We start from the raw sequence: 144,179 nt of genomic DNA on the forward strand, positions 1-144,179 counted from the left end.
AGTCGTCTCCCTGAAACGTCAGTAAACTTATTTTTATTTTCTACGTCTTTCTCGTTTGTCTCTGCCTCTACTAACCTGATATATATATATATATATATATATATATATATATATATATATATATATATATATATATATATATATATATATATATATATATATATATATATATATATATATATACTCTACTAACCTGATATATATATATATATATATATATATATATATATATATATATATATATATATATATATATATATATATATATATATATATATATATATATATATATATATATATATCGTCTGGAAACAAAACAACTCTCAAAGAGCACGAGAAGTAAGGTAAGTATAGACAGACACCCGAGAAGAACACTAAACAATAAAAGTTTACTGAAGTTATAGAAAGTCCTCTTCCTGAAAGGTCAGTAAACTTTTAGTTTTTTAATGTCTTCCTGGTGTGTGCCTGTTTTACTTACCTTATATATATATATATATATATATATATATATATATATATATATATATATATATATGTGTGTGTGTGTGTGTGTGCGCGTATAATACACACACGCATGGCGGCGATGCTGGCGATGCGGTTCTCATCCTCATATGTAGGATTATCGCGATTAGATAACAATGCGGCAGGACGCCTGCAAGAGCACATGTTTTCTTTAATCCAGTCCTACGTCATACTGCCCGATAAAAAAAAATAAAAAGTGGCAGCATCTCCACTCTGTGAATGATGGCGAGGGTGCGGAGTACGGGGACTCGAAATGACATCCAAGTTGCGCCCCGACGTCATTCGATGTGAACCGTGAGTTGCACCTTGATTATTCCGTAAATGAAACTGCAACTCATGGCTCAAATTGAATTTCGCTTGATCGTGGTGGGCGCACGGATGGACGCGGACGGACATTGTGCGGTCCTAGGGTGCTCCACACCTAACACTTGGCGGAGCGGATGTAGGCATTGTTGACATGGTGGCGTTGCCCACCGATTCGAGATTATCGCTTTCAAGGGTCGGAAGTATGATTGTGCGCGCGAAAGACGCAGGGACGACTGGGGGGGGGGGGGAAATCGACACGTGACAGCAGGGTGACGTCCCGGGCTCTCCATGCACGGTATCGCAAGGGAGCACTCGTAGGCAGGCCAGCGCGCGAATCTGTGGAGAGTTCTGACGACGGTTGTATCCGCCGCCAAGGCATCGTCGGTCGGAGTAACGACGGAGGACGACGAGCTCCGTGCACGCTGGCTTCACGATGACGACGAGAATGTTGACGCCGGCAGTGTGTGCTATCGTGAGTAGCAGAAGTCAGCGTTTTCGCGATGCTGAAGCAATGCCAAATTTTGGGCACTGGTTTAAGTGCATACAAATCGTTAAACAGGGATGGAAAATTTGGTGATCTCTTTCGTCGCTTAATAAGTTGAATTATACGCATCCTCGAATTTCATTACAACTCTTCTGAGCGTCTGCGTGTATCGAGAGCTACACGTTGAGCAGTTTTTTGCGAGACAGGTAGGTTGCATGCACGGTGACTAGTGCAGTATTGGAAGGGCGACTGCCGCCACGTGTCGTTGTGGTACTACTTGTTGACGCCTTCCGCGTCTAGTGATGTATACTTATGTCGTAACAAGTGATAATACACATTTATTCACTCCATCATGATGTGTTAGTGGAGCCGTGAAATCAAAATAAAACTTGCGTTCATTAAAAAGGCTGTTCTTTGAAAATAACAACAATACCAATTTTATCGCCAACTTCAAAGAAATTATTCGAGATATTCGAGAAAACATATTCAACAGTGGTGACACCCTAGCCAATTTCTGGCGATTTCTGTACGACCTCCCAGAATCTTGTTTGTGCGATTGGCGGCCACTAAGCAAAGCCACCGCCAAGAAAGATTACTGGTAGATTACAATGAGGCTTCTTCTTGTTCGGTTTTATCGTAACACTCGAATGATAAAAAACACTGATAAACAGGACACTGATAAAAATGTTTTTCCTGCCGGTCCATAACATACCCTTCCTGTCCATATTACGTCCCTATGGCGCGAGATTTGAAATGCGATATTTGTTGCGTTTATCCAGTTACAAAAGTGGCAGCATCCCCACTCCGTTGATGATGGCGAGGGTGCGGAGTACGGGGACTCGAAATGACATCGAAGTTGCGCCCCAAGTGACACCCGCTTTGCGCCCCGACCGTAATTCGATTTCAGTCGTGAATTGCACCTTGATTATTCCCTAAATGAAACTGCAGCTCACGGTTCAAATCGAACTTCGCTTGATGGTGGTGTGCGCACGGATGGTCGCGGACGGACATTGTGCGGTCCTAAGGTACTCCGCACCTAAAACGTTTTTGGTCACCTGAAATGGAGCTGAGACAGATACCAAAGTATTTAGATGCACGTTGAGCGCTATTTCGGTGCCTCTTCTGGGCATGCGTGTTGGGTGTGGGAGCGGAGTCTTAATCCATGTATGATGCGGGTATCTTTGCTGATTTTTCGCCATTCGTGCGCCTCAAAGTTGGTTTTGCGGTTTCGTTGTTATGGGTTTTTTGTATTTTCGGCTGAGTGCGCCGAGAACTGTGACGCATTGGGGGCGTGGCGATTGGGTGCTTGGAAATTGAAAGCTTTGAATTGTGCAATAACAAACTAGTTGCCAGACTGCGCTTGTGCCGTCTTCGTGTGTTCTTGCCCCCGTTAATTTGCCCGCGGTTTGTTTTTCTAGATACCAAAGTATAGTTCTTTCAAATTGGACAGAGTTGTATTTTTCTTTATGACCATTTAGGTGGGGCACCGAAAGTTTTTTTCCTTTTGTATAAAGTGCACGGATGACTGTTAATGATGCCCGGCGTGAGGTTAGTACGTAATTTTGTCATTTTGAACTGTGCGCGTGACTACATCTATACCTGTTTGCAATGTCGTGGGAATATTTGATTGATTGATTGATTGTAGGGTTTAACGCGCCGACGCAACGCAGGCGATGAGGCGCGCCGTAGTGGAGGGCTCCGGATTAATTTTGACCACCTGGGGATCTTTAACGTGCGCCGAAATCTCGTACACACGGGCGTTTTTGCTTTTCGCCTCCATCAGAAAAGCGGCCGCCGCGGCCGGGAATCGAACCCGCGACCTCGTGCTCAGCAGCGCAACGCCTTAGCCACTTAGCCACCGCGGCGGGTCGTGGGAATATTTTTAAAGCGAAAGCTTTCTTATTGGTTCCGATGGCGTCCTGTAAAAAAACTAGCGCATTTCCCCGGAGACCGGTTGGTCCACCGAAAAGCTCTGAGATTTCAGGGCACACGGCGCCCGCGAAACCGGGATTACGTTGTGAAAGCGGTTAGCTGGAAATCACGAAAAGGAACGGTTCTAGATAATGCTATCCATGCAACAATCATTAGAACAGTAGCATACATTTATACCATAAACACGCATCGGTATACATTTAGAGAAGGAACCATCGCGCAAAAGACGGGACGAAGGAACACTGTACAACAGACCGGCACCGGGGGCGTTTGTTGTACTGTGGGCTTTCGTCCCGTCTTTTGCGCTATTGTGTCTTTAGCATGTTCCACGAACTTGCTAACATCAAGCTCCGGTGGTATAAATTTAAATCGTTCGTACACACACACACACACATATATATATATATATATATATATATATATATATATATATATATATATATATATATATATATATATATATATATATATATATATATATATATATATATATATATATATATATATATATATATATATATATATATATATATATATGTGCGTTCACTTAGTGCGCGAAAAATGGTCGCTGGGGTTCGTTCTTGTTTTCTCTCTCATTGTAATCTCCACACTCCCACATTCACCACACTTGTCTCTAATCATCTCCATTCGGCGTAGCAAGCGCTGCCGCTTGCAGGGCTGGTCTCTACAGTTAACATTAAACAGATCTCTCTCTCTCTCTCTCTCTCTCTCTCTCTCTCTCTCTCTCTCTCTCTCTCTCTCTCTCTCTCTCTCTCTCTCTCTCGTGCGTGCACGCACGCACGCACACACGCGCGCACACACACATACACGCACACGCACACGCACGCCCATAAACACACACACACAAGCGCGCGCGCGGGCGCGCGCCCGTTTTATTTTGTTTTGGACGCTGTGCGGCTAAGTTTTTTTAATGCAAGAAGAAAAAAAAGCTTACGTAAGGGTTAACTTTGTTTGATGGATTGATTAGATCTTGCTACAACAAAATGCTCCTCCTCGAGATTTATTCTTCCGCCAACTAATCTTTATGAGAGCTCATAGCACAATTGTGCACTAACAGAGAAATTTTACCAGTCATCCGTCAGTGCAGTAGTCGCGGCCGAGTAGCTATGTAATTATCGCTTTTGAAGCAATTAGTGGCTCCTAATCAACGTGATTAGCAACTGACAATTTTCCGCTTCACATATGAAACGTCCGGAGAACGGATTAGTTCTACCACCACCACCATCATCATCATCATCATTAACGACAACAACAACCCACTCAGGTTCCATGCAGGATGAAAGCCTCAGCGTCCCACAAATTGTGTTACACACCAAAGGCCTGCAGCGTGCTTGCGTTTGCGTCGGACGCCTTCGCCGAAGAGGGCGGATAATTTTCTTTCGTGATCTCTAAGCGAAATCGCCTTATTTCAAATCATTCTTTCTTCAAAGTGTTTCCTGTCTCGACTGCAGTGAAAATAGCGCGAATCCTCTCATTTTAAACGAAGTATCGCTTACAAGGAAGCCGGTTTCCTGTCCCGAGCATTTCGTTACAACCCGGGTTATCTGTATTCGTATAATGCACATTTCCAAAGGAACAAGCAGGCATGGGCCTTTTAGCCGTACCGCGCGAGTACTACACTCGGAGACAACTTAAGAACGGCACCGGAAGTTGCCGCTGTGACTTATCACCGTAGCCGGATTATCACCCTACTTCCGCGCGGCGCAAGTAGGGCGTTACTGGGAATGTTTTGAACATGGCGTGAGCCGTTCCCGTGATTTTTTGGACTTAATCTGCCTATAAACGACTCCAGTGACGACAAACAAACTGCGTGAGACAAGGCAGACGATATCACGCATTCATAGCAAACCCCTTTCAAAACGCGCGCGCACTGACGTCAAGGGTCCGGCACTTTGGCGGAGTGATACACTACATGAGGTGGTGCCGTTCTTGAGTTGTAACCGAGTTTTTATAGAATGAATCCCGGAGCAGACGACGACTTCCAACACCGCCTTCTCGTCACAAGTGGTTCACTCTCGCCGCTCTCGTCTCTCGCGGGCTTCTCAGATTTGCGCGCGCTTTTCATGTTGCACAGGCAGGGCGGGGAAGTTAGGACAGTCTAAAAATGAACCAATGGCATAGAGGATAAGAACCATCATTCACGGGAACTAATGATGCCTAGCTTCGCAACCACATGTTTTTTTTCTTTATTGCAGGTTTCGCGTTCTAAAAAAATCAAAGCCCCACCATCTAGGGACAACGATGTTTGAAACGCGAAGATTTCTTAAGCCGCAAACAGACTCCAATGAAAGTCCAGTCGCATGAGGTATTCGTCGGCGTTGTCTGCCCATGACAGCAGCCGGCTATGCTCTGAGTGACCTTGAACCGGCGAGCCTTTTCGGAAAGCGCGCCGCGTGCGTTTTCCCTTGGCGCCTCGCGACAGAGGGCGCGTCGGTGCCATGCGCGGCGCCGTGACTTCAACGCGCCGCCGTAGCAAGCCCTGTTGCACCTCCTCAATAATTCTTGCTCCGTGGAATAAGCCAATCTTGTGGCGGTGGTGAAAAACGGCTAATGAGGCCAAAATAAAGACAACTCGGCCACCTTCGCAAAAATTAGATGCGAAGATTGAGGAAACAGCGGAGCTGGTGGACTTTACTAGCTTTACCTTGACTTTTCTTAGGTCAGCCCATGTTATCGGCAGATCGGACACTGATGCTGCCCAGAGCACGCCGTGTCTCTGAACTAGGAGAACAGCTGGATGTCAGAACTTACGTCCTCACCAATCCACCAATCCGTCATCACCAATCCTCGATCCCCACCCGAATATTCGTGTCACGCCGCGCACTACCCACACCTGCTCGTCGGCTCCTTGCCTCCTGGCCACTTTCCCTCACACTTTTTGTCCTTCAATTTTCCCCTCTCCCGTTTGCTGCGCCGATTTTTGAGCGACGCCCGGCACGGCTGGAACTCAATCTTAAACAGCTCCGCGGTTAAAAAGAGGGGCACAAAAAAATTACACCATCATCCCGTGGGGAACCTTGATGAGGATGCGAAGCATCGTGGCGGTTCCGTGTGCTTCCGTTGTGTTGCCGTTATGTTGAGTGATCTGGTTTTTACTAGCGCCAGAGGGAATTCCGCGTCCGGGTCCACACCGGGGGCAAAGGCACGCAAGTGCTGTTGTGTTACGGTGAGTAGGCGGTGGTTCTCGAGGCGCCGAAACTCGTCCATCATCGATGTTGTCTCTGTGGTAAAATCGGTAGTCTCCATCAGCTTTGGTGAGGTAAAGGTTGTTGACATTGGTGCACCGGCTGAGAGCAATGTACACGCCCTCCTCTTCGCAGCTTTGTCTTCTCGTTCTTTTTCTTCTTCGGCAGTTCCCCTACGGGAAGATGACGACGGTGGTTGAACGAGAACCTATCTCGTGATGGATTCTTTGGTTGGCCAATCCCTAGGGGCATGCTGCCATGATCAGCATCAGAGGCGCTGCGGACGGGGCTGGTTGAGCTGCAAGGCGCGTGGCGCTTCCCGCCACAGCTTTCCCACGGGAAATTCAGCATCCCCCTCTAAAGTTTTCAGTTCGTCGTTTCCGTTGACGTTCAGCTTCGCGTGCCTTCGTTGTATCAGTAGCTTCTTGAGGTAGTATGAATGAGTCAAGGACATAAGGTGCGTTCGTAGCACTTGTTCCTGTCTCGGATTTGTAGCGTAGTGGGAAGAGCACCGCGTACCTCCCGTTACGGCCAGAGAGTCGTGGGATCGAAACCGGGCGCCGCCAACTATTTCTTTTTTTTATAGTGTAGTATCGCGGAGCTGTGGGTGTAAGGAGGAGAGTTGCGCATGCGCAGTGAGCGTGTGGACGGCGCCGCCATCAACGACGCAGGACCAGGCGAGCCTAAGAAATGCTCCGAATTTAAAAAGTCCATGGCGTCTTGTCGTTCCAGAAGGTCGCGGGCTAACGTCGCTGCTCGGTCGCGATTGACCAGGAATTCCTTGTCCTGAAACCGCGAGCTGGTCATCCCACTCTCCCACTGCTACACCACAAATGTCACGAATAAAGGGAAAAGCAGTATTTTACTGAGTTTAGAAGACCTACAGGCGGCACCGAAGCTGACGCACAACCAGAGCTGCCGTGGTAGCACCCAACGTTACTAGATCTAGTAACGTTGGTAGCACCCTAGCCTCTTACTGCTCTGGGGAAAGAAAAAATACAGGTTGGGGCTGCTCCTTCCCGTACAAAGGGATACGTAGTTCACGGGATGCCGCAGGTAGGGAAGATGGAGGAATAGGTTGTGGGGATATATGCCTTGCGACCTTGTCTTCATTGCTTCTTCCAGTCAAGCCACCAATGTCCGCTAGTGGACCTGCATGTTCCTGTTCGCGTGCCCGTAACCGACCCGACTTTTTCTGCCACGATAACAAGCCCGAAAAATGTCCGTTACGACCCAAATGAACTGATGCGTGCCTAATGCCGTTTAAAAATGGTCGACATTGCGCGTCCCGTTAAGCTTTTCAAGCGAAAGCTTGCTTAGATGGCGTCCTGCCAGAAAACTGATGCAATTTCTCATAGAGCAGGCTGTCGACCAAAAAGTTCTGATAAGGTCTCTGGACACACCGCGCGTGTGTGAAAACGGGCTTCCGTTGTGTCAACACGGTTACTTGACAATTGCTAAAAAAGGAACAATACATTACATAAGACAAAAATAGATAAGACAATACGCGCGTGGACCACGAAGAAGGAGTACAATCGTTTACCTTTAGCTCATAAACCGCGTATCGGAATGCCTTTAGATCGTTCGTAGATGCGTTTGCTTAGTGCGTGAAAAATGGTCGCACGGGTTCGTTCTTCGTACGCGATTTGGGTTTCTGAAGGTTTGACGGTGAACTGGACGCACCTTGAGCGAAGGTTTTGACGCACTTTTGGCGCAGTTTTGATGTGAGAGAGATTTCGCGATTCTCTCGACTTTCTTTGGAAAGGGATGGTGAAGTTTCCTCGTCACGGTAACAACTATATGTGACTCTCTAGCCGTTATACTCTGGTATTACTCAAACGTTACGTGCCTATAGCATTGTAGTTTCTTCCGGCGGGATAGGCGAAAGGTCTGCAGACCTTGTCTTATTTTTTATATTTCTGTTTCTCCACAGGTTCTGCTATTAGGCGCGCTACACGTGGACGCTGCCCGCACCGCCTCAAATGGTAAGTTGTTTTCTTACTGAAATACGCTAGCGGGCATAATAAGGCAAATATTGTCCACGACCAATGTGAGCCTGCACGTAGAATTGTATAATTCCCGGCCGCGGCGGCTGCTTTTCTGATGGAGGCGAAAAGCAAAAACGCCCGTGTGTACGAGATTTCGGCGCACGTTAAAGATCCCCAGGTGGTCAAAATTAATCCGTAGCCCTCCACTACGGCGCGCCTCATCGCCTGCGCTGCGTCGGCGCGTTAAACCCTACAATCATCAGAATTGTCTGACCTCCGTCGCCGCAAGGAACTGCTGGTACAAGAAAGTCGGGGACGGGGAGGACTCCACTATTTCAAAAGTGTCGGTGCCAGATGACAGGGAACCACGCGCGTCCCTAGTCAGCGGGATGTCCTGGTTCTGGCTGGACTCCCGGCGACAATTCTTGTTGTGCTGCAAGGTCTGAGATGGCCAGCCGGTCCACCCTACTGCTCGTATAGGGTTGGTGATGGGGAACTAAGACGGGGATTGCCGGCTTTCTCATACCAGGTGGTAAGGGGTGCCAGAAGATGGACGGTTGGCATAGGGTAGATATTGCTGAGTAGTCCTGGCTAAGTAAGTCCAGACGTGGAGGTGACAACAGGCTCGTTCCTGTTCGAGAAGTTCCAGAAGGAGCGGAAACAATTGATAACCACGATGGGTAGACGGCTTTCCGATGTGAAAACTCAGTCAGCGAAAAAGTGCGGCGAAAGATTTTTGAATGGGGCGAGCCCCTCACAGAGAGATTGTTTCGGCTTTACATGGCGAATCAGCGGACACATTCCTGTGAGAGATGGCATCGGCTGCTCATTGACCGGACATTCACCGGGCTCTCTTTCGCCGAATAAACCTGGTATAAACTGCACTGTCTACAGTCGTACCGTCTTCCCGTTTATTGCCATACCCTACTTACGCTCTCTGTTCCACTTACCCTATCACCTACCCTCCAGAGCTGGCATGATCTTCTGCCCTCAGGCCGATTTCTGCGTCTTTTCTTTGTAAACTACCTTTCTGTGTACTTTGTTAGCGACACGGAGTGCTCCTTGATTATCAGCTCGTTCTCCGCGAGAGAGAATCCAGTATATGTACTAATGTCGAGGAAAGTCCTCGAAGAACCTCCGAATGGCCCGTGGTAGTTCCGAAATAGCGGTTCCGTAGCTACGAAGGAAGCGCATCGCAGCGAGTTACCGCCGTAGTAATTGAATAGAAGGATTTCGGCCTAGTCAATCTAATGGTCATAATCACTATGCCCGCAACGCAAATTCACCCAGAGGATCGTTTCTGCACAACAATTCCCCTCCTCTCCTTTACCATTCGCCTGGAGCCTCCCAATGTGACCTCTGTTCACGCAATGAATATCAGAAAAGGCTTGAGGGTAACAAGCTGTTCCAGGTTGAAAGCACATAGTGAGATTTTTCCAACTCCATTTTTTCAAAGAAAAAAAAATTACGTGTTCTAATTCACCCGCTTGAGATGGCCTCCTTTAGAGAGGCACAGACACCAATTTTTCGGGTTAATTTTATTACACAGCTCGCTTCCTTCACTCCAGAGAATACCCTGGCGGAAACATGAACGGCCTGTGAGTGATCTGTGAAATGTGCTTTAATTGGATTTCATTTTAGGCGCGGGGAAACAGCACGTGGAGCGGCACACGGCAAATGGACGTCAACGTGACGCCACTCCGTGGTAGGGAAAGTACGGTGACGTAGCCGTGTAACTCCGACGTACGACAGAAACTTGCGACGTCACTTCACACGCGCGGTCCGGCGAGCGGCGACTAAGCGCGTGTTCACATTGCTAGTGCTGCAGGCATAACCGCTCCCCACAGAGGCACTCTTGACAAAACTTAAGCTCCACATGCGGGAAAGGATCCGATAATCTTGGCTATAGTAGCAATAAAACTCGCCAGCAGGACGCTTATTAAAAAGTGTTCGTCAAATATCCGCCGCGATAATGAGCCTAAAGGCCTTCAGGCTGCTCCACCCCTCAGTTTCGGCCGCGGGGCGGTCGAAACCAGACTTGCATACAATAATAACTAGAGTGGAAACTGGCGCTAGTGTCAACGCGAACACCGAGGCACCGCTTACGGTTCAGGGGGAACGATGGGTAGTTCTGAAACTTGCGAAGGATCGAGACGGGCGCAAATTGTGTTTTAGATGCAGAGCATCTGATTCACTCGCCTTGTCCCTCCGGCGTCGTCGTCGTCGTCGTCGTCGTCGGCGTTGCCCACCCCTCCCCCATTCTCCTCGCCGCGCCAGCTGCGCTCTCCGCCGCTCACCCCCTCTCCTCTCCGATAGCGAACACTCTCTCGCGAGGGGCATTGGATTGGATTCGATTGGATTGGCTTAGATTGGATTGGATTAAAGTGAATTGTGTTGGATTGGATTTGGATTGGATTGGATTAAAGTGGATTGTGTTGGATTGTGTTGCGTCATAGCCGCGGCACGTTGCGTCATAGCCGCCGCGGCAGACGCACTGGGGCCGGCGCATGTGCAGTACTCTCTCTTCCGCGGTTTCCTCTCCTTCGGGCGCGCTGCGCATATAACCGGTGTGCCGTTCTCTGGCGAAGCAGCATCCACGCTTGGCTCAAACACCTAGAGTCCACGCCGCTTTACAAGTACGCCAACGTCGTCATCGACTGGGACCGGCTTACGCAGTCCCCTCAACGTTATGCGCGCTATAAAACGCGGTCCCTTCGCCGCTCCGCCTATGCGTCGCATCTACACAGGGGTTCCCGCGGGGGGAGGTGGGAGTTTTTTTGACAAAAAAACTCTTGTAGCCCGGTTCGCCGTATACAAATTACATGGCAAACAAGAAAGTTAGTGACCAAAAACTGGTTTTGTAGGACATAAAACGGCGCGTTTAAATAAAAAGCAGACGCGGAAATGAGGAGGATTGTGGGGTGGGTTTGCAACTTGCCGCCTACTATACAGCGGGACGCGGACTTCTTTAAAAACTATTTGTAAAAGTTTTGGCGCTTGTAGTTTGTAATACTAAGAAAAGTTTTGTTCTCATAAAAGAAAAGAAACCGACTACCTTTGGAGAAGTTATTCTAGCCTGAATATTCAGGAAGCTGCGTTCCTATCAACCACCGGTACTGCGGGTCCACGCCGTAGGAGCCGGCGTTCTCACGAAAAGCGTGGCTGTTCCAAGCCGTTCGCAACCGTCGTCGGCTTCTAAAATACATTGATCTGCCGAATGAGCGGCGCCGAAGACATAATTCACAGGCAACTTCGCCGCATACAGCGCTGTCATTTTTGTTTTCGTGCTCATTGTGCCGGAAAATGAATCCATAACCTACCGATTCGACACTCTGGTTATATAACGTTCGACTCAGAATCGTCAGTGCGCCCGTGGCATGCAGTTCAAGAAGAAACGCATTTGTGAACGCTTCTTCCAACACCTCGCGCAGGCAAATGCCTTCATGGAAGTCCAAAACGAAAACGAAACTGCCTGCACGACTCAATCCATAGTAACTTCACAAGCCATCGAGCGCCAATCCGAATCCAGAACTACCCATCACGCCCATTGCGGCGGACCATCGCCCTGCGCCAGATTTCTCTATAGTTGCTATTGTATGAAACTCTATTGTCGAAACAACCCTCCACACTGTTTTGGGATCTGCAAAAAATGATGACGTCGTGGCTTGGTTCTGTCATACGCGCCCTGCGGGATGGTAGCGATGGAAACCAAAAGTGACCATTTTCAGGCTGTTCCTTGTATATAATTATCACGCGCCCAAGCATTTAAAACGCTGCTTCGTGTTTGGAAGGCCATTAAAGGGACACTGAAGTGATTTGTAAACAATGCGGGATTACTAGCGCAAATTGTAGTCCGGAGTCCATAGGCCATGTTTCGACCACTCTGAGCGGGTTTACGCGAATTTATTTAGTAGAAAAAGCAATTCGAAAATGCTGTCCTTCTCTCTGCACCCTCGCCCATTTTTTGTGGCGTTTTCGTGTGACGTCACGAGGAGACGAGCTGGCAATTGTCTGCGCTACTGCACGGCTCGCCGACCTTCCGGCAGAGTCAGTAGGCACAGCGTTTAGACCGCCGGCGCCGACGGGTCGTCGCAATTGGCTCGCTCAATTGAAACAAAGCCACCACACGTTTGTGAATGAAAGAATGTGCCTTTCTTTACTTTGTTAGTTTGTACACTGTATCTAGCTCCAAGTCGAGTCAAGGTCGCCTCACACAAGCGCTGCACAAGGGCACATGCGACGCTTCGCTGACTTTACGCTAGTAGGAAAATCCAAGGCCACTTGAAGGCGGGAGAAGAGTCAACGAAGTCAATATTGGTACTAAGAAAATAAAATCAACTGTAACTTTTACTGTACAGCGCAAAACTACGGAGCAGGAAGCACTTTTTTGCGCTGGGTGAACAAGCACAGCGGTCAGCAGCACGACCGCACATCTGCGAACGCTTTTCCTTCAAAGAAATGTAATTGCTAGACGTGAGATATTGTGGAAGTTTGGGGAACGCTTACTTCACAGGCGCTATACGAGAAATAGTCACCTAAAGTACTTCAAATGATAAGGCTAAATAAAAGTGTAAACTGGTTATACATTACATACCTTATATATCCCGCCTCGGCAGACCTGACCTGTGGCCGAGTGGTCTGAGGCGCTAGGTTATCGTTCTGCAAGTCGCAAGTTCCAATACCCAGGGTGCATCGTTTTTTTTTTGTTGTTGTTTTTTTTTGCCAGTTGGTTTTTTTGTTTTCGGTCGATTTTTTCTAAACTGAGTTCACCATTTTTGGGCCGTAACGTTTACTGTTCCGCGAGCGAGATTGCAGAACGCGCGCAGACTCCCACTGACGCTCTAGCGAGTTCTCGTTAGCGTGCTGCTGCTTGCGGGAAATGGGCACAGGCCTGAATCAGCACACCCTTGGCCTGGTGCGAACACGCTTTTTACGATACAGGCATGAGTGAGGCAAGCTCCGAGTATGAGGGAAAAGCGCATGGCATTTGAGCGTCTGCGGTGACGCGGAGGGCGTCATACACTGCGTAGGCCTCGGCTAGTGATTTCTACGATTCCAAGCCGTCCTGGGAGGTTTATCTCAGGCATTTTACACCCGACAATATGGCAGAAGGGCGGTACGGTGATTACTGAGATATCGAGAAGGCCCATCCAACGATGGCGTCGGATGTCAAACATGTTCTTTTACAGAACCGAAACCGAAACTTGTTTGAATGCTAACCTCGGACATCGTCCAATCACGGTGCCATCTCCTCGCGACGTCACAGCTTTAGTTGGTGCGGCCGCCGCAGACCGCGCATGGTAGTTTTTCTTCTTTCCCGCTTTATAAAATAATTAACGACTTATCAACCGGATAAACGATGAAAAGTGTGGTAATTTGAGCCAGTCTACGCAGTGCAAGCAAAACCGGGAGCTTGACAAATTCACTTCAGTGTCCCTTTAAGCAGCCATAAAAGCAACGAAAAGCAGCTGGCCCTTACTCTGCACCCTAATGCTAACTTTGTGCGCAGCGCGAACTGCGGATTCACGGTCACGGCGCATAGCTGCTGCGTCTCAGGGAGGGATCGCGGTGATCAGGGAACACACGGCGGCGCGCGCTACTCTGCCGTTATCTCGCAGCGCGTCGCCGCCGCCGAGCATGTTGTTGCAAATCGTGTTTGAAACTCCCGCGCAAATTTCACGTGGTTCGGATGAGCCACGCAGCTAGGAGGACGCGAAGCACATCCACCAGTTGCCTCACTCGTTGCTCAGCACTCACTCCTGAGTGCTGCAGTGCGCTGCGGCAGCAGTCACTCGTGGGTTCTCTCGACGGCAGCGATGGTAAGGGTATGCGTCGGTAGCGTGAACTGCGTCTCAGGAAGGGAACGCACATAGTCGAGCGCTGCTTGCCGTTGTCGCTTGGCTGCCACCCGCAAGCACATGAAACAAAAATACCTAAAACATAAATACCCCAGAAAGTGAAGGGGAAAATCGCCCCGCCGGTAGCGTAGTGGTTATCGCACCAGACCGGTATTCTGGAGGTCGTGGGTTGGGATCCCACCTGGCGGACATTTTTTCTTCACTTTCTTTCTTTCCAAATTCTTTATCTGTTTCAATGACCTACCGCATCCTCCCGTTTGCTTTGCGAGGTTTTCTTGACTGCCAACTCTCATTGCTGTGTTATTTTCAACGAGCCCCTCATTTCCTATTCTGATTCGCTATATAGATAGATAGATAGATAGATAGATAGATAGATAGATAGATAGATAGATAGATAGATAGATAGATAGATAGATAGATAGATAGATAGATAGATAGATAGATAGATAGATAGATAGATAGATAGATAGATAGATAGATAGATAGATAGATAGATAGATAGATAGATAGATAGATAGATAGATAGATAGATAGATAGATAGATAGATAGATAGATAGATAGATAGATAGATAGATAGATAGATAGATAGATAGATAGATAGATAGATAGATAGATAGATAGATAGATAGATAGATAGATAGATAGATAGATAGATAGATAGATAGATAGATAGATAGATAGATAGATAGATAGATAGATAGATAGATAGATAGATAGATAGATAGATAGATAGATAGATAGATAGATAGATAGATAGATAGATAGATAGATAGATAGATAGATAGATAGATAGATAGATAGATAGATAGATAGATAGATAGATAGATAGATAGATAGATAGATAGATAGATAGATAGATAGATAGATAGATAGATAGATAGATAGATAGATAGATAGATAGATAGATAGATAGATAGATAGATAGATAGATAGATAGATAGATAGATAGATAGATAGATAGATAGATAGATAGATAGATAGATAGATAGATAGATAGATAGATAGATAGATAGATAGATAGATAGATAGATAGATAGATAGATAGATAGATAGATAGATAGATAGATAGATAGATAGATAGATAGATAGATAGATAGATAGATAGATAGATAGATAGATAGATAGATAGATAGATAGATAGATAGATAGATAGATAGATAGATAGATAGATAGATAGATAGATAGATAGATAGATAGATAGATAGATAGATAGATAGATAGATAGATAGATAGATAGATAGATAGATAGATAGATAGATAGATAGATAGATAGATAGATAGATAGATAGATAGATAGATAGATAGATAGATAGATAGATAGATAGATAGATAGATAGATAGATAGATAGATAGATAGATAGATAGATAGATAGATAGATAGATAGATAGATAGATAGATAGATAGATAGATAGATAGATAGATAGATAGATAGATAGATAGATAGATAGATAGATAGATAGATAGATAGATAGATAGATAGATAGATAGATAGATAGATAGATAGATAGATAGATAGATAGATAGATAGATAGATAGATAGATAGATAGATAGATAGGTAGATAGGTAGGTAGGTAGGTAGGTAGGTAGGTAGGTAGGTAGGTAGGTAGGTGGGTAGGTGGGTAGGTAGGTAGGTAGGTAGGTAGGTAGGTAGGTAGGTATAGGTAGGTAGGTAGGTATAGGTAGGTAGGTAGGTAGGTAGGTAGGTAGGTAGGTAGGTAGGTAGGTAGGTAGGTAGGTAGGTGAGTACGCGCAAACGCAGTTGCGGGTGTTACCAGGTGCCATGCCCTGTGTTTGGTGTTTTCACTTTCGTTCAACATCTTTTTTAACACGACAAACTGTTGGAGACCGGCTTCCTGTCGATTTTCGCTCATTAGATGACCATTTCAGTGCCGTTTTATTTTTATGACTGCAGGCAGTGCGCCCTGGGGGCCGCAGCCTCCCGCAGCTGACGCGTCGTACTCTACGGCGGATCAGCAGGCAGCCGTGGAAGGTCTTCTGCGCAGACTCGTGCCCCACTGGCAGTCAAAGATCACACTTCACGTATTTGCCGGACCGAAAGACCAGCGACAAGACATGTTCGTGGTGCGTATTCTACACAGACGGTGTTGTACTGCGCACCCGGCGCACGCCTAGCAAATGACAGGGCTGATTCCTCATAACGTCCGCGGTTCCTTACTCTATACAACGCAGTAACCGTGTACGTACATACATGTGCCGTCAGAAGTAATTGGAGCACGGGAGCTGTGGCCGAACCGCATTCGAGCGCCGTGTATACCTACACCGGCGGTAAACGAAATGACCAGGACACGCATGCGCGCCTGGAGATGGAGATAGCCAACCTATACATCTCAAAACACTTCTTTTAGCCTGTGCTCGAGAATTCTTCGCAGCATACTGGACTCGGCGATAGCGCTGATAGCATACACACCTAAAATATTTGAAGAAAAAAAAACTGCCAATACAGATCCCTGTGAGAGCAGATCGCGAGCACTAGAAATGTGCCAAAAAACGTTGCCAGATGTGTCTCCCCTATCAGTGCCATCTCCGAGACCAGTACGCTGCGAAAAATACTCGAAGCCGCGTTAAAAGAAGTTGGTTGAGAAGTATAGATGGGCTATCACCGTCGGCAGGCACGCATGCGTGTTCTCGTCCTTTCGTTTGCCGCCAGTGCAGCTACATGGCGCCACTATGCGGTTTGGCCATGGCTACCGTGCTCCAATTAGTTCTGACGGCACCTGTGCAATTTCACCGATGTTAGAAGGAACGCAATTTGCGGTTGCGCGCAGCCATGCCGACAGTGTAGCAAGGTGGCAGAGCAGATGTCACTGTGTTAACTAAAACATCCGTGACATAGGAGCATGAGCACGTGACTATAGTTTTTGCGACCTTTTATCCAAGCTATGCACATCATAATACTGTAAGAACGACCACGGAAGTATGGTCATAGTTCTGAGAAAGAGAGAAAATTCTTTTGAGCTAATTTCTAAGTTTCCTGATGTGCAGACAGCAGTAATTTTTCGCCGAGGTACTACGCGATACCCAAGATAAGTGCTGGATGTGTTGGTTGACTACGTTCTGCAAGCATTTAAGATTTCGAAAAAAGTTGAAACAGGGTTCCAAGTACCTTGAAGACAAAAGCCAAGTTTAACTTGAAATAAATAGACTTTGGTAACTCACTCAGCGCCATTCTAGCCACAAAACACGTTGTTTGGAACGAAAAAAAAACGAAAGAAATCTTCAAAAATCCTCAAATCTCACGCTACAATGAAATGTTATGGGCACGACAGAAGTAACATGAGCCAGAACTAAAAACGTAGTTACCAGTGCATTAACTGCAGGTTAGCACTCAAGTGATACGACCAAATGGAACTGGAGGCCCCACTACAAGAACCCAGTCATCGTTCTTGGTGGTGGCTTGATTCGGCGGCCGCTGATCGCACTAACATGATTACGTGACGCCATAGAAAGTTGCCGGATAGCGGCTAGGGAGACGTCACTGCTTCATCTGTTTTCCTTCATATCTCGATTATTTGTTCGAAGTTTGCGGCAAAATTCCGGCAGCCCGCAGAGTTCTCCTTTGAGCCCTCTGGTATGAAATATAGTACTTCGTGGACTGTTGGAGACTCTGATACCTTTCATTACAATTAGAAAGCGATCTTTCTAATCAACCGAACTCGCATTTTGTCTGCATGGAACCATGCTCCATGCTTTTTGTCACACTATGCGAATTTTCGTTTTTCGTTTAAGTTGTCCTTTATTTTGCAGGTCGACACCTTCAACAACAGCGTTTCTATAACGGGAACGAGCGGCGTCGCCGTGGCCACTGGCCTTTACTATTACCTGAAGAAATACTGCAACGTTAGCGTGTCCTGGTCGGGCGTCCAGACGAAAACGGCCTCGGGGACGCCACCTCTGGTTGAAGATCCAAGTGTTGTTCTGCTCAACGACAAGTGAGTCTTATCCGCTCATACATATTTAAAATCAACGATGCACTTTCCCCAAGTATTTTCTGTTTGGTATTTAAGAATGGATTCGCTCATTAGAACTCTCGCCCATTTTGTTTGATCAAAACGTTTTGTTGCTTACAATATATATATATATATATATATATATATATATACAGGGTGTCCCAGCTATCATGCACCAAGATTTAAAAAAAGAGAAATTGCGTAACTCGAAGAAAACCTAGTGCATAATGTTTGCAGTACTGTGAAGAAGCGGAGAGTAATTTTTTCGTTAATGAGACTTTATTAATTAATTGTAATTAATTATCTAACTCGAGAAATACTGTCATAATCACTAAAGTGTCAATGAGGTACTTGTAGGTAACCACGAGGGGCATCTAACTGCGCTATTTTCAGCGACGAACTAATTGCGTACTCATTTATTCTGACTGATAAAGAAAACCCGCGAAATATGAAAAATACCACGTGACGACGCTTACGCGCGCATTGTAAAGCAGCGTCCCCAAACAAAGCTGATTGAAAGCAACTGCTTCGCGTGTTACCCGCCCGAAGAGACAGCGCATCACCTTGATAAAAGCATGCCTGGAAGGAGCAGCAGCAGCAAGATTCGCAGGACGCGTGTGCAGATAGGGACAAACTCGGTCGCGATTTCTTCTTTCTTTCTTTTGTCTATTTCATTCTGGCTAACTCAGAGGCAGCCTGTTTGAGGGCGTTGCTTTACGGTGCGCGCGGAGGCGCCGTCACGTGGTATTTTTCATATTTCGTGGGTTTCCTTTATCAGTCAGAATAAATGTGTACGCAATTAGTTCATCGCTGAAAATACCGCAGTTAGATGCCCCTCGTGGTTACCTACAAGTGCGTCATTGACACTTTAGTGATTAGGACAGTATTTCTCGAGTTAGATAATTAATTACAATGAGTTAATTAAGTCTCATTAAAGAAAAAAATACTGTGCGCTTCTTCACAGTTCTGCAAACATTATGCACCTGGTTTCTTTCGAGTTACGCCTTTATTCTTTTTTTTAAATCTTGGTGCATGATAGCTGGGACACCCTGTATATATATATGTATATATATATATAGTAAGGAAATGAGGGGCTCGTTGAGGAAATACAGAAACATAGGTCGGCAGTCTACGACGCCAAAGGAGGCATAGGGGTGTGGTTAGGCTCTTTTCTTTTGTACTACGGTTAATGAAGTGAACTTTTTTTTTTTAATATACAGAAGAAAGAAAGAAAAACACGCGCCCAGAGTGGGGACCGAACCCACGCCTTTCGATTACATGTCGAATGCCTTACCAATTCGGCTATCTGTTCGACTGTGTTCTCCTTCACTTTCTGGGCTATTTATATTTTACTAGAAGTGTATCTGACACTTGAGGGTGGTAGCCAGCGCTACTCTGACTACACGGGGAGAAGGGGACCTTCTTTTAAACCCCCGGGGCGTGACTCCAACGTCTACAGCCTGTCATGAGCGGGTAACTGGCGGGAAGCCCTCTTATGCTACCTAGGCATCAAGGCTGCCAGAACCGAGACCCTCGCTAGGCTTTCGCAGAATTATATAGTAAGGAAATGAGGGGCTCGTTGAGGAAATACAGAAACATAGGTCGGCAGTCTACGACGCCAAAGGAGGCATAGGGGTGTGGTTAGGCTCTTTTCTTTTTTACTACGGTTAATGAAGTGAACATTTTTTTTAATACACAGAAGAAAGAAAAACACGCGCCCAGAGTGGGGACCGAACCCACGCCTTTCGATTACATGTCGAATGCCTTACCAGTTCGGCTATCTGTTCGACTGTGTTCTCCTTCACTTTCTGGGCTATTTATATTTTACTAGAAGTGTATCTGACACTTGAGGGTGGTAGCCAGCGCTACTCTGACTACACGGGGAGAAGGGGACCTTCTTTTAAACCCCCGGGGCGTGACTCCAACGTCTACAGCCTGTCATGAGCGGGTAACTGGCGGGAAGCCCTCTTATGCTACCTAGGCATCAAGGCTGCCAGAACAGAGACCCTCGCTAGGCTTTCGCAGAATTATATAGTAAGGAAATGAGGGGCTCGTTGAGGAAATACAGAAACATAGGTCGACAGTCTACGACGCCAAAGGAGGCATAGGGGTGTGGTTAGGCTCTTTTCTTTTTTACTACGGTTAATGAAGTGAACATTTTTTTTAATACACAGAAGAAAGAAAAACACGCGCCCAGAGTGGGGACCGAACCCACGCCTTTCGATTACATGTCGAATGCCTTACCAGTTCGGCTATCTGTTCGACTGTGTTCTCCTTCACTTTCTGGGCTATTTATATTTTACTAGAAGTGTATCTGACACTTGAGGGTGGTAGCCAGCGCTACTCTGACTACACGGGGAGAAGGGGACCTTCTTTTAAACCCCCGGGGCGTGACTCCAACGTCTACAGCCTGTCATGAGCGGGTAACTGGCGGGAAGCCCTCTTATGCTACCTAGGCATCAAGGCTGCCAGAACAGAGACCCTCGCTAGGCTTTCGCAGAATTATATAGTAAGGAAATGAGGGGCTCGTTGAGGAAATACAGAAACATAGGTCGACAGTCTACGACGCCAAAGGAGGCATAGGGGTGTGGTTAGGCTCTTTTCTTTTTTACTACGGTTAATGAAGTGAACATTTTTTTTAATATACAGAAGAAAGAAAGAAAAACACGCGCCCAGAGTGGGGACCGAACCCACGCCTTTCGATTACATGTCGAATGCCTTACCAATTCGGCTATCTGGGCGACTGTGTTCTCCTTCACTTTCCGGGCTATTTATATTTTACTAGAAGTGTATCTGACACTTGAGGGTGGTAGCCAGCGCTACTCTGACTACACGGGGAGAAGGGGACCTTCTTTTCAACCCCCGGGGCGTGACTCCAACGTCTACAGCCTGTCATGAGCGGGTAACTGTCGGGAAGCCCTCTTATGCTACCTAGGCATCAAGGCTGCCAGAACCGAGACCCTCGCTAGGCTTTCGCAGAATTATATAGTGAGGAAATGAGGGGCTCGTTGAGGAAATACAGAAACATAGGTCGGCAGTCTACGACGCCAAAGGAGGCATAGGGGTGTGGCCTTGATGCCTAGGTAGCATAAGAGGGCTTCCCGCCAGTTACCCGCTCATGACAGGCTGTAGACGTTGGAGTCACGCCCCGGGGGTTGAAAAGAAGGTCCCCTTCTCCCCGTGTAGTCAGAGTAGCGCTGGCTACCACCCTCAAGTGTCAGATACACTTCTAGTAAAATATAAATAGCCCAGAAAGTGAAGGAGAACACAGTCGCCCAGATAGCCGAATTGGTAAGGCATTCGACATGTAATCGAAAGGCGTGGGTTCGGTCCCCACTCTGGGCGCGTGTTTTTCTTTCTTTCTTCTGTATATTAAAAAAAATGTTCACTTCATTAACCGTAGTAAAAAAGAAAAGAGCCTAACCACACGCCTATGCCTCCTTTGGCGTCGTAGACTGCCGACCTATGTTTCTGTATTTCCTCAACGAGCCCCTCATTTCCTTACTATATAATTCTGCGAAAGCCTAGCGAGGGTCTCGGTTCTGGCAGCCTTGATGCCTAGGTAGCATAAGAGGGCTTCCCGCCAGTTACCCGCTCATGACAGGCTGTAGACGTTGGAGTCACGCCCCGGGGGTTGAAAAGAAGGTCCCCTTCTCCCCGTGTAGTCAGAGTAGCGCTGGCTACCACCCTCAAGTGTCAGATACACTTCTAGTAAAATATAAATAGCCCAGAAAGTGAAGGAGAACACAGTCGCCCAGATAGCCGAAATGGTAAGGCATTCGACATGTAATCCAAAGCTCTGGGCGCGTGTTTTTCTTTCTTTCTTCTGTATATTAAAAAAAATGTTCACTTCATTAACCGTAGTAAAAAAGAAAAGAGCCTAACCACACCCCTATGCCTCCTTTGGCGTCGTAGACTGCCAACCTATGTTTCTATATATATATATATATATATATATATATATATATATATATATATATATATATATATATATATATATATATATAAAGTGACAATTTACTACTGTATACATACATACATACAAAACTGTGCAAGGGGTAGCAGTCTCAGTCTGAGTCTGATGCCAACGTTTCGACTAGGCACAAGAAGATGCCTTCGTCGTCAGGACCCGCAAGTCGATTCATAGCTTAAAAGCTATAAAAATGAAAGACCTCCAAGTGCTACTTCGCTAAGAAAGTATGTTCATCGTTGTTCTTGCACAAAATACGTATTTTCCTATGCATTTGTTTGATCGTAACCCCAAATTACAAGGCGAAACTATTGTTTCCTTAATGTACGTCTGTGTATGCTTGCTATTTTGATTCTTACAGTTTTAGCAGTTCTTCATTTGGTTTGCTTTCAACCATTAGTGCTTAACTCAGGAATGCTTGTGGATAAATTTTAGTTATAGCAAACTAGCAAAATATTAGCAGTGGCTTAGCTCGGCTATGCCAGAATATACGTAGCGTGAGCTAAAGTTAAGCAATCCAATCCAATCCAATCTAATACAGTCCAGTCCAGTCCAGTCCAGTCCAGTCCAGTCCGGTCCGGTCCGGTCCAGTCCAGTCCAGTCCAGTCCAGTCCAGTCCAGTCCATTCACCGCTCCTCGTGCATCCTCAGCACGGCTCTCCAGGAGCCACGCAATACGGCTATCAAGCGCAGCGTCAGTCTTGGCTACTGCGCAACGGAGGCGCACAGCTGGGCACGCGCCGGTGCCAGTGCGTCGGCTGCGGCTATGACGTCACTCCTCTGGAATGCGCAGACCGGCTAATGTGCAGACCCAATTCTCTACACACCCGTAGTCCAATTGGATTGGATGTCCAATCCAATACAGTTTAACACTATCCAATTCATTCCAAATCTAAATCCAATCCAATCAAATTCAATCCTCCTCGCGCTTGCGCAGCACGGCCCTTCAGGGTCTACGCGAAACTGCTCAACCTCGGCCAGTGTCTTACGCTACAAAACTCCAGACGCACCTTTTGTTATTGTTTGTTTGTTTGCGCGCTAATTGCTTCTACTTGTCTCCGAACTTTAACTCGGAAGGCTTCTCAAATATTTGCTGCTGTGCGACCGGCGTCGGCCATGTCTTGCTCACACGGCTTTCTCTCTACCATCGCTCCAAGCGCGCCTTCGTCCCTTTCCTTCCCTTCTGTCCGCTTTCTTCCACTCTCCCGTGGTGGCGGGTATGTCGCGCGCGTCTACTTTCCGCCGGGTAGCGGGAACGCCGAAACATAACGCGGTCCTAGTTTCATCCGGCTCCTCGGGGTGGCGGTAGACTCCGACGCCAATGTATGTGAAGCCAGAAAGACAAGACAATAAATGCGCGTGCGTATTTACTTTTGTCACGATGACCACCGAACAAGACAATAGATGAGTCTATACCTTGGTTAAAAATTCTGTGTCACCGCTGTACCGTGTGTTAAAGAGCTTCGTTGGTCTCATCCTACTTCACAGAGGTGAATGACGCACGATTTGTTGTCTGACTCGTTTTCCCCATCTCCAGGTTCCGCTACTACGAGAACGTGTGCACGGCCAGCTACTCCATGGTCTGGTGGAACTGGACACGCTGGGAGCAGGAGATCGACTGGATGGCACTGAATGGCATCAACCTCCCCCTGGCCTTTAACGGTCAGGAGGAAATTTGGAGAAGGGTGAGGACCCGAGCAAGCTTCCTTGTACCGATAGTTATTTTGAAGAAGCCAGAGATTTAAAGGGTTAGGTCCAAATTAACTGGGGTCATGGTTCTCCTTATGCATTGAAGCAAATAATGCCCCCTCCCTATAACACCAACACGATACCTTTTCTTTGCGGAAGTCTGTCTGTCTGTCTGTCTGTCTGTCTGTCTGTCTGTCTGTCTGTCTGTCTGTCTGTCTCTTTCTCTCGCTTGAGCACCACGCATCCAATCACGCGTTTCCGCAAGGTGGTAGTCGTCGACAGCGTTAATCGACCTCTTTACATTTTTCACACCGCAAACGTATTTCAGGTCGCAGCATTAATTGGAGGCAGCCGTAGTGAATAAATTTAAAATACACCGTAACCGGCTCGTTTTAGATATCCATAGGCAAAGTTTACTGTTATATGTATAAGCTTTATACTTTGAAAAGAACCCCTCCAACCATTCTGACCTTGCCAACAGGATTTTTGGCTAATTTGTTTTTGCGGTTTATGTCGCTCGTAAACCATTTTTTAACGCACCTGAAGACCTCCTTCTTTGGTTTGCAGCGTCGCTTGGTCGCAAGTTACAAACGCTTGAATGCCGCCGTGCCGTTTCAACTTCTCAGCAGAAGCATCGGTGTCTTTGTGCTCAGGATATACGGTATAGGTATCTTCTGTCATCGTTGCTGCCTCCGACAAGCAGCTTGCTTTTTTCTCGGTTATCTGGGGCAATTCTTCAAACGAACACGATACTAACAAATGTTTCGATGGGATGTCAGGCGTCGCCCGAAAGGGGGTCTTATTTTCACATTCGGTTTGAAATAACAAATGCGACGGAGGCGAGGTTTCTTGTAAGATGGTTTGTTCCTCGGAGTAATTCAAACAGCATGCGTCGCAAAGTAGTTCAGTCAGTGTAAAAAACTCACTGAAGCTTGTTGAAGACTGCAACTTTTTGATTATCTGGCACTGGTCATTGGTTTCAGATATTTTGTCTTTGAATCGGTAGTATAATCGAATCATAACATGCCTAATTTCGTCTTCATATTCAATATTTGTAGCACATTCTTCGTATAGGTGGTCAATGTCGATGAGCGGTTCGATTTTCTCGTTTAATGTTCTCAGTTGCACTTCAGTTTTGCGTAGCTCGTGCAGACAACTCTTCACCACCTCATCCACATCACTGGTCGTTACGGAGAATTCTAGTGCTGCTTTCGCGTCTCTGCATAGCCTTCGAGTGATCAAACGCTTTTGTTCTCTTCTTGCGTTAAGTTCCTGAAGCCGCGTCATAGATAGAGGAATACTCCATTCGTGCATATAAGGTGCTGAATCTTCCATTGCGCGATGAGCAGCGGAGTTCTCCTCACCGTTTAGAATATCGCTGCCAGAGGTCATCGGGGAAAATCGTCGCAGGTGAGGAGTCGCCGTCGTCTCGTCCGCCCATCGCGTTGTTCGGCTTCGGGTAGCACCGTCGACCTGGCCATCACCAGGGTCCGTCATCGGTATCGAGGGGTCCTCCTTCTAATAGGCCAAAGTTCGGATGCCTCCGAATCGCAGGGGGCCTTCTTCCCGGGTTCATTGGCACCAAATGTGGAATAAGAGGACCAAGGGCCGAGACGTCCCGGTGATGCGATGGCGGTGTTCTATCTTACAACATGGCAATGAGATGAAGACGAAGCAGCTCGAGCCTGAGCTGCTCCCGCGAGATGACAGGCACCGATACGATCATCATCATCGGTGCAGCAAGGATTGTCCATAAAGTTTCTACAGCACCTCTTGTGCAGGTGGCCTTTTTACGTGCTAATCGCGTTCTGCGAAAAGCCCCCCTAACAACACGTGCTATGCGGAGAAGTTAGTGTACGCGAAAAGCGGAAGAAGCCAACCTTTCACTTCGCCGCGAAGGTTAAGCGGGGAAGGAGATAATAATAACAGTAACACTTTATTTCGCACCCCGGGCGGCTGGAGCCAGGCGTACATGGCCGCAAAAGGCAGGACAGCCGATACCAATCCAACCTTGGACGCAGGGAAAGAAATTAGCAGTGGCTTAGCTCGGATATGACAGGATATACGTACCGTGCGCTTAGGTTCAGCTGGTTATTGTTAGCTTTCAATGTGCTATTATATTAATACAAGCAATGCCTTAGATATAAACAAACACTTGCATTGTGTACTGAACATATTCTGATTTCTTTTCATATTTATGACATTTGCTGTCAATTTGTATGAGTTCGTTGATCCCTTTCAAAGTCTTATCGAGCAATCCGCGAGCGGCTTCGAGCTAGACTTAGCATGTGACACTCCGACCAAAAAAAAAATTAGGGAAGTTTGCACTCACCGAAAATACTTCGATGGCGGAGCTTTTGTAGATAAGCATTGCCGGACACAGTTAAGTTCGAATATCACTGCTTGTTTACATTGTTGCGGTGCTAGTAATCGTCGTCGTATGTATCAAAGAGATCCTAGTCTTCTTCGCGGCGAGTGGTGGATGGAAGGTCATCCTTAGCATTGCATCCTTCCACCATCTCTTCGTCATCGACTCGAGGTAGTGGTGGCGGGATCTGCAAGCCGCCTCGCAAAGTAATGGCACACTCGTTACCTTCTCTCCAATTATCCATAATGGCTTCCAGAGGATGTGATGGGCGTGGTGACCTCTCCCAAGCAGAATGTCGTCTCATTTTAAATGCAGAGCATTTCAGTAACTCACGATGTCACCCGCGTTGACATCCGTAGTCCGCACCGCACCCCTCCCTACTATATAAAAAAATACTATCCGGCGCCAGGTTTCGATCCCTCGACCCTGCGGGCGGAACGCAATGTACACGGTGCTCTACCCACTGCGCCACAAAGCCGACACAGAATCGGACGTTACGAACGCTCCTTATATCGTTGACTCATTCAAATTACTGCTGACGAGCGCTCTCTCGTCAGCAGTTGCCACAAGTGCAACAACATTAACGTAACGCAAACTACTTAACGTCGTGCGCCCCCGGAAATGCTCTGCATTTGATCGTGCCCCTCGCGAGGGGGATGTTTCAGTGCGTCTTCTCTTGGTCGCGGGACCCGTGGCGCCATCTGGCGGAGGCGCGGCACAACTCGTAGCACTTTCTTTGAAAAAGCGCCTCGAAAGCGCGGCAAAAACTTTTTCTTTCAAGCCACTGCGCGAGTCCGGGACTCAGCGGTCTCCACGAGGCATGCGCTCACGAGCGCTCGGCGTTTACTTGCTCCGCGAGGTTTTTGCCAGTTCTTTATTTTTGCTAAATCCATGGCGCGTGCCGGGTACGCTCGGCGGTCGCTGCGAAGCGCGCGCCCACACGCGCTCGAAATTTTCTTGGTATATTTTTGAAACGGTGGACTTACGGCCAGTAACAACAGCTCCTCTGTTAAAGTGGGACGGACGGCATATCCGGTCATATGGCCATCTTCTTTAGAAAGCACCCGCAGAAAATAAAGATTTGTTCCTCGACCCCCTTTACTTTTAGGGTTCGGGGAAGTCCTGAGAAACCCGCCAGGAATTGATTTGGCCAGGCATAGTGGCTTAATGGTTACGGTGCTTCGATATACTGAGCCGGGAGACCCATTTTTGATACCAGTAGCAGGTTCCGCTTCTGAAAAAAGGCGAAATGGAAGAACGCGCATTGGCTGCGCGGTATCAATGCAGGGTAAAGAGCCTCAGGTGGTTATCCGGAGGCCTTCTCTACAGTGTCGTCGTAGCAAGAGCCATCTTGTGGGGTTAAGCGCTAAAACCCGAGCCAAGCCGGTCCTGAAATTCCTTCAACAATGCATGCATTTAGCTGGGACCGTGGACCTGGAAAGAGAAAGCGCTCAGTTGTACGCAGAAACTACACAACGTGGCGAAGTGAGAGAAGCGGGCTTTCCCGCAACGAAATTTCCGCGCGCCAAGAAGCTACAAGTATGCCGAGAGTTAGGCATGCTTCACAGCAAAGCAAGCCCGGCGTGCTTCCCTGATAGCAGACGACACGAAGCCCCGCCTTCAAGCCTATATGCGCCTGCGCCGCTTAGCTTCGATGCGCGGCCGCGAATTGTGCGCTGGCGCTCCGCGGAGCACGGCCACGGTGCGCCGTGTTCGCACCTAAAGTGGACGGCCCTGTACGTACGTACAAACGTACGTACGTATGTATGCATGTATTTATGTATGTATGTATGTATGTATGTATGTATGTATGTATGTATGTATGTATGTATGTATGTATGTATGTATGTATGTATGTATGTATGTATGTATGTATGCTTGTATATATGTATGCCTGTATGTATGCATGTATGTATGTATGCATGTACGCGAGTACGCGTGTAAATTAAATTTCAATTTCAACTATTGAACTATGTATGTATGTATGTATGTATGGATGGATGGATGGATGGATGGATGGATGGATGGATGGATGGATGGATGGATGGATGGATGGATGGATGGATGGATGGATGGATGGATGGATGGATGGGTGTTCGTGCGTACGCGTGAAAGGGAAATTTCAATTTCAACTACTTTATTTCACGCATTTTTACAGAGAAAACACTGGGGACAAAAAGCATCTGCGCCATTAGCAAAGCTATGCCGTTTATTCCTCTTCCGTTTATTTCAGCTGTTCCTTCCTCCAAATGAGCATACAACTCATCCAATATGTCCCTTCAAAACGTACAGTGTCCCGCGACAGTTTCACATCTAGGTCCGAGTGGACTGACATCGGACGTGTAGGCATCTATAATTGTGTTATCTTCTGGTACCACTAAATATTAGCCTGTCGTGCTACTAAATGCACGGGGTGCTGTTTCGATACGTTTCTACATATTGAAACATGTTTGTAGCATGGATGTGCACTACACAGCCATACTACTTACACGCGGGGTGAACATCTTTAGAACACCTTTTATGCCCCCTCGGCATATATGCAAGTTGTCTGCTGGGTGGGAGAAATAAGTCTGTCGGAGTAGATGAAGCTGCAAAAAAATCCCATGCTTGTTTTTCCAGACTTTTTTGAAACTCGGCGCTACCCCGGATCAGCTGGATGACTTTTTTTCTGGACCTGCATTTTTGGCCTGGTACGTTGTTTTAAAAGCGTGGTGCGTTAAAAGCCCCTGTCTTAAGACAAAGATGGTTAAAAAACGCGAAGCCTCCTCCCGTGCAACCTGAGTCGAAGTCCGAAATCCAAACTGCTTCGACCGTGTTGGAATGACGCAATCGGACAAGCGTTGGCTTCATAACACGGGGACGCAGGTTCGATTCCGGCCATGGGAAGCTTTTTGTGAAACCCAGTGTTTGAAGTTGGCTTTCCTGCAGCGCGTTTTGGCGCCACATCAAACGCCATCAGTGAGGCCCGGAAAGCTTCGCTTTAAAAAATTAGCAATGGCTTAGCTCGGCTATGCCAGGATATACGTAGCGTGAGCTAAGGTTCGGCAATACAGTCCAGTCCGGTCCAGTCCAGCCCAGTCACTGCACCTCGCGCATGCGCACTATGGCTCTCCAGGAGCCACGCGAAACAGCTGTAAAGCGGCTCCGGCGCAGCGTCGGACTTGGCTACTGCGCAACGGAGGCGCACAGCTGGGCACGTGCTGGCGCCAGTGAGTCTGCCGCGGCTATGACGTCACTCCTACGGAATGCGCAGACCAGCGAATGTGCAGACCCAAATCTCTACACACTCGTACTCCAATTGGATTGGATTTCAAATCCAATTGATCCAATCTAAATACATATCCAATCCAATCCAATCCAATCTAATCCAAATACAATCCAATCCACATCTCCTCGCGCTTGCGCAGCCCGGCCCATCAAAGTCCACGCGAAACTGCTCAACCTCGCCCAGTGTAGCTTACGATACAAAAGAAGCGTTAGTGGCAACATGTCGCCCGAATGTACGAATAGGCGCACGAGTGAAGAGCATAATGCGCGGGCAGTTTTCGCACATTATGATGTCGCTACCTTGATGACTTCACGTCCGGAAGGATCATATCCTGCTACTTTAGTGCAGCGCAGTGAAACGGTAGTGGCGACGGAACTACTGTGTCCCACATGCGAAGGGCGACCGAAACGTGTAGAGAGTGTTTCTAAACGCCACATGGCGTTCCCGGAGGAAGGCAGCGTTAGTTTTACACCTGGATAAAGAGAGAACCCTTTTGCGGTGCCGTAAACCCCACCACAATCTGTCGGGGTCACTACCAAATTGGGTTCACAGCTACTCTGTGCCTCATTTACGCCGTTGTTGGGAGAGACTTGTGAAGTCTTTTCTGTTATATCTAAATACTTTGTCTCCATGTGTCTTTTTAATTGTACCGATATAAAATAAAGAGAGAGAAAAGCCTTTATTGGAGGCAAGGCGGGCTGTAGGATCATTGAGAGAAGCTGGTTAAATGATGGGAAGACGAAATCGGTTATAGAATTGAGAGCATCTTGTTCTTTTCGTGAGTCTGCTGTGAGGAGGATGAGCGTTGTGAATATCGGTACAGGAAGAGTGGAGCAGACCTATCATTCTACAGTGTGATCAAAATTAAGTCTACGTTTTTTTTTTTTAATAGACGCTTAGATTTACGGGAAGGCCACCTCTACAATGAGGTTACACGCCCAGGACACAGAATTAGGTGGTAATAATCGATTTGCTTCAACGGGCTACGGAACAGCGGGCCATGGAACGCTTAATGATAGGGGTCACGTTGAGGGACAGCAAAACGGCCGCATGGATTAGGGAACAAACCAAGCTGCAGGATATTCTAGTTGAAATTAAGCGGAGGAAATGGGCATGGGCTGGTCACGTAATGCGAATGAGGACCAACAGGTGGACCACACGTTTGACAGGCTGGCTGCCAATAGACCGCAAACGCAATAGGGACCCGCCAAGAACTCGTTGGCAAGATGAACTAGGAAAATTTGGGTGAAAAACATGGACTCAGCTGACACTCGATAGGCGTGGCTGGAAGTCTTTGGGAGACGATTTCGCCCTGCAGTGTACACAAACAGGGTCACGATGATGATGATTATGATGATGAATTGATTTCGGTGGCATAATTAACCAAAATTGAATAATTAACTTTTTAGTGGCTGCAGTAAGCAGTCATGTTGGTGTTCCAAAGTTAGACGCAATCGTGTTTCCACGCAGTTTCATTTGACAGAATTCTTCCAGCGAATCCGTACTCCGAGATATCGAACTGCGAAGTTTAATCACCGATCGCATGATTACGCATGCCAGACCGTGAAGACCAGCGCAAAGCTTCTCCCTTCTGTTGTATGTTTCGATAGCAGTTCCGAGTACTGCAGATTGCGATAACGCCAGCCAAGACTGAAAGGGTGCCAGTTATCACTTTTGCCTATGCCTCCACCCCGTTGTCAAACTAAACACCTTACACAGCAGGCACGTCACAAAAGGGAGGAGCTTTGCGCCCGACCTCACTGTCTTGCATGCGTAATCATGCCAACGCCAATTAAACTTCGCAGTTCGATTTCTCGGAGCACGGATGCGCTAGAAGAATTCTGCCAAATGAAATTGCGTGGAAACACGATTGCGTCTAACTTTTTAATAGAAACATGTGTGCTTACTGGAGCCACTAAAACTTAATTATTTAATTTTAGTTAATTAAGCCCCCGCCATCAATATTACTACCTCATGCTGTGTCCCCCTCGGCTCATAAGGTCACTGTAGAGGTAGTCTTCACGCACATCTATGAACCTAATTGCTAAAAAACCTGTAGAATTAACTTTGATCCCCCTGTATACTGCTCGAGCAAGACTTCTCGAGAGTTCGGACATTGCGATTATGTGAAGTGTGGGGGTCTCCACGGAGTGAGGATTTATGAGTATTCTAAGATCGTTGGGCGAGATAAATTTCGATAGCGAGTTATTTTAGGGAAAGACCAAATGAGGCTGTGCGTGTAAGCTTTGGTAACGGAGCGGAACTTTTGGCAGCGTGGTGTGGTGGTATAGGCGCGTACCATTTGCGTAGGGTTTCAGGTGCACGGCTGGCATTAGCTAGGTACTTGTTTAGGAGCACCTCTGAAGCTTTAGGTAGCAGAGATGAACCCAGGCGGGGTGAGGTTCTCGAGGCGGAGTTTCTTTTTTATATAGTTATGTATCGTAAATGCATGCAGTTCATCCTTATCCCGCTTGACAAATTGAATTGCGCTACCATGAATAATTCCATGTGTTGAGCAGCAGTCACATGTAGCAGTCAGTGCCTATCTCCCTCGCGTCTTGGCACAGACGAGATAGTAAAACTTAAACCGGATGTCGCCTCTTCCCCTTCTTCTGCGCAGGCAACGAATGGGGAACTTCCGCGGTTTCGGTGGTCCACTTCCGGAATCGTGGCACGCCCAGCAAGTTGCGCTGCAGCATCGCATCCTGAAGCGCATGCGCGAGTTTGGCATGACACCAGTGCTGCCAGCCTTTGCCGGTCATGTTCCACGGGCTATGGAGAAGTACGCATCTGGTACAAAGGGCGTACGCAGTTGCGCTCGGGGAGGAGGAGGATAAAAGCTAAAGAAAAGGCCGAGAGGTTGTCCAGGCTTAGAGCCCGGATTGCTACTCGGCACTGTGGAAGGGGTTTTGAGGGGGATAAAAGAGAGGGCAGGCGTAAAAGAGGGGATAGGAGTGGGGTCGCGCACACACTTTAGTTCCTTCGTGGGCACTTCAGTCTTTCGTCCAAGCGTGTGTCTTTCATGAAACGCAGAAAGGCTTTTGTCGCCTTCCGCAAAGTCGATTGTAGGAGTCGTTGTCCTATAATGGCTCTAAGTGCAGTCTTACCGCAGTACCATGCAGCGCTGCGCCGCTAGTGTAGCGTAGCGCTGTTCGTGCAGATTTAGCGTAAGACAGTGAAGCGCACATAATGAAGCGCACTGTACTGCATGATACGGTTAGCTTCAAGCATGGCACTCGTATGCTAAGATGTGCGGACGATCTTCAAGATGTATAGCAAAGACTAAACAGTCACTTCCTACAATTCTGAAATATGCAGCATTCAGCTATTGTGTTCATACTTACTGCGCGAATAAAACGAAGGTACCAGCCAATATGCGGCCCCGGCTAGCAAGAGTGCAGCACGTGCGATTGGGTTACGGCGTGCAAAGATGTAGTCCTGCTGCGCTAAAATGATGAAGAGCAGTCTAGGGTGGTGCACACTCTGTTAAATCGTTAATGATAGGCTTATTTATGCCCTATAACTGTGTACCTGCCGAACACCTATAATCTGCCAGGCGTCTGTTTCTCTGGCTCCCGTCTCCCTCCTGGGAAATGTTTATACCAAGGAAGTCTAATGTGACCTTCTAGTGCGTCAGCAAAGTTTATGTCACCAAATATTTCGGGAGTATTGTGCGAACAAAACACCGCTTTTCAACGCTTTTTTACTGTTAAAAGCAATAATGCGTGTGAATTAGTTGTAATAACCCAGAACGTGGGCCTGTAATTTCGGATATGTAATTTCGTAACGTACTTGCACAGTGTTTATCTGACTCTTCGAGGGCGATTTAAGTACTCAGCCATCCTTGCTAAGCGACTTTTCGACCGGTTGTCGGTGCGTTCAAGTCTTGGTGCCTCAACATGCGACTTAGTGAACAGCCTTGGGATAGCCAGTCGCTTGCCCCGATAGAGCGGAGATTGTGACTGAATTGACTGCATAAACTTCGATTAGACAACCGTTTTGTGTCGTGGGGCACCCGTGTGGTAGAGGAGGGCTGCCCTAGTCTGGGATGGCCTGGATTCAGCTTGCTGTCCACGTCCTCTTCGCACGTTCTTGCTGAATGCCGAGGTCCGTGTTAGTCAGCCGAACCACCCGCTGCTTGTAGGAATGGGTGGGGTTCAGAGGGTGGCCCGGAAATAGTTCACACCTATATACAGAGACGTATGGGGTGAGGGCGGAAGGGGGAAAATTCCATGCGGCGGGGAGGAGGGCAAGGTAGATGGTGCGGAGTATGGGTGCTGTGAGGGCACAAATTTGTTTGCAATCTTCAGAGGGTGATGGCTGTTATGCATTCTTGTCTGTTGGCGGCTACTTGCCTCGAAGGTACTCTGAAAACGCTTGGTGGCACAGAATGAACAAAACGCATGTTCATTTCTGTGTTGCTGATACATACTTTTAGTACTAACGGTCCGCAGATATACATGTTTGTTTTGAACCTGAACAGAGTAAATATTGGCTGAATATTTATTGTGTAAGTGAGCACGGTTTTTTCACGACATCGCCCATAAAGCGATAGTACCATCGTTCATACAGAGAATGTCCGAATGGAGGAATGTGCTTTGAACGCGCAGGAGACATCGTAAAAATAGCATTTGTGTGCATGAAGAGCGCCGAGTTACCTTTGATATGCATTAAAATAGTTTTGTGCTGTGTTCTGTGTAGAAAGTAACTTCGCGAGCGTGTGCGTGTGTCTGTTCTTGAACAAAAAACATTTGCCTAACACTTGCTCAAAGTTAAAGTGAAATTGCAGTGTGTATGGCACACGTTGAATATACATTCTGGTAATGGGCCTTTTAATGTCGGAAAAAAACCCAAGCTTAAATGTGGATGCGGATCGTCCAAGCAGTCACTGGTCATCTACAGTAAGGCCGAGAATTGGTGATTGTTGCTGAAAAAACAAAAAGCGCGTCAAATTGTAAAGTGAAAAACAAATTGCATGATTAGAAACTGCAGTTTGAATGCTTTGTGTATGCCATATCATGTAACACGGGAAGTAGTCTACTACTTCCTTAGGTCGTTGCATGTCTCAGAGCTACTTTAAAAAACTGTTCGCTTTTCTTCTGCTTTCTCCCCAACACATATAGATTGTTTCCCAGCACAACAATGACTAGGACATGCTGGCAAAATTTTGATGACAAATATGCCTGGTAAGATGGTTTTATTTTTTGGAACATTGAATCGTTTAAAGTTTGTAACACCCTTGTCAGCATTTATAGAAGCGCTGTCGCAAAAATGAGCACTCCTTGCATGAGCTAATAATGTAGTTTAACTTGAAATATAGCGAGAATACTTTATTTTTACTTTGATTTTGTGGTTAAAATACTTGTGCGTGAGTCATGAAAACTTATCTTGTCGAGTTTTTGTGTTTTCCAGCCCCACGTTCGTGTACCCGAACGAGACATTGTTCGTCACTATTGGAAAATTGTTTGTGCAAGAGGTGAGTGGAACGAAACGCATGAGTTACAACAAGCCGCTTCTTGTTAACATTGATGTTTTAATCTGATAACGTCACCCTACGGTTATGGTAGCATTTTAAATAATGATCCTTCAAGAAGCCAGTGAGGCCTAAATGACCTCGGAGCCCCCCCCCCCCCCCCCCCCCCCCCCCCAATCGCACGTCCCGTTCATACCCTGCTTATCGGAGGTGTGAGCCCAGATTAGGAGTTGGATGATCGACATCATAAGTTTTGAACCAGACAACACAAAATGAAAGCATTCAAAACGCAAGAACACTAAAAACGTACGTGGTTTTTCCAACAGGGTGTGCATTCAGTGTCCTCTTTTTTATAAGTCAGGTAATTTAACAACAGTGCTGTTGAAACTAACCTAATCCCTGACGTTTTATTGATACGTTTCTCCACGCTAACCATGTGCAGAAAACAGGGGTGTGCGAACACTGATTTTTGGTTTCAAAGTGAATACTCAGATAACAATGATTTTGTTCGCAAAGTTGCGAATCGAAGCGAGTACTTCAAAATCGTGGAGCGAATATTTAGTACCTTACAGTAGGAAAACCAAGATTTACGATTTCGCAAGCATGCTTCAGTAGCGACAGCGTGTGAAAAAACAAAAGGCTCATTTGAAAGCGTTTGGATTTTTTTTTTCTGTTGCATAATCCAAACATACAAGAGTTATCCTGCCGCTTTGGCTTTATTTATGATGCTCTATGTTATATGAGCTCACGTTTCATCTCATTGTTGAGCTCAATCACAAGTGCGTCAGTGTTTTAGCATAACGAGGGTATACATTCTGACAAGCTCGGTCTATCATATTTCTCTGTAAAAATATTAAAGCTTTCCACTAAATGTGAAAGCTGTCCGAAGTGCAGAGCAGTGATTTGCCATAATGGGCCGTGCCACTGCTACCACCCAATGCAAGTCAAATTTCCCACCTTCACAGTGCTCGCACGCCCCATGCCTGAAACTGCGCCAGCGGGAGTTCTTTTCTTTTTGTGCTTGCTTTTCCTCCCGCACGTGTCGGCGTTGCACTGCCAGTTTTTTTTCGCTGACTATCGTAAAAACCAACCCAACCAGTGTTCCTAACTAAATGAACGCGGGCGCTGCCGGTTAATTACGTATGTTTTTCCTCAAATGTAACCGCAGTTTTCTTTGCGCTAAAGAACGGGAAGATGTATGGCAAGTGCCAGCGGTTCACGAGGTTCGAATGCTTATGGCTATATAAACCACTTGGCTATCGAAGCCTCTGGGTTACGCCGCGGTGACAGCCGCTACGACGGGACGCCGTGTGGCTCTACTTGGGTCCAGCGAGCGAGCTGCGACGACAAGGCGAGCCCCTAAAGTGCTCTGCGCTTAAAAACCTCAAACGGCAGTATATTCACTTGTTCGCAGGTACCTTTCCCAGTACTGGTAACGTACGAACTATTCTATTTTTGAAAAGCACTTGCGCTGCGAATGTCCTGCCACGCACAAGAATCTTGGGTATGCGAAGGAAATTTGATGCGTTATATAAACTTATAAACTAGTTGCCAGCATATCTGTGGCAACTGCGTGATAACAAACTAACAAAAACGAGTGTTTCATAACTTCTGCGCGGGATTGGTCAGCCGCTTCGACAGTGCCGCGGGGTCAATGCTGTTGGCCGATAAACTTTATTTCGCTGCCTAGAAATGCCGAGAGAGACAAGTTTGTCGTTTTAACAGCAGCGCTTCTTAAGCTTTTAGTTCCGCCGCGGTGCGTTACCAGAAAACTGGGCCCCGCCGAGCGCGCGTGAGCGCGCGCCTCGTGAGGAGCGCCCAGCGTCGTCCAGGCTAGCGCATGAGCTTGCGCCACGGGAGGAGCTCGCGAAAACATCAAAAAAGTACAAAGCCCACTTGAGCGTGCCCCTCGTGAGGAGCGTCCAGCGTCGTCCAGGCTAGCGCATGAGCTTGCGCCACGTGAGGAGCTCGCGATGACATCAAAAAGTACAAAGCCCACTTGAGCGTGCCCCTCGTGAGGAGCGTCCAGCGTCGTCCAGGCTAGCGCATGAGCTTGCGCCACGTGAGGAGCTCGCGAAAACAAAAAAGTACAAAGCCCACTTGAGCATGCCCCTCGTGAGGAGCGCCCAGCGTCGTCCAGGCTAGCGCATAAGCTTGCGCCACGTGAGGAGCTCGCTAAAACATCAAAAAAGTACAAAGCCCACTTGAGCGTGCCCCTCATAAGGAGCGTCCAGCGTCGTCCAGGCTAGCGCATGAGCTTGCGCCACGTGAGGAGCTCGCGAAAACAAAAAAATACAAAGGCCACTTGAGCGTGCCCCTCGTGAGGAGCGTCCAGCGTCGTCCAGGCTAGCGCATGAGCTTGCGCCACGTGAGGAGCTCGCGAAAACAAAAAAATACAAAGGCCACTTGAGCGTGCCCCTCGTGAGGAGCGTCCAGCGTCGTCCAGGCTAGCGCATGAGCTTGCGCCACGTGAGGAGCTCGCGATAACATCAAAAAAGTACAAAGCCCACTTGAGCGTGCCCCTCGTGAGGAGCGTCCAGCGTCGTCCAGGCTAGCGCATAAGCTTGCGCCACGTGAGGAGCTCGCGAAAACATAAAAAAGTACAAAGCCCACTTGAGCATGCCCCTCGCGAGGAGCGTCCAGCGTCGTCCAGGCTAGCGCATGAGCTTACGCCACGTGAGGAGCTCGCGAAAACATCAAAAAAAGTACAAAGCCCACTTGAGCGTGCCCCTCGTAAGGAGCGTCCAGCATCGTCCAGGCTAGCGCATGAGCTTGCGCCACGTGAGGAGCTCGCGAAAACAAAAAAAAGTACAAAGCCCACTTGAGTGTGCCCCTCGTGAGGAGCGTCCAGCGTCGTCCAGGCTAGCGCATGAGCTTGCGCCACGTGAGGAGCTCGCGAGAACATCAAAAAAAGTACAAAGCCCACTTGAGCGTGCCCATCGTGAGGAGCGCCCAGCGTCGTCCAGGCTAGCGCATGAGCTTGCGCCACGTGAGGAGCTCACGAAAACATAAAAAAAATACAAAGCCCACTTGAGCCTGCCCCTCGTGAGGAGCGCCCAGCGTCGTCCAGGCTAGCGCATGAGCTTGCGCCACGTGAGGAGCTCGCGAAAACATCAAAAAAAGTACAAAGCCCACTTGAGCGTGCCCCTCGTAAGGAGCGTCCAGCATCGTCCAGGCTAGCGCATGAGCTTACGCCACGTGAGGAGCTCGCGAAAACATCAAAAAAAGTACAAAGCCCACTTGAGCGTGCCCCTCGTAAGGAGCGTCCAGCATCGTCCAGGCTAGCGCATGAGCTTACGCCACGTGAGTAGCTCGCGAAAACATCAAAAAAAGTACAAAGGCCACTTGAGCGTGCCCCTCGTAAGGAGCGTCCAGCATCGTCCAGGCTAGCGCATGAGCTTACGCCACGTGAGGAGCTCGCGAAAACATCAAAAAAAGTACAAAGCCCACTTGAGCGTGCCCCTCGTAAGGAGCGTCCAGCATCGTCCAGGCTAGCGCATGAGCTTACGCCACGTGAGGAGCTCGCGAAAACATCAAAAAAAGTACAAAGGCCACTTGAGCGTGCCCCTCGTAAGGAGCGTCCAGCATCGTCCAGGCTAGCGCATGAGCTTACGCCACGTGAGGAGCTCGCGAAAACATCAAAAAAAGTACAAAGCCCACTTGAGCGTGCCCCTCGTAAGGAGCGTCCAGCATCGTCCAGGCTAGCGCATGAGCTTGCGCCACGTGAGGAGCTCGCGAAAACATCAAAAAAGTACAAAGCCCACTTGAGCGTGCCCCTCGTAAGGAGCGTCCAGCATCGTCCAGGCTAGCGCATGAGCTTGCGCCACGTGAGGAGCTCGCGAAAACAAAAAAAAGTACAAAGCCCACTTGAGTGTGCCCCTCGTGAGGAGCGTCCAGCGTCGTCCAGGCTAGCGCATGAGCTTGCGCCACGTGAGGAGCTCGCGAGAACATCAAAAAAAGTACAAAGCCCACTTGAGCGTGCCCCTCGTAAGGAGCGTCCAGCATCGTCCAGGCTAGCGCATGAGCTTACGCCACGTGAGGAGCTCGCGAAAACATCAAAAAAAGTACAAAGCCCACTTGAGCGTGCCCCTCGTAAGGAGCGTCCAGCATCGTCCAGGCTAGCGCATGAGCTTACGCCACGTGAGGAGCTCGCGAAAACATCAAAAAAAGTACAAAGCCCACTTGAGCGTGCCCCTCGTAAGGAGCGTCCAGCATCGTCCAGGCTAGCGCATGAGCTTACGCCACGTGAGGAGCTCGCGAAAACATCAAAAAAAGTACAAAGCCCACTTGAGCGTGCCCCTCGTAAGGAGCGTCCAGCATCGTCCAGGCTAGCGCATGAGCTTACGCCACGTGAGGAGCTCGCGAAAACATCAAAAAAAGTACAAAGCCCACTTGAGCGTGCCCCTCGTAAGGAGCGTCCAGCATCGTCCAGGCTAGCGCATGAGCTTACGCCACGTGAGGAGCTCGCGAAAACATCAAAAAAAGTACAAAGCCCACTTGAGCCTGCCCCTCGTGAGGAGCGTCCAGCATCGTCCAGGCTAGCGCATGAGCTTGCGCCACGTGAGGAGCTCGCGAAAACAAAAAAAAGTACAAAGCCCACTTGAGTGTGCCCCTCGTGAGGAGCGTCCAGCGTCGTCCAGGCTAGCGCATGAGCTTGCGCCACGTGAGGAGCTCGCGAGAACATCAAAAAAAGTACAAAGCCCACTTGAGCGTGCCCATCGTGAGGAGCGCCCAGCGTCGTCCAGGCTAGCGCATGAGCTTGCGCCACGTGAGGAGCTCACGAAAACATAAAAAAAATACAAAGCCCACTTGAGCCTGCCCCTCGTGAGGAGCGCCCAGCGTCGTCCAGGCTAGCGCATGAGCTTGCGCCACGTGAGGAGCTCGCGAAAACAAAAAAAAGTACAAAGCCCACTTGAGTGTGCCCCTCGTAAGGAGCGTCCAGCGTCGTCCAGGCTAGCGCATGAGCTTGCGCCACGTGAGGAGCTCGCGAGAACATCAAAAAAAGTACAAAGCCCACTTGAGCGTGCCCATCGTGAGGAGCGCCCAGCGTCGTCCAGGCTAGCGCATGAGCTTGCGCCACGTGAGGAGCTCACGAAAACATAAAAAAAATACAAAGCCCACTTGAGCCTGCCCCTCGTGAGGAGCGCCCAGCGTCGTCCAGGCTAGCGCATGAGCTTGCGCCACGTGAGGAGCTCGCGAAAACAAAAAAAATACAAAGCCCACTTGAGCCTGCCCCTCGTGAGGAGCGCCCAGCGTCGTCCAGGCTAGCGCATGAGCTTGCGCCACGTGAGGAGCTCGCGAAAACATCATGTAGCACCACCATAATCATTTTCTGAAGCGCAACAATCATCATCAGCAGATTGGCCAGCTGGCACGGAACACACTCGGGGGGGGGGGGGGGTCCGTTAGCTCTGCTGTTTCTCCAGCCTCGCATCACTACGGCAAGCTTCGCCATTTTTTTCTTATGTTCAATACAAAAAAAAGGAATATTACAGGTGTGAAAAAACAATCGAGTCGGAGGCTATGTCAGTACACAGCTGAGCTTTCCGGTCTAGAGAGTGCGGCTGTGCCTCCTTATCTAAAAAGTATGAGGCAGCCTGATGCTATCACATTATGCGTATGCAAAAGGTAAAGCACAATGGAGACGTAGCTAGCCTATTTCCAAGGGCATAACAGGTGCTGCCCGAAAGCACCCTCCCCTTTGCCGTTTTCTCGCACGTCACCTAGGCACTGCGGAAAATCCCACCGTTACTAACGGAGAACACCCGTGCATACTTTCGCACTTCGAAACACTTCAAAAATTTATTCGAAGCCGTATCGAATATTTTGGTATTCGCTTCTATATTAAAAATTTTCGAATATTCGCACACCCCCTTAATGTTAAATACAAATGTCTCTAGGAAACCTTCCTCTATTTCTCGACTTACTTTTCTTTCTCTTGAGTACGTCGTCTTTAATCAAGCACTAATCAGTGCCATAAAGTACGATGTCATGCAGATATGTCATTTTCAGTCCCAAGAAGGTATAGCATCAACTCTTCTTTTAAACGCAAAATAAAAACCTTTTAATAAAATCGTAACTAATGTTAAGCACTGAAATTTTCGATCGTATGAACACTGAACACGAGCTTAGAGGGCACTGCAGTTACGCAAGATGCAGCGGTAGCTGCTGCGTTTGTTCTATTCTGGATAAACTTCTTTTTCCTTTCTCCATGATTTTCAGGCGTATATTTTTGACACCTAATCTGGTGTCAATGCAGTACGTTTATGCACGTGGAAACGCTATAATTTTTTTGCATGACGTTTCCTTGTGGCACCCACGAGGCCCACAGGAAGATTTTTAAGACCTGTGCGACGTCCTGTCTTAACAGCGAAGCTGTTAAACAATTCGATTATTCCTGCGCTTCACAAATCTCAGCGTAACAGTACAGAGGAAAGAAATCCCCAGCACCGCCAGGTTTCGAACCTGTGTCTTGTAGATCAACTGAGTTAGAGTCGGTCGTGTTACCCTCTCGACTATACGTATACGACCTTGAATTCGTACCGCAGAATCAAAGGGCTTACTGACTCGGCTGTTACTGTGGGGAAAGGAATAACGCCACTTGCTCGACACAGAACACGTGATCGGGTACACGTTGCATGCGCGGGCGCCTAGTTCAAGTGTGCGCGTTACGTTTCATTGGTCCTGCTTCTTCGATTTGCTTCTTCTTCGCTGTTATAACAGCAGAGACGCAGTAAAGGTCGTTGCGGCAGCGAAGAGGAAGCGAATCGTCTGAAATCGTTAACTTAAATCTTCGTGACCGTCGTGAAGGTGGCGTATAGCTTTCCTACCTTCAGGTCTTACGCATAGTGTGAAGTTCGTTCATTTTGAGTTTGTGAGATTTTACCCAAAGCCTCACCTCAAACAGCTTTCTCAAAATAATTAAACTATGCTTAGCCGACTTCCAGCATCCACGTTCAATGTTGTTTTCCAGTACATTAAAGAGTTCGGCACGGACCATTACTACAACGCTGATCTTTTCAACGAACTCAACCCACCCTCCGGGTAAGTTAGGCACTATTGTGTGTCATTTTGTTGTGTCCATTGCTCCCACTTTTAAAGCGGAAGCTTTCTTAGTGGGACTGATGGTGTCCTGTCAAACAACTAACGCATTTCCCCATAGACCGGTTGGTCGACCGGAAAGCCGTGATAAGATCTCGCTTCCAGTGTGTCAAAATGGCGGCTTGAAAATCGCGAAAAAGGAACGGTTCTAGATAAGAGAATACACGCATCTATCATGAAGGAGTACAATAGTATACCTTTATCTCGTCTCATAAACCACGTATCGGTACACATCTAGATCGTCCGTAGATACGTTTACTTAGTACGAGGAAAATCGTCGTGTGGTTTCGTTCTTTGTTTGCGATTTGTCACTTTGAAGGTATGACGATCGACTGGACGTACTTCGATCGAAGGTTTTGACGCACTTTTTGCGCAGTTTTGATGTTATAACGCTTTCGCCCTTCTCTCAACGTTCTTTGGGAAGGGATGGTAAAGTTTTTAGTGGAATGCCGCGCTCAGAATACTGTCTAACGCTATTCAATAACCACTAATTTGTAGTGTTGTTCAAACAGTGCATTTCGTGTATCGGATAAAAGCGTTTGGAAAGAAGATTGAATCCACATATTGGATCACGCACTGAATATTTTTGTAGCCACATTTTGTTTTTCAATACATGTAATGCTGGATTACAAGGGCATGTATTATCGGTCTGCAATGTATGTGCATTAAAAAAAATGGCCGCGTATCTCCTCACTTCGTTGCAAATGTCGTTGAAAAACGATAGTCTTCTACCGCCCTGCCACCTGCTCTTTTTGTATTTTTGGGTCAAAACATTGTTTTCAAAGCGTGTTTATTGTTTTATAAAGCAAATATCAATCACCCGTGTATTTTTAATTAAAATAATACTGTGAATACCACTTATGTATTGAGAGAGAGATTGAGAAAGAGAGAGGAGAGAGAGGATAGAAAGAGAGAGAGTGGAGACAGGGAGAGAGAATAGAGAAAGAGAGAGAAAGAAAGAAGAGAGACAGAATTAGAGAGAGAGAGAGAGGGAGAGAGATGCTCTTTAATGAAAACTGGTGAGGTCAGACCTGCTAGGAACAAGGCTTGCTACGCCAGATGGGGGGTGACTACGATGATGAGTGGTGAGTGTTGGACATTAGGGTTACAGCAGGAAAAAGACAAACACGAAACGTTAAAAGCGAGAAACAAGGGAATGCTGCTAGAAGAGTCCGGACATAAAAATTGCAATTGAAAATAAAATCGTTAATGTAAACGTTGAATCAAAATGCAAAGTAAATGGCGTAAAAAATAACAACACCAACCGAAGAAACATAGATAGATGAACACCGCAGTGCGAAAGAGTACTATCACTGTCAAACTTAGTGGGAACACGGGAGTGCGTGGCCCGAGCTACTACTAGAGCTTCCTAACGGCGCCGCGCAGAAACAGCACGCATGCGCGTTGTGAGGGTCCGGAGGGTACAGAGCTCATCGCGCGCATCGCGTCACCGGGCGGCAGCGCGTCGTCTGCTACAAGCGAGCTGCCGGCGCTAAACGAGCAGCAGACGTTGCCAGTGGCCGTGAACCGCTGCAATAAACAACTGCAGACGTTTAGGATTTTTTTTTTTGCAGATAAGAATTGTCCCCGCGAGCTCCGCAATAGGCAGAACCATAACTTTACGAACTTTGTTTGAAGGTTAATACATTTTGCATGGTTTTCAAGGCGAAAAGGTATCAGCGACGGGCTTATCGCTGACGCTAGTGCGCAAATTATTTCGCATACTAATGCCAGCAACAAAGGTGCTGTAAAGTAAATGGCCGAGGAAACATTTTCAAGCTTTTCTAATAAAATACGGTGGTCTGGGCCATTAAAAATAATAAGGAACCAGTTGAGACGCCCTTAGTAGTGCGTCATGTCGCCGTTGACTTCGACGACAGCAGACATTCTTGACGGAAGCGATTAGTAGAGCGCTGTCACAAGTGAGGTGTCGCTTGCCAGCCGCTGCCAATCGGCGAGCACTGCGGCCCACAGCTCGTCCTCAGTGGCTGAATATATGGGGGTACGGTTCACCTCTACTTTCATGCGACCCCAAACATTCTCGATGACGTTGAGGTCGGCTCCCTTCCCGTTGAGGTCGGCTTACTTACACGAAGCTGGCATGCATGCCAGCCTTCGCGTAAGTAAGCGCGAAAGGAACAAGGACGAACGAAGTTTGTTGATGAAGTTTGTTGATGAAGTAAAAACGTATTTCACCATGACCGGCGTTTCGGGCATATTTACGCCCACACACACAAAAAAAAAACTTCCCTTAAAGATGACATCCCCACAGACGAAGCGGGCAGTGGCCGCGCATAGCCAGTGTCGTCACGCATCAAAGATTCATCAGCTCGCGGTGACAATTCTTGCTTGTGAACGCCAAGACGGCAGAATAGCGGTTCGTATCTGAGGAACGAACGGCGATCTGATCTTGATTTCCAGCAACAAATCGCTGCGTATACCTGCAAATGCTGCTCACGGCTGCTGGCAACGGCTGCTCGTTTAGCGCCGGCAGCTCGCATGTAGCAGACGACGCTCTGCCGCCCGGTGATGCGATGCGCGCGATGAGCTCTGTACCCTCCGGACCCTCACAACGCGCATGCGTGCGGTTTCCGCGCGGCGCCGTTAGGATGCTCTAGTAGTAGCTCGCGCCACGCGCTCCCGTGTTCCCACTAAGTGTGACCGCGATAGTACATATCGTGAGATACTTGCGCTGTCTATGATCTTGTAGAGAGATTTGTTCAGTTCAGAGTCTCGTAGGAACTGGATCAGAACTTTTGTACCAAAGGTACTGTCAGCACCTAGGGTCCTAGGAAATGACGAAGTTTGAGCCTGCCTTCATGAAGTACACGAGACAGGAAGCTCGCTGGTGTTTTTCGCGCAGCTACGAATCGAGGGCAGATGCACAAGTGGTTTACCGTCTCGCGCACGGCACAAGTCCGGCACGGGGGGGAATCGTCCCAACCTATTTTAAAATAAAACTCGGAGTAAACGCTGGTTTTGCCTCAATTATGCCTAATGTTGCCTTTTTGCGGAATAATGCTGACAAGTACGAAGTGTGTTGTCAGATATACTATACATAGCAAGTCGTTTACTGAGGGCGTGTGTGATCTTTCAGCCGTTGCTCTTTGAATATACTTATTCAACCTAATGGTTCATTAAGGCAACCATTCTGCCATTAATTACTCCAAAGGCTGCAGTAGCCAGCTCCCTTCCAGGTTGGAGCTAAAATCTTTAACAAATCATTATTGTCTCTCTCCCTCTCTATCTCTCTCTCTCTCTCTCGGTGTGTGTGTGTGTGTGTGCGTGTGTGTGCGTGTGTGTGTGTGCGTGTGCGTGTGTGTGTGTGTGTGTGCGTGTGCGTGTGTGTGTGTGTGTGTGTGTGTGTGTGTATGTGTGTGTGTGTGTGTGTGTGTGTGTGTGTGTGTGTGTGTGTGTGTGTGTGTGTGTGTGTGTGTGTGTGTGTGTGTGTGTGTGTGTGTGTGTGTGTGTGTGTGTGTGTGTGTGTGTGTGTGTGTGTGTGTGTGTGTGTGTGTGTCAGATTTAGTCGTTTGGAAAAGTTTCGTCTATGTACACATTTCATTCAAGAATTCATTTTATCTTTTGGCCCGGTGGCTGAGCAGACAGAGACAGGCAGACAGGCACCCAGACTGGCAGGCAGGCAGGCAGACCAAAATTTTTGCGTTTAAGATAACCCAAAAAAGGTTACCGTCTTTTAAAAAACTTGAATTCCAATTTGTGTTTGTATACATCCCCCAAACAGGCACGCTTGCATGATACATAATAACGGAGAGTTTTCAAACACGCCATCTCACCACATCACAGCTTGTTTATCAGTCGATTCAAGCACTAATACTTTACCGAAGCCGAATGTCTGAAGATGGTTAATCTCAAATTTTTAAGTCGAATGAGTTGGAACAGCTACGCGATTCGTGTGCAACGTTTCGGATGCTCTCCACAATCCAAGCCATGGATCCACTACTTGAAACCTCCCTTTCTAGCCGCATGAATGCTTAAAATCTCTTTTAGAAGGTTTCAGAACATTGACAGCATTACCCTAAGTCATTCGACCCATTTAAGCTCACTTCTTTTTCAGAAACTTGACTTTTGTGCGGCATTCCGGAAAGGCCGTGTACAAAGCACTGATGGAAGCAGATCCGGATGCTGTTTGGTAAGAAACTTTCTATATTATGCACACCGCTACGGTAAAGCAGATGCGATAGCAACATGAAGCTTTGTTTGCGTGCTGCTCGTTAGAGCAAAACGCGAGAAAATACAGAAAGACGACGCACTGATGTTTAATGAAGCAAAAAGTGTCAAAACTTGAGTGGTTATCTAAAAGAAATTCCCGCAGCTTGATGTTTGGAGTTGATGCATCAGGAAATGTTACCAGTGCTACTGGCATCATTTGTGCAGTTGTTTGTAGTCGAAGGGAAAATGAGATAATGATGATGATGATAATGATGTGATGATGAAGATGATTGCTATTGGTTTCTCATTTCTAGCGGGGTGATGACGTGTCATCTTGCCAAAAAAGACTAATATACCTATGTTTTATACTCTTGGTTTAATACTAGCGCTGCTTAGGGCAGGCACGAAATACTTATTTTTTCTGTTACAGGGGGTGGCTGTCCTAGGCAATATTCCCCTCTTTGCCACCGGCATTCTAATCTTATTTTCCTCGCCCCGAGAGCCTCGAAGTTAACTGCCTCTGTGTTACCTTTAAATCCTAGGGCTTCTGGAAGCCGAATATTTCCCTCATGTAGATTTGGATGGATGCCCTCGCATTTTAACACTATCACAATGTGCCGCATAGTTTCTGTTTCTTTTCCGCAGACCACGCATACCCCATCATTTTGTGAATACTTCCCCACAAATGTCTTAGTTCACAAGCAACCTGCTCTAGCCTAAAAAAATCAAAGCACTGCCCTGGGAATTATCGTATAAAGTATCGTAGAAATTATCGTAGAAAGGCTGTTTCTGATTTTTTTTTTCTTGCGTCGTGTGTTGCTTCCCGCTTTAGGGTGATGCAAGGGTGGCTGTTTATAAGCGACCCTGTGTTCTGGACTCCGAAAAGAGCGGAAGCGTTGTTGACTAGCGTTCCACAGGTAAGAAGCGCTCTGCAACTGATGGCACACACAGAAGAGGATAGTGCTCCGCAGGGAGGGGTGCGCGAACAGTGCCGGTCTTAGAAGTGGATGACCAGTGCGGTCGCACAGGGCGCCCTTGAGAGGGGGGCGCCGACCTGCACTGAACTCCCCCCTCCCCACCCCCCCCTTCCCCTCCTTCGCCACTCCACCCCACCTGCTCCCTGTCTTTCGTCCACCAAAAGAAGCGACTTCTTCGGTGCACTTTGAAGTGAGGGATAAAACACGTATGTCCAAATCATCCCAAAACGAGGGTCCAGAGGGGAAATTGGCCTTCCCAGAAGTAGCCTTAGGAGGCTGAGGGATATGGCTTCCGCAATCACAGACCTAACTTAAGTGTAACTTTTGGCTTCCGACATTTTTCGGAGCCTTAACCCATTTTAAGAACAAAACTTATTCTGAAAGAATGCCTTGTCGCTACGTTATCGGCCCGAAGAGTAAGCTAGCGGTGCACAAAATTGAATTGATCTCTATTTTTGAGTAAAGAACAATTTTCTTGCTAGTATACTGTCACTGTGTGCGTGGGTATATGTATCGGTGGGATAAGATAGACGCGAATGTGCGCCTTATGTTTGCTAGGCACGAGCTGTGCCCTTTCTGGTTTTCCACTTTCCCCCCAACCGTACGCTTTATAAGCATATAAGCTACTGCTTAATAAACCTACGTGCATCGCGTTCCGGAATGCTGCCTTGTCAATAACTCGTTCGTCGTCGCGAAACGACACAGCATGAACAAAATTTCGTGCAATGGTCTGGCTATAATAATCTCTAGTATACTTCGGAGAGAGAGGTCGCATTTTGTGGATCTCGCTTTATTTTAACGTCTGGTTTGGTTTATTTTTAGAGAAAAAGAAACTGATTTCATTATTTACCGAGAAGAGCTACGGGCCTCGCCCCGGTGAAAGCATTCCTGCAACAGCGATCCCACTCCTGCTATTAATGTGTAGCATTCTTCGCCGTAGCCCCACAGCCAGGACCGTGTAACGCCCAGCATTTCCATAAAAATGCAGATTTGAAGGGAGCAACACCTATAATTTTTATAATAGCGTAAATGGAGATGAGTGGTCGAATAGAAATTTGAAAAACCAAAAACTAAGAAAAATAGAAAGAATAAAGCTTTCAGGAAAATTATTTGCCAAAATCAGAAATATGCATCTTGCTGGTCTCCCGAGAAAACCCGAGAATAAACTAAAAAAGTCCGCAAGAAAACGTTGATTGATTGATTGTAGGGTTTAACGCGCCGACGCAACGCAGGCGATGAGGCGCGCCGTAGTGGAGGGCTCCGGATTAATTTTGACCACCTGGGGATCTTTATCGTGCGCCGAAATCTCGTACACACGGGCGTTTTTGCTTTTCGCCTCCATCAGAAAAGCGGCCGCCGCGGCCGGGAATCGAACCCGCGACCTCGTGCTCAGCAGCAAGAAAACGTTCGAAGTACGTATAAAAAATGGCGAATATAGCGAAAAACCGTGTAACGCCCTGCATTTCCCGAAAAATGTAGATTCGGAGAAAACAAATAATGTAATCGTTATAATAGGGTAAACTGAGATATTGGTCGAACAAATATTTGCAACACCAAAAAACAAAAAAAAAATTTTTACAAACATGATCTGAGAAGATCGAAAATATGCACCTTATAGATATCCCTACAAAACCCAAGAATAAGCAAAAAAGTCCTAAAACAATGTTTTAAATAGGAATAATAAAATACCAAAAATATCAAAAAGTGCGTAACGCCTTGCATTTCCACAAAAACGCAGATTTGGCAAAAAAAAAACACCACAAATCGTTATCGTAGCGAGAATTGAGATAATTCTAACAGAGTAATTGTTATGTTCTGTTCTGAATAATTGTTCGAACAGAAATAAAAAACAAGAAACAAGAAAAATAGAAAAAAAATAAAATTTTCCCCAAAACGGTCTGGCAAAATCAAAAATATCCATCTTAGACATCTCCCCTTAAAACCGCAGAATAAACAAAAAAAGTCCACAAAAGAACCTTAGAAATTTACGTTAGAATAGCTTAAATCGACCAACTAGTACGAGGACCATGGGCTTGTCCCAAACGTGCTTTACGGGCTACCAAAGCTCTGATAGAATACCTGCAACACACAGGTCTAGACCAGTCGCTGTGAATAACTCGCCGTATATGTACGCATCAACTTCTTGAGCATCATCGCCGTCATCTTCATCACGTCATCAACTGGCGTAGCAAGTTAGGCATTTTAGCCCAGCTAACATCACCAGACTTCATTAAAGATCGCTCTCTCTCTCTCTCTAGTACGCCATGCTTCTTCGGGGAAAATCAATATTTAGCGAACTAAAGGCACTTCGTCACTATACGGATAAATATTTACATCACTGACAAAAAATAAACAAAAGACAACTTTAACACATTCAAATAATCCAATGTCTTTCGCTACTCATAGCCATGTTTGGCTGTAACGAACTCACACTCTATACAGGCCACATAAGAATATTAGCAGACAATTCTCTGAATTTCTTAGCAGACAATTCTCAGACAATTCTCTGCAGACAATTAGGAGACAATTCTCTGAATTTCTGCAAATTGTTTTTAGAGTAGCTTTGTTTGTCTTTAATGGCCTTCCTTTTCGTGCCTCCAACACTAGTTGGTTGCTTATAAAGGGTTAAAATCAGTGCCAATCATGGAGCTTCGCTAGTGCGTGCTGGCTTCTTCATGAAAAACTGCAGTTGTCTGGCATGTCGGTTAATAAAACTAAACTTACTTTTTATTGGGAAGCCTCTTATCGTTTCTGCGTTTTAAGCCGTAGTACGTGCTTGTATGGTACATCGTCTCTGACCTACGTCTCCAAGAAACTAACAGCGAACCATCAACAATGTTTTGCTGGTGGCAAAGAAACACACAATCAGCTGGAAGGAAATAGCTGCTTATGGTACACTTTTTTCGCACATTGGAGGGGCAGCCGTGATAAACTGCGCACAGGGGTTTTGAATATGTTTTTGGTAAAATGTCATACAATATATATTGCCGCGAACCATGCATTGGGTCTGTTTGTTTGTGTTTTGCTTTTGCCGCCCGGCTGCGCCGGTCTGTGTTATCTCCGTGCCAAGGGAAGCGCGCGTTCCATTCTTTCTTTCTGTACCGCATGTGTTATCTGTTCTGATAGGGAGAGCATTCCAATCTAACGCGAACATCCCGGAATAATCTTCTTGCATCTACAATGTTCTCGATGGGAATCGACGGTTCCAGAACCACGCGCGCCGAAAGATAAAAAGCCTGCAGAGCAGACGCCAAGGCATTCGATTCTGCGACGCTCGCTGACGCAAGTCACTTTGTTGACCGCTGCTTCGCCGCCTCTGTATTCTTTTGAGTTGTTTGAGTTGAGTTATTCTTTTGAGCACAAGTTCGCTCCAATAAACTTGTTTCTCCTGCAAGACAACTGCGTCGTCCTTGGCTTCGTGACAATATAAGTCACACAAAACTTTAAATACTGCAGATTCTGTGTATTTTCTGAAACTATATTTTCTTATTCTTTATTGTTGGAGCTCCCTGAACTCAGAACAGATCAACCAAAGTGACACTTCTCCTTATTTTGCAGGGTAAAATGCTCGTTCTCGACCTCAGTTCTGAAAGATTACCTGCATACAAAAATTTGTCGATGTTTTACGGTCAGCCGTTCATCTGGAATATGCTGCTCAATTACGGAGGCGTGCTTGGGTTGTACGGCTCTCTGAAGTCCGTTAATGAGGTAAGTGAGCACATGCGGGGGCCGTAGCTATTTAATAATAACGCTGATTGACTGCTACTATGTAAAAATATAAAGCTATTTTGTTTTTTCCGCGTCGAACGCAAATATATGACCTGAGATACAGCATACAGTAGAACGTGCAGTCTGGTGGCAATTAAAAACGAACAGCGGACACCCACTGCCGCATTCGCAGACTATACGCCAAAGGGTGGCGCAGGGGGAATTACTTGAACAAAAATACTCACAGTTCGCTGTTTGATTTTGTTACCGGTCGAATATGCGTAGAATGACCATGTAATACACATTCAGAATGTATTTTAAATATCATCTGGAATGCAGACGTACAAATGTACCGTATTTGCACAATTCTAAGGCGCCCCCGATTCTATGGCGAATCCACAAAAATATCTTGGCCGTGATCCCACCACGTACATGAAATATTGCCGTTACATGCGCCTCAGTATTGCACAATACATTTATTGAACACTAGCGGTAGTACCCGGCGGTGCCCGGGTGGGCCATTATATTAAGGACAGCAAATGGTATTTGTTAGTCGCCATATTAGGCTATACTTCATTGGGAAGTGGTACATACTCGGGAGCGCCTGCCTGCTGTCAGTACATAGGCTCCTCAAGTGGCGCGTCATGGTAATGTGAAACGACTGGTACTCGTGTTTTACTCAAACTCTCGCTAAACAAATTGCACCAAGATGGCGCGTTTGAGCGAATGAGTCAGTGAGTGAAAAAGGTTTTATTGAGCCGGCGAAGTGGGAGTGGTTCCCAATTTCAGAAAGCCATGTGATGAGTGGGCAGCCTTCGCTTTGGAGGAAGTATTGTCTGGACATCCAGATCGCTGTTAGTCACCAGGTTCTTCCACGTCTCAAGGTTTGGAAAAGTGGATGGAAGAAGGAGGAGCTTGGTTTGCTCGCACTCTTAATATGATATGAGGAAGAGTGCCAGGTTGCAAAAACAACTTGAATTCGGGAGGAGATTGCGCTGGGAACACATGATGGAGGCCGGCTGGGTGAGGGGTATTCTTCATCGAAGGAAGTGCTATCTCAGAAGATATGACGATGCTCATCGGTACAGTTTTATCATAAGTAACATGGTCTCCCTACGGAAGGCGCGAGGTTTCAGGAAGTCCCAGCAGATGCCGAGGGCTAACCTTTGCGCTTTTTACTGGTACATCTTCTTTTTTACATTTATGATATGTGACACCTGCTCCTACAGGAGACGCGTAGTTGCCGAAGGTGTCAACAGATGGCGACGCTAAGCAAACGCGGGAAAACTCAACTGAATTTTACGTCCAAAAGGAGGCAGATTAAAAAATCTCGCTGGCCTTCTTATTCGCATGTTAGGACAAAATCCTGAAAGTGGGTTTTGGGCAATTCAATGGGCAGCATTTTCAAGAAAAAACGAATGGGAGATATCAACTGGCTGGGTGGTTATTTACGAAAGTGTAAAAACACAGTGTTTTCCCGAAATCCCGCTTGCCTCTATTGGGAGGGTGTCGTTGAAAAATGTTGTATAACAGTGTTCAGATACGTGAGTAAGTTGCCTATATCAACAAAAACCAGTTCGATATCTCAGATGGCGGGCGGTAAAAAAATTAATATCTGGAAAACTATTTTACCGCTTTTCACTCTCTCCATGGTGTAATTTTTAAAATTATAAGAAATATTGACCTCAAACACCGTAATCAGAATGTGCCCTTTCAATCGTAGCCGTTTGAAAGAGCAGTTTGGCTAGACGTGTACACAACTTGTCAGGCCTTTTTGGCTCATCAGCCGGGGTCATTTGTAAAAAACAATTTGACCCTTATAGCGGCGCCGCAGAGCGAAATCCTTAAAAATGGTTCTGTGAATTTGTATGAGTAACATATTCAAAGCAAAAATCAGTTGGATTACTGAATCGGTGAAAGATTTATTTGAGAATATTTAGGAACACCGTTTTAGTTCCGGAATGCGGAATCACCTCGCTGGTGCAGGTTAGGGCGAAATCCAAAAACTACTTTTTAGGTATTCTTAAGGGCTACTTATATCAACAAAAAGCGCTTCGATATGTGAATGGGTGACCGAGAAAATCACGAATTCGCGAAACCACAATTTCGCCCTTTTCTTCGGTTAGGAGGGCAATTTCTGAAAAACCCGCTTTAGTGAGCACCTACTCAATGGTGCAAATAAACTCGTGAAATTTCAAGTCTCTAGTTCTAACAGTTTTGGCTGGGCGTTGATGAGTCAGCCAGTCAGTCAGTCAGTCGGGCACTTCTTTTTATAGGTATAGATAAATCTGAACACGCTGTGGGTAGCCAAAGACGTTCCGTGAAGCTTGGCATATAAAAAAATTAAAGCCGTTCCACTCAATGTGAAAGCTGTCGGAAGTGCAGAGCAGTGACTCGCCATAATGGGCTGTACCGCCATTATCCGCTTACTGCTACCACCCCATGCAATTCAACTTTCCCGCCTTCGAAGTGCTCACGCGCCCCCTGCCTGAAACTGGGCCAGCGGGAATTCTGTTCTCTTTGTGCTCTTCGGCCGGCACGTGCCCGCATTGCACTGCCACGCAAACCCTTAAAGGAACGCGGGCGCTGCCGCTTCGTTAGCTTATTACAAGGAGGTTACAAAAAATTGCAATTTTTTTTAACCTCCTTGGCTTACTACCACCACTAGCGATCGAGGCGCCGCCGCTATATACACCGTTGCCGTTGCCATATATTATCTCTATATTATCACTAGTATATTATCTCTATGCGTTGCCGTTGCCACCGTTCTTCCGCGAGTTTCAGCCGATACGCGTAGCTGCGATCGGTGCATCATGGGCAGGGGTATACTTTGCCTCAAATGTACCTACAATTTTCTTTGCGCTAAACAACAGGAAGATGTGTGACCAGCGCCAGCGTTTCACGAGTTTCGAACGCTTATGACTATACAAACCGCTTGGCTTTCGAAGCCTCTGGAGTACGCCGCGAACAACACCGTAACCCCGAGACGCCGCCTTGGTGCTCTATATACTTGGGCCAAGCAAGCGAGCTAGCACGACAAGGTGAGCGCCTAAAGTGCGCAGCACTTAAAATGCAGCCCCTATATTTTCAACACCCAGCTCCAGGACGCCTTATGCAGTAGAAATTGCTCGGCTCCCTTGCATTTCTAGCAAGATGACCACTTTGCGTTTAAACGAAGCCTCCGTCATTCATTGAGCCGCTTCGTTTCGGTTCCGAGTTGACTCTTTCGGTTCAGAGGTTTTGTAGTTTTGAGTCCGATTGTAACGCGCAGGTATTTTTGAACGGCAATTTTTATGTTTTAAAAAATCGCGGGTCATCTTCACTAACGTGAAACCCGGGGAGGGGCAAAGCAAGCAGTGTAAAAGTGTATTCGTGGCGCCTCGGCGCTTTTGCCCAAGGAGATGAAACCGTTGGTGCGTAGAGGTAGAGATTTACTCAACGTGATAATAAATGTAAGTAAGGCAGAGAAATTACCCCATGAACGGTATTTTTTCGGTTATGGAAACCACAAGATATGCATTATGAGGTGTCTTGCAGAGTCGGGCGCCTATGTACCCACTGACATTTGCAATTACCTTCTCTTATTCAGGGCCCCTTCGCTGCTCGCAAAGCGAATGATTCCACAATGATTGGCACCGGTCTGACGCCCGAAGGAATCAACCAAAACGAAGTGATGTTTGAATTTATGAATGAAAATGCCTGGAGGAGTGCCCCCGTCAACATTAGTGAATGGTGAAATATTTCCTTATACAATTTCACCTGATTGATTGATTGATTGATTGATTGATTGATTGATTGATTGATTGATTGATTGATTGATTGATTGATTGATTGATTGATTGATTGATTGATTGATTGATTGATTGATTGATTGATTGATTGATTGATTGATTGATTGATTGATTTCAGTCTGTTTAGGGCTTTCAGTGATTTCAGTCTGTTCAGTGATTGATTTCAGTTTAGTGATTTCAGTCTGTTTAGGGCTATCCTTTAATGTTAAACTTAAGGATTTATTGTTCGGAACGGTGATGTACAAGTTCTGTCAAAAGTAGCCAGAGCACGGGCGCATAAATTTACCCGAATTCCCCATTTTTCGCGCCAATGACCACCAAACGAGTGCTTGCGGTAGTCTTTCTGAATTTAAAACTGTTCATATACCTGCAGTATTTGCTACGTAGCGTAAAAGATTCGCTTTAGTCTGCGTACTCGTGATCCGCTTGCTCTGACTGTACATCCATACCACAGCACGCGTAGCCACGTGCGCAACAAACTCATATTTCACAGGATGCATTTGTACTGTAGCTGGATGATAATTTACAACTGTTCCATAAATTTCTTGCAGGATAGAGAACTACGCGTTAAGGAGATATGGCAAAGCGAACGGTAATGCGTCGTCTGCTTGGGCCCGGCTTGCGGTGAGCATGTCTGCTTTGATCATTCGGGATAACATTCTCATAGACTATTTTTTATTAATATTTTTAGATTACCGGAGAATACTATGGTACCCCCCGCCGATTGTCCCTGTCGCTGTCTTACGTGCTGGTTTGGTATTGTCACGTAGCCAAAGACAACGCAGCTGTCTTGAGGGGAAAATACGTTTACTGGAGCGAACTTGTGCTCCCCTAACAACTCAAAGAATACACAAGCGGCGAAGCAGCAACCAACAAAGTGACGTGCGCAGGCGAGTGTCGGTGAATTGAATGCCACGGCGTCTCCTCTGCGGGCATTTATCTTTCGTCGCGGGTCTTTCGCGAACCGCCGAATTACATCGAGAACGCTGTAGATAAAAGAAGCCTATTCTAGGCTAGTGGCGTTAGGGCGAAACATTCTCCCTATCAATTGAGATAATCCATGCGGCATAAGAAAGAAAGAACGTCTACGGCGCACTTCGCGCGCTCTCATACCCCCACGCGGTACGGATCTCCCTGGCGGGTTGTCTCGCCAAGATGAGGTCCTGCTCAGATGTCTTCACCTGGGAGTCGCCCTCACGCCCGCTGTGACGAGGTCCTGGCCACCTCAGTACCATGCCCCGTTCAACTACACCTGCGCCTTTTGCCCCGCTCCAGTTGAACAGGCTACAGCAAAGCACCTGGTGTGGAGTTGCCCTGATCTGCGAAGCCTACGCGCTGTGCACATCACCACCTGCGGCCCGCGCCCCGGACGTCCGCCAGATTTCATGGCGTGGATACAAGGACCACATCATGGCCCCTGCTCTGATTCCTTCGCGAATCCGGGGTGTATCTGTACATTTAATTTCCCTTATGCTGAATAGCAAACTTCCGCAATAAAAAAAAGAAAGAAAGAATGGAACATGCGCTTCACTCGGGACACAGATAACACGGACCGGTGGAGCCGGGCGGTAAAAGCAAAAATATAAACTAATTCAGTGCATGGTTCGCGGCAATATTTTGGGCTTTTATCATTCATGGCACTTTTTTGTCTCCATGGTAGGCGTCCTGTTGTCATAGCTTTCCCAAGCATTTTTTTTCTAAAAGTGTCATCGTGATCATAAAGCCCCGCTGATTTACTTGATGGTAAGACGTAGAGTTGTCACCGTCGGAAGATGAATGCTCAGTACCGCAACCAAAACTCTTTCGTCGATAGTTTTCGCTACAAGTGTTTCGTCTTGGCTGTTAATATATATGGCATATATAGATATTAAGATTGTCAGTAGGGTGTTTTAGCAAGCGTTTTATAAAGGTGTCCTTTGTGTCGCGTAAAAAAAAACAAGGTTAGCGGCGATTAAACAAAAAAATAGTTCGGGGTGAATTAGCGCAACTACCCGGTGTCATATAATACCGCAAATAGCGCATTCGGTCTGTATAACTTCCGCGGAAAGCGCTGTCAGGTTATGGATCAATCAAAAGCGCCATTCATTTAACTGACACAATTGAGACAAAGAACGCGGAGCGACCGATGGGGGAAGAGCTGTGGTTAGGACCCAGCTGTGTGGCCACGGTAGTGGGAACAATGTGTGCAAATATACCAAACTTCGAATACTTCGCAAATCGTGTTTCTACTTGATTCTGTTTGCAGCGCAGTTTTTTTTTTTTTTTCATTCGAAGTATTCGAAGTTTTCGAATATTCAACTCTTACGAAGAAATAAAAGTTGGCTCTGCCCCACAACTTCCAAAGTGTCAAGCTTCACTGCATCACCTACATTTTTGGTTTGGCTTGTGTGCATGACACCAAAGCTGTGCAAAAGAGCTTGCCGCGTGTAAGTCTCGCCGAAACAAACGTATGCCAACTCTGGTGTATATTGAAGTGGAGCGTTGTGAAGACGGGAAAAGGAAGCGTAGGAAAGGAGACTTCCTTTCGCATCCTGTAAGGTGGCTGCCCTAGTCAGCACACTCTCTAGATAAGGAAGCGCAGCTACATACTGACATAGTCCCCGAACGAGTCCCCGGTTAGCTGAATTTTATCTTTTTTCTTAAACCTCTTACGTTCATTTTTTACTATGGAACATAAAACATGTATTTTTAGTATGGGAGAACGCACGAGGGCGGAGTTTGGCCAATTCCAAGGAGATACGAGGCGCTCTTAAAAACGTCTTCCTCTTGCCGTTTGGCCGCACATCACCAAAGCAGTGCGGGAAAGCCAGCTTCGTGAGCGGAGAACGCCGGTGCATGGTTTCGAACTTCGAAGTAGATCGAAAATTTAACCGAAATTTCTATATAGTGCTTCTGTTTCAAAGCTGTATAAAATTTTGCGTTATTCGCTTCAGCACTTTAAAGTTTTGGTTAAACGTACACCCACCCCTTCACTTTAGGGCTGAAATGATTCCTCTCAGTGCAAGCTGAGAACGTCGATCGTTAACGTCGGTGTGTACACAAGGACATGCCGGGCATCGATATTGCTGTTTGCAAATATGGCAATAAATGTAACATTTTCAGAGGAAGCATTATCTTCAGCGTAGTTGGAAAAACGTCCGCTTCGTGCCCTAACGGGTCCTTGCAACAACTCATGCAGCCGGTTGTAACATGTTCGCGTTGTTGCAGCGTCACCTTTTCTTCGGGCGACTAAAACGAGACTTCTGTCATGAAATCAGTGGTTTTTAATAAACCGAGGCGGGTGGTAGACTGGGTGAGCCTCATAAAAATGCGTGAAGCTGAGTTTCGCGACCGGAACTATCACACGATCGCAGCTTCACTCACCTACGAGCACTACTCCAAATTTGCAAATAACGGCAGTTCGAGCTTAAAATGAACCTTATAATACAGCATGAACATAGTTCCAACCTTAAACTAACCAAATCAAAGAACACAAACGTTTTGTATTTTTATTCACTCTTTTACGGCGCACGTAAAAGATCCCCAGGTGGTCAAAATTAATCCGGAGCGCTTCACTACGGTGCGCCTCACCGCCTGCGTTGCGTCGGCGCGTTAAGCCCTACATCAATTAATCAAATAAATTTTGTTCACTCTAGGGAAGCGTTTACGATCTGGAGCCGAGCACACTTATCAAGGATCATGGACAATATGCTGTCGTGGTACGGCCTTCACTCCACCTGAAAAACAAGGTAAGCGCGTACCGTTGGTTTATATTTGAGATATAAACCCCCTAAATACATTTGAGTAAGAACATTATATAGAGTGCACTTTAAGTTTGAGGATTCTATGTCACCCAACAACGCGAAGCCCTGCTTGTTTAGTAAATGAAAATGGCATGTTTATTTATTTACAGTATACGGCGGTCACGAAGGACCATGCAGGGGGGAAACATATAACATCAATACATATAATAACGAAATTGGCTCCAACCCACGCTCCAACGAAGGTGGTTGGAAAGCGAAGCTGTAAACGACACCCACAACAATTGCCCATGCGAAGTCACCTGAATTCACACACGTGGCTCTACAAAAAGTGAATCCAGAGATTCTGCCAGCCTTTACCTGAAATTCGCGGAGGCGGCGTCCCAAACGCAGCATCGTCAGCCACGGCAAGGGCTAGGGCGGTGGATGCTGCCGCTGCAGTCCGGCCGTTCGTCGGCGGAAAGAAAACGGAGAGGAGCGTCTTTCTAAGGGCGAGTCAGCGGAACCTAGCCAACCTGATGTGCTAGCTCGGGGCTTCACCACCGCGCGACACAAGCGCAGATACTGAAACAATTCGGCATGTCAGCTTAGTGATTCCCATTTATACCGATTTCAACTTGTTAGTATAGTAAGTTTGATTATTGCGAGAAAGCTGGAGGAACTTTTATAATCGCTATTTATCAGGAGCAGTTCCTACTTTCGCATTTTGCAATACCTCTTAAAATACAACCGAATTGGTATTCACCAATTCAGAAAACGGAGTTCTATTCGTGGCAAGAAGTGCGCAAAAGATAGCGTTTCTCTAGCGGCCAGATGTCTGCATGTGGTCTCTACATTTTGTTTGCCCGCCCTGCAAACCAATCCTTAACGTATCTCTGCCGTACGACCACTTAGTTCCGTCGGGTCCGGGTTACCCAGGATGTGCTGTCAAACAAGTTAATCAAACCGTGTGAAGGAAGCGCGCAATGGACGCGAAGCTGCGCCAAAGCAGGCCAAAACAACCGTCGATAAAGCAGACGACAAAGCCGTCCCGCCGACGCGGCTGCAGGCGCGAGCCGGCACCTGCGCGCGGGAAATACTGGGTAAATTCGCCGCGCCATCTATACTGTACTCCGTGAATGAAAAGCGCCCTCCCCCTACCCAGCCGTGTTTGGAGTTGCTTGTCGCACACGCCAGGAAGAAACCGTTGGCTGGTAGAGGTAGAAAGCTTTGCTTTAACACACATAATACATTTCATACATACAAAGCTGAAATACGAAAAAGAAACAAACAAAAAGGAAGTCTTCCTGCGAAGCATTGCGGGTGTACAAATTAAGTGTTTGCAAATTATGAAATCGCACTCATCAGTAAAATGACAAGAAAAGACAAAATGATCCTTCAGTGGTTTACTGCATTCCTAAATCAGTAAGTAGCCGACTTTAAAGAGCATGTGCAGATTGTGATGAAACAATTTTTTCAGGCAGTCAATTCCAGTCAGTAATGGTTGGCGAACAAAAGTTTTGCTCTTGGAAACGTTACTGCGCGTGTGATAGGGAAGAAGATTAAATGCATGCCGATTCCTCGATGCGCGTGACAAAAGTGGCTGAATATATGCGCGCATTCACATTCGGTTTGTTTTGATAGAGCAAAAATTAAAATTTGAGTATTGCTATTTTCCTACGCTGCTCTACTCTAGGAATCTTTTTTTTACCACTACTTTGGATGTGAATCTGTTGTCTTATATTTGTTAAATATAAAACGAACTGCCCGCTTCTGTGCCACCTTGAGCCTATGCCTCTTTTTTCGGTAGTATGGATTGGAACTACGCTCGCATATTTGATTTTAGGAAAGAGAAAAATTTTGTAGGCAAGAAACTTTGCATCGGATGGCGCATTTTTCAAAGACGATAGTCTTTCTTGGACTACTTGAAAGGAAAAATTTTGGTCTGTCCGTCTGTATGTTAGCCGACCAAAGTAAACCAGATGCTGCGCAAAAGTCTTATGTACTCAGAGCCGAATCTAAACGTCTAAGTCCGGTGTCAGTCGTCATACTTGCCAACATTGTTCAACAAGGACAAGGCATTACGAAAGTGTAAGGGAGAAAAATCAATACATGAGTAATATTTGCCGTGTTCCTTTATTTAAAAATTACGGATGCTCGCTTTTTGCGATAGAAACTAAAATACTAAATCAACTGCAGAAAACCGTCGCCTGCTGTTGCCCGCGTTACCTGGCGGAATTCTAAAAAATCAAATGGCAACAGCAACGAAAGGTTCCATTAGATAGGTTTCGTGTTCCGCTTTGAACGCTCGTAGAGTAGGTCAACGTGGGTTCTACAAACGTTGTAGTCGGGTGCCTTGATTCACGCGCGTCTAGGCCGTACGGCAGCGCTGGCAGAAAGGCACCCTACTTGGAGCAGTAGAACGGGGTAAATTTAAATTGACTTGAGCAAACCTCTAGCGTGTTATCTTGGAAGGAACAATACCGGAGAGGAACAGCATGAGATGTGAGCGGGAAAGAGAAGGGATGCCTTTACTTGTCAGGGGCGCCCGGCGACTATCGTCTTGCGTCGACATTTGCAAGGAAAAGAACATATACGCGGCAATTTTTTTAATTTGTGTCTAAGTCAGCTGAGTTTCTTGGTTGCTGCTGAACAAAGCTTTTCTATGTGCGAGGACCATGCATGTAAGTTTGTTTGTAATTGTCAATCCCAAATATTTGTATTCTTTTGCTTCCATTACAGGTGTCGTCATTAATTTATTACGTGAATAAAAATGGCTGTCTTTCCCGGCTTGGGAATGGCTGATAGCACATCAGAAGCTCTGGTTCTGTCAGACTTGGTGGCGATTGAATGATTTCTCCAAAGAACTCTTTTTTTAACAGCTCTATTGCTGCCTAGTTGCCCCAGCGCTTAAAAGTCAAGATGTCACGTCTGCCAGCAGCAGTGGAGTCAGGTGACTGTAAGGACTACAAAATAAATGCATAGACTGTGAAATGTCATAAAACGGTGCATAAACATTGGACAAAACAGATAAGGACAAACTGGTGGCCCTCAGTTATTTATTTACGAAAAAATACCTTACAGGTCCAGTAGGGAATTCAATAAGTGGGAACTTGCAGGGGAATTTCTTGCAAAAAAAGATCAATGGGCGTAAGAAAATTACTAAACACTTTAAAACATGTTCAGCAAGTAAATTTACAAGTGAAGCACATGTGAAACGCACATCGTCACAACAGGCATAATACAAGTAATTACAGAATATAATAATAACAACAAGTCAAAAATTATGCAAACCGCGAAACGAATACCTTCATGCAAATAAACACTTCTTATGGTTTAGAACAGGGCATGAGAATCTTGTGCCAGTGTTCGCACAAGCCTCTAAAAAAACTCGAAACGTGGTGCATATGCACTACCTATGCACTGCTGCGTTTGTTCCCCACATATTAAGATATTCAGAAATTTTGCACGAAGAGCACTTCTTTTTTAAAATCTTATTAGATTTCAATAAAATAAGCCACGTTAGTTGTGCGAAATACAACCATGTTTTATTGAAGTCACTGGGATCCCAGAATTATTGTGTTAAATCCGAAACTCTGTAAAATCGAGAAAAAAGCAATAGCACTACGGGAAACCGTGAGGAAATCCGATTAGTTCGTAAACTGGGAAATTCGGCAGCTCGGGTTTTGCAAAACCGAGGTCCAATGCATTAGCTTGGCAAGAGAATGTTGAAGACCAGGTCTTTACGGCTTTTGTGTAACTCGTCTGTAAAAAAGGCCGCCATTTCTGATGCCTTTAATATCCCTGGAAGCGCCTCGTATGATAATCCCTGATCCTGGCAGCTCACGCAATTCAAAGTTTCTTCCCTCCAGGATAAGGGCGAAGAAACCTTTTCCAGGGGAGGACTTTTGGGCATCTTTTCTTTAACTGAAGGTTAAGAAAACTGCGTGAAGTGATCATGTAGGGAAGTACAACACCTGAACATCAAGGAATGCATTCACGTTGCGCAATACTGGTTCCCAGCCGTGGTCGAAGTGTGACCACGTAAGTTCTAACTTAACTTTTTTAGGAGATAGAACATTAACAGGTTCTAATGGTTATCTTAACAACGAAGTGCTGTCACTTAATTCAGTGACGAAGTTCAGACTTCGTGGTCATTGTGCCAGAGTTAGGCTGGAAGCTTTAAATTGAATTGTGCACACGTTTTGTAGCGTGAGCTACACTTGCCGAGGTTGAGCAGTTTCGCGTGGCTCCTGGATAACCGTGCTGCGCATGCGCGAGAAGCAGTGATGTCTCATGGCGCACAGCTGGCGCACAGCCACCGCCGCCGCGACTGGATTGGATTGGATTGGATCAGATTGTATTAGATTAAATTGGATTGGATTAGATTAGAAATTGCTTTAGCAGTAGTAAGCATGATAATAAGCTAATCCTACACAACCAGGAAACCTAAGAATAACCAGCTGCACCTTAGCTCACGGTACGTATATCCTGGCATAGCCGAATTAAGCCACAGCAATTTTTTCACTATGTTGCATAGGGAAAAACGCTGATTTTCTTTTTTTTACCTTTTAGTGCTGCGATAGGGTGAGATGAGATTTGACGTGTGTTGTTGGGTTGTAACAAATCTTCCGCAACGTTTTGCAGACATGGTATGATCCAAGCGATGTCTATGCTGCCTGGGAAGATCTGTTAAACGCGGCCAACGATCCTGACATCGCAGAGCAAGCGACGTTCAGGCATGTCTAACCTATACTTTCCACTCAACTGTCCGGGTAAACATCTATATGGTCGCTAGCAGTTGAAGTGTGTTTTGTGATTGCTACCAAGTACGCATTGTCTAATTCAAAGCGCTTCTTGGCAAAAACGCGCAGGCAGAATAGAAAATTTGTTGTGTGATTTTTTGGCGATTTTTTTTAATTTATTGCGGACATAATACAAGCCCGTGTGCAGTCCGTTGAGCAAAGTGCCATACACCATACTCCATGCTATGTTTAGTTTGGCCTTTCCTCAGCATGTCACAAAAGAGAAAGGAAAACCTCCTGAATCTATTCACTGAAAGTGGTGATGTCACTTTCAGATGCAGTAATATTGTCAGGTAGAGTAGTTTTCGGATAAGAACTGGTTGCATAAAGTGTTCATAATTCTGCTGTGAGAATGGGACTCAAAATGCAACTCGAAAATCGAGTTGGACGTGTTAATGATGGGGAACTGAAGATTGATAACTGAATTGCGACATACTCCAGTAAACTATTCTCACAGTAACTTACACAAATGACTTGTCACTGCGGCAGCTGAGGAAATTCGTGAATAACTAGGCCAAGCGTATGATTTGGCTCTAAAAAGTGGGCAGTGACTGGGCAATAACAATGGCAGCATGATGCTTTTGCTTTTCTCTAATGCAACGCCTCAGCTCCGATCATATGTAGTAGAGCAATAGTACAGTTCACAGTATTGCCACCACCTTCGTCGTTGTTATTTTAATAGGAACTTGGCGCCTTAATAAACAACTAGAAATCAAACCTAGATCAGCTCAACGGGCCATGGAACGAATAATAATCGGAGTAACGCCAAGGTAGAGGAGACGAGCTTCCTGGATCAGGGAACACACTTGAGAAGAAGGTATCAGTCCAAATTAAGAAAAAGAAATTAAGTAAGATGCAATGGTTATCGGTGGAACATCATGGCGACAGAATGGATACCGAGAGACAGGTATAGCAGAAGGGAAGGGCCAACAACTCGACGGAGAGACGAAGTAAGGAATTTCGGAGGCAGTGAATGGACTCGAACGGCGCAGGACAGGAGCAGATGAACGTCACTGGGAGAGGCCTTCGTCCTGCAGTGGGTCTAAATACACAGCTGCTGCTGCTTTTGATGATGATTATGATGATGACGACGACGGTGGTGATGATTATGATGATGTTGATTATTATCTGCCGATTTCTGCACACTCCAGGATGAACGCCTCCCCTTCGACTTCCAACTGCTCCTGTCCTGCGTTGTCCGAATCCACTTTGCGACCCCTAATTTTCTTACCTTCATCATCATCATCACCATCATCATCACCAGCCTATCTAGCCCACTGCAGGGCAAAGGCCTCTCCCATTATTCTCCCATTGCCCCGGTCCTGTGCTAACTGCGACCAATTTATCCCCGCAAACTTCTTGATCTCATCTGCCCATCTAACTTTCTGCCGCACTCTGCCACCCTTGCCTTCTCTAGGGATCCACTCTGTTACCCTCAATGCCCAACGGTTATCCTGCCTTCGCATGACATGCCCTGCCCACGTCCATTTCTTCTTCTTAATTTCTACTAAGATGTCCTTAACACGCGTTGGTTCCCTGAACCACTCCACTCTCTTCTTGTCCCTTAATGTTACACCTGTCATCTTTCTTACCTTATCCTTCCATTTATACCAGTTTCTCTACCTCTGGTCCTTTGGTGGCCGTTCAGTTACCGGGCCTTCACGTTCGCTCAAATTTCGTTTTTGAGCGCACCGATTTTGGGTACATTGGCGCTCAGCCAACCAAAAGGAGGGACTTGATATTACGTGTATTTCGTGAAGCGCCGAAATAGTTTACGTGATCTTTATTTTTCAGATATGATTTGGTAGATGTAACACGCCAGTCGCTTCAATTGTTGTTTGACAATATCTACACTCAGGTTAGAAAATCTTACTGGCAGAAGATGAAAGACAAATTCAGGTGGGTGAAAATTGTTACCCCATCATTTTCTTAGATTTCGTTAGCACATCCGAAAAAAACAGCACACAAAGCTTCCCATAACTACCGGCGCAGATTTTTGTAAAAAAAACTTTCAACATCCGTAAATATTTGCCAGTACTTGTTGAGAAAGGTGTGTTTTCATAATTAGGCTTTCATTTTTGCAACGAACACGTCAATATCGCTATGACCTGTTCGTTCAATTTGAAGGACTCCCAAAACAGATGTTTCCTTCGTGCATGGTCATTGAATAGCGAACGCTTTAAACAGGACATGAAAATGACACCAGAAGAACACTCCCTTAAGTTTTACAATTTTTACATGTGAATGTAATGAGGCCCATTTGCTCGCATAATCAGGCAATGTGTAGGTTGTCGGGCTCTTCGCAGTCCTGATCTCACAACCTACCCTGAAGAAATTTCCCGTTCAAAAAATCCTGCATTATACCAGCCACAGATAAATCTGAGCGGGATGCAGAAGATTCGTGTTTTTGAGTGGAATAGAACCACCTAAGATATTGCGGTTTGAAAATAGGTACCCTGCAGTACGACGTCATATGGTCCTAGAACTTCGACATGTGTTCGGAGTGAGGAATAATGACGGATTAAAGCAAATTAAACCGCTCTTTTATGAAGAGCTTTGGAAATCTATTTGCGTGCAGATCTTGGAAATCATTCGATGTCCATCAAGCTTCCCAACCTCAGCAAATTGTGGGAAAAGCATTGGTATCAAGAAAAGTTAGCATGCAACTGTGTTTTCCGTGATCCAAGCGTGCAATGGACGACTAGAAAGTGAACATTTCGACAGACTTCTGTCTGGTTGGGAAGTTACTGAACTGAGATTTAATTAGGCTCCAACCAATACAATGCAAAAAGGCAAAAACCCGACGTTTCGAAGCCGGCTCGGCTTCTTCTTCAGGGGTGACAGTGGCCACGCTGCAGCTGCGTCTTATAGTCTCACATTTGCTGGCCTCGCACAAAGCCCCTCGCTGCGGCACGTAATCCGTGTGCGTACACCGAGGGGAGAGTGCCAAGCGAGCGATTAACATTCCCAGGTGTGCGTTGAATATGCCACGATTCGAGGAAAAGCCGCTTCCTCCAGTTCGTTTCCTTTTCGAGGATGGCCGTTCCGGGGAAGTCAATTTTGTGGTCGGCCACTTCGCAGTGTTCGGCGACTGCACTGCGGACTCTATTTTGTTTCCGGACGTCGTTCTTGTGTTGTCTAATCCTCTCCGGCAGGTTTTTGGTCTCACCGATGTACGAGGCGTTGCACCCCGCGCACGGGATGCGGTAGACGACCCCGGGTGCCTTCTCTATTGTCAGCCGGTCTTTGGGGCGGGGGATTAAGCGGCCTATAGTTGTCGAAGGCTTGTGGGCTATTTGTACTCCTACCCCTTTGAAAATGCGGGCCAAGGCCTCGCTTGTTCCTGGGATATACGGCACCGGCACGCGTTTCAGGGGTCCGACGGTTGAAGTTCTTGGAGAGTTTGTCACCCTCTTCTGCTCTTTGCGGCGGGTCACGGAGTGAATGAACTTTTTCGGGTAGCCGTTTTTCTTGAGGTCCGCAAATACAAGGCTTACTTCTTTCTTACGTTCTGATTCGGACGAGCAAATTGCATCAGCTCTGTTAATTGTGCGAGGCCAGCAAATGTGAGACTATAAGACGCAGCTGCAGCGTGGCCACTGTCACCCCTGAAGAAGAAGCCGAGCCGGCTTCGAAACGTCGGGTTTTTGCCTTTTTGCATTGTATTGGTTGGAGCCTAATTAAATCTCAGTTCAGTAACTTCCCAACCAGACAGAAGTCTGTCGAAATGTTCACTTTCAAGTCTATCAGCCAAGGCTTTGGCCATGACACCATGCAGCTCGTCAAGCGCTACATACGCATCAAGGAAGGAATCTCCGTCTTCAAAACTCATCTTGACTTCAACCGCACCTGTAAAGAAAGGAAAGTCGTCCCTGAGAGCCTGCGCCTGAAACGGCCTGTGTCGACCCCCGAGGGCCTGAATATCATCACTAAAGCCGAACATCGACTCGTCAATGCCCGCCTTCACGAATGCAACGCCGCCATCAGGAAGAAAGAACTGGACCTGTTCTTTGCCAAGCGCCAACTGGAGCACCGCATCCCCGGACTGATGGCCTCCGTCGACGAGTTTGCTGACAGCGTGGCGGCATCGACTGCGGACAAACACCGGATCACGCAAGATAAGAAACTTTCTTGTTTGTCGATAAGGCCCTCGCCCCAAATTGCCCAAGATCAAGGTTTTGTGGCCAACCTGTCATCCCGCACTCTCACTCAAGAGCAAACTTCTGTTCTGGCCAAAGGACACAGCTACAATGTGGCTACGAGCCCCCCCCCCCCCCCCCCCCCTTGCAAAGGTCGTTGCCGCGGTAGAGGAAGCCGTTCAACAAGTACAGCCGCACGCCCGAGATGAAATAAGACTTAAATCGATTGGCCTCCTATCGAAATTGCCGCTTAAAATGGGAAAAAATTTGACCGCAGAGGAAAACCGAGCACTCCAGGAACTTCGAAAAGACGAAAGCATTGTCATCCTACCTGCCGACAAGGGCAACTCGACGGTGGTGTTAGACCGTCAGGACTACGACCGGAAGGTTTCGGCTCTCTTGGACGGAGACGAGTATACGAAGTTAAAGAGGGATCCTACAAACCAAACGCAGACGCAGCTGAAAGAGTTACTCGCGGCGATTTTCAAGAACCACCCGGAACAAAAAATTCTATACCTTCGCTTGATCTGTCGAAACGGCTCCGCACCTAGTTTCTACGGATTACCGAAGATCCACAAACCTGGCGCCCCCCTTCGCCCGATCGTAGACTTCACATCATCCCCGTGCCGAGCCCTTTCAAATTTCCTGCACCGCATCCTCGCCCCCCTCGCCGGGAAGACCGCGACTCATGTACGCAACTCCAGACACTTCGTGCAACTTGCGTCACAGGTGTGCATTGACGAAGACGAGAGCCTGGTCTCGTTCGACGTCGTGTCATTGTTCACTAGTTTTCCTGTACCGCTGGCTGTATCCGCGGCCCGAACTGCCCTCGAAAATGACGCAACCCTAAAAGAAAGGACGCCGCTCACTGCCGACGAGATATGCCGCCTACTCGAGTTCTGCTTGGCCAGCACATATTTTTCGCATAATGGGCAAATTTTCAAACAACAAACTGGAACCGCAATGGGGGCCGCCATCTCTGTAACAATGGCGAACTTGACGATGGAACACGTGGAAGGGAAGGCTTTGAGCTCCTTCCGGCCGAAACCAAAACTTTTTCTTCGGTATGTAGACGACTGCTTCTGCATAGTGAAGACCTCCGCAGTTGACAGCCTGAAAAAACGCCTAAATTCAGTTCATCCCGCCATCCAGTTCACGGTTGAATGTGAACGAGACGGCTCCATTCCCTTTCTTGACGCCCAAGTGACAAGAGGAGGCAGGGGCCTGGTGTTCTCCGTTCACAGGAAGCCTACGCACACCGGCCGCTACCTTCATTTTAATTCGGCCCACCCCGCTAACCACAAAGCCTCAGTTGTGTCGTCTTTAATTAACAGAGCTGATGCAATTTGCTCGTCCGAATCAGAACGTAAGAAAGAAGTAAGCCTTGTATTTGCGGACCTCAAGAAAAACGGCTACCCGAAAAAGTTCATTCACTCCGTGACCCGCCGCAAAGAGCAGAAGAGGGTGACAAACTCTCCAAGAACTTCAACCGTCGGACCCCTGAAACGCGTGCCGGTGCCGTATATTCCAGGAACAAGCGAGGCCTTGGCCCGCATTTTCAAAGGGGTAGGAGTACAAATAGCCCACAAGCCTTCGACAACTATAGGCCGCTTAATCCCCCGCCCCAAAGACCGGCTGACAATAGAGAAGGCACCCGGGGTCGTCTACCGCATCCCGTGCGCGGGGTGCAACGCCTCGTACATCGGTGAGACCAAAAACCTGCCGGAGAGGATTAGACAACACAAGAACGACGTCCGGAAACAAAATAGAGTCCGCAGTGCAGTCGCCGAACACTGCGAAGTGGCCGACCACAAAATTGACTTCCCCGGAACGGCCATCCTCGAAAGGGAAACGAACTGGAGGAAGCGGCTTTTCCTCGAATCGTGGCATATTCAACGCACACCTGGGAATGTTAATCGCTCGCTTGGCACTCTCCCCTCGGTGTACGCACACGGATTACGTGCCGCAGCGAGGGGCTTTGTGCGAGGCCAGCAAATGTGAGACTATAAGACGCAGCTGCAGCGTGGCCACTGTCACCCCTGAAGAAGAAGCCGAGCCGGCTTCGAAACGTCGGGTTTTTGCCTTTTTGCATTGTATTGGTTGGAGCCTAATTAAATCTCAGTTCAATGGACGACTAGTACGTGCATTAGGATTTTCGTTGTATAAGTTGACAAAACAACCGTTAGTCTTCGCTTTTCAGGAAGTTCGCTGGTCAGATGATGGATGTGCTGCTTGATCTTGACACTTTGCTGGCATCTGACTCCCACTTCCTTCTTGGAACATGGCTGAGAGATGCGAGAGACTTGGGAACTACGAAAGAGGTACCGAACTGGTTTGTTTGCCCTTCATTATAAAAGGAGTGCGCAAATAGCTCACTTAGTGCTCGAGTAATTCGCCACAGAAAGTGCCTTCGAATGCGTAGCACTTTTTCACGAGCAACGAAGGTTTTTATGGGATTCCGATTGAGTTTCTATCCACGCTCTTTTTGCCGCATTGTTTTTCGTCCACTGAAAAACAACTAGCCCCATCAATACGCCTTCTATAATAATGAGCCTAAAGATAACTTTTATATAGGGCCTTCCCAGGCCACTACAACTGGTGGCACGTCTTATTTGTCAACAGTGCTTAGCATAAATACTTGCCTTATACAGAATTAAGGCACAAAACAAGTACAGTAGTGGAAATTACAACGTTCTTCTCACTAAATAATTAATTGATTGGTTTTGATTGATTGATTGGTTTTTGATTGGTTTGGTTGGTTTTTGTGAGGATGAATAAAATTCTGGTATAAAACAACTACAAAAAGATAACAACGCATCTGTTTTGCACTATCGCCAACAATGTCAAACACACAAAGAATTCAACGCCCCTTTCTTGAGAGAAAGGTGGTTAAAATGTGAAGCTGTGTTTTCGTGCACCCTGAGTCAAAGTCAAAGTCCAAAACCTAAACTGCTTGGACCCTGTCGGAATTGCGCAATCGGATATAACTCGGATTCATATTGTGAGGGACCCGGATTCGAGTCCCACCACGGGAAGCGTTTTTCCTGGGTGCTTGATGTGCATCATCATCGTTATCATCATCATTATCACCAAGTACCCACCAATTGTGTAATGTTGGCTTTTCTGCAGCGCGTTTTGGCATTCAACGCCACCAGTGAGGCATAGAAAGCTTCGCTTTAAACAAATCCCGGGCTACTCCACCAACCTGAAACCTGGGCAGGGGTGAAGCATGCAGTGTATAACTGCATTCAAAGATTGTAACTCTCTCTCTTGCCACATGGCGCGCTGATTGGGCACCGGAGAAGCGCAGGTGGGAGGAGAAATCGCGCGCTTGCTGAGGCGGTGGCGCCCTCTGTTGCGTTTAACCGGATTTAAGCCATTCAAAATGGACAGACTGGCCGTAAGTTGTCTTCATGTCACACGCCAGAGCATGCTAAGAAGTATGCTTAACAACCAATTCTGAGACAGAATTTAAAAATTTTCTGTTTTAAATCCTGATTTGTCCTCTATTTTAAATCAAGTGAACTTATGTTAGTTTATTTTGAACGGGTTTTATTCATTATTAACTTGTTTTTTGACCATCGTTTGACAACTTGACTTACCGTGACGACATGAGACGACGACGACAGGAGACGACGACAGCTCGAGCCGCTAAGGTGCTTCGCCCCTAAAACATACAACTGTATTCGGCAGGTTTCCCGCTTCAAAAACGAACCACAATGAGACTAACAAGAGAGATGCATTTTTACTGTATCACACCCGACTGTGCTCAGCGAAATATACGGCTGGGCAATTCAAGGTAGGCACTGTAAGATCGCCTCAGTGCTTTTCACGTGTGGTGGTAGGTGCGCAACACACTCTGATGTGCTGCCCGGCGTATGCTATAGATCGGGCGACCTTGTTATCATCAATACGCAACCTAGCAGCCTCGCACACAATGCTGAACAGCATCGTCTTCCCAAATTGGCATTAGAAACTGCTAGAGATGTGCCACGTCTGATTAGTTTTCTACGGTTCACTGAATTACGTGACTTGTGTTACCGTGAAACTGCCACATGTTATCGCGTCAGGTGCCGCTCAGGCAGACCAATCGCTGGCATATTTTACAAGTCTAGCGCCATCTGGTGCAACAACCCCCAAACAACAAAGTAACGAACCTTAGGTCCACAGTTTAGTGCGCAGTACTTAAGCGTCCGTAAATGCGGCCTCACGGCGTCGCCATGGCTCATAATCGAGCGAACGAAGAAGCGAAGGCAGAAAGAATATGGAGGAGGAAAGTCTGGCGAAAGTGTGAGGGGGAGGGCGGTATGGCGAAGCTGCGCGAGTCGGTCCCCGATGGCGACTTGCTATGAGAAAACCGGGAGAACGAATAGGCCCCCGAAGAGGCAAAGAACCTTATGTCCACATTTTATTGCGCAGCACTTAAGCGTCCGCTACTGTGGTTGGGCGGCGTCACCGTGCCTCGTAACCGAGTGAACGAAGGGGTCAACGAGTTGACAGAAGGAAAGCGGAAGATGAAAGTATGGCGAAATTGTGAGGGGAAGGGCAGTACGCCGAGGCCGCGCCACTGAAGCCCAGCACGCGCTGGGTGCTGCACGTACATGGGTTCTTCTTCGTCCTCCGCGTTGCGCGGCTCATGCGAACCACGTGAAATTAGCGCGGTAGATTCAAACACGATTCACAACAACATGCTCGGCGGCAGCGAAGCGCTGCGATATAACAGCACACTAGCGCGCGCCGCCGTGCGTTCGCTGATCACGCGATCACTTCCTCAGGCGCAGAAGCTATGCGCCGTGACCGAGAAGACTGCCGTTCGCTAGGTGCACAAATTTCGCATTAGGAGTGTCATAATCGTCAGTAATGTTTTATGTAACTGTCGTTCAGTATAATTCCCTCCATGCGTATTGCGGCAACAGATATCTAAGCAGACTTGAAATGATCCAGACACGTACGGCCGGAGTGCGAAGTAAGGCCGCAAGTTGTCAAGCGTTGGCTGTTTGCTGCGCAATTGTGAGATGTTCTTCCCTGCAAGATTTGCTCTTGCCATAAATTCGCCTTGATGAGAGATTTTGTTCTGCTAAAATGTGATTGATTTGATTGATGATTGATTGATTGCGGGGTTTAACGCGCCGACGCAACGCAGGCGATGAGGCGCGCCGTAGTGGAGGGCTCCGGATTAATTTTGACCACCTGGGGATCTTTATCGTGCGCCGAAATCTCGTACACACGGGCGTTTTTGCTTTTCGCCTCCATCAGAAAAGCGGCCGCCGCGGCCGGGAATCGAACCCGCGACCTCGTGCTCAGCAGCGCAACGCCTTAGCCACTGAGTCTGCTAAAATGTGTTGCGTTTTCACACGTAAGGTGTCTCTATTGCGGACACACAGTCCACAGAGGGGTGAAGGAGGAATGCCTATACGCATTCCTCCTTTGTCCCTTATTATCAACGTCGTTTACGTAAAGGACTTTGATAATAAGGGACGGTGGTTGACATGTCAGGCCAGAATTATCGGTGGTGTGGTAGCGGCTGAAGAAGGAGCCGCAACTGTTTCCTGACAATTTCGGCCATGGTATCATCAACGCACCGTCATGTTGTGCAAAAAGATGCGGCAGCCCCTACTAACACTGCAAAGTCTTCCGAATTGTGTTATTAGGCCATATAAACTACAAACCTGTGAACAAATTATAACATGAATCCACTTCCCCTTCTGCTTACCGGTTAAAAACGCTCCCTTAATGTGCATACCTGAGCTTCCTAGTGGATATCGCAGTAATGCTAAAAGCAGCATGTAGATCGTACTCATATGGTTGTCCTGTATCCGGAAACTGTGCTTGGCTTTTAAAAAGTAAATGTCTGGCCTTGTTTATTCTTTCATAACAGGAGTCTGACTTGTACGAATACAACGCGCGCAACCAGATCACCCTGTGGGGACCGAAGGGAGAGGTAAGCTTCACAGGCTGCTTACCATAGCTGTTTGTTCACAGTGGTTTGGTTGGTTCGCATTGCCTGTCCGCATCCCACTCGCATTTCAGATTAGAGACTACGCGGCCAAACAGTGGTCAGGACTTGTACGCAGGTGAGTGTCGATTATTGTCAAAGAAGAAATGTGGTGGCAATGTTGCGCCCAAAGCAAGGCTGATGGTGACGGAATTTCGCTGGTTTTCTTTCTTTTTCCAAGCATTCGGGGGGCTGTGTAACTGGTCTTACATCAATAATTTCTAAATACTAGTAATTATTGCGGAATATGTTTCTAAGACTCTCTACTAAAAATCAGATAGTTTAGGCAGGTTCGTAAGCAAAACATTACAAATGAGGGCTGCAAAAAACAAATCCCGGCCATGTCTACTACCATGAAACCTTGGAGGGGCGAAGCATGCAGTTTATAAGCGTTTTTTGGCGCCTTAGCGTTTTTGCCAACGGAGATTAAACCATTGAGGGGGCAGAGTTATACAGCTTTGCTGTAAAAAGCCTCGCGTCTTTGAATTACGAAGTGTTCTAGCGCGAGGCGTAAACGAGTGTCCCGATGTTTTTTTAGTACGCGTTACGTTCTAGTGCGAGGCGTAAACGAGCTTCCCCGGTGTTTTAGTACCGTGACCACATGAGACGACGATTATGACGGCGACAGGACACGCCAACAGTCCGAGCCCATAGGGAGCTTCGCCCCTAGTATGTGAGCATAAAATGAAAGACCTGGATACATTAAATTTACTGGGAAGGGTGGTTAAGGAAAAACAGATATTATGAACATGTGCAGCTTTCCCGCTCATGGCAGTCCTTTCAACAGCGATTACTCTGTAGTTATTTAGCGTAATGTAAACTTCTTTTGCGCTGCTAATATTGGGGGTGAACACTACCTTTGCGCACAGTTTCAAGTCTTTCACGTTTTTCGGCTAGGTTCCTGAGCCATGGAAACTAACCCATAGTAATGCATGGGGAGTAAGATTTGACAGCGAACTGCACATAAACTATTCAGAATCCTGGAAACTTCTTCTAGTGTTTTTGTCTTCACGTTGACTTCTTGCTTTGTGCCAAATATCATTTTCCTAAAGTAATTTTGCTAGGTTCCTGAGAGGTCGGAATTTTGAGCGAGAAAGCTGGGTATGAAGTGTCCATGTTTGCCTGCACAAACGACAGGCCGTCCCCACATTCACAAGCTCAAACTACTCACCCAAAGTCTTTACGTTTTTGCTGAGACTGCTTGTATTTATCGTCGTCTTGTGTGCTGGCGTTTCCTGCAGCTACTACCTGCCCCGTTGGGAGCTATTCCTGAAGTCGCTTCAGAATTCCCTGGAGCAGCACATGCCCTTTAATCAGACGGCATTTTCGAAAGAGGTCTTTGAGCATGTGGAAGAGCCATTCACCTTCGGCCAGGAAACATACCCTACGGAGCCACAAGGTACGATAACAAGAGTATAACGGATCATGCCATTGCTACATTTTAAGCCTTCTAACTTCTGTACTGCATACAGGGTATGCTTATTTCCATTAGCATTTCAAGCAATGTTTCCCTAGGTCCTTACAGATTATAAAGTATTTTAGTGTATGTGCCGACTCGCCGCGTTGGCTCAGTGGCTAAGGCGTTGCGCTGCTAAGCACGAGGTCGCGGGTTCGATTCCCGGCCGCGGCGGCCGCTTTTCTGATGGAGGCAAAAAGCAAAAACGCCCGTGTGTTCCAGATTTCGGCGCACGTTAAAGATCCCCAGGTGGTCAAAATTAATCCGGAGCCCTCCACTACGGCGCGCCTCATCGCCTAGGTTGCGTCGGCGCGTTAAACACCACAATCAATAATAGTGTCTGTGCCGGTTCATTTTGAATTCCATATTTAGTAGTCAAGTTTGACATGGAACTTGACTACTACTTGGCTTGTGATGTAGTCATGATGTTGCCAAAAACTGTGCTTTAAGACATTGTTTTGTTTCCAAACAAATATTTGATGTACGAAACAAAACATGCATAGGGTTGTTCGTTTTGGGGTAAAGCCCGGTTTGGACCTTTTCTCCGATTTGCTCCCCGAATTGCTCCCCGAATTGCTCCCTTTCAAAGTAGCGATCTGCACAATCGTGGGCTGACGGTCCGCCATTCTCAACCAGTACTTGCTGGAAGCAAGCCCCACAAACACAGCTTTCGAACTTTTTGAGTATTGGCATGACTCTACGGCTCGCTTCCCGGGCCAAGCAAATGCTGTACTGAAGTTGTTGTGCCTAGCTAATGGAAGCTTTGATGTCGAGAGAGCTTTTACACAGCTGAGACATGTTCAACAATAGGACAGGTCTTGAATAGAGACCGACATGTTGCGCATGCAGATTATAATGTACAGATGCCGTCAGAAGTAATTGGAGCACGGGAGCTGTAGCTGAACCGCATAGGAGCGCCGTGTAGCTACACCGGCGGTATAAACGAAAGGAGCAGAACACGCATGCGCGCCTGCCGATGGTGATAGCCCCTTTATACTTTTCAACCCACTTCTTTTAAAGCGGCCTCGAGCATTATTCACAGCATCAGCGATGGAGGTGGTACCTGGCAGCGTCACTCACACATTTTCAGCGCACGCGAGCTGCTGGAGAAGCGTCGCTATCGCAGGGATCTGAAGTGACAATTTTTCTCTTCTATTAGTTTTAGGTGGGTCTGCAATCAACGCCATCGCCGAGACCAGTGTGCTGCAAACAACGCTCTAAGCCGCGTAAAAGAAGTTGGTTGAGAAGTATAGAGGGGCTATCACCGTCGGCAGGCGCGCATGCGTGTTCTCCTCCTTTCGTTTACCGCCGGTGAAGCTACATGGCGCTCCTACGCGGTTCGGCCACAGCTCCCGTGCTCCAATGCTCCAATTACTTCTGACGGCACCTGTACGTAAGCAAGGATTCGTAAGAAATCGATGACCAGCTTTTTGTGAATAAAATGTTTCATTTCTTGGAAGTTATCGATGCTCTTTACTGTCATCATTACTGAACCTTTTCCAAACAAACGCGAAATTTCGGAGAGTATCTGCTGGAAAACCATGATATCCTCCCGATTACCAGCTTGAAACAAACACCAAACACCAGCTCGTGACACTTACTGATAAAGTGAACGGAGTGCGTTACTTAGTACATCTGTAGAGTTAACCCGAAAAAACCTCGAATTTCGGAGTGGTTTTGCAAAAAAAACCTGATTTTTCCCCGATTATCAGTTTCACAAATAGCACGCGATTTTTACCCCCCGATTGTAAAAAAATATATATATAAAACCCGAAAACGAACAACCCTACATATGCACCAGTGAGAACTCCAGTTCCTAGTCACTTTTCGCGGCCGCTTTTCTGATGAAGGCGAAAAGCAAAAACGCCCGTGTGTACGAGATTTCGGCGCACGTTAAAGATCCTCAGGTGGTCAAAATTAATCCGAAGCCCTCCACTACGGCGCGCCTGATCACCTGCGTTGCGTCGGCGCGTTAAACCAAACAATGAATCAACCTAGCCACTTTCCCGCAGCTTTTGATGACGTCACACAATCTTGTTCGTGCGAAAAGCGGCGCCAACCTAAGCTACCACCAAAAAACACGACTGTATGATTGTAATAAGGCCTCTAATTCCGTTTGATCCTATCATGAATGCTCAGGTCCAGTTAACTCACTGGTAATCATGCTTTTTGTGCTGGTTCGTACTACGTCACTCCTGTCCATATTACGTCACTGCAGCGCGAAATCTGAAAAGTTTTTATATTTTTACAATTTTTCTGTTAAAAAACATCTTTCGGGGCTGGAATTAAGTGGAGTGGATAACCAAAAGCTAGTTCTTTCTGACTGAACTAAGTTTCACTTTGTGTTTTAACACATACTTGTACTCCATGGTTGCAACTTTAGGGTGGTTCTCTTTTACTGCAGGCGATTCTATTGACATCAGTGGGAAATTGTACAGGAAGTACGAATCCCTTTTGGTTTGAAGGTGGCGGGATGACTGGAATGTTAGAAAAGAACCAAGCTGCTACACCTGGAAGCCACCGCTAGGAGAACGACTCTAGTCGAAAGTTTTTCTTTATTTTGTGAAATATCTCATATCTGTGGCATAAAGGCAATTTTCTTGCAATACCAAACACGACCGACCGGGCCAGTCATGAAAAATAACTACCGTTGCAATAAATATCATCAAAATACTGCAATGCTTCCTTATTTGCACATCAGTGCAGCCGCCATCACGCTTTACACTTACGCTTTACAACTTCTTTGAAGGTCAAAATTTTTATACTGAAGTGGAAAGATTAAAATATTTTATATTGCCGCGAATCATGTATCGGCTTGCTTATTTATTGTTTGTTTTTACTGCCGGGCCACGCCCGGCTGTGTTATCTGCGTTCCAAGCAAAGCGCGTCTTCCATGCTTTATTTTTATGCCGCACGGGCTATCACATTCAGATAAGCAAACTGTTTCGCCTGACGTCGCTAGCCCAGAATAATCGTCTGTGATCTACAATGTTCTCGATGTGAATCGACGGTTCCAGAAACACTCGCGCCGAAAGATAAAAAGCCTGCAGAGCAGACGCCTCGGCATTCGATTCTGCGACGCTCGCCGACGCAAGTCACTTTGTTGACCGCTGCTTCGCCGCCTCTGTATTCTTTTGAGTTGTTAGGGGAGCACAAGTTCGCTCCAATAAACGTGTTTCTCCTTCAAGACAACTGCGTCGTCCTTGGCTTCGTGACAATATCTAGGGCTGGATATACAAAAATTTTATTCATCAATGGTACGACATCGCCTCGGCTAAAAGGTGAGAAACTATTAGAAAGCGAGCACAAGCTTGTGAGTGCAAGAAAACTTCTACACTGCGAGTTCCATAGCAAATACGCGCTTTCTAACTCAGAAACACTCACTTGATGGTTGCTGCTTCTGTACACAGCAGAAAAACTTCCCTTAACTTGTAAACTCGTGTTTCGTTTAACTTTGGCTGTTCCTATACACCCTTCGTATTCATCCAGACCACAGAAGAGTCGAATACAGGGTGCGTGTACTGATCATGACGTTTATACCACGGGGGAAATTCAAATGGCTGCCGGACCCCATTTGATTTACCGCTATTTCTGTCACTATGTATGTTATGGTCTGTCGCCAAAGGAACCAGATGGTGAGTCAATGACATTTACTGTCTTAGTGTACCACAGAGTGTACGCAGATAGGTATCATAGTGAACCAAAAAGTGTACCCCAGACAGGTACCAAAGTTTGGTCTCGGTGCCCCCTGCGCACGTTGATGATCGATTTCAGCAAGGCCATCAACTGAAACGGTTCGTATAAATACAGACGGAAGCAGTCCGTTCTTTTTTTGCAGCACGTTTTTAACCACGACAACTAAGAGCTAGGGAACAGGTAGGCCGTGACAGGAAGACAAAATTGTTTACAATTTTTTATTTCGAAACCTTCAGAAAGCGCAACACTGAAAAAACGCCTTTCTTCGTCTCGCGTTTTCTTTCAGTGTTTCGCTTTCTGAAGGTTTCAAAATGCAATTTCACCAACTAGCCCTACTTGCCATTCTGCTGCGGCATGTTTACAATTTCCTTCGTGGGTCTAGTAGGGGTGTGGGAATAGTAAGTTTTAGTTTGGATGTGAGTACGAAGCAAAAACTGATTTTGTTCGAATTGCGGAGCGAAGGGAATACTCTCGAGTGAAAATGAATTCAGGGATTTCCGAGAACAAAATTCAAATTTTCAAATTATTTAGGCTTGCCTCAGTAGGTACAGCTCGTAGAAAAATAAAGGGCCCACTTAAGAGGATTTGCAAATATTTAATGGCGCAAGACAAGCATACAGAAGTTATCTAGCTGATTCCAGCTTTATATATGGCATTATAATTTATATGGGTGCACCTATCATCTATCGTGGTGACCTGAACCACAAGCCTTTCGGTATTAGCCTAACGAGGGTAACTTATTCGGAGATTGCAACATTTCTCTTGTGAAAACCGTTAACGGCAGTTTATCGTGCGTTCGTGTCAGTTCTCGGCACGAAAAAAAAAGGCATTTAAAATTAACCTGATTTTGTAGCGTGAGTTACACTGGCCGAGGTTGAGCAGTTTCGCGTGGCTCCTGGAGAGCCGTGCTGCGCATGCGCGAGGAGCAGTGACGTCACACGGCGCAGAAAACGTTGCTCGCTGCCCGGCGTCTCTCACACACCGCCCGCGCCCAGCGTCTTCACCGACCTCCGTTCTGCACGTGGTGGCCCGGTCCCCTTTATGATCACGCGAGGGGTGGCCAGGTGGGGAAACGACGGCTCGTGCGTCGCAGCAACACCGGCGTGAAACCTGTGGAACCAACTTAGCTCTGGGGCGATTGGTGACGCTGCGCAGGAGCCGCTTGATAAATATACAAGTGTCACATAATGCGTGTACCGTGTGTGTGTGTCATTGAAGCAGCAGTAAGCGTGATAATCAAGCTAATCCTAGACAACCAGAAAACCTAAGAATAACCAGCTTCACCTTAGTTCACGCGACGTATACCCTGTCATAGCCGAGCTAAGCCACTGCTAATTATTTAACACCTCTTCGGCATGCCTTCATGGCGTTGTGGTAGCATCCCCGCTTTGCACTTGCTGGCGGGTACATTCCCCTGTATAACAAAACATGAATTTTATTTTTAAAAGCGCTTCGACCACAAATTCACCCCCCCCCCCCCCCCCCGAAGCAGAATCTTAAATACGGGTTCCGCTGGAAGAGTGTGTACCAAACGTGCCCAGCAAACCCCCTTGCCGAGTTAGGTGGTGTCAACGCCTTTTTATCAAGCACGCTTTATTTTGGTGTCTAGGAGCTACAAGCTGGACAAGTTCACGATTTTTCTTCTTTTAAGTAGAAAAAGAAAGGAACATCGCAGGATTTAAAAAATTCCCCCGCATTTCCCCGAGGGGGAGAATGTGAAAGTGCGAATACACGGTTGTCGGCCCGCTTGCGGCGCTTGCGCTCGGCCCCCGCAGCCCACCGCCTCGCCGCCTTCTCTTCCATCTCTTCCATCGGGTTTGTAGTATCACGTGTACATCACGCAGTTATCAAGCCGCTATAACGCCGCTGAGTCGCCAACGCACGCCGCTGACGACGTAGTTTGAATGCGTTAAAGATATAAGGCGCGTCAACACTGATATCACCGTCGCGTCCGTGGCTTGATCGGTAGAGCGTCGCGCTGCGGCCGCAAAGTCCGCGGATCGAAACCTGGCGGCGGATGCTGTTTTTCTTTATAGAGGAGCACTGCGGACGCCGCCGACGCCGCCGACGCCGGCGGTGGATGGTTTGGGGTCGCTTATAAAGTGTGTATTCACACTTAAAAAGATCAGATTTGCCCATCATTTTCTCAGAAAACCGGAGGCTTGTTTGCAGCTGAACCTTACTATCTAGAGAGTGCCGACCAGGGCGGCTTGAGCACGGGCAAGTAATCAGGAGTGCAGTGCCGAGGGGGGGAGAGAGAGAGAGAGAGAGAGAGAGAGAGAGAGAGAGAGAGAGAGAGAGAGAGAGAGAGAGAGAGAGAAGACTTTATTAGCCGGGTCCAGTTTGGACCCGACGGCGGCGTCTATGGCCGGGCCGTTCATGAATGCGATGAATGCGGTGGCGTGTCTCGCTGAAGCACCGGAGGACCCGCACGGATCACCAGGGCCACGAGAGCCGTCTGGGTGTCTTTGTTGGGGCTGAGCAGCGCGGCCAAGGAGATGAGAGGCGCTCCTCAGATGCGCCTTCGCAGTGTTTTGCCGCACATCTCCAGAGCAATGCGGAAAAGCCCGCCACCGCTATTGGGGAACGCCAGTAAATGTTTTCGAGCGTCGAAATTCTCCGAACATTTATTCGAAATTTTGAATTAGTGTTATTCAAATCGAGGCGGAACCGAATTTTTCAGTATTCTCTTCAAATTTTTCGAATATTCGCGCACCTCTAGTGCCTGCACACCACAGAATTACAGCCCCTACTCAAAGCAATGTGGCTTTTCGGTACGTGACCATTACAGCCTCGTAAGGTCAAGAACTTGCCAAAAACCGCATGCCATGGGCAACAGGATTTATTCCAGCTCCGGGAGAGCAAGTCTTGCTGCGTCTGCGCCGCAATATTCAACAACAGACTATTCAACAGACTAGTACTAAGAGCCAACTTGAGGGCAGTAATGGCTGTAATGTTCCCGTACCGGGACCATTACAGCCCCGTACCTTGGTCCCGGTACGGGAACATTACAGCCATAACTGCCCTCAAGTTTGTTAGTACTAGTCTGTTGAATAAGGCCCATATTGCGGCGCAGACGCAGCACGACTTGCTCTCCCGGAGCTGGAATAAATCGTGTTGCCCATGGCATGCGGTTTCTGGCACGTTCTTGTCCTGACACATCCGTGAACGACGTTATCTATTTCTACAGAATAATCTTACTGGCATCAAGAAAAACTCTCAGGTCCCACTTGGTTTACAAACGTGTGGGTTCCAGCTGGTTGGTAATCCATTGTACGAATTTAAAGCGCAAAAATTCAGACAGGGGGTGAACGGGACAAGGACAAGCGCTACTTCCAACTGAAATGTTATTTACAAAACGACGTATATACATTCACCAGTGATAACAAAAATACAAAAATAAACCAGAGTATGTGCGCATTGTTCGAAGCCAGAGTATGTGCGCACTGTACAAGCGCGCACGCGTTCCTCATCCCTTATGTCATGCGGGCACCCAGGAAGGCCAGCTCTTTCGCTGTCAGAGATACGGAGGTCATGCTCACGAAATCTTCGCCACCCCGATGCATCTAAACTGTCACGGCTATGCACTGGTACATGCCCGGTTCCAAAAGAAAAGAAAAAGTGCGGTGTTAAGCACCAAAATCAGTACGTTGACTGCACTGAGGGAGTCGTGTATAAGCTCCCATCATCTCGTCATAGGACTTACGTTGGACAAACAGGGTGGTGCCTTAATCAACGCCTCCGTGAGCATGCCAATCGAGCGCAAAAAGGCACAGACGGGAACCTAGCCAGCCATTGCCAGGACTCCAAGTGTTCGGTTCTGTTTAATGAATGTACGGTTGTGTTTCGCGATCCTGATCAGCGCATGCGGGAGATTGTCGAGGCGGCTGAGATACATCGTGGAGGCGAAGGTTGCGTTTGAATGACCTCCGTATCTTTGACAGCGAAAGAGCTGGCCTTCCTGGGTACCCGCATGACATGATGGATGAGGAATGTGTGCGCGCTTTACAGTGCGCACATACTCTGGTTTCGAACAGTGCGCACATACTCTGGTTTATTTTTGTATTTTTGTTATCACCGTTGTATATATCGCTTTTGTAAATAAACTTTCACTTGGAAGTAGCGCTTGTCCTTGTCCCGTTCGTCGCCTGTCTGAATTTTTGCGCTTTAAATTCGTAAATTGGTTTAACAGATGTCATATCAGCCAACGCAGCGTTAAGGGCGAAGGTATGTATATAAAAATAGTTTGAACATTCAGGAAAGTCGGCACTCACACTCAAGACTTTCGCTGAGCAAGCACAGCGCCAAGGCCGACCCCGCTGTCATCAGTGGGGCTCTTCGATTTACAGTGTCGGACTCACCGCGGACTCCCCGAGAAGCAGTCCGGCATTTCATTTTTCCATGTATCCCTATGGCTTCGGGGAATCCTCGGACTAGCCGCGAACTATCCGCGGTGAGTCGAGTCCGAAACTGTAAATTGAAGAGCCCCTGTATGAACCTCGGTGGGCGCGTTCGGGTCAAAATGCCGCAGAATAGGTGGCGACGGAAGAAGCTTCCGCAACGTCACGAACGCGTTTTCACAAGCAGGGGACCATGAAATGATGTCATTAGAGCTACTATAAAGCTAAAGGGCTATAATATAAAATAAAAGCCCAACCCGTACCACATACGTATCACGGGTGACGCCAATTAAAAATAAACAAACTGGATCGAGGTCAACTAGAGTTTTGAAGAGAAGGAAATACCCACAGAAGTGGAAAATAAAAGGGAAAAATGCTACACGGCGACACCACAGCCAGGAGAGCGGGCCCGGGGAGACTCCCCTGATCTCCCCTGGGACGCTAGCAGGAAAGGTTGGGATGTGGGATGCGGATGATGGTAATAAGGAATGGGTTATGGGAAAGTGCGTGGGAATGGGGACAGCGAGGTTTTCGTTCTAATCCTTAGATGTCTGACTCCTAAAATAGGCCTGAAAACTCAGGATGGGCGTCAGACGGTTCCCATTGGACTTCAGCGGACCCCACTATAGGTTCCAACTATCTCAGCTCCGACAGCGAAGAACAGGGAGAACCCGCGACGGAGTGACGACACCTAATCTCTGGACCCTTTTCACAACCAGCCCCCCGGCTAACACCCACCAGGTCCCCCGAGTACTCAAGAGACACCTGCCCAGCCTACATAGGTACTAATCCCCCTCGTCTCAACGGTTTCGGATACTGGTAAAGCTGACTGTCCGACAGACGGGGTAAACTGTACCCTGTACGCATCCGTCGATCCTATGTGCACCTGAATCACCTATCTCCATAGGAAGGCCTATGTGACCTATAGGGTTTCGGTGGACCTCTTATGTGCTCCTATGCCAACCACTCACACACCAGGGAACCCTCCCCATACGGGCAGCAGTCATCAGGTGGAAGGAGTAATCCTTATAGAGTACGACCAGCCCTACTCCCGATACTGAGGACGAGAAGCTTCCCTAAGAAGTGAGCCAATTCCTCTTTCCTCGGTCCGAGCAAGTGCGCGCCTCCTAGACTGGTCGCTACTAAAGGCCAGAGATATTGGCCATCATGAGCACCTATCGAAGGCCCTGGATCCTGTTGTCCAGGAACCTTCGCGGTGACTGCGGCGGACCCTTAATAAGAGATCCTTTTTCACCGCTTTTAAGCCAAGTTCCCAGAGCCAACCTCGGTAGCCACCCAGGCTGTCCGGGCCTGCCTCCGCGTCCAGCATCGGCTCTGGGGCAAGGAACTGGCCCATACAGTTCCAGGGAGTCGCTACCACTCCCTTGGGGCTTTGCATCCCCGGGTGAGACCTGGCACCCACCCACCGCTGCCGTTGGCAACTGACCAAAGCTAGGCAGCCGAAACCGCCTTTGCCCAGCCAGCTGGCAGGGGGGACCACTAGCAGGTGGCAGTCGGATTTCCCCGCCCCCCCCCCCCTCCCCCCTTTTTAGAGCTACCAGAGAGAAGTTGCGTCAATGGTCCAACGAAGGTCGCAAAGTTGCGGACGAAGCGCCTGAAGTAAGAACAGAGGCCAAGGAAGCTCCGCAGGGCCTTCATAGATGCCGGCTTCGGGAACTCAGCAACTGCCGTAAGCTTCGACGTGTCGGGTTTAACTCCATCTTTCGAAACGACGTGACCCAAAAGTAGTGAGCTTCCGAGCGGCGAAGCGACATTTCTTGAGGTTGAGCTGCAGCTTTGCGTCGGCAAGACAAGTCAAAACTTATTCCAGGCGGCGTAAACGTGTCTCGAAATCCGGAGAGAAAACGACGATTTCGTCAAGGTGGCACAGACATACTTTCCATTTTAGTTTGCGCAACATACTGTCCATCATGCACTCGAAAGTGGCAGGCGCATTACAAAGGCCGTACGGCATGACATTGAACTCATAGAGTCGGTCAGGTGCTATGAAAGCTGTCTTTGCGCGACCAGCCTCTGCCATAGGTACCTGCCAGTACCCCGAGCGCAAGTCGAGCGACGATAAATATTCGGCCCCCTGCAAACTGTCAAGGGCGCCATCAATACGCGGGAAAGGGTAGACATCCTTCATGGTTATCCGACTGAGGCTCCGATAGTCGCCGCAAAAGCGTTTAGAACCACCCTTCTTGATCACAAGAACTACGGGAGACGCCCAGGGACTGTTGAAGGGCCGAATGACGCCTCGGTCAAGCACATTTTCATCATGCAGTCAAATCCGATTTTAACGAACCCGGATAGAGCGAATTACGCTATATATCGAACAAAAGCAAATCTGTTACGAAAATGCATGCGAAGCATAGTGCTGATAACGAAGTTCACATAGGATATATCGAACTCGGCGCGCCTACAATTGCCACCGATATGGGTGGTCTCGGAAAAACGATTGAGATGTTGAGCCTCGCATAGACCGACGTGACGCCCGACACCTTCCGTAACTGTTTCCGACGCACGGGATTCACGACGGAGTCCATCCAGCCAGCGAGTACGGACCAAGGTGGCGTCATCGGCGAACTGCGCGAAGAGCTCGTTAACGTTCCAGATGCTGTGCCGAAAGGAGTGTTCTCAGAGGATCTCCTGAGTGTTGAAGGCGATGGTGCCGTCACTGTGAGCCCCTCGAGCGCACACACTGTATTCTTTGTCATGGTAGCTGGTGCTGCTGGGAGCATTGAATAGACTGGGGATGTCACAATGTCACAACGTAAAGCCGTCCGACGCTTTATGAAGCGCTTTTGCCAGCCGATGTTCTCCGCCAATACTGCTTCGATATTGAAGTGCACGAACTTGAACTGGCGCAAACGATGACTTGTGTAGAAAATGCAGTGCTAGTTGGTGCCGCCAAAACGAAAGTGAAAACAAAAATTTACCCGTTTTTGGCGAAGTAGGCAGTTAAAACGGGAAGTAGCTTTACTGCGTACAATAAATTGATTGTTTTGTGTAAGGTAATGGCATACTTTAGCTGTTCGTTTTGTTATGTAGGAATGGCAGGGGGGGGGGGGGAGGGAGGGATCCCGCGTATTTCGAACTCGCAACAAAAAAATTCGTTGTAGACGGGTTCGTCTATATCGAATCATTGGAGATATCGAACTAATCGCGGCGCATATTACAGTTCGCTATAACAGGTTTTCACTGTAGTACGTCGTTCTTCTTGGGAAACGCGATAAGGTCTTTGTCGTAGCGGCGGGTGCGAGCCAGTGTCTATCGTGTGTTCGACTGTTGACGTTCGACTTCGCGGAGCTTTCAAGCAGTAAAAGGACAACCGAAATCTGTGGAGTAGTGCCAGCAGTGGAGCTCGTTGTGTGGGCGTGAGATCCCCAGCGATAACCTGATTAAAAATGTCGGATTGTAAAACCTCTGCTTCGGATGTAGCAGTCAATCCTGCGACATCAGTGATGATGGTAGTATCATCGTGCACATCGATGACAGTACTGGACTCGACAGGCTCAATCCAGCCGACAGTATCCCCTTGCAGCCGCGAAATTTCACCCTAGGACCAGTTACTAACAAGCATACGGCTCGTACCAGCATGGGTGGTTAAAAGAGCTGACGGCAGCGGAAGACGTCTCCGTCGGCTGAACAGGTAGGACGGCGCAAAAAATACGGTTGTGTCAGCAGTGCACACACAGTGCAGGAGAACTGAAACATAGCAGTGCGGAGGAATTTTTGTATCTTCGATGACGACCACTTAAGCAGTCGTTTCATCGTGGTATGCGTCGCAATCTGGTGCAAATTCAACTTCCGCACGGGCGCAATCGATGTCGGCGTGGTGAATAGCGAGATAGACCCACCCCAATACGAGGTCATGGGAACAAGAAGGAAGAACGATAAACTCGACAATGAACAAAACATCCTGAATCGTCACTCGCACCGTGCACGCTGCAGACGCATGGATGTGTTACGTGTTTGTGGTACGTAGCGAAAAGCCACCCAACGGCGTTGTGACTTTTCTAAGGGCATGGCGAAGGTCGGCATGAATAACTGAAACGGCAGCGCCCGTGTCCGCTAACGCCAATAGTACACGTGAGTATTCCACAAATACGTCTGTAACAATTGAGGGCGAAAACATTTGAGGACGAAATAAATAAATATTCAATCACTGTATTGAGAAATCTGAAACTTTTTCAATGGCTCTTACGGTTTTTGTTTTTTTTTTTTTTTTGTTGATACACGTCTTTCGTGGCTGTCATAAAGCTGAGTAAGTTACCAGATTCTAGTTCTTTGAAACTGATACAAGCAGCATTTTGTCTTCATGACCCTTTTAACTGTTCCGTTGACTGTTCAGTTCTGCTAACATCGCACCACAAGGACGGTAACGATTGTCTGAACAAAGTATCACGCAATAATACCAGTAGCAAATACGTTTGCAACATACGGAACAGTAAGATAGCCAATAAAATCCCCAAATTGATGTTGAAGCGTTCTATTCTTTCGGGTGCAGTCAATGAAAGCAAACCCGCACCATAACAAAACACCAGAGATTTGCTAAACAAAGTCACCAGTGAGACGCAATGCAGTCGCATATACTGCGTCTAATAAGAACGCTTGCTGATGTGATAAAGTCGCTCTGCTTTTGATGAGAGCACCTCGCGGATATACCGTATATACTGACGTATTTTCATGCTCTCGATGCACCCAAAAACTAATCCGTGATCACAGACGTTCTTCAAACTACGTAAGTGCTTTAATGTGGGTGATTTACGGGAACTGGCACGAAACGGGAGAAATACATTCTCATGCGACAGCCTCCTACGTGATGGAGGGCTGCCTTGGATGGCGTGGTGGTGGTTGTGGTGATGACGTTTATTAACGGGTGGATCTAGCCTTGCGTGATATGCCAGCCATTGCTCCTCCCATCACCTTCTTCCCTCTATGCGCGGAAAATCACCAGGAGTCACTTAGGCGTGTGTCACTTAAAAACCCGAGGATCAGGCGCAAAATGTCTCTCCTAGCTATCCAATGTCCTAAAGGAAAAATTTCATCCAAAGAGCCATGCGGAGTGGCTCTCCTTCGAAGTTTCTACGAAGCTAACCTCCCCGTCGCATGCTCTCGGCAGTCCATAAGAAAATGTCCGATGTCACCTGTTACACAACACGTTGCGCAATGAGGTGATGAGATAAGTATCAGCTTATGAAGCCACGCCGGTGTCCGCGCTTAGTTGGTCCGGGTGCGGAACAGTATGGATGCCTCTGTCCTCTCCATTCCTTTGGTAACACAAGGTTGATGTTGTGGTCACCAAAAAGATCTGAAGTGCTCTTTAATGATGGTTTTTACAATTCGCCATTCGTCTGGAGCCACTTTAAGAAAAGGAGTGCAAGATGTCGCTTCACGGGCCAACTTGTCCGTGGCGTAAGACGCTATCCTTTGGCAATGGAAAATCACAGTAATCAACTGTTGATTGACCGCGGCAGTTTGAATGTCTCACGCGACGGACGCCAACTGCTCCGACTCCATGTCAGCGTTTGATTATTTACCGTGAATGATCTCATCATGCCCTATTATTTCATCCTCCTGCCTATACTTCTTACCGCCCCTCTTTACCCCTCAATTTCGGGCACATCCTGCGCTAGTTATCCTTCTGTCTATATTATTGCCCTTCTACACTGCATCATAACAGTCTAACCAGTCTGGGACGGTTGCTTCCAAAAGTTATTAGGACACATGCTTTCGGTCTCTCTTTTTTTCACTGTAAACAGGTTATGGTTGGTACGTTACAGCGAAGTATACGTTCTAAACAAAATGGCTGACCCTCGCCGTCTTATCAGCCTTTTCAATTAACAACTTGCGCAGTACATGGATGTAATTTGCGCTTGGCGAGCAAGGCTGTTTGTCACAACCATTTGCACGCTAATTCAGATCACCACGAACGTATACGCCGCGTGAAACCGCCTGTAGCGACGCAAAATTGCGAAGCCAAGACTCCGCAGTGTTTACGCCGCCAGTCGATAATGTACAGTATTGATTCTCGATAATTCAAACTCGAAGGAACCCCAGGATTTGTTTGAATTATCAGAGGCGTGAATTATCGGAAGTCCTCATAAAAATGACTCTAGCAACACACCAACTTGTGTTGTAGTGAAACATTCACATGCATTTAATAAAACAACATTCACACATGACACTGAAGTGCTCTTCACACTTCGAAAACAAAAATTACAAATGGAACACGCTACTGCCCCGCCTCCCGTCGTGGTTTTTTTTTTCTTTTTACAGTGACATTACCGGTCATTATCGTTTAGGCCGGGCCCGCTTCCCACCCACGCACCCATCCCTCAGTAAGCGGCATTCAGTGGTCTGGCGACTCCTACAGACCCACTCGTATCCAAACCCACTTGTGTATAGCTATTGCAACCCAGGGCGCTACTCCCCCCGAGTGTCATAGATGTCAGGAACGAGCGGACCTGGCGCACATGTTATGGCGATGTCCACAGGCGATCACAAATGGCCGCACAATCACTAAAAGTGAGCAGTGGGAGACCGTGCTGCTACGCTCCGGCCCGGAAGATCAACTCTGGGCCGTCCAGCTGGCTGAGGACGCTGCCAGAGCCCAAGGGCTCATGGCCGACGCCTAAGAAACACAGTTGGCCAACTGAATAAAGTTTTTCTCTGTCTATTTCTCTTTCCTCACCGCACGCGGTTGTTGGCGCGCGCGGTTTTGCTTTGACACGTGCATGCAGGTAATCGGCTTTATTTGCGATTGTTAGTGGTACAAAGAGCAAATGCGCAGCTAGAAGCGGCAAATGCCGCAGCTATTTCCCGGCAAGGACAGGCAAGAAGTACAAATTACCGGACTGCATTTTACTAGCGAAACATAGACGCGGACGAAGAAGAAGTACACAGGACACTCGCTAGACTACAACTGAAATTTTACATAGCGTCCGTGAAACAAAGAAAGATAACGTACTTCTTCTTCGTCCGCGTCTATGTTTCGCTAGTAAAATGCAGTCAGATAACCAACTAGCCCAACTTTACGCCTTAAAATTACCGGAACTTACGCAATTTAGCAGTTGTAATTAGGGGCTTTATTACACATTGAAAACGTAGCCGGCCAGCCAAAATTTTGAAATTTGTTTGAATTATTCGGAAATTTTGTATCATCGCGAGTCTACTGTAAACAAAAACTGCCGCCGAAACTAGAACGACAGATAGCATCAACTGGTTATGGCGCTGTTTGGCCGAGTAGCCGTCGCGCCATTACCCCACACAGTCATAATTTAACCAAAATGAGGGAAAAGCACGGTATCATCATCATCATCTCATCATCACAGAAAAAAAAGAGCTCAGCGCTGGCCAGCAGCGCAGACACACAGGAATTCTAGTTTACATGAGTGCGCAAGGCTACGGAACATATATCTACGGAGTGCTCATTATCCGTTCATCCAACAACAACGCCATTCGGCGGGCGTCACGGACGGCGAAAACGAGCAAGGCGCCTTTGACTCAGTTCTAACTTTTAAGCTGATTTCGAATCCGTTGCGACTCGATCGTCGGATAGAGTTGACATTCCATTCAGCGCATCTGCTACAATTCGGAGATCCCGTAGCTTACTTCCTGCGAAGGACCGCTGGAAACACACACGCCATCTCTCTCGCACTCGAAGGCCCGTGCTGGACTACCAAAAGCTGTCCCTCTAGTTGCAAGCATGTTCAACGATTACGACGCGGACAAGTACTGTACATGAGAAACGCCTTCGGCCGGCAGAGTAGTGGTTTTTAAGAGTTGGTACAGACCGAAGTATTAAAGCGCGGCACACCACGAGGGATAGTAACACGAAGAGGACACACAGTGCGCTAACTTCCAACTTTAAAGGGACTCTGCAACACTTTTTCCAACTTTTTTTTAAATCTTAAATGCTTGCCGAACGTAGTCCTCCAACACTCCCAGTACTTAGATTGGCGGGTCGCAAAGTACCTCAGCCAAAAATTACTGCTCAGTGCCCATCAGATAAATTGTAAACTCGCTCAAAAGATTTTTCTCTTTCCCTGTCTTGACGTTCTTCGAACGCTGGAATTACGTCCCTAAGGCCATGTAGCGGGTGTTGGCCCGTTTTCCTTCAGTTGCAGGAATGAACGCTTTTCGATAGCGACTTTAAAAATATATAAGCAGTGGCTTAGCTCGGCTATGCCAGGATATACGTAGCGTGAGCTAAGGTTCAGCTGGTTATTCTTAGACTTCCTGGTTGTCTAGGATTAGCTTGATTATCATGCTTACTGCTGCTTCAATGACACACACACACACACACCTGGTATACGCATTATGTGACACATGTGTATTTACCAAGTGGCTCCGGCGCAGAGTCACCAATCACCCCAGAGCAAAGCTGGCTCCACAGGCGCACGCCGGTGTTGCTGCGACGCACAAGCGATCGGTTGCACACCTGGCCACCCCTCGCATGATAATCAAGTGGACCGGGCCGCCACATGCGGAACCGAGGTCGGCGAAGACGCTGGGCGCGTGGGGAGCCCGAAACGAATGCGCCCGACGGCGAGATGATGATGGTCAGCAATCCGTGAATGAAGACGAAGAACCAAGTCATGGGAATGAGCTGGTGCAGGTTACGGTGAGATTGTCCAGTGCAGGACATATCCGATAAGACTGAGAAACTGGGCTCACACTGTTTCCTCTGCTCGTCGCACCAGATACGCCTTCCATTTCTGCTTCGCTTTTGTGGCGGTCTTTTTAAAGTCGCTATTGAATGCGTTCATTGCTTCAACTAAAGGAAAGCCGGCCAATAGCCTCTACACCGCTGTAATGACGTCATTCCGGCGGCTGAAGAACGCCAAAATCGGGAAAGAAAGAAGGATATTTTGAGCACGTTTCTACGTTCTCTGACGGGCAAGGAGCAGTAATTTTTGGCTGAGGTACTCTGTCACTCCTTCATCTAAGTACTGAATGTGTTGGTTTAGTACATTCTGCAAGCATTTAGGATTTCGAAAAAGATTGAGAAAGGTGTTGCAGGGTCCCTTTAAAGGGACACTGAAGTGAATTTGTCAAGCTCCCGTTTTTGCTTGCACTGCGTAGACTGGCTCAAATTAGCACACTTCATCGTTTATCCGGTTGACAAATCGGTAATTATTTTACAAAGCGCGAAAGAAGAAAAACTACCATGCGCGGTTTGCGGCGGCCGCATTAACTAAGGCTTTGATGTTGGGAGGAGCGGGCACCGTGATTGGACGATGCCCAAGGTGAGCAACCAAACAAGTTTCGGTTTCGGTTTCGGTTCTGTAAAACACAACCGGTGGCGTTGTTGGATGGGCATTCTCAATAACTCAGTAATCATCGTACCGCGCTTCTGCCATGTTGTCAGCTGTAAAAGTGCAAAGATAAGCCTCCCAGGACAGCTTGTAGTCGTAGCATCCACTAGCCGAGGCCTACGCAGTGCATGGACGCCCTCCGCGTACCCGCAGACGCCCAAATGTCATGCGCTTTCCCCCCATATTTGGAGCTTGCCTCACTCATGCCTGTACCGTAAAAAGCGTGTTCGCACCAGGCCAAGGGCCTGTTCATTCTGGCCTGTGCCCACTTCCCGCAAGCAGTCGGTGCTTATGGCAACAGCACGCTAACGAGAACTCGCTAGCGCGCCAGTGCCAGCCTGTGCGCGTTCTGTGAACTAGTTCATGGAGCCATGAACGTTGCGGCCCAAAAAAAGGTGAACTCAATGTAGTAAACATTGGCAGAAAACGAAAAAGTTAACTTACAAAAAAAAAAAGCACGTACCCGCGGGTAGTCGAACTCGTGACTTGCAAAACACTTTCGGCAACATACCTAGCGCCCCAGACATCTCGGCCACGGGACTTTTTTTTTTTTTTACGGCCTCAGCAACCTTGCTAATATAAGGTATATATTGTACAACAAGTTTACACTTTTATTCAGTTTTGGTATTTCAAGCAGCTTAGGTGACTATTTGTTGTATTGCGCTCGTGCAGTAAGCGTCCCCCGAGTTTCCACAATAGCTCACGTCTAGCAATTGCATTTCGTAGACGGAAAAGCGTTCGCAGATGCGTAGTCGTGCTGCTGACCGCTGTGCTTGTTCGCCCAGCGCAAAAAAGTGCTTCCCGCACCCTATTTTTACGCTGTACGGTAAAAATATCAGTTGATTTTATTTCCTTAGTACCTATATTGACTTCGCTGACTCTTCTCCCGCCTTCAAGAGGCCTTATATTTTCCTACTGGCGTACCAGTCAGCGAAGCGTCGCATGTGCGCTTGTGCAGCGCTTGTGTGAAGAGACCTTGACTTGGAGCTAGATACAGTGTACAAACTAACCAAGTGAAGAAAGGCCCATTCTTCCATTCACAAACGTGTCCTGGCTTCGTTTCAACTGAGCGAACGAATTGCGACGACCCGTCGGCGGCCGGCGGACGAAACGCTGGGCCGACTGACTCTGTCTGAAGGCCGGGAAGCCGTGCAGTAGCGCAGCCAATTGCGAGCTCGGCTCCTCGCGACGTCACACGAAAACGCCGCAGAAAATGGGCGAGCGTTAAGAGAGGAGGACAGCATTTTCGAATTAATTTTTCTACTAAATAAAATCGCGTAAACGCGCCCAGAGTGGTCGTAACATTGCCTGGGGACTCCGGACTACAATTTGCGCAAGTAATCCCGCAATGTTTACATATCACTTCAGTGTCCCTTTAATATCCCAAAATCCAAGCACCACAAATATACCACATTTATGGGCAACACGCCTAATTTGAACCAACCAGGAAGTAGTCGCTGTATCGCGAACAACACAAATAAAACCACATAGAATTTCAGCACAGTCACGAATCGATAAAAGTATCAGAATAAAAGTACACGTTTATAACCTTTCAGAAACGAAATGTGTCACAGGCAGGCGAGGACAAGCAGGAGCGCATGCGCGAAATAAAGAGAGTCCGGACATAAAAAAAGTCATGGTTTTGAACTTAAAAAATTTATTTCTTTTGCCCCTGACAGCCAGAGACGGTTTCGAAACGCAAAGACCACCCAAATCAGAAATGGCTTTCGCTTCCAAAATTTTGTGTGTGAGGGGGAAAAACAATGCACTTCTCAAAGAGGGGAGGAGAAGAGCCCCACGCTTTGCAGTGGGAAGCACGAAAGTCCCCGTTCTGATTTTGAACATTTCAGCTGCTCAGGCGTCTGCCTGATTGCCCCACGTAAAAATTGCCGCAACGTTCGCGATATAGTGAATACTTTCTGGTTGGTTGAAATTAGGCGTGTTGCTTGATAAGTGAGGTATATATGCGGCGGTTGAGTTTTGTAATATTAAAGTTGGACGTTAGAACACTGTGTGTCTTCTTTGTGTTATTGTGCTTCGCCTTGTGCTGCGCTTTATTGCTTTTCCACCAGCGCCACTCAAGCGATTCCTCCAGAACTTCGATTGCCCATATGAGGGAAACATTGCCTAAAAAAATCCCTTGCCATCTTGTCTAACGTGAAGTCTGAGGAGGAGCGAATCATGCAGTGTATGAGTGTATTCAAAGATTGTGAGCCTCTCTCTTGCCACACAGCGCGCGCTGATTGGGCGCCGGAGAAGCGCCGGTGGGAGGAGCGATGGCGCGCTTGCTGAGGCGGTGGCGCCCTCTCTTGCATTGAACCGAATTTAAGCAACTAAATGAGAGACATAGTGGCCGTAAGTTGTCTTCGGGGCAGCATGCCAATAACTATGCTAAGAAGTAGCGCGAGGCGTTGGAAGACGAGTGTCCCGGTGTTTTAGTACCGTGACTACATTAGACGACAGGAGACGTCGACAGCCGGAGCCCCTCAGGTGCTTCGCCTCAAAAGGGAGAACGCCGTCGTTCCTCGTGGTAGCGCTTGCATGCGCTCCGCGTTGCGTCTACATCCGCTACCCGGGGCAGTGAACTCAGGAAGGGCCTGAACTTTCGCGCGAATTCATCCTACGCTCTAGCGTAGGGGATTCGACCTCTTGTGCCTCCTGGACTATCATAACCTCTGAACTGACAACAATTCGTTGCTTTCTGATATGACTATATTTTCTTGCTTTCGCAATAATCTGGAACCATTCACTCCAAGTGATAAACGGTTAGCAACTTTTACGCTCGTAATGTGTTAATTTTTGTAACACTTGCACACATCAAAAAGACAAAAGTTAAACCATATATGTGGATAGGAATGTGCCTTGCGGCCAGCTACAGTCACCTGTTGTATCCCGAAGGCAACCCCGGCTCGCCTTAAGATGAATTCTTGTCTTAATGGGCTTTCACTAAAACGTCATGCGCTCTTAATAAACAGCGTTTCAGAGAGAGAGAGAGAGACTTTATTAGAGGAAAGCAGAAAGGTCTGCCAGCTTGTTGTTGCCTACCTGCTATTCTGTGGGGATGGGGAAGAGGGAATAAAGGTACCATAGGAAGTAATACGGAAGAAGAAAGCAAGGAGGAATAAAAGATTTCAACTCTTTGACTCTATTACCGATTTAACTTCTGCTGTCCCCACGATAGCACCACATAACCACTTTCCCCAGAGCAAATCCCCTCGACACGTCGCTGGTGCACTTCCGGTGTCCTTCGACGCCGTTCCCGGGCCGAGTACGTCAGCGTCAGCCCTCGGCCTGCTCCCTGTTGCTGCAGCAGAGGATGGAGGCGTAGGCCCTTCGGTAGTCTTTGCTCATGGCCACGTACACGAGCGGGTTGAGGCAGGGCGCGGCATAGAAGAGGGCGTGCACCGCCAGCGGCGGCGTCTGGTTCACGCCCACGCTGACCAGCAGCGGCAGGTAGCAGACGCAAAAGGCGCACAAGATGGCGCCCAGCACCCCCAGCAGCTGGCGCTCGCGGCCGCGCCCCGCGCACAGCGAGTTGGCGCGCACAGGCTGCATCGGTTCTCGGCTCAGGTCCGGGGCGCTGGTCGAGGACTGAAGCGCCGACATGGACCTGCGAGCATGCGCATGCGCGGAAGAACACGAGAACGCTTGGGTTTGTTTGGCTTCGCTAGGACAAAAGCAGTGCTGTGATGACGACGTCGACGTTCTCATCGCCTGCCTCTGACACCATAACCCCTTCTCACCATTGAGCTGTAATAGAAGCTGGTGACCAGCAGCCATCTGGACGTCCAGATACCCCTGGCCTCTAGATCGAAGGCTGCCCTGCCCACTAATCACATGGATTTCTGGATTAGGGAATGACTCTCACTTCACCACACCAATAAAACGTTTTTACTGCTACTATCTATACCACGACGTCGAATTTCTTGTAGCCTGGCTCTGACACCACCACTCCCGTTGACCTTAGCAGGCTGGAAGAACACACTATCATTTAAATTGCCCAATTGGGTTTTGAGGGAGGCTTAAGTAACACAAGTGGTATAATAATGCTGGTCTACTACGAAGTGGATACCTTCTTTAAAAGAAGTTAAGACTCACTTCACGGTGCAATGTACATTTCCTCCCCTACCTACCCACTACCCTTCACAGGGCTATGGCCTTCCTTTCGTCACTAAACGGTTTCCGACAACAACATGGGAATGATGATAACGACGATGACGATTGCGAGGGTTATGGCGATGGCAAAAAGGACGATAATGCTGGTGGGGGTTGGTGCCCTTTTCAAGTTAATCGCCCAGGGAGAAGCCAATTCATTAGAGGGTTTTAGCATTCCGTGTGTTCCGCCCGTTCCGAGCGTATCGTCAGTAGCGCGATCCGACTGTTACGAATGCGCGGGCATGCCGAGGGCGGAACTAATCCGCCTTACGGGGACGACTGCGCAAGTACCCAGTCGGTCCCGGTCAACAGGGTACGAACGGAACAGACGGGGCATAAGGAGCGCCAAAACTCTCTATCGTCTGGTTGTGCTAGCGGCAATGTAATTGGCGCATTCGACAGGATGATCCACCTGCGCAAGCGCAGGGTAGTCCAGAACATGCCGAAGTGCTGTCTACGTTTAAAAAATAAACACGTATGGGGGATGATGTTGGTCAGTAACGGTCGGTTCAGCAGCTGCTGACGACGAAAACTATGATGGTGGTGAGGATGGTGGTACATCATCCGCCTACAGTTCTTGCTATTAACCTGTCCTTCGGCATACGCTGCGTTCGTGCCTACGAGCACTCCCTCAACTTGAACTGGAACGTCCTCGACCATGTACAGCTTCTTTCCTAATTTATGCGGCGCTCACTACTTTTACCTAAGTGCTAACGTTCGTTTTGACCAAGTGCGCTGTATGTTTAACACCAAGGTAAGCGAACGAGAATTTAAAGGGGTTGAAATGGCCATGCCGCTAATCCATTACAAATAGGGTTTCTCGTTCTCGGGTTTGGATTTTTTTGAAGACTGATAATCGGGGAGAATTTTTTTTTTTTGTAAAACCATTCCTAAATCAAGTTTTTTCAGGTCAAATTTCGAGCCCCCCTTTCTTGCTGTACTTTTTGAAGCGAAAATAAAACTGATTGATTGATTGATTGATTGATTGATTGATTGATTGATTGATTGATTGATTGATTGATTGATTGATTGATTGATTGATTGATTGATTGATTGATTGATTGATTGATTGATTGATTGATTGATTGATATACTAACTAATAGCAGAGTCATTCAATGCTTTTGAAGTACTCTGAAGGACTCTGGCAATGCACTCACTTTATTTTATCAGTAGGTATCACGAGCTTCATAAATCTAACGCGTTAAAATTGGTGTTTCAAGCTGGTAATCGGAGAAGACCAGTTGGTAATACTCTCCGAAATCTGGCGTTTGTTTGGAAATGAATTACTAATGATGGCAGTAAGGAGCATTGATAACTTCTAAGAAATGAAACACTTTATTCACAAGAAGCTTGTCATCCTTTTTTTACACATCCTTGTTTACGTACATTATCATCTGCATGCGCAAGATGTCGGTCTCCATTCAAGGCCTGTCCGATCGTTGAACGTATGTCATCCAGGAGAAAGTTCTCTCCACTTCACAGCTACCGTTAGCTAGGCACAACAATGTTAGTGCAGCATTTGCCATTGCACGGGGTAGCAAGAAGTAGTCTCATGTCAATAGTCAATGAGTTCGACAGCTGTGTTTGTCGGCCTTGCTTGCAGCCAGCAAGTACTGGTGAGAGCGACGGACCCTCAGAGCATGATTGTGCAGATCGCTAGTTTGACAAGGTCCACTCGGAGAGAAATCGGGTCTAATCCGATTTTCTGATACATGTTCGTGGTGTAAAAATCTGGTAAGAAAGGTTTTAAGCGAAAGCTAACAATCCGAATTATAAATTAGGCGAAATGGAGGAGAACCGCTTAGAGGCGCCTCGATCGCCCACCTCCATTAGTGGTGTGGAAGTAAGCAGGTAATCTCAGCCCATAGTACCTATGTTCGACTCTCGCTATGTAAAATTCTGCATTTTTTTCGGCTTTTGGAGCCTGGTTAAAGGAAACATAAGAAATAATTACGATTACTAGCACATAAAGGACACGCACGGAGGTTTTTACTTCTTTCCCTGCGGTGATATCATTCTGTCCGCATTAAAATTGTCGCGGAAACACTGAAAAACACTACCTTTGCCAGTCAGAGCTCGTAATTGTGCGGCCAAAGTTCCGGCATCCTTGTTTAAGAACGATTTCCGGCTACCTGCATTAGTGCGTCCCTGCCTAGCAGAATTTGGAGTTTAGTGCGAAATGCAGATTGTTATTTTGTGCTTTGCTTCCACCCACCTTCCACCGTCCAAAGCGTCACGTTGGCAAAAGTGCATTCCCAGCTGGCGTCCACAAAAGCGCATCCACTACAGTCGTGTCTAGACGTCACGTGACCCTTCTCACCACACTGGTCATGGCGCCAACACCTGCCGCTTGCAAATTACGTCATCTAACCTAAAATAACCGTACCGTATGTGCAGTAGCAGCTCCCTAGATAACCAGAAAGCTCAAGACGTCGCTTATGTTCCCGACAGCGGAAGCGCGCGGCGCAACACTCACTGCAGCGTGCCCATGTGCGAGGTGAGCCGCCTGCGGGAGTGCCGCAGCGCCATGAAGAGCTTGGGGTAGCAGGCGGCGAACAGCAGCAGCGGCAGCAGCGCCGAGCCCAGGTACAGCACGGGCCGGTACACGGGCCCGCACACGGTGCAGCTGTCCAGGGCCTCGTCCCAGGCCAGCCGGGCGCCCATGACGCCCAGGGCGGCCGGAACCATCAGGCCGGCCGGCAGCAACCAGCACAGCGCGGCCAGCACCAGGCAGCTGCCCGGGCTGAAGAAGTGCGCGTACACGCGAGGCTTCACCACGCTCGTGTACCGGTTCAGCGTGATCAGCTGGATGCTGGCCAGCGAGCTGCCCACAGCCACGTGGCGGACCAGGGCGGCAGCGATGCACATCGCCCGGCTGTGCGTCCAGCCGCCTGCGAGGGAGTGTCCGTATGAACCGGTGGTCGGTGCGCGGTTAGGAGAACATATCGAAACTTTTCGAACTTTCGAACGCCGAGATGGGTGAAGGTATTTCCATCTGAGCATTCAGGAAAATGGTTCGACGGGTTTAGTTATTCCCTTGGTATGTTTGAATGCTTAGAAATTGTGGAAAAACATACAATCTATGTACAGCCACGATCAAAACTTTACGGACCGGGAAAACGGCAATTTTGATTATTTCTCTTCCGGTAGCAGCCCGACAAACTGCCGTGTGCATGTGAGATGTCGTACCGTTACTGAAGTAATGAAGAATGCGGCATATAACATCCCGGGTTGCCGCGCAGCATAGAAATAGCCCAATTGCTGCTTTAGTGGTCCGTAAACTTTTGAGCGCGGGTGTCCGTATCGGCCTGCCTGCCTACAGTGCCTGCCCGGGAGACTTGACCAAGGGGGCGGGCAGTTAAAGGGACTCTGCAACACTTCCGATAAACGCTTTCACTCTTTCCTTCGCGTCTGGTAGCAGTGCGAACGCTATTGGCCGCGAGGCCCACCACTGGAGAGGCCGGCGCTGCGATCGTTTTGACGTCACTTGTAGGTCCCCGTTCCTATCTTGCTGCGTACTTCAGCACGTACTTCGTTTAGGATGCGCGTTCCAAAAATATTTTCATGTTAATTTCCGTCGTTTGAAGTTAATTCTCAGTGCGTCAAGCGCAGTTTGACCTCATCGGGACTTTATAACCGTATCAACTGTGGTACATTATCCGCAAACAACGTGGGCGGTGTGGTGTATGCGAATGTATGCACCGAACCCGGTGTAAGCGTAAGCTGCGGCTCGTTTTCCCGATCAACAATGTATACTACGACGATCGCCGAGTGAAGTTTCTAGATTTTCTTTGTTTGTGAGAAATGCATAAAGCAGGGAATCATGAAGCGTGTATTGCTCGCAGAAACGCTCTGCACACGCACGTGCTGTGCCTGCTCGCGCGGCCGACGGAGCGGTTCGAACCGACGCAGGTCGCGACAGCAAAACTTGTCGCCGCTTTTTAAAATCACCAAGTTCGTGAAAAAGTAGTTCCAAATTGGTGAAAGTGGAGGTTAGTGTGGTGAAAAATTGTGCTATGTAGTGTCATCAGCTGTGGTTTTCAAAGCGACGCTGAAATATCTGTCGCGATTTACGCCGACCGACCGCGGAGGTCGGTCCGGCACCGCGTGGCAGGCTGTGGCAGGCATCTTGATCATCGATCTCTTAACATGGAATTACCGCGGATACAGAGTTCCACGTACGAGAAGGGGGGTAACAGTGCGGTGATAAGTTGTGTTAGGGACTGTCATTCGAAACTGCAACGATAGCGGCGATGAAAGATCTCCCGCGACGCTACGCGTTCCCAACATTCGATTGTGCACCCGAAGCCGGCGGGGAGCTTGTTGAAGACCCTGTCGTCGTCGCGCGCGCGTGTTGCGTTTGGGTTCGCTTAACTTCTAGGGGGCCCTCAACGCTCGGTTCTTCTATTCGAAAATTCCACATTACCGCAAATCATTAACGACGTGTTTTGCCTTGAACACAGCCTCGCCTTCTGTAAGCAGTCGTGGGTTTCGAAATTGATGCTAGAGAAAGGCAGGTTCAATTCCCATGCCCAGATCATAATGAAAAGTAAATATAGCCATGCCCAAACCCGCTCGAACGCGCTGAAAACTGGCGTTCATACCATTCATACATTGGAGATAAGTTGTCGCGAAAAGTAAACATAGCCGTGCAGAGTACATGCTACGGCAGTGATCGTTAATCAAATCCGGGCATAACTATAAAAACATTGTAGGCGAAATAGGCACTGCTTAAGATAAACTAGATCACAGCAGCACGTTTAAGCGTGTGCGGCGAAGCAATCCGATCACCGTTCTCGCGTAGTCATTCATTTACCAGGCAATGCGAGCAGAACGCGCGGTGAGATCACAAGTGAGCGACGCGTTTTCGTCGCTGTTACAAGGTGTTTCCATACACACACAGTCTTGTACATGTCTCGTCACAAGTATTTCATAATGAATTTACAGCGTACTTTTCTCGGCTTCAGTTGCATCGTCCTTGGCGTTAGCTGGCTGCGTACGAGCTGTGGGTTGCGATGGTAGCGACTACCTAAACGCGGCGGTGTCGCCGGGAACGATCGAGTCGCTAATTGCTTGCTCGGATTGTTTTGTTCGGTCTGCAGACCACTTTTTTGGGTAATTCGCATCAAATCCACAAGGAGGGGGGAGACGGTGGTCACAACAAAAAAAACACGCGGTCGCATATGCACAGGAACTGTGTTGTAGCAGACGACAACACGACCCGGCGTCCTACAAGTGACGTCACTCATAGGTGGCGCCACGGTATGTCCTCGAGGCCAATAGTTATCGTAAGCACGGAGCGGCGCTGCGTGATTTGCTCATTGCACCAAATACGCCTTCCTTTTCTGCTTCGCTTTGTGGCACTTTTTTTAAAATGCTATCGAATGCGTTTATTGGTGCAACTGAAGGAAAGCCGGCCAATAGCCGCCACGCCGCTCTAATGACGTCATTCGAGCGCTCGAAGAACGCCAAGACCGGGAAAGAGGGAAATGGGCAAGTTTCCCGGTTATCTGGCAGGCATAGAGCTGTAATTTTTTGCTGAGGTACTTTGCGATGCCCTAATCTAAGTACTCTATATGTTGGTTGACTATGTTCTGAAAGCATTTGGGATCTTAAAAAAAATTTGAAAAAAGTGTTTGAGGGCTCCTTTAAGCGGTACATCGTAGGGTGCACCGCTGAGAATCTGTGTATCTGGACGGGCCGCCACTAGAACTTGCACCTGGAATGCCTTAATACTAGAACCTGTCGAGCGAAGGCTGCTTGGCTTTGCTAATAGGAGCCTCAAGGCGTTAAATGGGCTATCCGAGGATTAAGCAAAGTTAGAAGAACAGGTGAAGGCTTTCATATCTTCAATAGCAGGCAGTTCGGCGCTAAAGAAGGCACGGAATAGAAAAGGAGCTCGGGGCATGTTTCTTGATTTAGAAAAAGACGGCAGGAATGGGCAATAATTCTGCGTTGTTAGGGATAAGGGTGCAGTCGTTGTGATCAAGCTACTCTAGAATGCCGTACAGGCACTGAATACCGTGAACTCTGTAAAAATACTGTGGAATCTCGATAAACGGAAATCGGTTAGACGGAACTACCGTTTAAACGGAACAAACGCTCGGCAATTGGTTGGTTTAGTACTAAGGCAATGTAAAAAAAAATTCGTTAAACGGAACTCAAATTTTCCGACCACCGCGTAAACGGAACCGAAAACAGACTCGAAACCTCAACTATTTGGGCAAGCGCAGCGCAATCGCGGTACGCATCACTGCTCGCGTATATTTTCCGGTTTCCGTCTCCGGTGGTTTCTGATTTTCTCCGACTTTGTGCGGTGTCTCTGACTTTGTGCGGCGGTTTGTGACTTTGTGCGGTGTCGTATGCGACATTTCGTCACGAAGCCTGCATTTGATGGCAGCGCAGACACGACCGCACAATGCGCTTGCGTTGTCCAGGAAGATGGAGGTAATCAACGACTTCGAGAGGGGTAGCTTCACAAAAACGGCGCTTGCGACGAAGTACGCCGTCCCCAAGCGCCGCGAAGAGGATTGGACGATGCTGAAACTATTCTCTCTCTAAACGAAACTTCTGATAACCGGAACATATTTTCCCAGTCCCTAGAGGTTCCGTTGAACGAAAGTCCACTGTACTTAGATGGGAGACTAACGCCCACGCAGCGGGAAACTTCGGAGGCGGTCGGAATAAGGGAGGTGATGTATACTCGTAGGATTTGCAGAGATTAAAGACCTTACGAGAATGAACACAACTTTCTGCAAACGAACGAACATAAAATGAACATGGAATAGCCCGAACGGTGAAAATAAAAGGGAAGTCGACATCATCATAAGTGACAACGCAGGTGTCCTGAAGAGTATTCAGCGGCTAGGCAAAGTCGAGTGCAATTACAGACTGGTTAGATGAGGAATGAGGTATATAGGACGAAGAAGATAAAGCATAAAACTGGAGAAAAGAAGGTCATACAGACTTGCAATTAGTAAGGAACAGGGCGCAAAAGTCTCGAATAACGCGTCGGAACAAATGTATTTCTTGAATTTCATAAGATGCATCAGAACAAGTTGTTCGGTACTTTTGACAATTGTTGTTGTCGCCGTCGTCGTCGTTGAAAACAGCGTCCTTCCGTGCCTAGGCGAGTGAGCGACTTATCAAGGGCTATCCTTTTTCCGAGACTTGCATTGTTTTTTTTTTGCTCCCGCAAAAACATCCTACGTTGCAACACACAAGGCCGCAATTCTATGCCGTTAGCACATGCGTTTCCCCCGCAATCCCGAACCACCTTTTATTTATTTATTTATTTATTTATTTATTTATTTATTTATTTATTTATTTATTTATTTATTTATTTATTTATTTATTTATTTATTTATTTATTTATTTATTTATTTATTTATTTATTTATTTATTTATTTATTTATTTATTTATTTATTTATTTATTTATTTATTTATTTATTTATTTATTTATTTATTCATTCATTTATTTAGGTACTCCTAAAGGCCCTCCGCAGGAGGATATTACATAGGGGGAGCATTCGCATACAAACAAATAAAACTTGAATGGGTGCTTACAAAATCACAAATTATAAATATAGAAAAACACAAGCAATAAGAACTTCTCAAATACATAACTACAAAACACATAACTACAAAATCATATTACTACAAAAAATAAAAAGGAAAGCATATGAAAGCAAGCAAAAAAGACAATTAGGTCGCTTCATTCCGTAACAATTCTTGAAATTTAGTTATATATTAGCTTCAGTGGCAATGTGCTGTGGTAGGTTATTCCATTCCACTATTGTGCGTGGAATGAACTACTGTGCGAATGCAAGTGAATGGCAAGTGATACGTTTAACTTTACAAGAATGATCGTGCCGTGGAAACGTAACAGCGGGTGAGTGAAAGAAGTCATCGTGAAGGCGCTCATGGATTCAATTTATGAAAAAAGTGTTAGGCGAGCATGTTGGCGGTGAAGCGATAACGAAACCAACTCGGCCCGATTTTTCAGGGCAGTGGGGCTTGCGTATGGTGAATAATAAAAAAAAAATAAAACGGACAGCACGGTTTTTCATGGATTCAATATCGCGTATTATGTATTCTTGACTTGGATCCCAGATGGCAGATGCATATTCAATTTTAGGGCGCGGCTTGTGCTCCGACGCCTTTGGCTCGTGCTTAGACTCTGCTTTTGTTGTCCTCCTCGATATAGCTAAGCGATGCAGTGTTACTGATTTTTATCGAGAATTCCTGCAGGACGACGGGTTGCCACAAGAAACGGACGAGGGCACCTGATCCATTACTCCTGGAAACAAGGTGCGGCACATCGCGGCACCGGCGTTACACACTTTTTTGTTTGACTACTTTCCGATGTTGCCTGCCGACTCCATTTCAGCAGCTCCCACGGTCAGCGTTTCCGGCGGGCCGGGAGTCGGGGGAAGTTATGGCGACGTCAACCGCATGCAAATGGCGCACAAATCGGGTTCCCCAGCAGCCGGACTCTCGGCGGCTTCGTACAGCGAGTGACGACATCAACCACCGCGGTGCATGTCATCAGCAATCCTTGCGTCCACTGGCAGCAAGCATATGATGCCATCAGTTGCTTACTACAGTGCTTCAAATGCAAATTAACAAATTGGGTTTCATGACTAGCGCCCCTTCCTGTCGAGTTTCTGTCGTCCGTCCTTTGAATAGTGGCGACTGGTTCCGAGTCTCGCCTTGGTGCCTCTATGTCCGTGTTCAAAGCCACGCGAGCAATCAGTCACGTCAGCCTCGTTGTGAACTCCAGTCTGCATAAAATTGGCCGCGTGTCTGCTCCTTTCGTTGCAAATGTCGACAAGTAAATACATCCCTTTTCTTTCCCGCTCACGTCTTACGCTGTTCCGTTGCCGTCTTCTTCCTTCCAAGATAACACATTAGAGGTTTGCTCAAGTCAATATAAATTTACCGCGTTACACTGCACCAAGTCCGGTGCACCGATTCCAGCGCTGCCGTACGGCGGAGACGCGCGTGAATCTAGGCACCGGACTACAACGTTTATAGAACCACGTTGCCGAGCGTTCCAAGTGGAACGCGGAATGTCTTGTGGAACCTTTCGGTGCTGTTGCCGTTTGATTTTTTTTTTTTTTTTTTTTTCAAATTCCGCACGTAGCGCGGGCAACAGCAGGTGACGGTTTTCTGCAGTTGATGTAGTATTTAATTTGCTATCGCAAAAACGAAGCATCTGTTAATTGTTAATAAAGGAACACTGCAAATATCACTTATTTATTGATTTTCTGCCTTATATTTGCGTAATGTGTTGTTCTTGTTCAACAATGTTCACAAGTCTGAACATTAACACCGGACTTAAACGTTTAGATTTTGCTGTGAGTATATAAGACTATTTCGCATGCATCTGTTTCACTTAAGCCGTCTGGCTGAATCGAGTGACAGACGGACAGATAGACATACAGGCGTGATGATGAATGATCGTGAAGTGGAAGAAAAAAAACGCTTCCTGTGGCCGGAATCGAACCTGGGTCTTTCGCGCTATAAAGCCGGCGTCTACCCGATTGCTCCATTTCTTTTTTTTTTCTTTAATGTCGGCCTTCAGCGCAACACAGAAACACAACACAAAGTTATTTACATGAGCAACTCGGGCGACAAGCCATCACCCTATGAAGGCTGATGTCTCTCTAAAATTCCCTAAGCGTAGTCAAGGGTTCTATCCTTGACAGCCACTCTGGAGCGCATGCCTCGCGCTTCTGCACTTCTACGTGCTGTGACATTGAATCAAGGAAACATTTTACGATTTTTTACGATAGTTTTTACGATAGTAAACGCAAAATGTGGCAGTGCAACGCCGGCACTTGCGGGGAGAAAAGCACAAAGAGAACAAAACTTCCGCTGGCGCATCTTCAGGCAGGGGGCGCGCGAGCACTGCGAAGGCGGGAAATTAGAATTGCATTGGTGGTAACAGTGAGCGAAAAACGGCGCTACAGCCCGTTATGGCGAATCACTGCTCTGCACTTCCGACAGCTTTCACATTGAGTGGAATGGCTTTAATTTATACTTGGGTCGAGCGAGCGAGCTAGGACGACAAGGCGAGCGCCTAAAGTGCTCTGCACTTAAAACCTCAAACTGTAGCCGCAGAGGACCGGATAAGGGGCGTTCGAAACGAAAGATGGCAATAAACGAATGAAAAAAGTGGAGGTGAATACAACGCATTCTGACAAACTTCCGACAAAGGAGAAGGATACGCGGACTAGACAGAACGCGCCATCTTTGCGGTTTGGGTGCTAACTCAAGAGTCATCGCGAAATGGGCCAAAAAGCATGACCTCAGAACATTTTGCCAGTCTTTGGACTCTGTTTCAGGGGTCGTTCTCCAAATACAGGCGTCATCCTTGGATTGCAAGCCTTCGCGAATGTTTTAACCACCTCCGAGAGGTTATTGTACGCATCGGAATCGTAGCTGCCAAACTCCCGAGAACTGACAAAACGAACGTTTTTCTCGGGAGCCTTACGTCTAGTCCCTGCACAGCATGCCGCGCCGGCTTTAAAGGCACCGACCTTATTATAGTTCCGTTCCCATGAAGTCATCAGAGAGCGTATGTGCGCCCCGTGAACCCCCGCTTTCCTGCCGGCAGAGGGCGTCGAACTTTGCTGTTGGCAACAAAAGAGTGTTGACCTTCCGGCCTACGCGCCGTCCACCTCGCCTGCACTGACGGAGTTCCGACACATTCCGTCCGTACGCGAACACAAGCCCTAGGAAGCGGAAGAGGGGACGCGGCACCGTTCATTCGCTCATTGATTGTGCCGCCTATAGTAGCGAGAAAGTTTTACACCGCGCAAAGCAACGAAAGGGGATTTCCTGAAGATTCGGACCCCTGACGGGGGCTAAGACGTATAGGTGGGAGGCGCCCCGCCTGCCACTAATCGTTCTCAATGGGGCAGAACTAGCTTGCAGGCCGGTGATACACGGTCGTTTGCCCCTGTGTACGGCGGTCAGTGAACGGGAGTCGCCAATTCTGACTGCTTCGCACGGGAAGTACGCAGCCCAGCAATTACTTTTAGAAAACTATCTTTGGTCTGCTTCGCTGCAAAACCTCTTCAATGACAGAACATTGCCCACATAGGAGAAAGGGAGGCCAATGACCAGAGCCAGCATATGATTCGACAACGGAAATGTGTCCCGCGCTGAGCAATGGTTGTGCAACGTCACAGTGGAGATGATCCTCGGCAGGGTCGAGATGCATGTATATTCGTTGCCATTTTTCGATAGGGTTGGTGTAGCTGCATCAAACACCGCCTGTTAAAAGGGAAAAGTATTGAAGCATAGGCAGCCGCTACGCATAGTCGATGTACTGTGTATTTTAAAAATACCCGTTACTTGAATAAGTGCATTTGACGTTCATAAATTGCGAGCACGTTATTGGCGAGGCTGGTGTCGCTTGCGAGGAAGTAGCACACTAGAGGAGGCACGCTAACATCACCGCGGGTTTATGTCCCTTGTGGTTAAAGACAGCTTCTCGGATCGCCGACAGAAGCTTCTGGCTTTCTCTCTTGTCATAGAATATCACGTGTACCTGGCTGCCCCCCATAAAATAGCAGTGGCTTAGCTCGGCTATGCCAGGATATACGTAGCGTGAGCTAAGTTTAGGGCTTAGCTGGTTATTCTTATGTTCCCTGGTTGTCTAGGATTAGCTGATTGTCATGCTTACTGCTGCTGAAACGATTTTCAATCCAATTCAATTCAATTCAATCCAATCCAATCCAATCCAATCCAGTCGCGGCAGCGGCGGCTTCGGCGCGCCAGCTGTGCGCCGTGAGACGTCACTGCTCCTCGCGCATGCGCAGCATGTCTCTCCCGAAGCCACGCGAAACTGCTCAACCTCGGCCAGTGTAGCTCACGCTGCATTAGAGTATTTGCCGACGCATCATTAATCGACATCATCATGAACCCCGTTCCTTACTTGCCGGCAACGAACTTCTCACTGACTTGGTGGAATCATATAGTGTCCGGATCGCACGCCTTGCCGGACACCGAGGTGGCTCTTCCTGTCCTTGCGTTAGTGAGACGCAGAATGAGGGACATTTGGGTGCGCATCATAGCAGAATCATGGCCACCTCTTGGGGTGTAACACGTACCCTGGTCCCCCTTTAATCTATAAAGGAAACAGCGGTGTGGGACCTAGTGGTGGGAGGAGAGATATGGTCTTTCTCCACAACAGGCACACTGACGTGTCTTCTGCCCACCAACGCGAAAAGCGGATTAAGCAGTAGTATGTGCGTGCGACTTCGTGTGTTTGCATGTGTCCTAATCCACCCATCGCCACAAATACAAATTCTTCCCAAAGTGCTATTGATCATGAATTTCAAAGTCGATAGACTTTCTTGGGCTACATAAACGCAAAAATTTTTTCCGTTTCTTGAGTTCCTGCCGTGTGCCATCTCCTTCTCTTTTTGCCAGCCCTTTTTGATGCCTAAACGTCCACTAATTTTGTCGCCCGTCTTGATAAAAATCAGAAATAAATTCAGGAGGAGTCACGGACGGAATCTTGAGTGTTTTCTTTCACAGGTGCGCAAAACCAACAGCCCATGTTTCAACCCCTATTTGTTTTTCTTATAAGTACGGCCATAGTATCAGAAAAAAAATGTTAGTGCAAAATAATACAGTATACAGGACTGACAAGGACGGTACTCATGGCGCTTTATTCTGCGCAAACAATTTTTTCTGTACTGCCAACTATAGCAACCAAATTTTGTACTAACTAGACCACTAGCAGGTTTTATTAAATACAGCCATACTACTTAGCGATTCCTGTGTAAATCGCGGTGTTCCGGCTCATAAAAAATTTACAGTTCACTAATGGATAGTGAACTACTATTTAACGACTATCTAGCCTCACCGCTATCTACACCGCGTAAAAATCTCCTAGCACATTGTTGCGAATTTTATTACTCATTATCTTGGAAGTTACCACTTGCTATATGAGCCACAGCATTCTTTTCCTCCAGGGTCACTGCTCGTTACGACAGTCCACAACAGTCCACGGCTCGTTACAGCAGTCTGCACGGCTCGAACAGCAGTTCACACAAAGGCTTTAGCCCTCATATTAGGTCCACCTCATTTTGCTTTGCCTCAGCAAAACTTTCAACCGCATCTCATAAGGCGAATCTCTAAAAAAACTTGGAACCTTAGGCATTCTGCCGTTCATTTTAAATTCGATTCAGTCATACGTGCTAAATGGCGCCCGTTTTGTGAGTGACGTGACAAAAACAGGTAATTTTGGGCGTTCCTCAAGGAAGAGTTCTACGGCCAATTTTATTTATCCTTTACGCAAATGGCATAACAAAATTATAAAACTTCTCGCAGTTGACTGTGTACTTTTAAACAACTGAAAAGCAAAACGGCAGATGGCGTTAAACTACAGTCTATGGAATCTACGGCATGGTGCAAGAAAAGATTAATAGCCCTTGATCTAAAAAAATGGACTCTTCTTCGCGTTTCAGGCGCTCCCTCTTCTTCTGAACTGCCCATTACAGTGACCGTACACATAAAAACTGAGATGCAGAATACAAATAGCCATAACCAACTTATACAGACACACTGGTACAAGCACATAAGTAATGTCGGCAGCAGGTACATGTTGGTCTATTTTTGTTTTGTTTCTTGAACCCAAACCTGAACACAGCACCCCGAAGTGAAGATCCTGGCATGTAAAGTGTTTGCTTTGTACTTTATACAAGCACGGATATTCCTGCTCGACATGGAAAACTAATTGTCCAGGGGTGTGACGTCTGCTTTATTTTAAGGGTATGTTACTGTGCTGATTCTCGTTCCCACCTGATGCGCGGAAACAACATACTTGTGCTATAGAATTACGCACCGGGTAATAACAAGGATAGTTTCCGCTTCACACTAACTAATTAGAATATAACAGAAGCACATATATTATCTGAAGCTTCCGATCCCCACGGGTCCAGGTAAGCCACTGTTACGAATCGGCCAGCGCCGCCGTACTGTCCCGCATCACTCCTCGGCTGTGCGGCGAAGCCCCTGCGTGCGCCTTCGAAAACAGGCGCAACCATGTCGGTGGCAAGTTGCGACAAGCCGCGTCAGACGCTTTGCTCTCGGCGCATTTCAAAACTTCGGCGGCTGGCGGCGAGGCTCGTCTCCACGCTCTTCAAGGACACAGAGGCACCGTCGATCGCAACGGAGTCCTCCTCTCTCCCCTCTCTCGGACTCAACGTGCGCGGAGGCTAACGACGACTAACGAACACTGGAAAGAGTGTTGCGTGTGTCTGTGACGTTCGTGGCGTGTTCCCGCTTGTTGCGTTTGACCGTTATCGATTTTGGGTATAAATAGAGCTGCCCAAGCGTTGTAACTCATTCCTGTTTGAGCAGCGAATCGATGTTGTCGCTCTGCTCGAGTCCTGTATTGTAACCTCGCCCGTCGGGGCATTGTTCTTTGGCTTCGGCTCACCTCTCGCTATGAAGTAAAAAATTACGTTAGCCTACGGCTTCTGGACTTCTTCACGGCTGCAACAGCGGCTGGCCGCTCGCATCATACACGCTACCACTCGTATGTCGGAGGCCACGGGGCTCGGATCAGGTGCCCCCACTCGGTCGCAACACCACCAAAATAATTTACTGCTTTAAAAATCTCGCACCAATATTTTAAAATGTTATTTTTAAAACGTATTTGAAACGTACTGCCCTCTTGTGCTCTTCATGCTACCTTTTTATCTTCTTCAGTGGGCTGTGCTGGCGGTACTATAAATGGCGCAGTCAGTAATATGTAACTGCGCATGCGCAACACAGCCCAGAACACATTGTCATCTTAAGATAGATTAACGGATGAAAAGGTTTATAGTTTGAACAAATTCTGGTGTGTCAAACAGGATTCTTCAGTACTGGTTACGCTATTTGTTTCAGTTCCTCGATTAGCTTTTTTTGTGTATTTCTGGATGACATGTACAATGTGTTCAATTGAGTGCTTCATTTTTTTGTTACTGCTGCAACCCAGCTGCCTGATTCATTAGGACGGCAACACGATTGTAGATAGATAAAACAGTATTGTTACATACCAGAATGTACAAAACAGTGCACCAGTAGATCAATCAGCACACTGCATACAAATCACCTACGCAATAAACACAGCAAAGCAGATAACCGACGCTCGATACCATAATGCTAGTAATAAAAAATTGGGCAAGATAAAAATGAAATCAAATAAAAGATGTGAATTGATAATGGAAAGCGGAAAACTAAAGTTTTGTATCGGTTCAACAAGCTAAAATACTATTCTGATTCGGGCTCGCTTAGATATGGCGATAGCGCAACTTTCAAATAAATGGGGAGAAAAATTTAGCCTTTACGGAACCGAATGATAAAGTTTGTGTTCAGTTTTTTTTTTTTAATGATGTCCAGTTAGCTATGAGCACTGCGTTACTTTTATGACTTGTTTCTCGAAAGAACTTGAGTGCTTTGCAAAGCTGCCCTGTTCGGTAAAAATACCACACTTCATAGATAATCGTTGCAGGAGGCTTTAGCAAAATTTGGCACGCAAAACTTGTTACAATTTAAATTTTTGCGACCGCGGAAAAATCGGTTGTTTAAGGGTGTTTTAGGAAATATTTTTTCTTCCCACAGATAATGACTGATGCTGAAGTGTGAAATTCGAATTGATGAATAAAGAATAGGTCTTTTTAAGAGTAATAACTTCAAACAATATACTTATTATACATTTTATAAAAAATTATCAAAACAAAAAAGTAACAAAAAGAAGAAAAAATTACGAAAACATCAATGCCACTTGCACAGGGTACATATAAAAAAATTGAAAAACACAGTTTGAACATAAGGCCCTTATAAACTAATACTGCAAAAATGAGCTCTGTAAGTACAAAAGTTATTTACATGCATACAATTATATATACACTAGTGCCTACCGGTTGTTTTTCGGTAGTCCAGGAAATATTTTATTCTTGCCACAGAAAATGATGAAGGCTATAGTGTAAGCTATGAAATGATAGAGCAAGAATGAGGCTTTCCAACAGCAATAATTTCAAACAACAGATGCATTCGTAATTTTATAAAAAAAATGTAAAACAAAAAGCAAAAAGAAAAAAAAAATGATGACAACCTCAATGCTACTGTGCACACGACAGACATAAAAACAATTTGAAACATACACATTGAACATAAAATGCGTATAGAACAATACTGCAAATATTGCCAGTGTAAGTACAAAAGTTATTTACATACAAAAATATAAATATAAACACGAACAGCGACGCGCTGCTCCGGAGATCTACGCTGAGATCAACTCCGAGCCCTCTTTGTGGAGAAAACTCGACTCTCTCTGCAGCCGGCGCCAAACGGTCTCGCCTGAACGTAGTCGACACCCTGCATATAAAAGCTGTGGCCTTAAGGACAGGGCCGGATATGTTTACAACGCGCGCCCGCGATAAAGCGACCGGAGAAGAAAGCGAAAGTCACCGGCGCACACCTGTTGATGGTCCGGGGCGACTTGACGCCCTTACGCTGTCCGTACTAAAGTCTGACGAATCGAAGTCGTCTTCAGTGTATGTGCTGCTACCATCATGCACAGATTCAAGTTCAGATACATCGGAATTCATCTAAATTCGCCGTTCGCACGAAGCATAGGCGAGCGGCGGCGACGCCCTAACTGAAACCATGTAATCTCGTATCCCCGCCGCCGAAGGACATTTAAAAATCCCCCACGCAGTAGAAAAACAAAACTCGAAAGCGAAACTGATAAAATACTTCCTCTTTTGTCATTTGGTTGGCGATAGCGGTCCAAAAGCACTCGGAGAGAGCCAAAATGTGAATATGTATTCATCGATAGCATACTATCGATTAGAATCGGCGTGGTCACGAAAGTGTTCACGAACTTACACCGTAAGTTAGTGTGCAAATAAAAGCATGTTGTATGCTAAGTATCGAGGAAATTAAACATTTTCACGTGGCTCTTTAGAGGAGAACCAAATGTGCGAAAATCGCTGAGTGTTGTATCCAGTTCGCGTTTTATTGTTGCACTTGAATACGCACATGCTGAGGTAAAGCCAATCATGTGGTGCAACTTCAGCATAATGCGCTTGATTTACCAATTGACTCCAATAACAATGCAAATTTGGTGAATGGTGATGTCGACCATACGATCTGACTCAAAAATTATATCCGCGCTGTAGCAAAGCGCATTGCAAGCAGGATATTCTGCATTGCTTACTGCCACAGCATAGATATCAATTTTGGCACGAATAGGACTGAATAATATGTAGTACGCTCCTCTCATCCGCCGAACTTGCTTTGTTAGTGGCCTGGATTTGTCACTCGAGCGAAATGTGACGATGCTGAACCACGGGATTACCTTAAAGTGATCATTTATAGATAGTCTTTCTTTGGTGCTTTTATTATCTTTATATTTATGTTCACTCACGTTTTATGGAACATAAAATCTACACAAATGCCGTTAATTATCAAGCAATTAATTGTCGAGACATTTTTGTTGAAAACTTCTTTTTTGCTCGAATCTTCTGTTTGCTGCACTTTATTGAATCACATACAGTCTAGTCCACTTATAACAATATCCACGTGCCAAGGAAATTCAATCGTTATAACCGATAATTGTTATAAGCGGGTTGCGAAATAAAAAGACGGAACAGAGCTCAAAACATTTTATTCGCATGCCAGCAAGGTCGTACTACTACTAATTTGCGGAAAAGAAGCCAGAGTCGGTCACCTTAATTTTTGTTTCCCGCATGTTAGGCTAGCGCAAATCTTTTACAAGTGCATCTATAGGTGCTTCATCTAGCTGAGGTAAATGTCCTTGGCGGGAAAAAAGTCCCCGAGAGACTGTGTCACGCATTGGACCTCCTACGAAGACACTACCTGAATAGGCTGCGCAACCGCGTCATTAGGGTCATCACTGTTGCACTTTTGGTGCACAATATAAACGGATTCAATCGTTATACCCGATATCGTGGCACAGGAGCATTGTAATAAGCGGTTTATTTTACCATAGAAAGATTACAAAAGTTTACGGTGTCATAGCTGTTCATCGTTATATCCGATATATTGTTATAAACGGTATCGTTCTAAGTGGACTCGACTGTATATCTACTTTTATATGCCCACAAAAATATTTTGCATTCATATCGCCTAAAAAACGCGTAGCATAAGTGGAATAAGGGTGTTTGGAAGTCCTTACGCCCTTTTGCTCAGGTTCCAACATCTTAATTTGAAGCTTTACACCATTTTTGTGTCCCAAAAATGGTGTTGAGCGACTGCAACACCCTCGGTTTGGTGTAGGGCGTTGAAAGAGTGTGAAATAGTGTTCAGTGGCAAAAACAAACAGCGGAGCAGGGGTCCACGTAACGTCTTCCGGTTGTGCTAAGTTTTGCTTGGTTTTGCTAGGCTTTGCTAAGTTTTGTTTGGTTTTTCGGCATTCCTGCTAGTCTAAACTAAGCGCTTGAGGGGAGAGGCCAGGTTTAGCCGGATTTTACAATGCTGTTCCAGTGCGTGTGTTCCCGCCCCCCTAGCACCGAATCCACGGGGGAAACAAACTAGGTCGACCCCAGCTTCGCTGTTTCTTCAGCTTTGCACCACTAGTGCGAGCTGCGCCATTTTTGGGGGTTTTAGTAGCCCAAAAATACTATCACCTTTAAAGGAGCACTGACACCAATTTTCGGCGTTAATATTATTGCACAGTTCGCTTCCTTCACTCAACAGAATACCCTGGCTGAAATATGAGTGGCCTGCGACGCGAAGAACATAGTTCAATTGGATCTCATTTATCGCGCCGACGGAGCAGCGCGCGGAGCGGCTCTCAGCAAATGGACATCAGCGTGACATCACCCAGGGAGAGCCAAAAGAAGTGACGCGGCAGCGCTCGTCCAAAACTCGTGACCTCACTTCACGCGCGCGGCCCCACGAGCGGCGAGCGGGCTCAACACCCTCTCAAGCGGGCGCCGGTGACGTCCGCACAAAGCGGCGAGGTCAGGCAGGGAGTCTGTCATATGCGCCGTTCGGGATGAAAGCGCGGGAATTTGAAACAAACGATTTTCAAGCCGTTCCATGTAATTAACTATTGCGCGCTGAAGTACTTGAAGTGCTGCTTCAGGTTCGCCAGGCCATTAAGCATCGATAAAAGCAATAAAAGTGTAACATAAGATTTTCGTGTCAGTGCTCCTTTAAAATGGTATAGTAAGAGGTGAGCATACGCGTTGTCCTTGTGCTCACACTCGAGCAGACGCGAAAACCGGCTTCACTGTTACCCGACCTACGCTGTTGCACCCTTTACAGGCGGCGCGGTCCTTTTTTTGTTTCTTTTTTTGCTAACGTCACCGAACCAAGCTCAAGCCTAAATAGCTCCGCTGGTAATAAATTATGCTGTATTTATGAATTATGCTGCACGGTGTTTAAACAAATTATATTGTTTAAACACCGTGAGGTAAAAAAATACTCCTCATCGTAGAAAGTGTTCAAGTCCACCCCTGTAAACGCGCAGAAAATACATCCAAAGTTGGAGGTCTTTTACACCCCTTTTCTTAGTCGGAGGTCTTTTACGCCCTTTTTTTATAGTTGGAGATCTTTTACGCTCTCTTTCTTACGTATTTCACACCATTTCTCTTAGTTTCCAGCACCCTTATAGTAGCTTTACACCCATGTGACAAAAAGGGTGTTGAAATAATGAACACCTTTCTTGGTGGGTGTTGTAAGGGTGTGGAATAGGTGTTTGGGATTTAATAAAATTTTATGAGTTATTGAGCATAATAACAACATCACGATGAAAAAGTTTATTCAAATCCGCATGCTGACTTGTATATTGTCACATCAAAATGCATATTTCAAAAATTAGCGCTAAAATATCTGATATTTGCGACAAGCCCACCAATTTTATCAGACGACGTTTCCCTGCTGGCTATAAAACCAACCACAGCGGATGTATTTCTAAGGTAAGTATGTACTCACTCTCCTCATGGATCCCGCTGGTTTTCATGCTCAGTTCATTTCTATATGCGTGTTGAATGTATCTGTATGTCAGGCTGCACCTCAGCCAATCCACATTGTTACGCGTAGGTGCGCTGCGGACACCCTCATTTTAGGCTGTTCACAAGACCGTTATTTTATCCTTACGCCCTTTTTTTTAGCCAAAACACCTTTTAAAGGCATTTGCCATGGAACAAAATTTTTACACCCTTTTGGGCCAAAAAGGATGTACAACAGTTTAGTGTGTGTGGTCCCGTTGCAGTCTGTGACTCATGAGGTATCCGTCTGTATATCATGTACTGAACCTTCTGTTTACAATAAAAGCTCTGACTTGACTTGACTTGATTTGACTTGACTTACCGTGGTAGAAGACTGCTGCGTCCAGCGGTCCGTTGAAGAGGCTGAAGGCCAGGTCGGCTATCGACAGGTTGACCAGGAAGACGCTGGTAGCCCGCCCGCGGAGCCTGGCATCTCTTAGCAACGCCAACACCGTCGCAAGGTTCACTGCGCTTCCCAGCACGGACAGGACGGCCAGCAACGAGAATTGCACGAGATTCGATGGCTTTGTCATTTCCAATTCAGTGTCACACGCTTTGCACTCGTAACTTTCCTCACAAATGGGGCGGCGCCATTTTCACATGAAACTACGAGCAAATCCGTAAACGTTGTCAGGTGTAGCTGCAATACAATGCAGGCGTGCTTGATTTTCGTCTGGCCGCTGTCTGCTACTTTTCTCGTCTGCTTGAATCAACTCCACTCGCCTTAGTGCTTCCTACTCCTTTCCAATGACATTCTGCGAGACATTTACCGGGAACAAGTTGATGGGGCCACGCTTATGCAAATGTGGCAGCGGTCTTGACTACGAAACGATAAAATGTTGATGAGAATTGGAGCGGTTCCGGGAGTCAACGTCGGTGCTCACAACCGGTAGACGTGTTCGACCCCAAGAGACAGATTCCTCACTGTACGCTTCCTCTCACGTCCTGTCGATGTCCACCGTCCACAAGTATTTCCTGCAGTCATACCGGTGTGAACGCTCGCCGGTATGTCGATAGTTTCGATTCTCCTAAAGCCGACGACAAATTCGGTCAAAGCATTTTCTGTATCCACAATGTGTGCAGGCTTCTACCGTGCCAAGGGCTCTGGTAAAGGATGAACCAGAAGTCAACGCCTTCGGTCTTATCTTATTTCAATTCTACTGCGTGCCGGGTCAAAGGAATTGGCGAAGGATGAGCCACAAGTCAACGGGTCTTCAGTCTCAGCTTGTTCCGATTCTGCAGTGTGCTCTGACTTTTACAGTGTCAAAGGTACCTGGCGGAGGATGAACCAGAAGCCTACGTCATCGGTCACAGCTTATTCCAATTCGACTGCACGTTGAGACTTTCGCCAACTAAGAGGTCGATGGATGAAGCAGAAGCCAACGTCTTCGGTCATTGCTTACCCCACGCAACGGGCGTTCGGAGGTTCGTGGTGTCGATTTGTTTCCGAAGGATCAAGCACAAACAGGACGACACCACCTACGTCTTGACATGCTGCACTGGGGATAACGGCGTTCGTCGACCGGGGAGAAAGTCGTCCTGCTGCAGACGCGTGTGTGTCACACTGGTGGCCGGATGCTCTTTGTGCGGTTGCATTTCTCGAAGGCCTGACGTCTCGCGACACAGTGATACCGCCGCTGCTCACGTCCGCTTCCCGTGCGAGACAGTAGCGCACGGAAAAAAGGCTGAGATCTGCCACCGCACAGCGGGCGGTTTGCGTCACCGCCTAGCAGTTTACGTATAGCGACGAAACGGAGGCACAGCTTGCATTCAAGGTTGACCAGACTAACAGGAAAGCCATGTTCTCTCCCAACTTTGAAACCCGCTGTTTAGAATGAAACGCTGGGTGGGTCAGAGATTTCCCGGGAGGTCTTCGGAGTTTTTGTGAACTAACTGTGCAGAGCTTAGTATTTTTTACACGCACCGAAATGTCCTGAAAAGAAGCAGCTAAGGGCCATTTACGGCAGCTGTCGTTATACAGGTGATGAACCCGCTCAAAAAATAACAGAAGTTGGCTAAAATTGAGCAGGCCGTATTATATGCTGGCACCAGACTTACGGCACCGGCTGAAGTTTCGAGGTTAGACCCAGTTATTTTCTACGTCATTCCTTATTAAATTTAACGATCTAGGTATGTGTTTAGTGGTTTTCTCCTAGGTTCCGGCGTGAAACCTTCCCTTTCTACTTTGTATTCAACAGAAAAAGAATGGGTGCCACGTCACCTCCGTATGGAGCAGCTCCGAAACTGGATTCAGGGCTTCACCGTCCGCTTTTTAACTATAGAATGCCTCAAATCGGTAAATACGCCTTCAAGTTCAAATATTGGCTCGCGTACTGGAATATAGTTCCGAAATTGAGTTAAGTCCTGGCACCCGTGTTTAATTCTCTGACATATTGTCCCACCATTACAAGGGCCCTTTAGTGTAAAAGCAAGTTGCTAGATTCAGCATATTCGAGTGTCGTGAACGCAGATACACCACTCGCAGTAGCATAAGTTCCTATTAACACAGGAAATACCAAAAGAGTTGATGTGGAAGTTTCGTTCGAATGGATCGTGAGTGCGTATGGACCAACGCTGTCTTCTAATACACCCGACGCACGAGTCCGACGTCACATCTTCAAGAAAACTTTACTACGTAGGGGGCGCGCTACAAATTTATTGTTACAGCTTCAGGAATTGCGGAAAATCTTCTGCAGAATTTCGGAGACCTGTCGCAGAATAAACGTCTTCTCTTTCCGTACGTCAAAACGGGTCTCAACGGAAGACGTTCTGTCGTACCCCCCAAAACCGGTTATACGGAATAGAGCCGAATTCGCTCCAGGAGCGACTTTTTGCGGGACTCGTTCCGGCGCGGCCCGCTTAATTTGCAGCACGGAAGAGATACGGAAACAAGGTCAATTCAAGGACAGCTGCCCGGCTGCCCCAGGTAAACTAGCCGGCTCTTCTTCAACCGTTTGTCGACAGTGGCTCGTTGCGTAACCTTCCGGGCACCCGTTGCGAATTTTGTTGGTGACCCGTTCAGTTGTGTCGTGGCCGGACACCTGCTAGGCCCAGTGTGCGCAACCAAAACACGTTGATCAAGTGCGACTAGCGACCACACGTTCCCGTCAGATCAACTTCATGAAACCTTGACTTCCGCGAGACAACTTCAAGGTCCCCACAAGGGCATTCAAAGCCAAAATGTTCTTTACGTGTGAGGGGGCTGATACTAACTGCCGCAACGTAAATGCCCGTCTCCGTAAATGCCGGAGAAAATGTTGTGGCCTCTTCGCTAAGTCGAAAGTAAAAAAAAGAAATTGCAGTACTATAGCCAAAACATTAAATAGCCAAAATTAGGGCTCCCCATGGTGGGTTTTAATTACGTCAATATGCGCAACAAGATCTCATTTAGTGACGGAATCAATATGCAGGACGTGCAATGGCGCCGCACAGGGGCACCACCACTGAACTCTGCGTATATTTCACCGTGCTGCCACCTGCTTTTACGACAGCAGGAACTGACAGATGGCGCCACACACTGACTCACTCTCACAGGACACAGAGCCTGCCCACTGTCATTCGTATATTTCCTTATAATTTCTCTCATTTCTTATTCCTCTAGTTTGAAGTTACTGCTACGGGGAGAAACTTGCGCGTCGCCCCGGTAAGAACAGGATAGCTACATCATCATCATCATCATCATCATCATCATCATCATCTTGTGAGACTGGGAATAGGTGCACGCTGATCTGTTCCTAGCATATCGAATCAAAGCAGCACACCGACCTCTTCCACTAGCTGGTGCGCGTTGATCCAGAGTTACATATTACATGTGCTTCTAATGGATGCCTTTACCTGCATTCTTTATGCCTTGCACCGCGCTCGGCGGTCGTTGTGACATCATCGCCAATGATCTGAGCCCCACCTAATGATGCGAAGTAGCAGTTGGTGCACGCAACTAATGGATTTGAACCGGGTTGCAAAAATAAACGTGCAAAGGATGCGCGAAAAAAATGCACGCATCTCCACGAAGTGAATCATGACGAGTGGGCGAAGCACTGGGGATCGTTCTTACCGTAAATCACCCGTGAGAGGGCTTACTGCTGCTAAAACGATTTCCAATCCAATACAATACAATACAATACCATTCAGTTGAATCCAAGCCAATCATTTTTATTTCAATCAAATCCAATTAAATCCAATCCAATTTATTACATTCCAATCCAATCCAATGCTCCTCGCGCATGCGCAGCATGGCTAGGGTAGCACCGCTCTCCAGGAGCGCTCTGTCTCTTTCTCTCTAACCTCTTGCGAACCTTTTATTTTGTTCTTGTTAACCTTTTGTGAATTTTTTGTTCAAAGATGTTTCGATTTACATGGTGCTGTGCGTTTCTCTCTCTCTCTCTCTCTCTCTCTCTCTCTCTCTCTCTCTCTCTCTCTCTCTCTCTCTCTCTCTCTCTCTCTCTCTCTCTCTCTCTCTCTCTCTCTCTCTCTCTCTAACCTTTTTTTGACATTTTATTTTGTTCTTGTTAACCTTGCAATTTGTTACCGTATTGTTCACAGATGTTTCCATTTACACGGTGCTGTGCCGTGAGCACGGACGCCGGACGCCGGACGGACAAGCCTCGGCCTTAAGGTGCTTCGCTCATTAAAAAAACCTCTTGGCCACATGAACTCTAGAACAGAAGGCGCGGCGAGTGAGCACCCGTAAATACAGAGAAAAAAATGCAGCTGTGGTTGTGGGGTCCTGGCGATCTATAGCACGCAGACGCGAGGTACACGTCTGGTCGATTTGCTTACGGTGCACAAAACTACAAAACACACTACAGCTAGGAAGCATCAGTAAGAACTGCGGAGTAACGTTATACTGCGGGAAAGCCGATTGGCAGGTGCCAGTAGCACTCGGCTTCCGTGGCGTGGAACGAACACTCAGTCACATCGGATACGCACCGATAGAAAAGGGATCCCTTGTAATAAACCCCTCACAGCTGTCGCTATACAATGACGTACCACACGTATACTCGTACGTCCCTCTTGAAACGTTTCGTATATAGGGAATTATGGGACTACAATGTTCCTACGTATCATAACACAATGCCGCTATAAAACAGGGCTATCTTTGAGAAACACATGACTATCAAAGAGTGTATACCCTTCGAAAAATTCGGCACCATTCTTACTTCTGTAAGACTGCCAGAAACGCCAAATCGTTTTGCGTATCAAGGGTGATCAAAATTAAGTCGACAGGTTTTTTTTTAATTAGGCGCTTAGACTTACTTACGTGAAGACCACCTATACACGTAGGTTATGCACCCAGGGGGACACAGAATGAGTTTGTAATTATTGGTGTCGGTGGCTTAATTAACTAAAATTGAATAATCAACTTTTTGGCGTGGCTGCAGTAAGCAGGCATGTTTGTATTCAAACGTGAGACGCACTCGTGTTTCGACGCAGTTTCATTCGACAGAATTCTTCTAGCGTATCCGTACTCCGAGATATCGAACTGCGAAGTTTAATGGCCGTTTGCATGATTACCCATGCTAGACAGTGAAGGCCAGCGCAAAGCTCCTCCCTTTTGTTCTGTGTTTTAATAGTAGTCCTGAGTGCCGCAGATTGTGATAACGCCAGCTAAGACTGAAAAAGTGCCAGTTATCACTTTTGCCCATGCTTCCACCCCGTTGTCAAACTAAACACCTTACACAGCAGGCACGTCACAAAAGGGAGGAGCTTTGCACCCGACCTCACTGTCTTGCATGCGTAATCATGCGAGCGGCAATTAAACTTCGCCGCTTTATATCTCGGAGCACGGATGCGCTAGAAGAATTCTGCCGAATGAAACTGCGTCGAAACACGGGTGCGTCTCACGTTTCAGTACAAACATGCCTGCTTACTGCAGCCACGCCAAAAAGTTGATTATTCAATTTTAGTTAATTGAGCCACCGACACCAATAATTACCAACTCATTCTGTGTCCCCCTGTGTGCATAACCTCAGTGTGTAGGTGGTCTTCACGTAAGTAAGTCTAAGCACCTAATTAAAAAAAACGCTGTCATCTTAACTTTGATCAGCCTGTATACAGAGTACACTGAAGACATACGGCGCATAAATTTGTTTTTAATTATTATTGTAACAAATCCATCGATTATAAGGTTGAACGCACCGGCGCTACACAGGTGATGGGGCCCGTAGTGGAGGGCTCCGGATTAATTTTGACTTCCAGGGCATCTTTAACGTGCTCCTAAATCTCGAACACACGGGCGTTTTCGCTTTTCACCTCCATCAGAAAAGCGGTCGCCGCAGCCGGGAATTTAACTTGCGTCCTTGGGCTCCGCAGCATAACACCTTATCTACTGAGCCACCGCGGCGGGTTATTGTTAGAAATCATGTGATTTCACGGTTTTCGGATATAATATCTCCTTAATAAGTTACGCCTCGGCGCGCTATACTCCGCATGAGCTCAGTATTCGCATAATTCCGTATATACGGAACATTTCAGTATGAATACGATAAGTGGTTATGAAACTTCGTGTGGAAACTCTTAAGCAAATCTTGGGCGCGGCCTTTTTCGCACTTTAAGGGGGCAGTGCAGGATATTTGCTGTCTTCTTACTGCGGCATTCTGCAGGTTACCCCTTAAAATTGCTTGATTACTTGAGGGATAATCGATCACGGTGATGTGGAGTCTCGGTGTCCCTGTTAAAAGCGGCAGAAGAAACAACAGAAGAAACAACCGCGGCCGCCGCACCAACTACGTGAAGACGTCACAGTGGTTTTCTGAGTGTTTTCAAGCTGTATATTAAGGGCGAAGCACCTTAGGGCCGAGGCTTGTCCGTCCGGCGCCCGGTATCTGTGCTCACGGCACAGCACCGTGTAAATCGAAACATCTGTGAACAAGAGGTTCACAAAGGTTAACAATAACAAAATAAAAGTTTCACGAAAGGTTAGACAGAGAGAGAGGAAGAGAGAGTGTGTTCCAGGAGAGCCGTGCTTCACATGCGCGATGAGCATTGGATTGGATTAGATTGGATGGATCGGACTGCATTGGACTGGATTGAAATGGAATGGATTTGATTGGATTAAATTGAATTGTATTGGATTGGATTGAAACTCGTTTTAGCAGGAGTAAGCACTCTCACGCGTGATTTACGGTAAGAACGATCTCTAGTGCTTCGTCCACTCGCCATGATTCACTTCGTGGGAACGCGTGAATTTCTCATCCTTAAACACTCACGTTTTCACTCATTGCATAGTCAATGTCAAATTTTAACAGCACAGGCATTTCTATGTGGACTCAAGAAATAAAGTCGTTTGCTCGTCTGCAATGCTTGATGTGCCAGACTTTCGCCGCATACGAAAATGTTATTAAAGGGACTCTGCAATACTTCAGACAAATGCTTTCACTTTTTACTTCGCGTCTGGAAGCATTGTGAAAGCTACAGTTCTCGACAGCACAAAGAGGCACTGCGGGATTTCTTCGTTGCAGCAGATCCGCCTTCCGTTACTGCCTGCTTTGGTGGCGATTTTTTTGAAGTTGCTCCTGAATTCGTTTACTGCCGCAACTTGGAAGCCGGCCAATAGCCGCTACACTGCTCTAATGACGTCATTTCAGCACTCAAAGAACGCCAAGACCAGGAAAGAGAGAAAAAATCCTGGGCCATCTCCTCTAATGTGAAAACATGGAAAGGGCGAAGCATGCAGTGTATACATGTGCAGCTTTCCCGCTCATGGCAGTCCTTTCAATCGTGATTACTCTGTAGTTATTTAGAGAAATGTAAAATATTTTCGCGCAGCTAATATTTGGGGGGAAACTACCTTTGTGCACAGTTTCAAGTCTTGCACGTTGCGCGACTAAGCTCCAGAGCCATGGAAACTATCCCAAACAAATGCAGGGGGAGTAAGATTTGACAGCGAATTACACAAAAAATATTCCGAATCCTGGAAACTTATTTTAGAGTTTTCATCTCCACGTTTGCTCCTTGCTTTATGCAAAATATCCCTTTCCTGAAGTGGTTTTACTAGGTTCCTTAGAGGTCGACATTTTGAGCGAGAAAGCTGGGTATACTGTATTCAAAGATTGTCTCTCCCTTGCCACCCGGTGCGCGCTGACTGGGCGCCGGAGAAGCGACGGTGGGAGGAGCAATCGCACGCTTGCTGATGCGGTGGCGCCCTCTCTTGCGTTGAACCGGATTTAAGCAATAAAAGGGGAGACAGACTGGCCGTAAGTTGTCTTCGTGTCACACGCGGCAGCATGCTTAGAAGTATACTTTACAGGACAAAACCTGGCGTTTGAGACCAATTTCGAGACCGAATTTAACAAATTTGTGTTGTTAATGCAATTTTAAATCCTCATTATTCCTGTAGTTTAAATTATTTTAAATCATGTTAGTTTGTTTTGAACTGGTTTTATCCATTCTACACTTCTTTTTTGACCATCGTTTGACAACTTGATTTACCATGACGACATGAGCCGACGACAGGAGACGCCGACAGCCCGCGCCCCTCAGGTGCTTCGCCACTAAATTCTTTTGATCAAGTTTCAAACTTCTATGTGGGTATAGAGGAGCAATATTTTGATGAGGTAGTTTGCGGCCTGCTATTACAAGTACTGGATGTGTCTGTTGAGTACGTTCTGAAATTTCAGAAAAAAAAAATTTGAAGATAGAAATAATTTTTCCATCTTCAGTTCTTTTCTAAAATTTCAGAAGAAACAATGGACCATTTAGAAAAAAGTTGAAAAAAAGTGTTGCAGGGTCTCTTTGATAAGTGGGCATAGGGCCTCCATATTTTCATGTAATACCAACGATATAGTACAGAAATGCCTTCACAGCAATTTATTTGTGTATATCAATGAAGCCAACTTCCCAGTGGCTTGATGTTTACATATGACGCTACGTAGGGATGCATGGAGTCTTATGGAAGTGTTTAAAAAGGTCGCTAGTCCTTCGTAATTTAATATCAGACGTCTTACATTTCTATTCAAAAAATGTATTTCCAGCAATGCGTCTGTTTACAGCAGTGAAGCCGATTTTAAAGAGGTTTGGTGCATATCGCTTTTTGGGGAGGCATGGGGTCTTTTAATGTGTTCAATAAAAGCCGCTGGGTACTTTCTATATTTCGATATAAACTGCTTATTTTCTCCTGGAAAAATTCCTTCCCTGCAATGCATCCATGAATAGAAATGAATCCAACCTTATAACAGGACGGTCTATTATCCGAATTTCCTACTTCGTAGTTACTGCAACATTTTTGTTTGCACGCTCACAGGTTGTACAGTGTTTTACATGTCAGCAACCGGCTAATTTACGCCTGCGGATTTGGTAGTGTGTCGTCATAGCCGACGTGGGCGGATCGGCGGGGGGAATTTTATGAGGGAAACATTTCCGAGCGCACTGCCATCTTTAAAAACTTGCGTAAATCGATCGAAAAGGCTCAGAACATGGCCTTACTTCAGTATAGTGGCGTAATGCGGCTATGTTGCCAACTGCCTCAAACCTTGGTAATACCAGGCAATTTTTAGACTGCACTGCGCATGCGCACATAGAACGCCCTGTTGACTGCGCCAGTTATGGCACAGGTGCTCCCTGGATTATGTTGAAAAGCAGAGAGTTATAAATAATCTCTCTTCAGTTTGTGGTTTTTGTCTGGTCTATTGTACAAAAAAAAAGCTTTTTTTTTTTTGTTTTCATGCGGTTCTTGTCTCTTTGAACTCGGACTACTCGCTATAAAATATCAGCCGTCCCGTACTTTCACATGCTTGCCATCAACCATTACAGCAAACCGTATGTGCCCTCAGCTCAACTTACGAGTGATTAGCCGAAGCAAATGTGCACTTTTATTTCTGAGTCCACTTGCATTCTGAGCTGTGCCACGATGGCGTCGTGGTTCATCTCTCGGAAGGTGGTCACATGGCATTCCTACTAAGTATGGCCGGGACTCTGCGCGGCGAAAGCGTTCTTTTCTGAGTCCCAGCTCACTCTTAAGCTCTCTAGGTTTATTTGTTCTTTTTTTACCAGACAGTTCAGTAAGAGTCCGGTGCACGTTGTGCACAACCGTAGGTGGTCTGAATCAACCTGAGGCTATCTCTACTTACTGCCTCGTCGCTGCTTCGAAGCGCGCGACTCCAAATTTTAAATTCCTCGCGGTCCCCTTTTTTTCTTTCCCTCTCTCCGCCCCCACACAACTCGTCACTGCGGCCGCCGCGACGCCAGCCTCTCTTTGTGCACAAATTTGTGGCCACTCGCTAAGGCAGAACACTTTCCAGTGACCTCTCTCACCCCGGACTTCGCAGTCATCCGATCAACACACACGCGCACCTCCCTCCCGATACCAGCCGAAACATTTCAGCCACGTGCCAGGCCGAAAGAGTATTGACAAGTCCTTGTGTAGAGCAGCTCCTTATCAGCTCCGCTTTGAGAGTTTACGGGCGCCCGGTAACCGTCACCGCGGGATCAGATTTTGAAGCGAGTTGGCCACGAGCGCCTACCGCATCGTGCGTCCCTCTCCGGCAGCGATCGGAGACGTATTGCCGTAGCGGCTCCGTCTCCGGCGCCAGCCACGTAGTACGTTCGGGCGCTTGCTGTCAACCGGACCACCCGCGTGGGAGGGCGTGCGAGTTGTTTTGCTTTCTCTTCTCTCGGTCTTTTTTATTTCGTCGTACTGCATCGTTCTTTTTTCTTCAGATAACGAGGAGGCCCCGGGCCTCGGAGGAAAAGCGTAGCACGTCGCCTTGCGAAGCCAGGTCCGCGATTAGTTCCGTGCACAAGCGTTTGGAGGACCGCGGACGCGTAAAAGTGTTGTGCGTTGCTATGCGTTCGCTCTTTGGCGGGAGACGAAAGTAGTCCGGCGCGCATGAGGGTTCGTGCGTGTTGATTGAAGCTTTAAATCTCCTAATGCCGTTTCCAGCAAATGACACCTACAGGTTGTCTTTGAGAGCGTTAGAAATTAATTCTATCTGCTGGTTAACAATTATTTAAAGATGTGTAATGGTTGACGTTAGTAAGGAGACAAGAGCACGCTGCGAGCTTTCAGCATGGACACCGCCGACTCACCCAAACATTTCAGCCTGTTGAAATAGCTGTGCAGACATTAAATTAAACAGGGCCCGCACGTGTGGCAGATTTTTCAGTTCGAAACTCGCGCAGCGATCGATATTCGTGTCTATAGATTATCTAGACCAAATTTTCTATATCGCGCATCTTGGCCCATGAGTGCGTTTTTCAAACTGTGTAATTAACCTGGCACAACCAGAATATTTTCAATAGACTGGTCTCCGTTGTCGTTATTTAATGCCCCGCATGATGATGATGTTTTTATTACAGTTCTTCAACCGAACTAAAAATCATCTTTTATTCATTTTTTTCGGTCAGATAGAAGCATATATCACTGACGCAGAAAAGTCGACCATCAGCTGTTTTTTTTTTTTTAATCTTGTTCCTGCACACCACCGATCTTATCTGACACCCTGCAAGGTACAATAAATGATGATGATAATGAGCTGCTGCGTCAGTGCAATCATCTTCTCTAAGAAAGAGTCACAAATCGTATTTAGACGAAGCACGCGGGACGAAGGCGCGCTCGGCGGAGTGATACAGCACCGCTGGCTCTCCCGATTGGTTCGAGCGCGGCCGCGCGTTCGGCGGCCGCTGCGCGGAACTACTTGCGCAGAGCCAGCGAAGAAGAGTGTCGCGCCCGGAGGGGGGAGCATCGACGGGGCCGACATGTTTGGCTGTCGCGCTCGCGCCAAGGGAGGGACAAAAGGAGGCGACCACCCACGTCGGCCGACGGCGCAGTTTTATGGCGCAGTAATTACGGGCCGCCTTGGCTGCGGTCGTTACACGTGTCGAGCGGCGCGCACGCGACGCCAGGAAGCTCGCCGACCGCCCCGAGAGCTGCTGCTGGGAAAGAACGAGCGAGCGTCGAAACCTTTCGATGCCGGCGGAGAACCGTCATCAACGGTTGAAGACCGAGCGCTACGAACCGCGGCACGCCCCCGACGACCATCAGCCGAGTTCGCGAGCGACTGTCAGGATAAACGAGACGTTTTCATTCTGGCCTCAGAGGGTTCTACTGACGGATGCGAAACAATCGCTCGGGAAGATTGCCGACCGTATTTTAAGGGGGCCCCGAAGGCAAAATACAGCATTGTTTAATTTGAAAGACGTAGCCCTTGGTAATCCAGTCAGGTGCAATTTAGCCGCGCAAAACATTTTTTTTAACCGAACAAACGTAATAATTTTTAAAGAGAGCCAAAGACAGCCAATTTGGTTTCCGCCCAAGTAGGGGAGCTGTCTCTGACTGATTACATAAAGAAATGTATCGATTCGGGAAATTTAGTGGGTTCTGTTTTCTTTTTTTTTTTTTTAGATCTCACTATAGCCTTTGACACAGTAAATCACCAAGTCTTGTTTCATAAAGTTCAGTCCTACGGCATAACTGGCCCTGCGCTTACATTCTTAAAAAATTACCTACTTGACCGACAGTACACAGTACACGCGGCAAATACCTTCTCTGCAATAAAATATTTTAACCAAGGAGTACCGGTATTGGGTTCAGGGCTCAGTATTGGGTCCTTTGCTTTTTACTTTATATATGAATGACCTTCCTGATGTTCTTAGCTCTTATAACTGTCGTCACTGTGTTTTATACGCAGATGGCACAACCATATCTGCATCCGATAAAACCATTGGGGCTCATATCTCAAAGTTAAATCTTGCATAAAGTGTCATCATGAATTGGTGCAGCAGTAATCACTCAGTTATTAACCCCACAAAAACTAAATGTATGGTCTTTAAAAGTACTCAGAGGTCATTATCTACTATTCCCCTAATACAACATGGTATTCATTCCATTACTGCGTGTACCGATGTCGTCTTTCTTGGCATACATCTGGACCCATGCCTTACCTTTCGCAGTCACTTTAACCATGTTAAGCAGAAGACGGCGTTTGGTATCCGTGCATTGGTCAAAGCTCGCCCCTTCTTTTCCCGTGAAGCACTACTGACGTTGTATTTTTCTTTCATTCATAGTCAAATTACTTGCGGTATAGTCTCATGGGGCAACACATATGCCTGTCACTTATCTTCAATACAGCACATTCAAAATCAGCCAATACGCATTGTCACTTCTAGTTCTTCGCAGTTCTCGCCTTCGCCTACTTCTTCGCCTACTTCGCCTACGCTCTTACAATGTCTTGCCCGTAAATGTTTTGTTCCAGTTGAATCTCGTCACTTTATTCCACAAAGTGCTTCATAACTACCTGGTATTCCCATTTATTGCATCTGACCTTTTACAGAATAATAATGTGACCAGGTTTGCGGCTAATAATAATTTCCTGTTACCCCCGCTCATACCAATTATGGGAAAAAAACTTCCGCATTCAGTGCGGTATACTTTTGAAATTAGTTACCTTCAATTATAAAGTGTTGCACTTCATTTTCCTTATTCAGAAAGTCTCAAAAATTCTTTTCTAGACAAACTGTACTTGTGTTTGAATTGTTTGTCCTTCGATTCCTTTGATACCATGTTGAGTGTTTTTGGCTTGATTTGTGATGTAAAAGTGTATTTGCATGTCGTATTTTGTAAGAATGTTTCAGTTGCTGTGAATAAATTTTGCCGTCATTTTGTATTCACGAACCGGGGGTCCCACTAAACTCTTTGGCTCTGGGACCCTCGTCTGTATAGCCTGGATTTTGTAACAACTTCTTTTTGGAAATAATAGAACTTGAAGCTTGAATTGTTCAACAACTTTCAAATTTCGCGCTACAGTGACGTGTTATGGGCCGGAATGTCGTCACCTAACCAGCACTCAAGACATAGTTATCATTGTGTTACCTGCACGTTACCATTTAGTGACATGATCAGACGGAACTAGAATCCCCACTACAATCGCCTTGTCCTCTTCCTTAGCTGTGGCTTAGTTCAGCGGCCACCGATCGCACAAACAAGATTCGGTGACGTCATAGAAAGTTGCTGAAAAGTGGCTAGGCAGTCTCCCCTCCCCCTCCCTGCTTTAACTGTTTCTTATTTATATCGTGTGTTTGAAGTTGGTGATAAAATTGGTATCAGAGGACCTCCTCGATTATAAGTCCCTGATCTTCCGGGAACTACCCGAAACGCGATCGGGCGCTCGATTTTCCCATGTATTCCTAAGGGCCTTCCGGTTCGAGAGCACCGCGTACCGTCCAGGACAGGTAAACCGAGGATACCCAGAGATACCGGGAGAAAAAAGCCTTTCTAATGAACCGAACTGGTATGTTGTTTTTATGGCACCTTTAAAGGGGCCCTGAAAGGCACTGCCTGGAACACTGTCAGAAATTTCTCGTGCGCCTCTACGTCTCTGGTAATGCAACTTAGATTCAACTGGAAGACTTCTGCCAAAATTATAATACAGTTGATTATCGCCATTACGAAGTCCCCAAGAAAAAAACTGGGTTCGTTATAAACGATTCTTCCTAAAAGCGGAAACGATGTGCTTTTTATACACTGCAGTTTGAACCATAAAACACTTCGAATAAAATAGAAATTTCAATAAAGCGATTTTCTTATAAGAAGTGTTTAATGTAGGTTTTTTAAGGCGTATGCCAGGGCTGCGAAGCATAAATTTACTCTGTCGCACCAAGATACTAACCGTGATTGGTCCGCACACTCGATTGATAAAACGAGTCAGTGTGATATCTGTGGTACGAGTTTGTTTTAAAACAAAAACCGAATTCCGTCGAGGCATCCCGTAGCAAGCGAACGTTGGAGCGCTGCCAAGAAGTAAGTACATTTGGAGGGACGGCCTGAGCCATATGCTACCGAAGCCCCCGAACGGTGTGACGTCACTTTTGGTGACTTGGCACGGGTCACGCGACCCGGGAGTCGGCGGAACATGTCCTACGTTACCGGAGCAGTTACTGGAGCCTCTTGAGAATTACATTTTTACCATGGGCGAGTGTTTTTTAAAGGTGATAGTCTTTCTTGGGCTACTTAAACCCGAAAATATTGGTCTGTATGGATGAATGTCTTTCAGAAAGGAATTTAGTGTTTTCTGGCCAAAAGTTAAAGGAACACTTGAACGAAAGTTTTTTGGAGGCAAAACTCCTCCGAACCACTAAATCTAGAAACACATTTCATGCTTGTCAACATTGTTCATAAACAAGAAAATGTTAGACATATTTTAGACAAAACATCCATACATAAGAGGTATTTGCAGTGTTCTTTTAAAAAAATATAAATGGCTCCTTGGATTTTTGCGCAAATGAAAAATGCGCTTCGAAAATGCTTCAAAAAAAATTGGCGCAGTCTAGAACTACTGGTTCCAGGCAGCGGTTTTATTAAGAGTTTTCTTTTTAAAGGGGTGCCAAAATCTTTTTTTTTTTTTGAGGAGGGGTGGGGGGTGTTGGGGGTATGTATAAATCCCTCGGTGGGGTGCTCGTGGTTTTGGAATCTTTTATGGGGGTGTCGGAATCCTTCTGAGGGGGGTTGGGGTTGGGGAAGCGGTATAAATCCCTGGTGCGAGTCTGGAGAAACAGCAGAGCTGGTGGCCCCTCTCCCTTCGTCGGAGACCCGGCTGTTCCACCTGACATGGATTTCCCAACTTGCTGCTGAAAGTTCTTCATGACTGGCAGGCCCGGACCCTTTTGTCCACAGCCTTTCGCATCTGTCCCAAAGTTCACCGCGTTAAAGTAGCCATGAAGAGAAAATACAAGTTGGGTTTATTAGAAAGACTTCTTAGTCCCGATAACAATGATACCGATATCATCGCAATGTTGGGAGTATAAATCCCTGGCCGGGGTGCTCGTGGTTGTGGAATCTTTTATGGGGGTGTCGGAATCCTTCTGAGGGGGGTTGGGGTTGGGGAAGCGGTATAAATCCCTGGTGCGAGTCTGGAGAAACAGCAGAGCTGGTGGCCTCTCTCCTTTCGTCGGAGACCCGGCTGTTCCACCTGACATGGATTTCCCAACTTGCTGCTGAAAGTTCTTCATGACTGGCAGGCCCGGACCCTTTTGTCCACAGCCTTTCGCATCTGTCCCAAAGTTCACCGCGTTAAAGTAGCCATGAAGACAAAATACAAGTTGGGTTTATTAGAAAGACTTCTTAGTCCCGATAACAATGATACCGATATCATCGCAATGTTGGGAGTATAAATCCCTGGGCGGGGTGCTCGTGGTTGTGGAATCTTTTATGGGGGTGTCGGAATCCTTCTGATGGGGGTTGGGGTTGGGGAAGCGGTATAAATCCCTGGTGCGAGTCTGGAGAAACAGCAGAGCTGGTGGCCCCTCTCCCTTCGTCGGAGACCCGGCTGTTCCACCTGACATGGATTTCCCAACTTGCTGCTGAAAGTTCTTCATGACTGGCAGGCCCGGACCCTTTTGTCCACAGCCTTTCGCATCTGTCCCAAAGTTCACCGCGTTAAAGTAGCCATGAAGACAAAATACAAGTTGGGTTTATTAGAAAGACTTCTTAGTCCCGATAACAATGATACCGATATCATCGCAATGTTGGGAGTATAAATCCCTGGGCGGGGTGCTCGTGGTTGTGGAATCTTTTATGGGGGTGTCGGAATCCTTCTGAGGGGGGTTGGGGTTGGGGAAGCGGTATAAATCCCTGGTGCGAGTCTGGAGAAACAACAGAGCTGGTGGCCCCTCTCCCTTCGTCGGAGACCCGGCTGTTCCACCTGACATGGATTTCCCAACTTGCTGCTGAAAGTTCTTCATGACTGGCAGGCCCGGACCCTTTTGTCCACAGCCTTTCGCATCTGTCCCAAAGTTCACCGCGTTAAAGTAGCCATGAAGACAAAATACAAGTTGGGTTTATTAGAAAGACTTCTTAGTCCCGATAACAATGATACCGATATCATCGCAATGTTGGGAGTATAAATCCCTGGGCGGGGTGCTCGTGGTTGTGGAATCTTTTATGGGGGTGTCGGAATCCTTCTGAGGGGGGTTGGGGTTGGGGAAGCGGTATAAATCCCTGGTGCGAGTCTGGAGAAACAGCAGAGCTGGTGGCCCCTCTCCTTTCGTCGGAGACCCGGCTGTTCCACCTGACATGGATTTCCCAACTTGCTGCTGAAAGTTCTTCATGACTGGCAGGCCCGGACCCTTTTGTCCACAGCCTTTCGCATCTGTCCCAAAGTTCACCGCGTTAAAGTAGCCATGAAGACAAAATACAAGTTGGGTTTATTAGAAAGACTTCTTAGTCCCGATAACAATGATACCGATATCATCGCAATGTTGGGAGTATAAATCCCTGGGCGGGGTGCTCGTGGTTGTGGAATCTTTTATGGGGGTGTCGGAATCCTTCTGAGGGGGGTTGGGGTTGGGGAAGCGATATAAATCCCTGGTGCGAGTCTGGAGAAACAGCAGAGCTGGTGGCCTCTCTCCCTTCGTCGGAGACCCGGCTGTTCCACCTGACATGGATTTCCCAACTTGCTGCTGAAAGTTCTTCATGACTGGCAGGCCCGGACCCTTTTGTCCACAGCCTTTCGCATCTGTCCCAAAGTTCACCGCGTTAAAGTAGCCATGAAGACAAAATACAAGTTGGGTTTATTAGAAAGACTTCTTAGTCCCGATAACAATGATACCGATATCATCGCAATGTTGGGAGTATAAATCCCTGGGCGGGGTGCTCGTGGTTGTGGAATCTTTTATGGGGGTGTCGGAATCCTTCTGAGGGGGGTTGGGGTTGGGGAAGCGGTATAAATCCCTGGTGCGAGTCTGGAGAAACAGCAGAGCTGGTGGCCTCTCTCCCTTCGTCGGAGACCCGGCTGTTCCACCTGACATGGATTTCCCAACTTGCTGCTGAAAGTTCTTCATGACTGGCAGGCCCGGACCCTTTTGTCCACAGCCTTTCGCATCTGTCCCAAAGTTCACCGCGTTAAAGTAGCCATGAAGACAAAATACAAGTTGGGTTTATTAGAAAGACTTCTTAGTCCCGATAACAATGATACCGATATCATCGCAATGTTGGGAGTATAAATCCCTGGGCGGGGTGCTCGTGGTTGTGGAATCTTTTAGGGGGGTGTCGGAATCCTTCTGAGGGGGGTTGGGGTTGGGGAAGCGGTATAAATCCCTGGTGCGAGTCTGGAGAAACAGCAGAGCTGGTGGCCCCTCTCCCTTCGTCGGAGACCCGGCTGTTCCACCTGACATGGATTTCCCAACTTGCTGCTGAAAGTTCTTCATGACTGGCAGGCCCGGACCCTTTTGTCCACAGCCTTTCGCATCTGTCCCAAAGTTCACCGCGTTAAAGTAGCCATGAAGACAAAATACAAGTTGGGTTTATTAGAAAGACTTCTTAGTCCCGATAACAATGATACCGATATCATCGCAATGTTGGGAGTATAAATCCCTGGCCGGGGTGCTCGTGGTTGTGGAATCTTTTATGGGGGTGTCGGAATCCTTCTGAGGGGGGTTGGGGTTGGGGAAGCGGTATAAATCCCTGGTGCGAGTATGGAGAAACAGCAGAGCTGGTGGCCCCTCTCCCTTCGTCGGAGACCCGGCTGTTCCACCTGACATGGATTTCCCAACTTGCTGCTGAAAGTTCTTCATGACTGGCAGGCCCGGACCCTTTTGTCCACAGCCTTTCGCATCTGTCCCAAAGTTCACCGCGTTAAAGTAGCCATGAAGACAAAATACAAGTTGGGTTTATTAGAAAGACTTCTTAGTCCCGATAACAATGATACCGATATCATCGCAATGTTGGGAGTATAAATCCCTGGCCGGGGTGCTCGTGGTTGTGGAATCTTTTATGGGGGTGTCGGAATCCTTCTGAGGGGGGTTGGGGTTGGGGAAGCGGTATAAATCCCTGGTGCGAGTATGGAGAAACAGCAGAGCTGGTGGCCCCTCTCCCTTCGTCGGAGACCCGGCTGTTCCACCTGACATGGATTTCCCAACTTGCTGCTGAAAGTTCTTCATGACTGGCAGGCCCGGACCCTTTTGTCCACAGCCTTTCGCATCTGTCCCAAAGTTCACCGCGTTAAAGTAGCCATGAAGACAAAATACAAGTTGGGTTTATTAGAAAGACTTCTTAGTCCCGATAACAATGATACCGATATCATCGCAATGTTGGGAGTATAAATCCCTGGCCGGGGTGCTCGTGGTTGTGGAATCTTTTATGGGGGTGTCGGAATCCTTCTGAGGGGGGTTGGGGTTGGGGAAGCGGTATAAATCCCTGGTGCGAGTATGGAGAAACAGCAGAGCTGGTGGCCCCTCTCCCTTCGTCGGAGACCCGGCTGTTCCACCTGACATGGATTTCCCAACTTGCTGCTGAAAGTTCTTCATGACTGGCAGGCCCGGACCCTTTTGTCCACAGCCTTTCGGATCTGTCCCAAAGTTCACCGCGTTAAAGTAGCCATGAAGACAAAATACAAGTTGGGTTTATTAGAAAGACTTCTTAGTCCCGATAACAATGATACCGATATCATCGCAATGTTGGGAGTATAAATCCCTGGCCGGGGTGCTCGTGGTTGTGGAATCTTTTATGGGGGTGTCGGAATCCTTCTGAGGGGGGTTGGGGTTGGGGAAGCGGTATAAATCCCTGGTGCGAGTATGGAGAAACAGCAGAGCTGGTGGCCCCTCTCCCTTCGTCGGAGACCCGGCTGTTCCACCTGACATGGATTTCCCAACTTGCTGCTGAAAGTTCTTCATGACTGGCAGGCCCGGACCCTTTTGTCCACAGCCTTTCGGATCTGTCCCAAAGTTCACCGCGTTAAAGTAGCCATGAAGACAAAATACAAGTTGGGTTTATTAGAAAGACTTCTTAGTCCCGATAACAATGATACCGATATCATCGCAATGTTGGGAGTATAAATCCCTGGCCGGGGTGCTCGTGGTTGTGGAATCTTTTATGGGGGTGTCGGAATCCTTCTGAGGGGGGTTGGGGTTGGGGAAGCGGTATAAATCCCTGGTGCGAGTATGGAGAAACAGCAGAGCTGGTGGCCCCTCTCCCTTCGTCGGAGACCCGGCTGTTCCACCTGACATGGATTTCCCAACTTGCTGCTGAAAGTTCTTCATGACTGGCAGGCCCGGACCCTTTTGTCCACAGCCTTTCGCATCTGTCCCAAAGTTCACCGCGTTAAAGTAGCCATGAAGACAAAATACAAGTTGGGTTTATTAGAAAGACTTCTTAGTCCCGATAACAATGATACCGATATCATCGCAATGTTGGGAGTATAAATCCCTGGCCGGGGCGCTCGTGGTTGTGGAATCTTTTATGGGGGTGTCGGAATCCTTCTGAGGGGGGTTGGGGTTGGGGAAGCGGTATAAATCCCTGGTGCGAGTATGGAGAAACAGCAGAGCTGGTGGCCCCTCTCCCTTCGTCGGAGACCCGGCTGTTCCACCTGACATGGATTTCCCAACTTGCTGCTGAAAGTTCTTCATGACTGGCAGGCCCGGACCCTTTTGTCCACAGCCTTTCGGATCTGTCCCAAAGTTCACCGCGTTAAAGTAGCCATGAAGACAAAATACAAGTTGGGTTTATTAGAAAGACTTCTTAGTCCCGATAACAATGATACCGATATCATCGCAATGTTGGGAGTATAAATCCCTGGCCGGGGTGCTCGTGGTTGTGGAATCTTTTATGGGGGTGTCGGAATCCTTCTGAGGGGGGTTGGGGTTGGGGAAGCGGTATAAATCCCTGGTGCGAGTCTGGAGAAAGAGCAGAGCTGGTGGCCTCTCTCCTTTCGTCGGAGACCCGGCTGTTCCACCTGAAATGGATTTCCCAACTTGCTGCTGAAAGTTCTTCATGACTGGCAGGCCCGGACCCTTTTGTCCACAGCCTTTCGCATCTGTCCCAAAGTTCACCGCGTTAAAGTAGCCATGAAGACAAAATACAAGTTGGGTTTATTAGAAAGACTTCTTAGTCCCGATAACAATGATACCGATATCATCGCAATGTTGGGAGTATAAATCCCTGGCCGGGGCGCTCGTGGTTGTGGAATCTTTTATGGGGGTGTCGGAATCCTTCTGAGGGGGGTTGGGGTTGGGGAAGCGGTATAAATCCCTGGTGCGAGTCTGGAGAAACAGCAGAGCTGGTGGCCTCTCTCCCTTCGTCGGAGACCCGGCTGTTCCACCTGACATGGATTTCCCAACTTGCTGCTGAAAGTTCTTCATGACTGGCAGGCCCGGACCCTTTTGTCCACAGCCTTTCGCATCTGTCCCAAAGTTCACCGCGTTAAAGTAGCCATGAAGACAAAATACAAGTTGGGTTTATTAGAAAGACTTCTTAGTCCCGATAACAATGATACCGATATCATCGCAATGTTGGGAGTATAAATCCCTGGGCGGGGTGCTCGTGGTTGTGGAATCTTTTATGGGGGTGTCGGAATCCTTCTGAGGGGGGTTGGGGTTGGGGAAGCGGTATAAATCCCTGGTGCGAGTCTGGAGAAACAGCAGAGCTGGTGGCCCCTCTCCCTTCGTCGGAGACCCGGCTGTTCCACCTGACATGGATTTCCCAACTTGCTGCTGAAAGTTCTTCATGACTGGCAGGCCCGGACCCTTTTGTCCACAGCCTTTCGCATCTGTCCCAAAGTTCACCGCGTTAAAGTAGCCATGAAGACAAAATACAAGTTGGGTTTATTAGAAAGACTTCTTAGTCCCGATAACAATGATACCGATATCATCGCAATGTTGGGAGTATAAATCCCTGGGCGGGGTGCTCGTGGTTGTGGAATCTTTTATGGGGGTGTCGGAATCCTTCTGAGGGGGGTTGGGGTTGGGGAAGCGGTATAAATCCCTGGTGCGAGTATGGAGAAACAGCAGAGCTGGTGGCCCCTCTCCCTTCGTCGGAGACCCGGCTGTTCCACCTGACATGGATTTCCCAACTTGCTGCTGAAAGTTCTTCATGACTGGCAGGCCCGGACCCTTTTGTCCACAGCCTTTCGCATCTGTCCCAAAGTTCACCGCGTTAAAGTAGCCATGAAGACAAAATACAAGTTGGGTTTATTAGAAAGACTTCTTAGTCCCGATAACAATGATACCGATATCATCGCAATGTTGGGAGTATAAATCCCTGGGCGGGGCGCTCGTGGTTGTGGAATCTTTTATGGGGGTGTCGGAATTCTTCTGAGGGGGGTTGGGGTTGGGGAAGCGGTATAAATCCCTGGTGCGAGTATGGAGAAACAGCAGAGCTGGTGGCCTCTCTCCCTTCGTCGGAGACCCGGCTGTTCCACCTGACATGGATTTCCCAACTTGCTGCTGAAAGTTCTTCATGACTGGCAGGCCCGGACCCTTTTGTCCACAGCCTTTCGCATCTGTCCCAAAGTTCACCGCGTTAAAGTAGCCATGAAGACAAAATACAAGTTGGGTTTATTAGAAAGACTTCTTAGTCCCGATAACAATGATACCGATATCATCGCAATGTTGGGAGTATAAATCCCTGGGCGGGGCGCTCGTGGTTGTGGAATCTTTTATGGGGGTGTCGGAATTCTTCTGAGGGGGGTTGGGGTTGGGGAAGCGGTATAAATCCCTGGTGCGAGTATGGAGAAACAGCAGAGCTGGTGGCCCCTCTCCCTTCGTCGGAGACCCGGCTGTTCCACCTGACATGGATTTCCCAACTTGCTGCTGAAAGTTCTTCATGACTGGCAGGCCCGGACCCTTTTGTCCACAGCCTTTCGCATCTGTCCCAAAGTTCACCGCGTTAAAGTAGCCATGAAGACAAAATACAAGTTGGGTTTATTAGAAAGACTTCTTAGTCCCGATAACAATGATACCGATATCATCGCAATGTTGGGAGTATAAATCCCTGGGCGGGGTGCTCGTGGTTGTGGAATCTTTTATGGGGGTGTCGGAATCCTTCTGAGGGGGGTTGGGGTTGGGGAAGCGGTATAAATCCCTGGTGCGAGTATGGAGAAACAACAGAGCTGGTGGCCCCTCTCCCTTCGTCGGAGACCCGGCTGTTCCACCTGACATGGATTTCCCAACTTGCTGCTGAAAGTTCTTCATGACTGGCAGGCCCGGACCCTTTTGTCCACAGCCTTTCGCATCTGTCCCAAAGTTCACCGCGTTAAAGTAGCCATGAAGACAAAATACAAGTTGGGTTTATTAGAAAGACTTCTTAGTCCCGATAACAATGATACCGATATCATCGCAATGTTGGGAGTATAAATCCCTGGCCGGGGCGCTCGTGGTTGTGGAATCTTTTATGGGGGTGTCGGAATCCTTCTGAGGGGGGTTGGGGTTGGGGAAGCGGTATAAATCCCTGGTGCGAGTATGGAGAAACAGCAGAGCTGGTGGCCTCTCTCCCTTCGTCGGAGACCCGGCTGTTCCACCTGACATGGATTTCCCAACTTGCTGCTGAAAGTTCTTCATGACTGGCAGGCCCGGACCCTTTTGTCCACAGCCTTTCGCATCTGTCCCAAAGTTCACCGCGTTAAAGTAGCCATGAAGACAAAATACAAGTTGGGTTTATTAGAAAGACTTCTTAGTCCCGATAACAATGATACCGATATCATCGCAATGTTGGGAGTATAAATCCCTGGCCGGGGCGCTCGTGGTTGTGGAATCTTTTATGGGGGTGTCGGAATCCTTCTGAGGGGGGTTGGGGTTGGGGAAGCGGTATAAATCCCTGGTGCGAGTATGGAGAAACAGCAGAGCTGGTGGCCTCTCTCCTTTCGTCGGAGACCCGGCTGTTCCACCTGACATGGATTTCCCAACTTGCTGCTGAAAGTTCTTCATGACTGGCAGGCCCGGACCCTTTTGTCCACAGCCTTTCGCATCTGTCCCAAAGTTCACCGCGTTAAAGTAGCCATGAAGACAAAATACAAGTTGGGTTTATTAGAAAGACTTCTTAGTCCCGATAACAATGATACCGATATCATCGCAATGTTGGGAGTATAAATCCCTGGCCGGGGTGCTCGTGGTTGTGGAATCTTTTATGGGGGTGTCGGAATCCTTCTGAGGGGGGTTGGGGTTGGGGAAGCGGTATAAATCCCTGGTGCGAGTATGGAGAAACAGCAGAGCTGGTGGCCCCTCTCCCTTCGTCGGAGACCCGGCTGTTCCACCTGACATGGATTTCCCAACTTGCTGCTGAAAGTTCTTCATGACTGGCAGGCCCGGACCCTTTTGTCCACAGCCTTTCGCATCTGTCCCAAAGTTCACCGCGTTAAAGTAGCCATGAAGACAAAATACAAGTTGGGTTTATTAGAAAGACTTCTTAGTCCCGATAACAATGATACCGATATCATCGCAATGTTGGGAGTATAAATCCCTGGCCGGGGTGCTCGTGGTTGTGGAATCTTTTATGGGGGTGTCGGAATCCTTCTGAGGGGGGTTGGGGTTGGGGAAGCGGTATAAATCCCTGGTGCGAGTATGGAGAAACAGCAGAGCTGGTGGCCCCTCTCCCTTCGTCGGAGACCCGGCTGTTCCACCTGACATGGATTTCCCAACTTGCTGCTGAAAGTTCTTCATGACTGGCAGGCCCGGACCCTTTTGTCCACAGCCTTTCGCATCTGTCCCAAAGTTCACCGCGTTAAAGTAGCCATGAAGACAAAATACAAGTTGGGTTTATTAGAAAGACTTCTTAGTCCCGATAACAATGATACCGATATCATCGCAATGTTGGGAGTATAAATCCCTGGGCGGGGTGCTCGTGGTTGTGGAATCTTTTATGGGGGTGTCGGAATCCTTCTGAGGGGGGTTGGGGTTGGGGAAGCGGTATAAATCCCTGGTGCGAGTCTGGAGAAACAGCAGAGCTGGTGGCCCCTCTCCCTTCGTCGGAGACCCGGCTGTTCCACCTGACATGGATTTCCCAACTTGCTGCTGAAAGTTCTTCATGACTGGCAGGCCCGGACCCTTTTGTCCACAGCCTTTCGCATCTGTCCCAAAGTTCACCGCGTTAAAGTAGCCATGAAGACAAAATACAAGTTGGGTTTATTAGAAAGACTTCTTAGTCCCGATAACAATGATACCGATATCATCGCAATGTTGGGAGTATAAATCCCTGGCCGGGGTGCTCGTGGTTGTGGAATCTTTTATGGGGGTGTCGGAATCCTTCTGAGGGGGGTTGGGGTTGGGGAAGCGGTATAAATCCCTGGTGCGAGTATGGAGAAACAGCAGAGCTGGTGGCCCCTCTCCCTTCGTCGGAGACCCGGCTGTTCCACCTGACATGGATTTCCCAACTTGCTGCTGAAAGTTCTTCATGACTGGCAGGCCCGGACCCTTTTGTCCACAGCCTTTCGCATCTGTCCCAAAGTTCACCGCGTTAAAGTAGCCATGAAGACAAAATACAAGTTGGGTTTATTAGAAAGACTTCTTAGTCCCGATAACAATGATACCGATATCATCGCAATGTTGGGAGTATAAATCCCTGGCCGGGGTGCTCGTGGTTGTGGAATCTTTTATGGGGGTGTCGGAATCCTTCTGAGGGGGGTTGGGGTTGGGGAAGCGGTATAAATCCCTGGTGCGAGTCTGGAGAAACAGCAGAGCTGGTGGCCTCTCTCCTTTCGTCGGAGACCCGGCTGTTCCACCTGACATGGATTTCCCAACTTGCTGCTGAAAGTTCTTCATGACTGGCAGGCCCGGACCCTTTTGTCCACAGCCTTTCGCATCTGTCCCAAAGTTCACCGCGTTAAAGTAGCCATGAAGACAAAATACAAGTTGGGTTTATTAGAAAGACTTCTTAGTCCCGATAACAATGATACCGATATCATCGCAATGTTGGGAGTATAAATCCCTGGCCGGGGCGCTCGTGGTTGTGGAATCTTTTATGGGGGTGTCGGAATCCTTCTGAGGGGGGTTGGGGTTGGGGAAGCGGTATAAATCCCTGGTGCGAGTCTGGAGAAACAGCAGAGCTGGTGGCCTCTCTCCCTTCGTCGGAGACCCGGCTGTTCCACCTGACATGGATTTCCCAACTTGCTGCTGAAAGTTCTTCATGACTGGCAGGCCCGGACCCTTTTGTCCACAGCCTTTCGCATCTGTCCCAAAGTTCACCGCGTTAAAGTAGCCATGAAGACAAAATACAAGTTGGGTTTATTAGAAAGACTTCTTAGTCCCGATAACAATGATACCGATATCATCGCAATGTTGGGAGTATAAATCCCTGGGCGGGGTGCTCGTGGTTGTGGAATCTTTTATGGGGGTGTCGGAATCCTTCTGAGGGGGGTTGGGGTTGGGGAAGCGGTATAAATCCCTGGTGCGAGTCTGGAGAAACAGCAGAGCTGGTGGCCCCTCTCCCTTCGTCGGAGACCCGGCTGTTCCACCTGACATGGATTTCCCAACTTGCTGCTGAAAGTTCTTCATGACTGGCAGGCCCGGACCCTTTTGTCCACAGCCTTTCGCATCTGTCCCAAAGTTCACCGCGTTAAAGTAACCATGAAGACAAAATACAAGTTGGGTTTATTAGAAAGACTTCTTAGTCCCGATAACAATGATACCGATATCATCGCAATGTTGGGAGTATAAATCCCTGGGCGGGGTGCTCGTGGTTGTGGAATCTTTTATGGGGGTGTCGGAATCCTTCTGAGGGGGGTTGGGGTTGGGGAAGCGGTATAAATCCCTGGTGCGAGTATGGAGAAACAGCAGAGCTGGTGGCCCCTCTCCCTTCGTCGGAGACCCGGCTGTTCCACCTGACATGGATTTCCCAACTTGCTGCTGAAAGTTCTTCATGACTGGCAGGCCCGGACCCTTTTGTCCACAGCCTTTCGCATCTGTCCCAAAGTTCACCGCGTTAAAGTAGCCATGAAGACAAAATACAAGTTGGGTTTATTAGAAAGACTTCTTAGTCCCGATAACAATGATACCGATATCATCGCAATGTTGGGAGTATAAATCCCTGGGCGGGGCGCTCGTGGTTGTGGAATCTTTTATGGGGGTGTCGGAATTCTTCTGAGGGGGGTTGGGGTTGGGGAAGCGGTATAAATCCCTGGTGCGAGTATGGAGAAACAGCAGAGCTGGTGGCCTCTCTCCCTTCGTCGGAGACCCGGCTGTTCCACCTGACATGGATTTCCCAACTTGCTGCTGAAAGTTCTTCATGACTGGCAGGCCCGGACCCTTTTGTCCACAGCCTTTCGCATCTGTCCCAAAGTTCACCGCGTTAAAGCAGCCATGAAGACAAAATACAAGTTGGGTTTATTAGAAAGACTTCTTAGTCCCGATAACAATGATACCGATATCATCGCAATGTTGGGAGTATAAATCCCTGGGCGGGGCGCTCGTGGTTGTGGAATCTTTTATGGGGGTGTCGGAATTCTTCTGAGGGGGGTTGGGGTTGGGGAAGCGGTATAAATCCCTGGTGCGAGTATGGAGAAACAGCAGAGCTGGTGGCCCCTCTCCCTTCGTCGGAGACCCGGCTGTTCCACCTGACATGGATTTCCCAACTTGCTGCTGAAAGTTCTTCATGACTGGCAGGCCCGGACCCTTTTGTCCACAGCCTTTCGCATCTGTCCCAAAGTTCACCGCGTTAAAGTAGCCATGAAGACAAAATACAAGTTGGGTTTATTAGAAAGACTTCTTAGTCCCGATAACAATGATACCGATATCATCGCAATGTTGGGAGTATAAATCCCTGGGCGGGGTGCTCGTGGTTGTGGAATCTTTTATGGGGGTGTCGGAATCCTTCTGAGGGGGGTTGGGGTTGGGGAAGCGGTATAAATCCCTGGTGCGAGTATGGAGAAACAACAGAGCTGGTGGCCCCTCTCCCTTCGTCGGAGACCCGGCTGTTCCACCTGACATGGATTTCCCAACTTGCTGCTGAAAGTTCTTCATGACTGGCAGGCCCGGACCCTT

The 144,179-nt window shown here is 47.3% G+C and overlaps 2 protein-coding genes and 1 non-coding gene across 4 annotated transcripts; 1 reads left to right on the forward strand and 2 right to left on the reverse strand.

Annotated features, from left to right (window-relative positions):
• The first annotated feature begins 1,113 nt into the window (after nucleotides 1–1,113).
• On the forward strand, nucleotides 1,114–77,569 carry LOC144162448 (alpha-N-acetylglucosaminidase-like). Of its 2 annotated transcripts, XM_077692974.1 has the most exons (23): nucleotides 1,115–1,300; nucleotides 8,384–8,435; nucleotides 16,212–16,381; nucleotides 18,065–18,249; nucleotides 23,774–23,921; nucleotides 28,913–28,983; nucleotides 32,182–32,343; nucleotides 34,685–34,747; nucleotides 34,974–35,037; nucleotides 42,008–42,078; nucleotides 46,211–46,285; nucleotides 47,138–47,222; nucleotides 50,841–50,990; nucleotides 54,580–54,722; nucleotides 55,333–55,405; nucleotides 58,417–58,509; nucleotides 63,148–63,239; nucleotides 65,100–65,204; nucleotides 69,645–69,765; nucleotides 73,323–73,385; nucleotides 73,475–73,518; nucleotides 74,681–74,838; nucleotides 77,300–77,569. In XM_077692974.1, the coding sequence occupies exons 1-23, from the start codon at nucleotides 1,262–1,264 to the stop codon at nucleotides 77,356–77,358; spliced, it is 2,286 nt and encodes a 761-aa protein (XP_077549100.1). In that variant the 5' UTR covers nucleotides 1,115–1,261; the 3' UTR covers nucleotides 77,359–77,569. The 2 variants fall into 2 exon arrangements, with proteins under 2 accessions (XP_077549101.1, XP_077549100.1); XM_077692975.1 differs by lacking the exon at nucleotides 50,841–50,990 and having other exon boundaries at nucleotides 1,114–1,300.
• On the reverse strand, nucleotides 20,937–21,008 carry Trnat-ugu (transfer RNA threonine (anticodon UGU)). The gene has a single exon. It is a non-coding gene; the product is annotated as a tRNA-Thr (tRNA).
• Nucleotides 77,570–92,878: 15,309 nt separating the features above from the next.
• Nucleotides 92,879–118,096, reverse strand: LOC144162449 (G-protein coupled receptor moody-like). Its single transcript, XM_077692976.1, has 3 exons — nucleotides 116,827–118,096; nucleotides 98,950–99,364; nucleotides 92,879–95,927 (listed from the first exon to the last, which is right to left on the reverse strand). The coding sequence occupies exons 1-3, from the start codon at nucleotides 117,035–117,037 to the stop codon at nucleotides 95,597–95,599; spliced, it is 957 nt and encodes a 318-aa protein (XP_077549102.1). The 5' UTR covers nucleotides 117,038–118,096; the 3' UTR covers nucleotides 92,879–95,596.
• Between the last annotated feature and the right edge of the window lie 26,083 nt (nucleotides 118,097–144,179).

Source organism: Haemaphysalis longicornis, unplaced genomic scaffold (assembly GCF_048455015.1).
Source record: "Haemaphysalis longicornis isolate Haplotype H1 unplaced genomic scaffold, Haemaphysalis longicornis Haplotype H1 scaffold_12, whole genome shotgun sequence".
Lineage (NCBI taxonomy): Eukaryota > Metazoa > Arthropoda > Arachnida > Ixodida > Ixodidae > Haemaphysalis > Haemaphysalis longicornis.

Excerpts from the sequence above, each read along its gene's own strand:
- LOC144162448 (XM_077692974.1), top strand. The coding sequence starts at position 1,262 with ATGACGACGAGAATGTTGACGCCGGCAGTGTGTGCTATC. Across the intron at positions 46,286-47,137 it reads GCAGATCCGGATGCTGTTTG|GGTGATGCAAGGGTGGCTGT; the intron begins GTAAGAAACTTT and ends TTCCCGCTTTAG. Across the intron at positions 50,991-54,579 it reads CTCTGAAGTCCGTTAATGAG|GGCCCCTTCGCTGCTCGCAA; the intron begins GTAAGTGAGCAC and ends TCTCTTATTCAG.
- LOC144162449 (XM_077692976.1), bottom strand. The coding sequence starts at position 117,037 with ATGACAAAGCCATCGAATCTCGTGCAATTCTCGTTGCTGGCCGTCCTG. Across the intron at positions 99,365-116,826 it reads CGCAGCAGTCTTCTACCACG|GCGGCTGGACGCACAGCCGG; the intron begins GTAAGTCAAGTC and ends ACTCCCTCGCAG. Across the intron at positions 95,928-98,949 it reads TCGCACATGGGCACGCTGCA|GTCCATGTCGGCGCTTCAGT; the intron begins GTGAGTGTTGCG and ends GCATGCTCGCAG.